Here is a 120,827-nt window from a genome sequence, read left to right as displayed (position 1 = left end):
GGAATACAGCCTAAATATCTATTTCCTCAGTTAGAAATGTAGACCTGGAAAAATAAGAATAATAAATTGTACTGCTAAATCTAAATGATGACAGCCCATAGTGGTGTTTAAGTATAATCTTTATTGTCATTGTACTTAAATACAACGAAATTGGTTAGGGCTAGTTGTTGGTGGTTAATGAGTTTCTTTGGAAGGTAGTATGTACACACACGGTAAGGACAGTCAAATGGGACCAGTAAGATGAGTATAATCTTCTGTAAAAGATTATAAGATTTCCAAAGATTTATAAAAGACTTATTTTGGGTACCAAAACAACTTTAAAGGAAAAAAAGCAAGTGGTGTTTACAGCATGCAGCAAGGTCATCTTTTCTCATGTGTCATCCATCTTTTCCAAGTACCACACTAAAGTAGTATGTGAAAAATAATTTTGTTATGTAAAATTGAAGCCTTGCCTTTTCTGCTTGTATGTTTTTTTTTCTGTTGAACTAATCTGTTCTTTAAAATAATTTGAAGCAAGTTGTGCATTCTCCCTCCACGTTCCAGACACTACTGAACTATTAAGGCCAGTTGCTCCCTTTGGTAACCATTGTTTCTAATGGTAGCTAAGCTTTTTTCTAGCTTTTTCATGCTACGATGTTTCCGATTATCTCAAGTTTAAGTACTATTCCCCTCAGAAGTCTTGAGCTGCCTCCTTGGAGAGGACCCGCTAGGCATAATTTAGTGTGGAGAGAACAAGCTAGTCATGTTGATCTTCCATAACATTGCCTTTTTTTTCACAGGAAAAGTGCTGAGGGCCAAAATATAAAAACCCAAGAAAAAGCAAAATACAGTACAGAACTTAGACAGGATAAAACTAGATGTTTTAAAAGTGAGATGGATGGCATATCAAGTTAATAATAAATATATTTCTTAACGAGTTTGTTGAAAACAGTACCATGTGTCCAGCTCTTAAGGTCAGCTACTCCTCGCACAAGAATTTCCTACAAATTCTTTGCTCAACTCTCTTTTTAAGTGATCTTGGAATTGATACTCTAAGGTGACTTAGAAGGCTTAGAAGACAGATGATAATTTTGACAGTTGAAGTTGCTTAACCACACAACAATGTAGTGTAATGGCCCTAGCACTTTCACAACTTCAGGTAGGTGGAGATTTGATCCTCGTGATACAACAGCCAATTGGAGGCTCAAACACTGTACGGGATCGCCTTAAGACAGGATAGTTCGCACCACAAACACAGGGAGGCTAAATATTCTCTTAGAATCTGCAAGGAGCAGAATTGTGTCCACTGATAAAGAGGTAACCAAGGAAATATACCTGGAGTAGGAGGTGTCCTCATGGTTAATATCCTGATTAATCTTTGGGCATAATTTTGTTTCCTTCCATAGAGGTATCACTCGTGCGAGAAATAAAAGTGGGATCAAAAATAAGATTCGTATAAAGGATCTGGGTCAGCAGTTAAGATGACAGCAAGCTGGTTTGCTTTTGCCCAAAGTCCATTTATAGACTTCCTCTACCAGGAAAGCCATTATATCTGCCTTAAAACTACATAATAACCTCCCCACCCCAGTCACTATAACAGCGAGATGGGTGGCATATAAAAATGAATAAATAATCTACAGGGAACAAACAGGTAGCTACTTCCAAGCATAAAGCATGCTATTATTACCTGTCGCTCAATTATCTTCCCCCTGCAGTAAACATACTGTTTCCTTACTACAGGTAGGATTGCTTATAATAGGGATTCTACACATATTTACTCATGGTTTGCTACAAAAGCTATACCATGAAAACAAGCTTGCTAAAACCACAGTGATTAGGCCACCTAACAGATTTAAGCCCAAACTGAACATCATAACCATGTCATGTGAGGTAGGCTAGTATCATAAAACCCATCTTGTATGCAGGATGGATTTGAGGTTGATGTACTGTGTGGTAGGGTAGTATCTTAGCATGCTGTGGGAATTCTCAAGCATCCTTGGGATTTGATCTAGAGATGACCGTCTGCAGCATTATTGAAACCTTTATGGAACTAAAATAATACTTAGGTGAAGCTCATCTGTATGTCTGCAAGAAAATTAACCCAGGGTTGATACGTTTTTCTCTGGTATGTTTTGATACAAATGGTCAAAAGTTAGAATTTCATCACAGAATTAGGTAAACAGGAAATAAAGGGCCACATTTTACTTTCAGTCAAGGAGGAAGGAAATGTAAGATCTCGATTCTCTAGAAAGTCAGTTTCAATAACAAATCACCTGACTGCAAAGGCTAAAATGTAAATAACAAGACTGAGGTAAAAACATGGTGTATGCTTACTCCTTTTTGCACTACGTGTTCTGGGTAATGGTGTGGATTTTTTTAGAAAACTATTGATTTTTTTAAAGTACAGCAATAGAGGGGAGTTCACCTTGATACAATGGCCTCCAATCAAATCTGTTGTGTATGTAGGCACATGTTGAAGGAACATCCTTAGTACATACTGGTATTGATCAAAATCCTGTTGCTCCAGGGGTGAGCAAGCCAATGAATTACTATGTAATATCAGAAGGCTAAATCCATCCAATTTGCTAATTACTATGTATTAATTTGTCAACAAAGAAGTCAATCTTTATCCTGCAGCAAAGGAGATTTTAAATAACCTGGGAAAATGTTGATGATACAAAAACCTGGATATCTGTTTAATTTTTCTTTGTGTTATGTATTATATATTGCTTACTTGTAATTCAAATGGTAACAATGTTAGTATCTGTATAACATTGGAGGATGAATTCAGTATGTACAATAAAGAGAAAATGGAGGAAAAGGGCTTGGACCTTGACATTTCAAAGACCTTGCTGTAAATATTTTTCTCTCCTAGAACTACCTAAAAACATCCATTCTCTTGATCCACATACATTTCATCTATGTTGTTAGTTGAGATGTCATGTCCAACCCATCGCGACCCCATGGACAATGTTCCTCCAGGCCTTCCTTTTCTCTACCATCCTCTGGAGTCCATTTAAGCTCACGCCTAGTGCTTCAGCGACTCCATCCAGCCACCTCATTCTCTGTTGTCCCCTTCTTTTGCTCCCAGTCTTTCCCAGCATGAGGCTCTTCTCCAGTGAGTCCTTCGTTCTCATTAGGTGGCCAAAGTATTTGAGGTTCATTTTCAAGATCTGGCCTTCTAAAGAGAGTCAGGGTTGATCTCCTCTAGGACTGACCAGTTTGATTGTTTTGCAGTCCAAGAGACTCGCAGGAGTCTTCTCCAGCACCATAGTTCAAAGGCCTCAATTCTTTGGCGCTCTGTCTTTCTTATATCACAATATCACAACCATACATTGCAACTGGGAAAGCCATAGTCTTGACTATACACACTTTTGTTGGCAGGGTGATGTCTCTGCTTTTTAGTATACTGTCTAGTTTTGCCTTAGCTTTCCTCCCCAGGAGCAAGCATCTTTTAATTTCTTGGCTGTAGTCCCCATCTGCGGTGATCTTATTTGCCAGGAATTGAGAGGGCCGGATATCTTCTCAATTCTATGAATAGAATGAATATCTATGAATAGAGTGCAAATACAGCCATGTATTTCCTTCACATCATTGGGGTTGGCAGGTCATCGCAATAGATTTTTATGTCATCAAAAACATCATTTTTGAAACCTATTTTCTTTGCGGAAAATACATTTGATACAAGCTCACTGCTATGTGAATCACAATAGGTGCTTTGTACACGAGACTACTTAAGAAATGCTTTGAATTTCCCTGGGATTTCTAACTCCTGTTTTTAAGATCAAACCAAATTGCAACTGAAAAAGACTTTAAGAAACATTTCTGCCATATGTAAAAAAATAAAAAAAAAATAAACCAGGTTATTTCCTATTGCTATCTGGGAAGCATCTTGAGGGTGACTGTGGGGAAACTACTGTAGGTAGTGTGGCCCTAATGGAGTATGACAAAATAAAAACCCTGGGAACTGCCTTGGGCTGAACCCTATTGGACCTAGGATAAAACTAAAACTCCTACAGGACTCTAGAATCAAAGGAGGGTTTGGCCTTCCAGATTGGGAGGGTTTGGCATCCTACTATCAGGCAGCAGCTATAACATGGCTTAAAGAGTGGATAGTTCACAAAAATAAAAGAATATTGACAATAGAAGGACATGATTTACAGCTGGTCTGGCACACGTTTATCTGGGAGGGAAAGAACAAAGCCCATAAATACTTTCAGAGACACCAAGTGAGAGACGCCTTATTAAAGATTTGGATGAAAATTAAAAGAAAATTCTATACTAAAATTCCTAGGTGGATATCAACCATGGAAGCAATGATTTACCCCAACGTAATAAATTTGCACAGGATACTGACTTACAAAGAATTATTGGATGGGCAAAGAAAACTAAAATCAAATCATGAGTTAAAATTGCAGGGAATTGAAATAGACTGGTGGCTGTACATACAGATTCAAATAAGATACAAAAAGGATTTAGAACAGTACGGATTTCAAAATGAACAACAAGAATTGGACAAAATAGTAACAGGGACAGAAGAAAAAATGATCACAAAAATGTATAATTGTCTTTTAAAATTCAAAATGGAGGAGGAAACTGAAGGAAACAATGGTAATTTGGGCTAAAAATTTGGGGTATAACATAGAATTGAAGCTTTGGGAAAAATTGTGGGGGAGAAATTATAAATTGATGTTGTTGGCCGTATATAAGGGAAATATCTACAAAATGTTTTATAGGTGGCATTTAGCCTCAGCGAGATTGGCCAAAATGTTCCCCAACAGACCTCCAAATTGTTGGAAATGTAACCATGAACAAGGGACCTTCTACCACATGTGGTGGACTTGTCCCAAAGCTAAGGAATTATGGACAAAAATTCAAAATGGCTGGAGGAAGAAACGGAACAAAAAATTGACATGAAGCCTGAGCTGTTTCTTCTGGGAATAATAAAAGGAAATATAAGCAAAGAAATTCAATATATTACGCTTCATATAATTAACACAGTCAGAATCTCATTCCAAAACTGGAAACAAAAAACCATCCCCTCGAACGCAGGGATCATAAAAAAGGTGCTAGAATGCACGGAAATGAATAAATTAATGATGAAACTAAGGGATAGAGAGGAAACAGAATATTATAAGGTATGGAATATGTGGTATAATTGGCTCAAAAAGAGATGTAAAATTAATGCATAATGATTATATAGAAAATATAACAAAAGCAAATGGTATATATTTACAAAAGTAAATTTATATATGTATATATTATTAAAATAATCATGAAACAAGGAGGTATATGTATGAAACAATAGGCTTTAGAATGAAAAATTAGAAATTATAAAGTTGTAAAAATATAATTGTGGTTTTAATGTTTAAAAATGCTGAATAAAAATGAATTTAAAAAAAACCATCATTTTTGAAACCTATTTTCTTTGTGGAAGATACATTTGATACAAGTTCACTGCTATGTGAATCACAGTAGGTGTTTTGTACAGGAGACTACTTAAGAAATGCTTTGAATTTCCCTGGGATTTCTAACTCCTGTTTTTAAGATCAAACCAAATTACAATTGAAAAAGAGTTTAAGAAGCATTTCTGCCATGTGTAAAAACCTTGGGGTCGAAGTAGCTTCCTACTTCGATTATGGCTATAGCAGCCCATTACATTTTCCATTCTTCACTGAGATTCCCTTCAGATGTTTGAATACTACCGTGTTTCCCTGAAAATAAGACAGGGTCTTATTTTCTTTTTATCCCCGAAATAAGCGCTTGGCCTTATTTTTGGGGAGGTCGTATTGTTTTTGAGGTACAGGAGGCGGCGAGTGTGGTCACCTCATGGCTGCTGCTGCATTGCAATATTTTCAGGGAGAGCTTATTTTAGCGCATGCGCTCAAAAGGGCAATTGGGCTTATTATCTGGGGAGGTCTTATTTTCAGGGTGTGAGGGGAAACTTATAGGGGTTTGATTTACCCACGTTTAGTATAAGATTTTAAGATAATAATAGGCCTCTAATACAATGCTATATTAAAAGAGTCAGCTAAAATGACCTTCTAATGGTAATCAGACATTTGTAATCTGCTGCGCTAGCACAACTTCTAATATGCATTTGCTAAGCAATGAATTTCAGAAGCTATTTCTAAGAAAGAAGGTGTACCATTTGCTACTTTCAGTTCCTTAATGGTAGGAGACTTACGTGTACACACCAGTACATAATGTCTGGTATTCTGACCCCCCTCGTCCCACACCAACACACTCCGAGCCAAAGATACTTTACGGAATTTATTAACAGACAGACAGGTCCTTGGCAGCAAACCGGCACAGATAAGCCTTGGCAGCAATCCAGCCTGCCAAGCTCACAATACTGTTCTCCCACATTAGTTCATGCGTTGACTTCTGCAAAAGGGGCGTGTGCATAAGCATTCCTTTTATAGTCTGGAGAGGAGCCTAATTACCAGCAGCTGAGTGCAATTACCTCCTGTAACTGCGCAACTGTTCCTTACGCCTATCAGCTCTTTGGTGCTGGGCATTCAGGAACAACTCACTGCTGACGTCCGGATCACACTCCCTTGTCTCCTCCCCACTGGTCCAAGGCTCAGGTGCCTCCTGGTGGCCAACCAGCCTCTCTGCGCCCTGCTCAGAGTCAGAACCCTGTCCAGGGTCCTCCACATCCTCCAGAGCCGAATCATAGGGCCCCTCACTGTCGGAGTCTGGTGGCAGCTCCAATGGCTCCTGCTGGGCCACAACAGTCTGGCATTCAGTATGAGGGTATAAGGAAGTAAATTGTAAAATGCAGACAAAAGTATAAAATATGCATGTTTGGAAGAAATCATGGCCACTGATCATAGCTATTCCTCGCTGGATTGAGCTACTGTCTCTGGGCGTTATTGCAGTAAGTTGTTGATGTAAGTAAAGACGGCAATCATGTTCTGCATTTTAAAGAAAAAATGTTATATTGTGTTACTGTTTCCATTTTAATTGGAATTTACTTTATGACAAGATTCGTTTTATGACAGGGGAAATAGGGTAATACTTATTTAACCCAAGGCAACTTAGTCAATAAGGAGGATGTCTATGGAGATTCTCAAGTCATCCAGGTCATGGTTGCCCCAAAGATGCTTTTTCAAGAGGCAACTAGAGTTTCTGGTTTTTCTTTGAAGACGTTTTGCTTCTCATCCAAGGAGCTTCTTCATCTCTGATTGTATGGTGGGGAACGGAAGGATTCTGCCTCTTGAAAAAGCACGTTTGGGACCAATGGGAATTGCAAAGCAGACCCAGAAGGGTGGCTCTGCCTATCCGTTGGAACTTAAGACTACTGTCAAGTTAGGAGTCTCTCATGATAAGGGGACAATTGAAAGGATTGCTGGGATCTCCCCCCCCCACCCCCACATTGGACTAGCTTCCATATAGTGGACTCCTATAACCAAAAATCATGGAGTTGGAAAGCAAGGATCATTTAATCCAACCTTCTGCAATTCACAAGAAAGTGTATTAGATTCTTGAGAGGGGACTGTCCTATTTTCTTCAAAAGCTGCAGACATGGGCAATCCACAATCTCTATAGGCAAATACATTTTCCCTGTCAGTTTCTCCCAATTGAAGGGAGGGGGAAAAGCATCCCTTGAGGTGGAATGCTGAATATTGAGAGCTTCGTTTGCTTTCTCCATAAATTCATTGTGGGGAACTAAAAACAATACCGCACCAAAAAGTGCAGCTTGAAGATAGTCCTCCACTTACATCAGTTCGCTTAGGGACCGTTCCAAGTTACAACAGCACTCAAGAAGCGAATTATCTGAGCTTGTAGGCTGGTTTCTAAACGTTTTGTTACCAGGCTAGGTAACATCTTCAGTGGAGTTTGCCAACCACAGACAGCATTGACCTTTAATCAACTCATGCAAATTCCCCTCTCCACTCACACACACACCAGTTCACCTCCCAACGACCCTGACCTGAGGTAATCTCTTTATCACAAGGCCCATCACAAGACCCACAGATGACTCAAAGCTGACTCATCACAAGACCTTGTTGTGGCCTGCCAGTGGCAGAGCTGGCAGCAGATTCGAACAGTGAGGAGGTTGGGGAGGAACATGGGTCAGTCCTGGAGTCTGGGGAAGGCTCTGATGAGGGCTCTGCGTCGGGGCCAGAGCGATAAGCCAGTTATCAGCTGCCTCCAGAGTCGGACATCAGTGAGGCCGAAGAACAGCTGGAGCCTGTTTCCAGTATGCGCATGCGCAGAGTTGCCAGACGAAGGGAACAGCTAAAGAACAGGGGTCAACTTGATAGTAAGGCCACAGGTGGACGATGAATGGCCCCTCCCAGAGGAAATAAAAGAGGAGCGAAAAGGGAGTGGAGTTTGCAGGAGACAATTAGTTTGCTTAATTGGATCGTAACTCTTCGAGACTCCTTGCCAACTTTTGCAGATATTGACCTGGCAGCTCTCCAAGCCAGATAAGGTCTGTGACTGTAAATCCTCCCTTGAAAGACCTTACTGGATGTGAGTGAGCAGAATTCACAGTAAATTGATAAAAGGGGTTTTTGTTGGGACAAGGAGTTTGCTGCATGCTCTTGGGCAGCCTAGGTCAGAACAATACACATGACACCAATTCTGGGAGTGTTAGGGTTACAGATATTCGCCACTATAGCAAAAGTGACTTATGACCATTTTTCACACTTATGACCGTTCGAGCATTCTCATGGTCAAAATTCAGACGCTTGGCAATTGATTCATATTTATGATGGTCGCTGTGTCCCGGGGTTATGTGATCACCTTGTGCAACCTTCTGACAAGCAAAGTCAATGGGGAAGCCAGATTCAATACAGCAACAACCGTGTTACTAACCTAACAATGGCAGTGATTCACTTAACAACTGTGGCAAGAAAGGCCATAAAATGGGAGCCAAACTCAATTAACTGTCTTGCTTAGCAACAAAAATGTTGGGCTCCATGGTGGTTGTAAGTCGAGGACCACCTGAATTGACCAAACTATTAAAAAAAAAACCAGGGAACTCCATGCAGAAAAGTGACGGCCACATTTTAATTTATTAAGTGTACATGTTGTATTCCTAAAAATAGTGGAAGGAAAGGAGAGAGATTTGTTAAGTGAGAGTAGTCTTCCAAGATGTCTGCTCGGGATGGGGTGGGGGAGGCATGATGGGACACCCACCCAACTCATCACCTTCTGAGATGTTCACTTCCATACGGGTGGGAGAGAAAGGGAAGAAGAGTTTAAAATATCATCAGTTTTTAATTCCTTGCGTACGTTCAGATCTGTCCCTCCGTGTCACATAAATAATAACGCCCTGCTTTTTGAGAAGGCGGAGCTTCCACTGGAAAAATGGAAACCAGGCTGTGCATGTTCTGGTGACTCCCGCTTCTCACGGCCTCATTCTTTTGGTCGGTTGACCAGGACTTCACCCAAGGCTTCCAGCACTTCACGCTTGTAATCTTCAAAGTCACCATCGATCTGATTGACCGTCTGGTCCTCCACCACCCACATATGGCAGTTGGTCTCTGTGATAAGCCGAGCATCATGACTGACAATGATCACCGCTGGAAAAGACAGATGGGTTAAATAAGATCTCCAAACCCCATTAAAAAAAGTTTCTTCTTTGCACTCAAGAGCTGTCCAGAGATTGCCATTTGGGATTCAACATGAGCCAACCATCTGCAAAGGGTTTACTAAAGCAGAGACATGCAAACTGCTGATTTTTCTCCCAAATTAGCTCCCCCAAGCTTATTTAACTGTTTATAAAAAGCAATTATTTCTTAAGACATCAAATATCCTAGGTTGAGGGTGCAAAAAAAAAAAAAATGCAGCCCATCAACATTTCTTCAGTGGCCACCAGAAAGAGCAAGTCTAAATTTCTGCTTGTTTACTTTTATTTCCCTTGGGGGAATGAATGGTTAACATAAGTACTTGAGGAATCACCAAGAATCCTCAGAACCCCTCAAAATGTGAAGTCTTCACCATGCTTATTTTGGGGGTGCTGCCTTCCTGATCTACAGCAAAGCCCCATGTGGCTGGGCATTGCTGCTTCAATTGTGTTCATGTACAAATTATTCAACACTGTATTAGTTCTGGCATTCATAGGGATGTGACCATTACAATACAATACAATAGCAGAGTTGGAAGGGACCTTAGAGGTCTTCTAGTCCAGCCCCCTGCCTAGGCAGGAAACCCTATACCATTTCAGACAAATGGATATCCAACATCTTCTTAAAGACTTCCAGTGTTGGAGCATTCACAACTTCTGGAGGCAAGTTGTTCCACTGATTAATTGTTCTAACTGTCAGGAAATTTCTCCTCAGTTCTAAGTTGCTTCTCTCTTTGATTAGCTTCCACCCATTGCTTCTTGTTATACACTCAGGTGCCTTGGAGAATAGTTTGCCTCCCTCTTCTTTGTGGCAACCCCTGATATATTGGAACATTGCTATCATGTCTTCCTTAGTCCTTCTTTTCATTAAACTAGACATACACAGTTCCTGCAACCGTTCTTCATGTTTTAGTCTCCAGTCCCCTAATCATCTTTGTTGTTCTTCTCTGCACTCTTTCTAGAGTCTCCACATCTTTTCTACATCGTGGTGACGAAAACTGAATGCAGTATTCCAAGTGTGGCCTTACCAAGGTATTATAAAGTGGTATTAACACTTCACGTTATCTTGATTCTATTCCCCTGTTTATGCAGCCTAGAACTGTGTTGGCTTTTTTAGCAGCTGCTGTACAATGAAACCAGAAACTTATCATTCTTAGGTACTAAGATGGTGGCCTTCATTTTCAGTCTTTCCCATCCTGCCAAGTGATAGGGCAAAGCAAAGTTGATTTACAATAACAAAGGCAAGATATGCGACAGGATAGAACCGTGATGGAGAACCTATGGCACACATGCCACAGGTGGCATACGGAGCCCTCTCAGCGGACACACAAGCCATCAACCTAGCTCAGCTCCACTGCACATGTGTGCGTGCCTCCTGCCGGCCAGCTGATTTTTGGATCTCTGCCAATCATACGTGGGGGGGTGGACGGATGTGGGAGATGTGTGCACATGTGAGACAGGTTGCATGCATATGTACAGGATCTCGTGCAAATGCGGGAGACACGTGTGCGTGTGGTCGTGGAAGCATGCTCAAGGGTGAGCGCGGGAGTGTGTGGCGCGCTTCCCCCGCAGCTCATTTTTCCCAGGAGTCTGCAGGGAGGTCTGCTAGACCCAAAACGGGGTGATGTGTGTGTGTGTCGCACAAGCATGTGGAGGGAGCAGGGCATGCAGTGGGGAACACGTGCATGCGCAGGGGGCAAGGCATGCAGAGGGTGTCACACGTGCATTGCATTATGGGTGAGGGCCTTGCGCTTTCGTCACACGACGATAACAAGGTTAGCAATCATTGGGATAGGAGAAACCCAATGTCACTGTAGGAACGCCTGGTCCCTACTTTCCGGTACCACCTTTCAAATTTGTAAGGACAGCATAGCGGTAAGAAGAGCAAGCAGAGGGGTATTTATCATGTATTATTACCCCTAGAATTAAGAGCCAACAAGCTTTCGCTCACCTCCTTTATATTCATTGATAGCATCTCCCAAGGCATCGATTGATTCAATATCCAAGTTATTCGTAGGTTCATCCTAGGGGAAAGGGAATGGAGAGACATTTAAGGACTCTTGGCTTCTCTTCAGCTTCCACAATGGGATAATGGTGTTGATATCCTATGAAACATGCTGGTGCAGAAGGAGACAAGGCAACAATTTGGGTTTGTGGGGGGAAAATACCACAGACTTCAATATAGTTAGGTAAGCTCCCTGTTGGGAGAGCGAGTACGTTCAGAGAAGCGTTGTGAGAGTGTTGTTGGAGAACACACAAACCAGCATACAGAGACCCTGCAGTTTAAGTAGGCTTTTACTTTTGTGGAAATAGAGGTATCAGAGTCCATCAAACTCTCCAAGTTCTCCAACACAATTCTTATAACGCTTCGCTGAACGTACTCGCTCTCCCAACGGGGAGCTTATTTAACACTGGTTATGGACCCAGAGTATACCAGATGTAGCTAAAGGAGGGTTGGTGTTGATACGCAATACCGTATACAGACAGCTGTTTATTGTAGTGATTGTTACTATCCTGGAGAAAATGGCAAGTGACCATCAACAAGCCTATCGATGATAACCCAGTTGGATGGAACAAACTATGTTTCCTGGTGTATGAAATGCAGTCTACTCCTGCATAGGGAAGGTTTATGGGATGCTGTACAGAATGCACTGGATGTAACTGCTTGGAATCCAGATAACAATGATGATGCCAAGAAGATAGATTTTCAGCGATGCAACGAACGGGTGTTGTGTATTATTGGTCTAACACTGAATGTAATTTCTAATGTTAGATTTTCCACCTTACCAGAGGGAGCCCCCTTGTGGAGTACTGTGGAGCTGTTACCATGGCCACTCCACTGCGCTGTACATTTTACGGCAGTACAGTAGAAGCCATTTTAAGGCACAACAGGCTGCATCTTAACAGAACACCCCTCCCCCGAGGGGTGTTAGGGGTGTCTTACCCCCACAATATTTTTCTCCAACTGTGTACCAAATTTGGTTGAAATTGCTCAAGACATTCCAGAGTTATGCTGGAACACACACACACACACACACACACACACACACACACAGACAGACAGACAGACACACACATTTTAATATATATAGATTGTAGATAAACTCACCAGAATAAGGACATCAGGCTCTCTGCAAGCCAATTCAGCAAATACTACGCGAGCTTTTTGTCCCCCTGGTAATGGGAAAAAAAACCAAAGGAGAGAAAGGAGGAATTAGAATTAGAAAAACATGCTTGCTTCCCCAAAACTGATGCAGACAGCATTAAGAACCCACCAAGTCCCCTTTGAAGGCTATCAGGCCTGCAGCCATCTTTTCTTTTGGATCTTTGGCCTGCCACATTTTCTATTCTTCTACTATGCATTTTCTATTGTGGGAAAACGGAAGCGGGGGGGATGATAGGGAGTCACATACTATGTAGCCATAACAAAATTCTTTCTAGGAAGCCAAGGTCATCCTTTGTCTTTACACGTCTGCGCCTGACCAGAATTGGATGGGTGGAACTGCCAGCATGATAGTAGACGATTGGACCTTGTGATGGACTTGTGGGTGTGGGGGGAAGATCTTGAACTTTCAACTAGGTGGGGAAAACAGGGAATCTTTCAGATTCAGGTTTTCCCAGTTGTGCCAACATGGCTCTCTTCATCAATTGGAACGTTGAGCAATACTTTGCCTTTGATTCTGATTTCCTTTTGGATGCTATTTGGAACCCTGACATCAGCATTGGCCTATCTTTCTACAGCTATACAGTCTTATGTCTTGCTCAAGACACAGATGGACTGTTAAATCACTAAAACTCCAGCACTTAGTGCACCTCCCGGTGTGATTAGCTACAACTTTAATTATCCAACACATTTGAAACATGCCAAGGTGGAGAAAGCTATGCTAGCAGCCCCCGTCCTTCCTTGTGACGCCCTCGGCCCACCATCGCCCTTCCCTTCTCCCAAGAAATGTGTCCCATACCAGACAGCTTGCAAATCTGGATGGTGTGGGCATGACTCTCGAGACCAAACCGCCCTAAACATTTACGGGCATCTTGATAAGGCAGGTTGAAATTGCGCTGAAGATATTCAGTGGCTGTTTCCTGCATGTTCAACTGATCGGCATATTGCTGGTTGAAGAAGCCAACTTTCTACCAGGAGAGAGAGAGAGAGAGAGAGAAAAGAAAAGAGAAAACTTGAGTGAAACTTCTCTCAAACGTCCACCGAAGCTTAACTGACACCATCCACACCTGCCACAGCTGGCACTGCAGGGGTGCCTTCTGTGATTCTGCTTCTGAAACCTACTCCATCTCTCTTTCAACCAATTCATTTTGGCCAAGGTTACAGCTGGCGGAAGCCTTCCTAATTTCCTGGACTAAAACTTCCATCAGCCCTTGTCGCTGGCTCATGTTGGCTGGGATGATATGAAATGGAATCTAAACCATCAGGCAGGAAATAACCAGGTTGCCTAGTTCTAGTTGGTTCCACCACAAAACCGCGGTAGACAAAAGCGCGCTCGACGAAAGCGCGTGACGTCATCACAGCGCGACGAAAACATCGCGCTGTGAGCGATAAATGTAAAATTAAAGCGAAAACCTTACCCTAACCCCCCCAAACCTAACCCTAAACCTAACCCTAACCCTTAACCTAACCCTAAACCTAACCCTTAACCTAACCCTAAACCTAACGCTAACCCTTAACCTAACGCTAAACGTAACCCTAACCCTTAACCTAACGCTAAACCTAACCCTAACCCTTAACCTAACCCTAACCTTAACCCTTACCTTTATGTGAATCGGCTTGCTTTAATTTTATTTTTATTTCAATTTTTAATTTTTTTCGTCGCGCTGTGATGACGTCACGTACGCGCTTTTGTCGACCGCGCTTTTGTCGACCGCGGTTTTAACGGGTCACGGTTCTAGTTTAGCGCATGATGCTGTCCTGAAATCAGTCTCCAAATTGTGTGATGATATTTTACTCTAAGTCTCAACTGCCATGTTGAGCAAATGAAGAAGCAGGTGCATGCAGCCATACCAGCACGTTTTCCCCAAAATAAGACCCTGTCTTATCTTTTTTTGCCACCAAAAACGGCAACAAGTCTTATTTTTGGGAGAAGGGGAAGCATGTCGTCCACTGACTCACCACACCTGCGCACTTCGACCCTGGCCTCTTTTTCGCTATCAGAGGCCTTCAAGAATTTCTTCGTCTGGCAAGGTCAGCAAGGCTTTCCTAAAGGCCTCCGTAGCTGACAACAGAGCTCCGGATCGATCCAGAGCTCTGTTATCGGCTACAGAGGCCCCCAGGAAAGCCTTTCCAGCTGCAGAAGAAGAATTGGGCCGAGGTGTGAGAGGCCTGTCTGCAACTGCCCGTAGTAGGGCAGCTCCCCCACCAGCTTAATTTTTACCTGTGCACCCTGGAGTGGGTGAGGTCTTAATTAGGGCTTATTTTGGGGGTAGAGCTTATATTGGGTGCACGTGTAAAAATCAAGCTAGGTGTCAGGCCTGCAGTCAGATTGGACCATGTGATGGACTTGTGGGTGTGGGGGCAAGATCATGAACTTTCAACTGGGTGGAAAACCCAGGAAGCTTTCAGATTCGGGTTTTCCACAGATTGTACCAACATGTCTCTCTTTATTAAATTGGAACTTCGATGAAAGCAATGCCTTGAACTCTGATTTAATTCTGGATTTGGAACGCTGACACTAGGACTTACTTTCTGAGTCGATCGTATTTTTGGGGAAATATGGTAATACAACGAAAGACCAAAAGGTGTACTGGATATCCTGCAAGCAAACTATCCCCTCTCCAAGCAGAGTACACCAACACAAAGCTACAACTGCCATGTGTGCACCGCTTCCTATGACCAAAGACTTCCTACCCTGACTGCAAGCTCTGCTTTCCACTCCAATACAACCCCTATCCCCTCATTGTACACTGCCTTCCCACCACATTCCAATTGAGATTTCAGCCATACTTACTAGCCTGTGGTTTTTCCTCATTTCTCCTCTGGTCTGAAAAGATGATAAGGAAAAGAAAACAGGAGGTTAGCATTGCATTGGTTCTCTTCCCTTGCAGTCCCATCAGATTAAAAGAGAAGTCATTTTTCTTCCTAAAATCATCCCCCAATAGTCACTTTCACTCATCTAGGACTCGGTCAAAAGGGGCCCCAAACAGAGAAAAGGAAATTCAGGAGGACAATCCACACCAAGAGAAGCCAAAGTTTGAACAGATGGTACTTACCGCTGTAAGCTTCCCGGTTAACAGCAATAGGAGTGTACTTTTCCCCACCCCATTGGGGCCCACGATACAGACTGAGAGGCAGGAAAAAGGGGAAGAGAAGGGATTGTCATTAGTAACAAGATGGTGCCAGGCAGGCAAAGTTTTTAAGAATCTGACTCCCCCCTCCCCGCCATCTTTCAATACAGGTAGTCCTCGAATGATGATCATTCGTTTAGAGGTTTAGAGGTTTATTAACATTTATAGGCCGCCCTTTTCCCTGAGGGGACTCAGGGCGGCTTACATAAAATCAAGGGAAGGATATACAAACAGTAACGCAGACAAACATAGAATAAAATAATGAGCAACATTCATTCATCATTCGGGAGGGGCAATTATCTTTGTCCCCAGGCCTGATGGGCTAGCCAGTTCTTAAGGGCTATGCGGAAGGCCTGGACGGTGGTGAGAGTACGAATCTCCACGGGGAGATCGTTCCAAAGGGTCGGAGCTACTACTGAGAAGGCTCTCCTCCTTGTAATTGCCAGCCGGCACTGGCTGGCAGATGGAACTCGGAGGAGGCCCAATCTATGAGATCTAATTGGTCGCAGGGAGGTAATTGGCAGAAGGCGGTCTCTCAAGTACGCAGACCCACTACCATGGAGGGCTTTATGGGTGACTAATAGCACCTTGAAGCGCACCCGGAGATCAACAGGTAGCCATCGCAGCTCGCGGAGGATAGGTGTTATGTGGGTGAACCGAGGTGCACCCACGATCACTCGCGCGGCCGCGTTCTGGACTAGCTGAAGTCGCCGGATGCTCTTCAAGGGCAGCCCCATGTAGAGCACATTGCAGTATTCCAGCCTAGAGGTCACAAGGGCCCGAGTGACTGTTGTGAGAGCCTCCCGATTCAGGTAGGGTCGCAACTGGCGCACCAGGCGAACCTGGGCAAATGCCTCCCTGGGCAAATTCGAAGTTACAGCTGCGCTGAAAAAAGTAACTTATGGCCATTTTTCACACTTACGACTGTTGATGCACCCCCGTGGTCACGTGATCAAATTTCAGATGCTTGACCACTGTCTGATATTTAGAACAGAATAGAATAGAATAACAGAATTGGAAGGGACCTTGGAGGTCTTCTAGTCCAACCCCCTGCTTAGGCAGGAAACCCTACACCACTTCAGACAAATGGTTGTCCAGCCTCTTCTTAAAAACTTCCAGTGTTGGAGCATTCACAACTTCTGGAGGCAAGCTGTTCCACTGATTCATTGTTCTAACTGTCAGGAAATTTCTCCTTAGTTCTAAATTGCTTCTCTTGATTAGTTTCCACCCACTGCTTCTTGTCCTACCCTCAGGTGCTTTGGAGAATAGCTTGATTCCCTCTTCTCTGTGGCAACCCCTGAGATATTGGAACACTGCTATCATGTCTCCTCTAGGCCTTCTTTTCATCAAACTAGATATACCCAGTTCCTGCAACTATTCTTCATATGTTTTAGCCTCCAGTCCCCTAATCATCATGGCATTTACATCGTTGCATATTTATGATGGTTGAAGTGTCCCCAGGTCATCTGATCTCCCTTTGTGACCTTTTGACAAGCAAATTCAAAGGGGAAGCCAGATTCACTTAACAACTGGGTTACTAACTAAACAACTGCACTGATTCACTGTACAATTGTGGGAGGAAAGGTCATAAAATGGGACAAACTTGCTTAGCAACTATCTTGTTCAGCAATGGAAATTTTGGGCTCCCTTGTGGTGGCTAAGTTGAGGACTAAATCAAAAGCAGGAGCTAAAAGTGACTTTTCCCAGCTGCAGCACTTTAAAAAATTTTTAAAAGGAGAAACTCCTGGTGAGGAATTTCCCCTCAGAAACCAAGAAACACAAATGATAACCGTGTGCAGAAGTCTGTCAGCACCAAAACTTTACCGTCTCTCCTTCCCCGTCACTTACTTCGCGATTCCATGTCAATTCCAAAGTCCAAATTTTTGAAAAGGGGCTTCTGTCCTTCGTAACTGAAGTCCACGGCTAAAAGAGAAGCAAAGAGATAAGGATCAAAAGGGGGAAAAAATGTTTTTTCCCGACAACACAAAAGTAAAGTTTAGATAGAACAACAACCAGGAACAGCCAGTCTGGAAAAAAAACCAGTTCTTAGCCCAGCTGGTTAAAATAGCAGAGCTTCGATTGAACAATTTGAATTTGAAATGAGGTTGTTGGAGGTTTTTTTAGCTCACCCTTCCTCGTCCCACTTTTGATCCTGAGTTTTGGACTGAGAGTCTCAAGGCAAAGGATTACGATTTGCTTTGAACCAACCCACAGATTGTATACAAGCTGCCTTGGGAGCCCTATTCTTAGCACAGGGGTCAGCAACCTTAAAACGCTCAAAGAGCCACAAAGGTCCTAAGTGAAAGCCCACCTTTCAATTCTGGAGCCAACCGGAAGTCCGGTTCCCCCCACCATAGTCTCCTCCTAGCAACTGTCATTACTTGCGACAATAATAAGCAGGCTCCATTATGATCGTAAGTTGGGGACTAACTATATGCTCATCTTAATGACAGAATCCTTGGTACATGCAGACACTCTCGTTATCGCTCCAGTTTTCTAGCACTGGGGAAGCTAAGAGACAGCGTAAATTTCCCCAATTATTTCTCCACCCGTTAGCCATCCATGGGCAAAATCCTATCCTGGCCATCTGGGATCAGCAAAAACTAAGGCAGGAACTTAAATCACATGGCTGCTGGGTATAAGGGCTCAACTTTCTCTCCTGAAGATGCCTCAGTCAGAGCAAAGGACACTGGGAATTGTAGTTTAACAACAGCCAGAAATTAAACTTCCGTCTCTCTCTCCTCAAATGCTTGAAGGAGGAGGAAACAGAGTTCAGAACAACTGATAAGAGATCCCCCCCCCCCCAAGAAAACCACTCACTCTTCTTCAGGCTCCTAATCTTTCCCCTGCACCCTTCCTTTATAATTTGCCCTGCAAAAGGAGAAGCCCTACCGTGAAGGCCCAGAATGGGTGGGGCAAGAGGCGGTGGGTTAGGAAAGGTGAATTTCACGGTGTATTCCTTGGGCCGTTTCAGGAGCTCGGGGGCCTCGTTGGATTCCTCATCCGGGTTCTTCTTGCGACATTTCTGCTGCTTCCGCGTCAGGGCCTCCTTGGTCTGCTTTTCCTGGAACAAGCAAGACAGGTTACAAGGGGAACAGGCTGTCCTTTTCTTTTGGGGCACGGAGGGGAGACGGATGGGCAACAGGAACATGTTTTTCAAAAATTTGAATTTTTTTTTAAGTGCTGGAAACCGTGGCAGGGATTGACGGCACCAAACGGGCAAGACTCAGACAGATTTCTGACAGTGGGAATTAGCTCTTCTCATGGATGATCTCAGATCACTATCCAACAGGCAAAAACCTGGATGGCCTACAGCAGGGGTGTCAAACTCGATTTTATTGAGGGCCGCATCAGGGTTGTGTTTGATCTCAGGTGGCCGGGGTAGAAGTGGGCATGGCTAGCTTGATGTCACTTGTTTTGGGGGTGCCTGTGATGGCCTCCTGCAACCCTCTGCCAGCAAAAACGGAGCTTGGGGAGGGGGGGGGGGGTTCTGTTTTTATATGTATGTTATGTTTATTATACTTGTATGCCGCCCTATTCCCGAGGGACTCAGGGCGGCTAACAAACGAGTGGGGAAGGGGGAGATACAAAAAACAAACAAGACAAAAAACAAGATACAAAAAAACAGATTAAAAGCTACACAACAATCACAGCAATTCAAGTGGGGCTGGGAACTCATCAGCCCCAGGCCTGCTGGAACAGCCAGGTCTTAATGGCTTTACAGAAAGCCTGAAGGGTGGTGAGGGTCCGAATCTCCACGGGGAGATCGTTCCAGAGGGCCGGAGCAGCCACAGAGAAGGCCCTCCCCCGAGGGGTCGACAGTCGCTAGCAGATGGTATTCGGAGGAGGCCTAATCTGTGGGATCTAATTGGTCGTAGGGAGGTAATTGGCAGGAGGCGGTTTTTGCTGTCCGAAGCACCGTGGGCTTGTTCTTCACTGTTTCTAGAGCGGCCACATGGGCCAGATATAAGCATCCTGTGGGCCGGATCAAAAGCATAGTCATGGTTTCAGCTAATGACAGTCCCCCCTCATTTAATGACAGGGTTGCCAGTCCGAATTGTTGTCACTGAAAAAGGAACAACCTTTGTTATGGTTTTGATGCGGGATGGTATTCACTTACTTTCCCTACTGGTTCGCAAAAGTGAGTGCACACGGACGCACGCTTCGCTCGCATGTGCCCTATCCACCCATGTGTTCGGGCTTCCGGGCATGCGCTTTGGCTTGAAAACGTGTCTAAATAGGACAGCATAGAACCAGGGCAGGACCCGTGATTTCCATTACCAGTTCGAGTGAACCGGTCCGAATCGGCTGAATACCACCTCTGGTTTTGATATTTAGGGAGGAAGCAAAATTCTGCCGTGTTTAGGACTACAGATTTAATTCAGCATAACTGTCCTGCTTCCTCAAAAAAGTCACTTCAGCTAAGAGGAATCCCAGAGAAAACAGTAATTGCACAACATTTCTCAGCCAGCAATCCCTCTACCTTGGCACAGCTAGATACTTACTGCCTGCTTTGTCGATTTCCCCCCGGCCTTCAGGTCTTTAAGCTTCTTCTCTTGCTTCTCGTACTGTTTGAGCAGCTCTTTCTGTTTCTGTTGATACATCTTCTTGAAAGTCACTGCCAGGGAACGTGACAAAATAACAATCCTGAGGTAAGCCAATTTCTCAATCCCCATCCTGATGCACAGCTTGGTATCACCGAACAAGGGAAGAGGCAGATGTCTCACAAATGAAGGTGAATATACGTGTCCAAGGTCATTGTTACAGGATCCAATCTGCGTCAGTCACTGGGACCAGAGGTTTCGTCTTCTAAGCTTTTGGTCTCATGCTGGAGCCCATCTTCAGGGTACTTCTCTCTAGCAGAGTGTTTGCTTTGGGGTATTCTGTGTGTGACATTTATATGGTGCCTGTTGTCCCAAAGGTTTTTTTTTCAGGAGGCAACTGGACTTTGTTTTTTCTTTTGAAGATGTTTCGCTTTTCATCCAAGAAGCTTCTTCAGTTCTGACAGGATAGTGGAGAATAATTCCTTGCAGAGAGCTGGTAATTTGCTGGACACAGATAAACCTTCAAGTGCTTCAGCAACCCTCTAAAAGAATGCAACTTACCAGCTGTCTGCAAGGAATATAACTCCTTCTATACCCCACTATCCTGTCAGAGCTGAAGAAGCTTCTTGGATGAGAAGCAAAACGTCTTCAAAAGAAAAAAACAAGTCCAGTTGCCTCCTGAAAAAAAAGAACGCCTTTGGTATAACCATGACCTGGATGACTGAGAATCTCTACAGACTATGGTGCCTGTTGTATGTGGCTTTATAGATGTTGATTGAGGTGTTGATGGCTGGCTAATAAGTTGTTGGCTGTTGTTTCCTTGTTCTGCCAAGCCCTCACCGCCTAAGCACTTGACAAGTTGGTGGTAAATCAGCACTCCCGTTGACACTCTGCTATAAAGAAATTCCGAGGATGAGCTCCCCGTACAAGTCTGAAAGCTTGGAAGACTAAATCTCTGACCCCGGTGAGATCGGATTCTCCAGGCAGATTTCTACTTGTTAATTGACAATGGCCCCGATTCTGCAGTAACACAAGTAAAGCTGCCATTAAAGAATAAAAAAAAACACAGAGCCATCCACCAGAATCAAGGAGAAAAGACAAATGCTTAAAATAAAAGAACAGGATGACGACGAACCTATTCAGTGAGCTCCTGGCTACTTCAGATCTCCTTCTGTGTAAGATTCAGGCATTTAAAGGTCTGAGGGGCCCTTGGTTCTCTCTGAGCTTGCTTGTTTTCTTGCAGACATTTCATTACTAGCACGGATGGTGAAGAGCCAAGGTGGCGCAGTGGTTAAATGCAGCACTGCAGGCTACTGCTAGATCAGCAGTTCAGCGGTTCAAATCTCACCGGCTCAGGGTTGACTCAGCCTTCCATCCTTCCGAGGTGGGTAAAATGAGGACCCAGATTGTTGGGGGCAATATGCTGACTCTCTGTAAACCGCTTAGAGAGGCCTGAAAGCCCTATGAAGCGGTATATAAGTCTACTGCTATTGCTATTGCTATTGTTAGCTAGTCTGGGTAATGAAACATCTGCAAGAAAACAAGCCAGCCCAGGGAGCACCACGGATCCCTCACTTCAACCCTGAGCTCCAAATATTCGCCTTCATTTAAAGATCTGAAGATTCCAATGGTTATGTCGGATTATGTCAGATATCTTTAAAGCAGCCTCTCCCTCCAAAGGTGAGTAAAACACCCAGCAATTCAGCAGGTTTGGCATTTAATTAAAAGGGGATGGGCCGTTTTAAAATAAATAATTCTTTGGGTTCAAATTCTAGAAATCTTTATTTGAAATCACAAAGTCTGAATGTTGGGATTTTAAAATCATTTCTTTAAAACTGATTTTAAAAACAGACATTCCAACTCTGTGGCTTGGAATACAGATTTTTCACATTACGAATCCAGGAATTATATATTTTACATGTTTTGCCAGCTGGGCTCCCTTGTTCTTGTATCTGTCACTTTATTTATCTACCATACTTTTCAGAGTATAAGACGCACCTCCCCCCACAAAAGAGCATGGAAATGTTGGTGCGTCTTATGCACTGAACAGAGCCATTTTTGGCTTCCCGAAGCCCTGCCCCCTGTATCGCATTTTTGCAAAAAATGGAGGTGTTTTTGCTTTCCCCCAGCCCCCAGAAGCACTATATAGGCTTTAGCAGGGCTGGGGGAAGGCAAAAACGCCTCCGTTTTTGCCTTCCCCCAGCCCTGTTGAAGCCTGCAGAATGCTCCTGGGCGGTGGGGAGGACAGAAACTTTTTTTTCTTATTTACCACATTGAAATCTTGGTGCGTTTTATACACCGGTGTGTCTTATAGTCCAAAAAATATTGTATTTGATTTTATTTAGATTTATATGGATATCCATCTCACGAAGCTCCTACTACCCTTAGCACCACTCACTGTAGTTTCCCCGGTAGTAGAAAAGTTTCTGCATGTCCAAGTGGATGATATCTGTACACACATCATCCAAGAATCCCTGGTCATGGGAAACGATGAGCAGGGTTTTCTTCCACGTCTGGAGATAGCTATAAGAAGAACAGAAGGGAATTAAAATAACAATAGTCACAACAACTGATTCAGCCTCTCCTTTTTCAGCAACCACACTGATTGTTAAGTGGAATGGTCACTAAGTGAACACTTGCCTAAGAGATGTAAAGATCACCGATTGCTGGCATCTCATTTAGACAAAAGTTCTCTTACAATGTCTTGTGCCTAGCCATTTTTGATACCTTGTAGGGTGGAGAGATTGCATATTCAAGCCACATCTCTTCATGAGCTGCTTTTTTTCCATGGTGCAGTGTGGCCGTAAAAAAGGCTAAGAGTAAATTAAATTAAATTACCTCAGCTCTGTGAGCTTAATGCATTAGAATTACCTCAGTTACTGTCTGAAATTGGCTGGACTTTAATCAGTTTCACACTGAAGGCTTTTGTTGTCAGGCACATTGGTTGAAGAATGATTTTTTAAAATTATGATTTATTACTGTTGCATTTGTGAATGTCACTGAGATAGTCGCTAAACAAAGAGTGGGCTGCACTACATTAGGATTAACTTCAGTAACTCTTCACTCCTCTCAGCCCAAGTTATGTTTATGTGACTGAGAATGTAAATATGAGAACGATGCAGCTAGTGTGAAAGAAAAGAGCCCTGAATAATTAAAGGATACATTTCATTATTTCTGTTTCATTCAGCTAAAGTATTAGCATCTGTATATATGGCACAAATTTCAAATATATACGTTTGTTTTTAAATACTACTAACATATTGCACTGATAGCTTCCCTGACTCTGTTGACGGGTGGAAATGCAGGTTAGAAAATGCTAATAAAATTGACATACCCCCCCACTCCATTTTGGGCCTAGTAGGCCTCCCTGCAGCCTTCTGGGAGCAAAAATGGGCAGTGTGTGCACTGTGCATGCACACACACGCACGCAGACATGCACACGCACACACAGAGTTTTGGGCCTAGTAGGCCTCCTTGCAGCCTCCTGGGACCAAAAACAGGCCACAGGAGAGGGGGCACACACCCTGCCCCAAATATGCGTGGACATTTCCCACATGCGCCCCACCCCCCATGCATGTGCAGCAGAGATCCAAAAATCAGCTGCTCGGTGGGAGGCATGCGCGCACACAGGCAATGAATCTGAGCTGGGGCGAGGGCTCTGCGTGCCACCTGTGTGCCATAGGTTTGCCATCACAGTTAGAGACAATACATTTTGTAATTGTCTATACAATCTCTTTACATGCTGCTCGAACCACTGCCAGTGTCATTAAGATAAAGAAAATGTAAGAATAAAAGATTCTTCTGGGATTTTGCCAAGATATTTATCTGCTCCATAAAAATGGCCCATTGCTTGAAGGAGACTTTAAAGCCAAAGCAACTGACTTTCCCTTCCCTAGTATGCTTAGCTGGTGACTTACTTGTTAAGCCAGATGACTGCATTGAGATCCAAGTGATTGGTAGGTTCATCAAGCATCAGCAATGTGGGCTCCATGAACAGGGCTCTGAAAAAAAAATGATCAGGTCAGAAGTCCCATTTTACGAGTCTGTCATAACTTTGAATGGTCAGTAAGTGATCTGTTGTAATTTGAGGACTACTTGTAACTGAGATTCGAGGAAGGAGACAGAAGAAGCAGTGAAGAAACAGAGCACAAAGGGTGTTGATGCCTTACTGATCAGAAGCAACATAGAAGAAATGCTACAGAATCGTAAGGCCAGCAACCAGCAAAAAAGAAATCCATTTAGGGAGAAGCAGGGATGGGGGAGAACAAAAAATATAAATTTGGAAGCTATGGATTGTATACGGAAGCCATAAAATGGCGTCTTGTTTTGTTTTGGATTTGGTTGCCATGTGTAAACCACGACAATATCTCTCCCATTAGTTTCAAAAAGACCAATAGTGGGTTGGAAGATGCTTTTTTATCAAGCCCCTTCTTATAGAGTGGCAGTGGCGCAGTGGTTAGAGTGCAGTCATGCAGTGGTTAGAGTGCAGTCATTCAGGCTGATCACTGGCTGCCTGCAGCTTGGCAGATCGAATCTCACCAGGCTCAAGGTTGACTCAGCCTTCCATCCTTCCCAGGTGGGTGAAATGAGGACCTAGATTGTTGGGGGAAATAGGCTGACTCTGTAAACCGCTTAGAGCGGTCTCTAAAGCACTGTGAAGTGGTATATAAGTCTTAAGTGCTAAGTCCAAACATTGGTCTATCTAGCAGAAGGCTTCCCAAACTGGTCTTCCCCAGATGTGTTAAAATGCAGTGTTCATCACCTCCAGCCAGCCTGACCACCTGGAGGAAACCAGATTAGGATGGATAGACTAATATAAGGAAAGTGGTGAACCAAGTGGTGGTCGGATTTCGAAAGATCTCCTGTATAGAGAATTAGTGCAGGGAAAGTGCCCCAGAGGGAGAGCACAGCTGCGATATAAGGCCATCTGCAAGAGGGATCTAAAGGCCTTGGGAAAGGACATTAACAGCTGGGAAATCTTGACCTCTTATCATTCAGCTTGGAGGCTAAAGACGCAGCATGGCCTTCTCCAATTCGAAGAGACAATTGTTCAGCAGGCGGCCTGGAACCAGCAAAATCTGGGGACTGGGCAGGGGACAGAATGTATCTGCCCTCAGTGTAGAAGGGATTGCCACTCCTGAATTGGACTTTTTAGCCACACCAGATGCTGCGTTAGGACCTGTTTCCAGAGCATGATACCATAGTCTTTTGCGACTGAAGGATGCCAATGCCAATGGTGAACCAAGTAGATTGCTTTGGAGTAGTTGGTTGCCACGTTTTTCCCATCCCTCTGGCTGATATTCGTCTTTCAACAATTACCTGGCCAAGGAGACCCTCATGCGCCAACCTCCTGAGAATTTCTTGGTTTGCCTATTCTGCATCTCAGGATTGAAGCCCAACCCAGCCAGGATTCTCCGAGCTTTGGCTTCTGCTGCTGCTGCTCCTGTAGCCCGTATTTCCTCATAGACCTGGCAGTGAAGAATAGGAAGGGCATATCAGAACATCTGTCAACCCTGAAGCGAACCTGTCTGAGGTCATCTTAGCAGCTTCATGGTTACCACAAGGGAAAGGGAGGGGAAAAATAGATAGCTCGGCTCTGCGGTCAAAACAAAAAGATTTCCTGTGGGAACCAAGGTCATTCCAACAAGTGGCTGACAAGAGGAGTGGAGTAACCAAGCAATCTGCCAGCAGCTCTATTGGACAATGTAACCTGGGGGAGAAGGGCAATTTTCACTTTTAATTAGGTGAAAACCGTGGGAACTTTCAGAGTCGGTTTTCACCGGTTGTGCCAATATGATGTATCCAATAACCTTGTTCCTTGAGGAATCTACCTGCCTTGGAGTTCTACTTTCAATGGATGTATTATGTGGAATGCTGACAACATCAGGCCACTCCAGATGCTAGAGATCAGGGTGAAGATAGGGTGGAGACAGGTTCTTCAATTCTATTAGCATTTTCTATCCAATTCCTTAAAAACCATAGAAGATTCTGAGAGCTGTAGTCCCAAGACATCTGAGGCCACCTGGTTGGGAAAAGACTGGATTACTTAGTCCAGCATTCTTTTCCCTAGAGGACTTCAACTGATGCCCAGTATTATGAAAAAATAAACACCTAAAGGTGGCGAACATATCCAATACATCTTTCTCCTCCAATTTTTCCCACAATTGCAGTCGTCTGAGGTAAGTTTGGCTGAGAGAGATGGAGTGGCCCAAAGTCGCCACGGTTGCTATGGGAATCTATTATCCACAGTGGGTGTTTTTTTGCTGGAAACCAGAAGTGAATGGTGGTTTCCAGCAATAAATAAATAAATTATAAATTGTGGCCATGTGACCACAGGGTGCTGCAAATGGTCAAACATGTGGTCCGGTTGCTGAGCTGGGTACGGGAGCTGCTAGAACGGGGGTATCAAACTGGTGACCTGCGGGCCAGATGCGTCACACACAGGCCACGCCCACCCCAGCTCTGTGAATGTGGAAAACATTGTGAAACGTCAGGCAACGGCAACGTGATGCTGCGGGTTTGACACCCGTGTGCTAGAACTTCAAATCTGGGTCATAAGCAGACCTGGGAGGCCCATCACTTCAAACAATTGCGAAGTGAATTAGTCGTAAGACGATGACTACCTGTCAATGAATCATGGGCAACCCGTTCCCACACCAAGTGTAGAAAGCCCATCATGGCTCCTGAATACCTTTTCCAGGCGCTCTGCTGCTGCATCGTCCCCTTTCTCCAGCTGTGCCTGCAGACGTTTCTCTTCCTCCAACAGCTTCAGTCGCTTGGTGTCAGCCTTGAGCACTGCTTGGACTGCCGGAGTCTCATCCGCAATAACCTCTGTGAGGTACAAGCAGAGGAGGAGAAAATGGAAAGAAGATAAGCTGGATATCATTAAGTCTGATAGCATGATTTTTATGGAATGCTAAAAACTTTTCAAACAAAGGGGAAAATATCTTTGAATCCTTCCATACCAAATCCTGGTAATAAAGACAAATAATATGCTTCCATATAGCAATAGCAATAGCAGTTAGACTTATATACCGCTTCATAGGGCTTTCAGCCCTCTCTAAGCGGTTTACAGAGTCAGCATATCGCCCCCACAGTCTGGGTCCTCATTTCACCCACCTCGGAAGGATGGAAGGCTGAGTCAACCTTGAGCCGGTGAGATTTGAACCGCTGAACTGCAGATAGCAGTCAGCTGAAGTGGCCTGCAGTACTGCACCCTAACCACGCAGTGGGTTATTTGTTTATGGGCTTTAATGTCATCAAATGATGGGAAACTGGGCAGCCAAGAGATCAGACAAACAATCAGAAAATCTGAGCTTCCTGTCAGATTCAAACAAGGATTACGGTGCTGTTTCACAAGTTCCAGAAAGTCACTGGTTTCCTGAATCACAAAGGTCTGAAGCAGGGGTCTCCAAACATTAAGACTTATGCACTTAGGCTCCCAAAATTCCTTAGCCAGCCATGCTGGGAATTCTGGGAGTTGAAGTCCACAAGTGTTGCCAGGTTTGGAGACCCCTGGTCTAAAATGAGAAACAGAAAGTCTCTCTCCCTAACATAAACAGACTGCAGCATGATATAACCAGGAATACTCCAACTGTACTAGATTTCAAACCCCATCAGCCCAGCAACTTAGTTTTAACCCCCGCCCCTCCTTAAAGAAAGGGACCAATGAGCCCAAGAGTTGCCGGGCTGTCCTCCCCCCCTTCCCCAACTGTTGTTCCTTTACCTTGTTCACAGAGCAGCACATCAATGTTGGGAGGGATGCTCAAGGCCCGGTTCGCAATATGTTTCAGCAAAGTGGTTTTGCCCTTCCTGAAAAGAACAACAGAAATCAGATGAAAGAGAGTCACTGGAGTTAATCATCAAAGCCTCTCCCAAGTATTTTGGATTATGGAAGGTGCATGAGGAGAAACACAATCTACCCCCTTCCCCTTTCAGAGTGGTTTTTCTAGCAAGGTATTAATTAGTATCGGACAAATTACAGTCAGAAGACTCCCCCCCCCCAATGTTGGAATAATCAAATAAAACAGCAATGATTCCAGAAGTAACACATCCTCATATATAATTTCTGAGGTATTTATTAAATGTTTTAGATGCCTGTTGAAGACCTTTCTCTTCTTGCACACCTTATCGGTGAGATCATTCGTCAGCACGGGATCAAATATCATCAATATGCGGACGATACCCAGTTGTATCTGTTCACCCCGTGCCAACTCAGCGAAGCAGTAGAAGTGATGTGCCAGTGCCTGGAGGCTGTTAGGGTCTGGATGGGAGTAAACAAGCTGGCACTCAATCCCGACAAGACCGAGTGGCTGCTGATGTTGCCCCCCAAGAACGGACCAGATATTCCATCTATTAGCCTGGGGGGCGAAACCCTTCGTCCCTCAGAGAGGGTCCGCAACTTGGGTGTCCTCCTGGATCCTCAGCTGACATTAGAATACCATCTGTCGGCTGTGACCAGGGGGGCTTTTGCCCAGGTTCGCCTGGTGCACCAGTTGCGGCCCTACCTGGACCGGCACTTCAAATGGTCACTCATGCTCTCTTCACCTCTAGGCTTCATTACTGTAATGCGCTTTACTTGGGGCTGCCCCTGAAGAGTGTTCGGAGACTACAATTGGTCCAGAATGCAGCTGCGCGGGCGATATCGGGTGTACCTAGGTAGACTCATGTTACATCTATCCTCCGCGAGCTGCACTGGCTTCACATCAGTCTCCGAATGCGCTTCAAGGTGCTGGTCGTTACCTTTAAAGCCCTACATGGCTTAGACCTGGATACCTACGGGACCGCCTCCTGCCACATACCTCCCAACGACCTATAAGATCCCACAGATTTATTGATTTATTTGTATTGTGAGCCTCCCAGAGTCCTACGGGATTGGGCGGCATACAAGTGTTATTAAACTTTGAAACTATCTGCAAAAAAAATAATAATTGGGAGGAATAGTTTAAAATTCTGCTTGTCAAATGTGTTATCTGAGGGATCGTCTCTTACCGGCCACATCCACCCAACAAACTAGACCGGGGAAGTAAGGAACGTTGTGAGTCCTGTTTCCTAAGGAGGAACATCTGGTGGGACCCCATGCCTTCTCCATGGTAGCTTCCTCCCTCTGGAACATCATCCCTCCTTAAATTAGACTGGCCCTCACTCTAACATTCTTTCAAAATGCCCCAGAGATGTGGTTTTGCTAGCAGGCTCAAGAAACCCAGAATGGGATGGAGCACATCAAGTGGCTGGTTTGATTGTGTGTTGTTCCCAAGGAGGATGGGGGGTTATTTGTTTTTTTAAAATACACACACACACAGTGTATTGTTGCTGCAAGCAAATAGGCAGCTATATAAATTTTATAAAGAAACAAACAAACAAATAGAAAGAAATATTATATAAATGATGAAAACCACAGTGGGCTCTGCAACCTGACAGCAATATATTGTTGGATACCTACTGTGTTTCCCAGAAAATAAGACAGGGTCTTATTTTCTTTTGACTCCCAAAATAAGCACTTGGCCTTTTTTCAGGGAGGTCTTATTATTTTTGAGGTGCAGGAGGCGGCAAGCGTGATCCCCTCATGGCTGCTGCTGTGTTGCAATATTTTCAGGGAGGGCTTATTTTTGGGGAAGCAGGGGAGACCTCACAATTAGTCCACTAAAACATGGTCTTACTATATTATTAGGTCATACTTTTTTTTAAAAAAAAAATCTGTTTCACAATACTTTTGTTCAGGAGGCATTATAACATTTGTATAATAATTGTAATAAAATACACCTACCCGTTCGGGCCCACCAAGCCATATCGACGCCCAGCTACAATATATAAATCTGCATTGACAAACAATTCTTTTCCGTGAGCTGAGATGCTAAACTTCTCCAACTATAACAGAAAATGAAGAATATTAGAGGGGTTTTCAGAATTTTAAAACCTATTTCACCTACTGGATCTGTGTGTGGGGGGGGGGGGGGGGGGGGGATTTTTTTGTTTTTTGTTTGTTTTACTCTGACGATTCCAAGCTTGCATTTTATTGTTTTCACCATCTTAGGGATCAGCCTGAAAAATATTTGTGACAAAGTGCAGAACGCCACCATTCTAAGCAAAGATGTCACAATTTACTTGCACCTACAGATAATCCTTGAGTTTACGACCACAATTGAGCCCCAAATTTTATGTACCTAAGTGGAAACATCCCATTTTATGACTTTTCTTGCTACATTTGTTAAGTGAATCATTGCTTTTGTTAAGTTAGTAACACGGGTTGTTAATTGAATCTGGATTCCCCACTGACTTTGCTTGTCCGAAGGTTGCAAAAGCTGATCACAAAACATTGCAACCATCATAAATGTGAACTAATTGCCAAGCATCTGAATTATGATCATATGACCACGGGGATGCTGCAGTGGTCGTAAGTCTGAAAAACAACCATAAGTCACTGTTTCCAGTGCCATTGTAACTTTGACCAGTCACTAAATGGACTGTTGTTAAGTCGAGGACTACCTGTACTCTTACGGAAGCAGACTGAGAAAAATTGAGAAATTATTACTGTTGTCACTTTTAAGTTTTTTAAATGCATTTTTTAAAAAAGAAAGACCCTTTTTAAAAAGGCAGAGCTCATTTATTTACAATCCTGAACATGCAGAATTCTACAATTCTCAAAAATATTAATGATCGCTTTCCTCTTGAGTCACGATGCCAACGAAGAGAAAGGAATAAACGTGCAGCTGATATACAAAACGAAGGAGACCAGCAAAATGGAGAAGACCGATGAGCCAGAGAAGCAAAGCAGAGGGGCGTGTGGGAATATAACTGGAGTACCTTGATATCTGAGGCATTTTCCAACATGGCTTGTCTCGAGGTCATTTCCGCCTGGGACACCGAGAAATCGTTCTCAGCCGCGTTGGCTGCTTTCAAGGTTGCTATCTGCCGCTCAAAGTCCAGCTGGTGAAGCAAAGAAAGGCTCAAATCAGGTCACTTGACAGTTTCGTGGGATATGCTGCTTTCCAAAACATCTTCTCTTGAAGACCAGATGTTAAAACTGCAAAACGTGCCACGTTTTTACTCCTGTGAACTGTTTCACAATAACTTTTTGTTCAGGAGGCATTCTAGCATTTGTAAAATAATTGTAGTATAAAAGACACCTCCCCGTTTGCATTCACCAAGCCACATTGGCGCCTAGCTGCAATATATGTCTATTTATGTAACTGCCCAATTCATATAATTGGACACCTAATTTTTCGGGCAATGTGCATCCAGTATAAACCAAACAGGGAACAATAATTATAAGTAAAACACCAGATAAATTATAAAAACATGAAGCCTATAACCAGTGTATCAGACAGTGAACAGTTTGACACATTCCATCTTCCAAAAGACAGGCTCATCTATTGTCCTGACCCAACATCTGGCCAAAAAACTCACTTTTAAAACTTTCCTGAAGGCTAAGAGGAGCATCCGTGTGTGTGTGTTTGTGTATGTGTGTGAATTCAAAAAAAGGAGGAATCACAACAGAAGACACACACCTCCTAAGGCTCCATCTGATGAGGAGGAGAAGTTACAGAGATCTATTTTTTTCATTTCCTCGTCAGATGGGATCTAGGAATTCATGTTTCTACTACAATTTCAAATGTCCCGCAATCTACTTTGGATCGATTTCACCACAGTGTTTATTCCCGATCTCAACTGCAGTGAGATTTATTTCTACCTTCCCTTGTAAAAAAGGGGAGAAGAGAATAAGAGCGTACAAAAAGAATGTGTGTTATGACTGCAGTCAAGCAAAGTCAGAAAAAGTAGGAAGTAACAGATGGCCTCCTTTGGAGGACCACATCTAACCTGTTTCTTGAGTTTCTTCTTCTCCTTCTTGCTGAGGTTTGCATAGGGATCATCTTCCTTCTTCTCCTCTTCCCCCTCTGATGGCTACAGAGTTTAAAGAAATCCAGTTCATGATAGCCAAACATGATGATGTGGGGACCAAAAGAGTTTTACTGTGAAATCTTTGTGGCGCTTGGATGAGGAATTAAGCCCCATCATGTCATCTCCGTCTCAATCTTACTTCAGTAGGCTGTTTCGACTACTTGGCTGTTTCAACTTCTATTAGGACCACAAGCGACATGTCTTAGGTGAAGGTGGAGACATTTCCATGCAATCTTTCTAATCTTACTAGAAAGTGCAGTGATTGCTAGGATTCCTGTTTAAATCCCAGGTTCACAGAGCAACTCACTTGTATACGTAATAGCAATAGTACTTAGACTTATATACCACTTCACAGTGCTTTTACAGGCCTCTCTAACCGGTTTACAGAGTCAGCCTATTGCCCCCAACAATCTGGGCCTTCCTTTTACCCATCTCGGAAGGATGGAAGGCTGAGTCAACCTTGAGTCGGTGAGACTCAAACTGCCAAACAGCTGAAGTAGCCTGCAGTACTGCACTCTAACCACTGTGCCAGTCATATAATCCTCTCTTCAGCAGAGAGGAATAACCCCTGGCAAATGGGGTGGGGGGCTCTTCAGGAATCTAGTGGAGGTCTAGTGCCTTCCTGAGATGCAGCAAACCATTTGCCACTGGTATTTTATTATGGCCCAACTTAGTTAAGGCAAGTTCTGGCACACCCAAGTAGAGTCCTTCTCCAGATGAAAACTCTACTGTGCAGAGAGCAAGAACCAGGGGGGAAAACTGAGAGTTTTATGGAGCAGTGATTAAACAGGCTGCATCTCTAGCATATCTGGGTGTCCCAGAAACTATTTTTCTGTAACACGTTCTGAGTCCCTGTAATGGAAAGGACTAAAATAGCCCTCTTTTATTAAAAAATTATATTTTGGAGAAATTATAGGAGCAGACGCTTAAGATAATACCTTTTTCATTTCTCAATAACTCTCCCCCACCCCTCACGTGATCATGTACAAATATAAGACATTTCCCCCAGTTCATGATTGACGTGGGTGGAGAATGAAGGCAACAGTGTCGGCTCTAGAGCATTCAGACAACTGAAATCCCTTGCAGGTCAGGTTCCTGAGGGCTGCTCTTCTTCACAAGTATCCCACACTATCCCAGCATATGTTAGAAGGGGTGGCACAGAGGTAGCCAATGGGTTCATACTTCACCATACAGCAGAGTTCCCCAAACTTTCTGGGTTGGTGTCCCGGGGGGGGGGGGGGAAGGGAAGGAAAGAGGGGATGGTTCTGTGGGAGGGGCAGGCACATGTGCATGCACCCATTGCTCGTGCGAGTGGGGCTGAGAGCGCTTGCGGTGCTCACACAAGTGGGATAATGTACATATGCACACACCAGCCAGCCAGTCAGCCATTCACATGGACTGGTTACGAATAGTCCGCAGACCGGAAGTGGGCTATGGCCCACAGGGTGGGGACCCCTGCCATAGAGAACTGGATCCTTACCGGCTGGCTGTCCTGTTTGGATTTCTCATTCTCCTCAGTGAAGTCCTCCTCTCCATCATCTTCTTCCTCATCTGTATCCTCTGCCTCTAGAGCAGCAAACATATTCTGCAATGATGAAGAAGAAAGAAAAGAATACGTTATACATTACACTGGAAAGAATTTCTCATCTGCTCATTTCCAGCAACTCCACAGGTTACGTCATAAAGACCAGCACAGATTGCATACAGGTGGCCCCCCATTTACGACCACAATTGAGCCCAAACTGTCTGTTTTTATGACCTTCCTTGTCACAGTTGTCAAATCAATTGCTGCAGTTGTTAAGTTAGTAACACAGTTGTTAATAGTGAATAAGGCTTCCCCCCACTGACTTTGATTATCAGAAGCCAACAGGAACGGTCACAAAAGGTGATCATATCATATCACCCTGGGACAATGCAACTGTCATAAATACATGCCAGTTGCCAAGCACTCACAACTTAATTACCGTATTTATCGGCGTATAACACGCAGTTTTAAAACTAAAATTGTAAGCTGAAACCCTGCCTGCGTGTTATACGCCGATACTGCGCGTTATACGCCGGGTCCACTGTTCCCTCTAAGGTGCGCGGCCGCAAGAAACCCCCGCGCAGAGGTTTCTAACTCCCGCGCAGAGGTTTCTTTCAAAGCAAACGTGGGGAAGTCCTTTGCAGGCAGCTAGAACTGGCTGCCTGCAAAGGACCTTCCCAAACTTGTTTCAGCGGCAGCTCTCAGCCTGGCGGCAGCGTCACACAGACTGTGGAAGGAGGGGGAGGAGGAGGGAACTAAAGAGAGCTTTTACCGAGTCTGCGCCCCACAGCCAGGACTGTCCTTGCGCCCCTCAAGCCGCGTTTCTTCCCCGCAAAGCCCTTCGGGCAACCCGAGAGTTCCGCTTGACGCCAGAAGGGCTTTGCAGGAAGAAACGCCGCGTTTCTTCCTGCAAAGCCCTTCTGGCGCCAAAAGGAACTCTCGGGTTGCCCGAAGGGCTTTGCGGGGAAGAAACGCGGCTTGAGGGGCGCCAGGACAGTCCTGGCTGTGGGGCGCAGACTCGGTAAAAGCTCTCTTTAGTTCCCTCCTCCTCCTCCTCCTCCTCCTCCTTCTTTCTGGAGCCCCTTCCTCAAAGATTTGGTACCAAAGCAATGACGGTGAGGAAGTTGTGTCTTTTGGATTTTGCACTGTTGTCTTTTCAATGGTTCTCAGACTGGTTGAACCTTTAGCAGCTGGGGTGATATTCTTTACTGTTAAGGTTACAATTGGATGTGTTGGACAAATCTTAAAAGATGAAACTTTTATTAAAACGTTTGACTTAACTAAAAACGTCTTCCTTTTTCTTCTTCTTCTTAAATATGATTTATTTATTTATTTTTACTTCAGAAGTTTGATGACCATTGTACAAACTAATCCAACCTAAATGTAGAGGAGGAGAAGAAGGGGGGGGGATTTAAAAAGAGCAGAGGAAAAAGAAAAGAAAGCATGAAGAAAACATAAAGAAAGGGGAGGGAGGGAGGGAAGGAAGGAAGGCACTTTATGTTGAAACAGAAAATATTATATAAGGAAGAAAATGGAAATAACTTAGGAAGGAAGGAAGGAAGGAAGGAATTGCACTTAATATTGAAGGAAAAGAGAATGAAGGAAAAAGTATTGGAAGGATTGAAAGAAGGAAGGAGGAACAAAGAATTACACTTAATATTGAAATGGAAAAGAAAATATAATGAATGAAAGAAGAAGTATAGGAAGGGAAGGAAGGAAGAAAGAAAGAAACAAAGACTGTTGAAACAGAAAAGATAATATAAGGAAGAAAATGGAAAGACGTATAGGAAGGAAGGAAGGAAGGAAAAAAGGAAGACAATGTTGAAATGGAAAAGAATATAAGGAAGAAAATGGAAAAAAGTATAGGAAGAAAGGAAGAAATGTACTTAATATTGAAACAGACAAGGGAATGAAGGAAAAAATATTGGAAGGATTGAAAGAAGGAAGAAAGAATGGAAGGAACAAAGACAATGTTGAAATGGAAAAGAATATAAGGGAAAAAATGGAAAAATGTTAGGAAGGAAGAATTACACTTAATATTGAAACAATTGAATATAATGAAGGAAAAGGAAACAGGAATAAGGGAGAGACGGAGGACTTCAGCTCCCAGAATTTCCCTGGCTGAAGAATTCTGGGAACTGAAGTCCACCCCTTGTAAAGTGACCAAGGCTGGGAAAAGAATCCACACTAGTAGGGACAATGCAAGCTATGCTTCACCCTGTCAGTCCATCTTAGCGTGCAAGAAAGACATCAGACAACGCCATAGTTGCTATGGTAGCATTTGGCTATGCGCAGCGATGCTCTCCTGGTCTTTATGGGTGGGAGGGGGGCAGTTGAGCTATGATGCTAATCCCCTCGTGGGAACACAGAGGGTGGGAGAAGAGAACCAAAGAACTTCAAACTCCAAGGTTCTGGAGTGGAGAATAAGGGGATCAACTTTGTCTAAATGATATTGACATATAAAGAACGGTTGTAGGAACTGGGTATGTCCAGTTTGATGAAAAGAAGGACTAGGGGAGACATGATAGCAGTCTTCCAATATCTCAGGGCCCAGGGTTGCTCCAAAGAAGAGGGAGTCAAACTATTCTCCAAGGCACCTGAAGGCTGGACAAGAAGCAATGGATGGAAACTAATCAAGGAGAGAAGCAACCTAGAACTAAGGATAAATTTCCTGACAGTGAGAACAATTAACCAATGGACCAACTTGCCTCCAGAAGTTGGGAATGCTCCAACACTGGAAGTTTTAAAGAAGATTTTGGATAACCGTTTGTCTTAAGTAGTGTAGGGTTTCCTGCCTAGGCAGGGGGTTGGACTAGAAGACCTCCAAGGTCCCTTCCAATTCTATTTCTATTGTATTCTCTATATTCTATTCTTTCTCTGTTCTATTCTAATCTCTTCTGAACTAAATGTTTATCTAGAACTCAAATAAATAGCTGCTTTTTGGTTTTATTTTTTTTAATATTTATCAGTCTCTCTTTTATTCCATACTTCTGGTTGAAAGACTATTCTATGTCATGCTAAACAAATGCATATTCTAGTGGCGGCGGGAGCTCGTTGGCATCTTCAGCAGCAGCCCTGCCTCCTGTGAAAAAACCGAAGATGGAGCAGATCCACGCAGATGACGTTGCTGCAACATGACTGGAGGAGGAATTCTGGGAGTTGAAGTCCACAAGGCTTAAAGCTGTCAGGTTTGAAGACCCCTGGGGTTTTTTTCCTAAAGGGTTAGGGGTGCGAGGGTCTTGTAACTTGACAGCTTTAAGACTTGCACGCTTCAATGCCAGAGTTTCTGAGCCAACATTTTGGTTGCTAAGCAGGACCGTTGTTAAGTGATACTGATATTATATAACACTTTTAATTAAGCGGGTACCTTGAATAAACATAACTTTGAGTTTCAAATAATACTGATTTCGTTGTTGTCTTAGGTGACATCTGTGAAAAAAATTCAGGTGCTCAGGCATGAAAATGTGCCGCTCAAACACTATACTTTTCCGCTCACACTGAAAAAAAATTAGAGGGAACATTGGTGGGGAAGTGAAGTGGCAGAGGGGGAAATGAACCGCATGTCTGACGGTAACTTTTATTGTTTAAACAGCCATAGGTAAAATACTGTATATCCCTGATGGAATCAAGACAGAAGCGTTCAGCATATACAGCTGCTTTCAAGTTAAAAGTTGTAGAATATGCCAAGCAACATGGGAATAGGGCTGCAGCAAGGCATTTTGGAGAGCCACCAACAGAATGCACAATACGAGAGTGGCGAAAAAATGTCGAAAAAATCAAGATGTTACCAAAATCAAAATGTGCTTTGCGCAGTGGCATAACGAAATGGCCACAACTAGAAAGTAAAGTGAAGGAATTCGTCCTGAACCAAAGAAAAGCAGGCATTGCTTTATCAACAAAAATGCTGACTTTTGAAGCTGTGAAAATCAGCAAAGAGCTGCAAATCCAGGATTTTAAAGGGACAACGTCATGGTGCCAAAGATTTATGAAGAGGCATGACCTTCGGATGCGAACAAGAACAAGGATTGCCCAGCGTATGCCAGATGATTATGAGGAAAAGATAATACATTTTCATAGATTTATTATCAATGCAAGAAAAAGACAAAATTTTGAAATGGGTCAAATCGGCAACATGGACGAAGTTCCCCTCACTTTCGATGTTCCTTCAAATAAAACTGTGGATTCAAAAGGTACTAAAACAGTAACAATTAAAACTTCAGGGAATGAAAAAAATCGTTACACTCTTGTTCTTGCCTGCACTGCAGATGGAAATAAGCTGCCTCCATTGGTAATTTTTAAAAGAAAAACGTTACCAAAGGAGAGAATTCCTAGTGGCGTACAAGTGCATGTTCATCCAAACGGATGGATAGATGAAGAAGGCATGAAGCTTTGGATTAAAAATGTGTGGGGGAAGCGCCCAGGTGCTTTGTTAAAGAAGCCATGCTTATTGGTATTGGACGCATTTAGATCTCATCTTACAGAAAGAACAAAGGCGGAGTTTCAAAAGTTCAAAACTCATATAGCAGTTATTCCAGGCGGACTGACCTCACAATTACAGCCATTAGATGTTTGCATTAACAAGCCCTTCAAAGCTTTTATGCGTGAAGAGTGGAATAAATACATGTGTGATGAAACTCAACATGAATTTACAAATTCTGGGCGAATGAAAAGACCTAGCATTTCAAAAGTGTGTCAGTGGGTGAAAACATCATGGGACGCAGTCAAAGAAGATATTGTTATCAACTCTTTTAAGAAATGTGGCATAAGCAATGCTTTGGATGGGGAAGAAGACGAACTGATCTATGAAGACAGTGAAAGCAGTGAAAGCAGTGCTCAGTTTGATTTTGAGGATACAAGTGAAGATGAGGAAGAGTTTTTTGGTTTTCCAAAAAGCAGTGATTCTGATTAAGTTTTTTTGCTCAAAGAGGTGTTTTTTCATTTCATATTTGCCTTTTAAGAGGAGTTAATGTTATAATTCATGTTCTAATGTTATAAATTTTAATCCAACATTAAGTTCCGAGCTTCCAAGTCATTTATTTTTAATGAAAAAAATTTTTACTCAAATTTTTGTGTTAAAATGGGGGATGCGTGTTATACGCCGGTGCGTGTTATACGCCGATAAATACGGTATGTGACCATGGGGATGCTGCAATGGTGATGGGTGTGAAAACTGGTCATATCACTTTTTACAGTGCTGTCGTAACTTGGAATGAATGGTTGTAATTCAAAGACTACCTGTAGAACAGGGGCCTCCAACCATGGCAAATTGAAGACTTGTGGACTTCAACTCCCAGAGTTCCTCAGCCAGCTTTGCTGGTTAAGTTAGTAACAGGGTTGCTAAGTGAATCTGGCTTCCCCATTGACTTTGTTTGTCAGAAAGTCACAAAAAGAGGATCAAATGAGTGACACTACAACCATTGTAAATGCCAAGCGTTTGAGCCATGGTGGCGCAGTGGTTAAGAGTGCAGTACTGCAGGCTACTTCTGCTGACTGCCTGCAACTTGGCAGATCGAATCTCACCAGGCTCAAGGTTGACTCAGCCTTCCATCCTTCCGAGGTCAGTAAAATGAGGGCCCGTATTGTTGGGGACAATAGGCTGACTCTGTAAACCGCTTAGAGAAGACTGTAAAGCAGCATATAAGTCTAAGTGCTATTGCTATTTGAATTTTGATCACATGACCATGGGATGCTTCAATGGTTGTGTGACAAATGGTCATGAGTCACTTTTTTCAGTGTCATTCTAACTTTGAACGGTCACTAAATGAATTGCTGTAAGTTGAGGACTACCTGTAACTCAGCAGAAGATAAATCTCTTGCATTCTCCACACAACTCTCAAAATTGGGCGTTCTGGCTTCTTCGTTAGATTGTGAACACTTACCTTGGCTGGCTGGTTCTTCTTCCCTTTGGTTTTCTTGGTATTTTCTTCAGATTGAGCAGCTGGTTTGGCTCCAACCTAAGATGAAAAATCAAGGAAATGGGCATAAACATTGTTAAGCAAGAGAAAGGAAACAAAAATGCAACAGTAATTCCAACTCTCTCCCAGCTTTGCAAATAATCTATCTGTTGGAATAAACCCGTTAAATCCATCAGTCTATTCAGAAACTAGGAAGCATCCCTCCTTAAGGGGGGAAACTATTTTTTTAAATTCAAAATAGTCTACTTTCTGCTCATCATGGATGAAAGCCCCCTATCATCTGTCCCACTAGATCAGGGATGGGAACGATGGCTCTTTTATGGCCCTTTCATTCAGTGCCTTCACAATTCGAACAGTCATTGAATGAGAGCTATTTTCCAAGGCACCCGAAGGCCAGACAAGGAATAATGGATGGAAACTGAACAAGGAGAGATTCAACCTAGAAATAAGGAGGAACTTTCTGACAGTGAGGACAATCAACCAATGGAGCAGCTTTGCCTTCAGCAATTGTGGGAGCTTCATCACTGGAGGCTTTCAAGGAGAGACTCGACTGCCATTTTTCAGAAATGGTGTAGGGTCTCTTGCTTGGGTGGGGGTGGGGTGGGGGTTGGACTAGATGACCTACAAGGTCCCTTCCAATCTGTTAATCTAATCTATAGAAATTGGTAATCAAGGACTATCTGTATTCTGGTTACCGGGATAAGAGAGAATAATGTCACAGAAATGAAGCCTTCATAGTTGTTACTCTTGGAGAGTGAACTGGGGAAGACGTAAGAGAGCACTTCCTGTTTAGATCAGTGTTTCAATATTTAGGCTCCTGTTCTGGCATCACCTGGAAAAGATGGGGCCCAAATCCTGAATTCTACGCAACTGAGCTACTTTGACCATCCAACAGGCAATCCCAATCAGAACTTAGTTAGTGATCTGTCCATCGGCTGCTCTCTGCGGACTTCAACTCTCATTTTCCACATTCCTCTTCTCCTATACCTTAGGTTTTTCCTTGGGCTTGGTTTCTTCAGCTTCCTCCTCGTCACTCTGAGCCAGGGTTGCAAATGCTGAGCCTCCTTTCTGAAGGGAGGGATAAATACATATAGAATAACACCAATTCCATACAATAAGGGGGTAAAAAAAATCTATTTTTATATATAACATTTCTTTCTGTGCTCTTCTGGAGGCAAAAGTGATGTATGCAGGGCAGCAACAGGCTCGCTGCCCCATTGCAGGGTGGGCGTGGGCCCATGCTGTGAGTGGCCTAGTTGGCCTCCTACACCACGGGGTGGGGAAGGGGGCATTTTTTGCCCTCCCCAGGCTCCCGAGGCTTTCCTCTAGCCTCTGGGAGGGCGAAAACTGCTTCCCCCAGGCTCTGGAGGCCCTCCAGAGACCTGAAACAGGCCTGTTTCTAGACTTCGGAACCTCGGGTAAGCCCGTTGCCCCTCTCCCCAAGCCTCTGCATGGGCCCTGCATTTATCTAGCATGATGAATGGGCATGATGATTCCTGGGAGGGGTGGAGTGGGATGGGCATGGCCAGCCAGGGTTGGCATTTGGGGGTTCGCCGAACTGGGCAGAATCCTAGTTAGCGGATCGCCCAATAGCAATAGCAGTTAGACTTATATACCGCTTCATAGGGCTTTCAGCCCTCTCTAAGCGGTTTACAGAGAGTCAGCATATCGCCCCCACAGTCTGGGTCCTCATTTCACCCACCTCGGAAGGATGGAAGGCTGAGTCAACCTTGAGCCGGTGAGATTAGAACCGCTGAACTGCAGATAGCAGTCAGCTGAAGTGGCCTGCAGTACTGCAACCTAACCACTGCGCCACCTCGGCCCAAACCCGCGCAAACCCCCAGCAGCCCACCCTTGGATGTATGTATGTCAGAATCTGCCCCTGTGTTTTTGTTTCTCCTTCCTGATAGGTACTGAGTCTCCCTGGTGATTGTTCACTCTTCCTGGGCCCTTGGCACAGAAACTGTCTACCATCCAGCCTGTATAATGGCTAAGGTCCTCGTTTTCTCACATCTTTTTTTTGCAATAGTATGCATATGTGTGTTTGTATTCTCATCTGGACTGTTTAAGAGCCAGTGATTAAGGCACCAGGCTAGAAACTGAGCGACCATAAGTTGTAGTCCCATTGCCAAGCTGGGGAACTTTGGGCTAGTCACTCTCTTTCAGCCAAAAAAGGAGACAAGGAAAAGGCTTCCCAAAATTTGTCAAGAGGTCTGCAGTCACCTGGAGTCAAAACTGACTCAAAAGAAATTGGGGGGGAAGGGGGGAGATTTACAGTGTGATAAAAAAAAATGATACTCAATTCCAAGGGTATTATTTCAGCTGGATGTTCTTCTATGTTTAAACTAGCAAATTTGATCAGCCTCCTTGACAATATGGTGGTGGTTGAAAATTAATTAGAAAAGCCTTATCAAGGTAATGTGCTCCAGCTTATACAAACTAAGACTCATTGAAAGGGCTCTATGACAACTCACCATGGGACAAGAGTTACACCAATATCAAAGAAATGGTGAAATAGAATCATTGAAGAAAGGATGAAAAAAGGAGGGACAAAATGATGAAAAAATAAAATTTTAATTATATTAAATAATTAAATTGGATTGTTGAATTGTCCTGCTAAGAGTTGTCCCATTCCGCATGGAAAGGGAATACTAATAGCAATAAGACTTATATAGCGCTTCACAGTGCTTTTACAGCCCTCTCTAAGCAGTTTACAGAGTCAGCATTTTGCTCCCAACAATCTGGGTCCTCATTTTACTGACTTTGGAAGGATGGAAGGCTGAGTCAACCTTGAGCTGGTGAGATTCGAACTGCCAAATTGCAGACAGCCGGCAGTCAGCAGAAGTAGCCTTCTAACTGCATTCTAACCACCACGTAGCAATGCTAAGCTACAAAACTGACCAGTAACATTGCATATCAAGTATGAAGGATACAAGTGAAGCAACAAACCTGTTGTTTTCCTTTGTTCTTCTCGTTCTTTTTGCTTTTCCACTTTGTGTCTTCCTTATCCTCCTCCTCCTCTTCCTGAGTTAAGAGAGACAGACATTCAATTTCTGTTCATTTTTTCCAATGAGAAGAGGAATATAACAGCTGACAAGGTTGTAAGTTGAAACTACCTGCATTTCAGACAATCCAGACTGACCTTTTGTTTGGTTTTAGAGCCTTTTTTTCCTGGTTTCTTTGTTTCTTCATCACCAGGGGCTGCCTAGAGAAATAAATTGGATTTTGATTTTGATTATTTCTGTACTGATTTTACTTAGAAAAGTGCCAGAAAGTCATCCCTGACACTCATGCTACAAAAATGTCTGCAAGGTAAAACTTTCCAAGAGTGGGGAAAAAAGAAAAAAAAAACTGACCACCGGAACACCCACACATCTGCAATTTCTTCTATTAGAAAAAAAGAATTTATTTGACTGTTGGGAAAGAGCCGGGGCTTCATTATCACTGCCTAGGAATTTGGAAAAACAAATCTCAGCTCCACTGACAACCCTTTTGCCCTTTCCATAAAACGAGACTTTAAAGTAAATGCTTTCAAGAAACGATAAAGACCAAAGAAAACCAGATAGGCGACAAAATTAAACAGAGTCCTCGACTTACAACCACAATGGAGTCCCAAATTTCTGCTGTTAAATGAGCTTTGTACCGTTTTATGACTTTTTTTGCCACAGTTGTTCAGTGAATCATTACAGCTGTTAAGTTACTAATCCTGTTGCTTGTCAGAAGGTGGCCAAAGGTGATCACATGACCCTGGGACACTGCAACCGTCATAAGTATGACCCAGTTGCAAAGTGATCGTGTAAGCAAGGGTATGCTGCAATGGTCATTTCACAAACAGTCATAAGTCACTTGCCCTACTTCCAATCTAGCGTGGGATCCATTATATCAGGGGTCCCCAAACTTGGCAACTTTAAGACTTGTCGACTTCAACTCCCAGAATTCTCCAGCCAGGAGGAGAATTCTGGGAGTTGAAGTCCACAAGTCTTAAAGTTGCCACGTTTGAAGACCTCTGCATTATATCAAATGGCTTCTTTGCTATTTGGCCAGGTAAAAAGCAGTGGTGGGGACAATCAATGCTGCATCTTCTGCATTGGTGGCAGGAATAGAACAACATGCTAGTCTACATCTCCACTTCATTGCTACATTTGATGAGGGATTTGGGGTTTTAACGACGACGGTTAACCAGGGAGGGTAGCCTGATTTATAACTGCTCTGGCAGAATTCTGAGTTAAAATGATCCCTTCCTTCCATTCTTATAGACTAGAGTCATAAAACATGGAGAACTCTTAGTGAACCTTTAAAGCTTTGTGAACTCAATTGCTATGTGCCTTCGAATGGAGTCCAGGGTACATGCAGAACTCTTAAAAAGATCAGCAAGCATACAGATATTTTTTCTGCGGCCATGTGGCATGGCCCAATCCACCCATTACACCTTGTGTACCAGAGGTGGTATTCAGCCGGTTCTGATAAACCAGTAGTGGAAAATTTGAGTAGTTCAGAGAACAGGCAAATACCACCTCTGACTGGTCCTGTCCCCGCCCCAGTTCTATTTGCTGGATTGGCCTGGATCTTCTTTTGTTGCCCTGCACAGGAGAATGGAGCTGGAAAGCAGGTTAGTGTGGTGGAGAGGGAATGGGGATTTTGCAGTAACCTTCCCCCAGGAGTGGGGAGGAAATGTGGAATTTGGCAGTATCCTTCCCTCAGGAATGGGGAATTTTTGCAGTAACCTTCCCCCAGGAGTGGGGAGGGAATGGGAAATTTGGCAGTATCCTGCCAAAGAGCCAAGGTGGCGCAGTGGTTAAAAGCAGCACTGCAGGCTACTGCTAGATCAGCAGGTCAGCGGTTCAAATCTCACCGGCTCAGGGTTGACTCAGCCTTCCATCCTTCCGAGGTGGGTAAAATGAGGACCCAGATTGTTGGGGGCAATATGCTGACTCTCTGTAAACCGCATAGAGAGGCCTGAAAGGCCTATGAAGCGGTATATAAGTCTACTGCTATTGCTATTGCTATTGCTTCCCCCAGGAATGAGGAGGGAATGGAGAATTTGGCAGCATCCTTCCCCCAGGAGTGGGGAGGAAATGGGGAATTCGTAGTATCCTTCCCTTGCCACGCCCACCAAACCACGCCCTCCAAGCCACACCCACAGAACCGGTAGTAAAAAAAATTTTGAATCCCACCATTGAAGTGTACCCGTTACAAGGGTGGGCAACATGTACTACTGAAGCCTGCATCACCTTAAAAGTGACGCCTAGAAGAACCATATATAACACAGAAGGAGCTGCCTGTCTTCTCCAAGGCATTTTACCTCAGATAATTGTTGGTTTTTTTGACACAAAAACCATGTTCTTTTTCTGACCCTTTCTCCACATAGCAGGGCGAGACAGACAGGACTGCTTGCAATATTTTCAAAATGCAGCTAAAGGCCACACGAAATAAGGCTGCTCACCCTGAATCAGGAAAATTAACCATCAAATCACTCCTGTTAGATTACTCCCAAACGCAGCTCACCTTGTTGCTCTTATCCCTATCAAGTTTGATGGGCTTTGATATTTTTTCTTCTTCTTCTTCCTCCTCCTCCTCTTCACTTTGCTCCTGGTTCAGGGCAGCGAACACATTTCCTCCCTGAAGGTGACAAGTATAAAAAAACCTAGTGTGAAGAATATCAAGAACCAAGTAACGGAACCTCCTCATCAAGACCACCAGAGTAAAGTAACGCCATTTTTTTTTCAGGCCACAGAATCGGTTAGTCTTTTAAAAAAACAAAAAACAAAAAAGAGAAAATTAGTTGAATTCCCACCCACCCCTTTTTCCCCCTTAGTTACTCATGAAACACCATCAAAGAAACATAGTCTGGACTCCGTTAGTAGCTGCCTAGGCATTGGGTTAGAAATATGATCTGAAGCCCTTTTCTTTGCCTAAAGACGTAACGAAACCCTGATCATTAAATGGCTCACAACGTCCAATCAGATCATTATCTTAATGAATTACATGACTTAATAATTTTCAAATGATTCATTTCTGGCCAAATTATTCAGAAACCTACTAATTTAAATGAGGGGTTGAGCCAGCTGGGGTCCATCAATATCTAAAAGTCATGTTCAATTGTTTAAATTAAATTAATACCCATCTCCTTAAATTAATTATACCCATCCCAGTTTAAGTTAATTATGTTTATTCTGATTATGTATCCATAATTCCTTCTAACCCTCTCCCCAGTTTTTTTAAACAGCTTCAAGGGCCATATAAACTGAAGTGTATCTTAGCAGTAAAATATCTGCTGCTGACGGAGCTCACACGAGCACCACCGTGTTCACTGGAGGGCATAAGCTTCGAAGAACACCATATTGTATTTTGCATTACTCGATCAATATATACAGAGAGCTAAAGCTTGCAAGGGTTGATTTACTGCATCCGAATTCTGTTCTCATTCCATTTTCACCTCATTCTTGTTAAAATATTCATGATTGGGAGAGACATGGGAACAAGGTTAGACAATGAATAGGCATAGCAACTAAGTCAGCCAATGGGAGCTTAAACAGATCTGAGTTTCTGCAAAGAATTGGAAACAGAAACTTAAGTAAGAAGTCTGGGCGTGGCTTAGTTTTATAAAGCAGTCTGCTGCTCTGAGAAGTAAACTAGCAGTCTCTCTGGGCTTGTCTGCTGAAATGAAGCTAACTGCTTGGGTTTGCCTGTAACTCTCCTGCCTTGTGTTTACTTGGAAGAACCACGTGTTGGTATTGTACATTGATTCATCTATTCTTATGTATATAAAGAAGTTAATGAATGCAGCTGAATCAATTATGTGTGTGCTTTCTGGATGCGACTTTATGCAACAAACTCTGACAATTCTTGTCCAGCAAAGAAGTACTTTGAAAGTATCTAGGAACTTACTTTATTTTTCTTGCCTGCTTTGCCGACAGGAATGGGCACTGGAAGAGAAGCAAAAGAAGAAGTCATACTGATTGTGATCTAAACATCGTAAGCAGGATCAAGCTCACAAACTGAAAGACCTACTCTAGCCCAGTTCCCCAACCTTTCTGGGTTAGTGGCTGGAGTGGGAGGGGGAAAGAAGGGATGGTTTTGTGGGATGGGTAAGCGCATGCGTGAGTGCGCACACAAAAGCACCTGTTGCTTGCGCGAGTGGGGCTGAAGGCGCCCGTGATGCTTGCGCAAATGAGGATCCGAGCACCCATGACACTCATGTGACTAAAGCCTTGAGCGCCCGCAACAATCATGTGAGTGGGGCTGCGAGCCTATGACACACACGAGTGGGGCGATGACCACTTGCGTAAGTGGGGCCATAAGCCCCCATGACGCTTACGCAAGTGGGGCCGTAAGCCTCCACGATGCTTGCGTGAGTGGGGCTGTGTGCATGCGCATGCCAGCCAGTCCTTCAAATTGCCCACTTGTGAATATGCCGCGGCCTGGTAGTGGGCCGCAGCCCACAGGTTAGGGACCCCTGCTCTAGCCTTCCCCAATCAAAGTGCTTTGGACTACAATTCCAGTCATACCCCAACTGGCAGAGGATGGTGATCTTGAGGAACACATCTGCTTCTGGGAAATCATGCAGGAAAGTGTCCCTCATCCATGAAAGCTTTTGAGATCTTAGGCAGGAGCCTTGAAGTCTCTCCCAAGGCCTCAGCCATTTGTAAACTTAAATAGTAGGAGGTCAACACCAGGTCAATGAGTGTTGTAAGCGCTTAGGGCTGACCCCGATTAACAGGCGTCTGAAAAGCAGAATGAAAACTTGAAAACTGCAGCCTCCCACCTTCTTCATCTTCATCACTAGCTTGGGCAGACAGCTTCTTCAACCTCTCGATCAGCTGGTTCTCTTCCTCATCCTCCTCTTCTGCAGCCACTTTTTTCTTCTGCTCTTTTTTCTTATCTCGCCTCTTCTTTTGCTGTTGCAGCTGCTTCAGGCAGAAGACAACACACACACACACACCACAGAAAAAGAGAAAGTCAAGGGATGGGCAACCTGCTATCCTCAACGGAGTAACGTCTTGACTACAGGGTCCAAAGGACCTACCCCACAAGACAATTTGGAAATGACTTGCCTGTTGCTGTTCCTTCTTTTCTTTCTCTGCCGCTTGATTCTCACTGGAGTGTTTCTCCTCCACAGCCAGTTCCTCGAAGAACTTGGGGCACAGGAAAGAAATTTGGGAGAATCAGTGACAGAAAGATTGACCATAGAGCAGTAAGATATTTCGACTCCTGCCACTCCTACTGCAAAGGTGTGTAACTTCCTGGCAGTTGGGAGCTGTAAGGAGATGGACCCCAGAACTTTCAGGAATTACGGGAGGATGGTATTTGATGATAACATGTTAGGGTGGATGGAACAATATTTAGATCAGTGGTTCCCAACGTGGGGCCCATGCCCCACAGGGGGATAATTTGATTTTTAATGGGGGCAATTTGAACCTTGTTTAAACTAAGTTAATGGCCTTTTAGGCTTCCACCGCGTGAGTAGAGTTCACTTTTTCAGTAAAGAATTATATGTCATGGGGGGGGGGGGGGATCAGGATTTTAGAGATGCTTAGGTGGGGCATGGCCAAAAAAAGGTTAGGAACCCCTGATCTAGATGCAAGGGGGGAGGGTGTAAGTTAAAGTACAGAAATGGGAACATTATGTTCCTTTAAAAATCTCCATATAGAAAACATAGAATTTGGGAAGGAATGGAATTAGGCTTTTAAGTAATGAAAGGGAGCATATTAAATTTCTGAGAGATTTAAGGCACTGTTTTTGTTTTTTTTTCTCTATCGCCTACAAAAAAACCCTGTCATGTACAAGTAGTCCTCGACTTATGACCACAATTGAACCCCAAAATTTCTATACTGTGAGACCGTTGTTAAATTGAGTGCTGCCCCATTTTATGACCTTTCTTGCCACAGCTGTTAAGGGAATAACTGCTGTTGTTAAAATTAGTCACACCGTTGTTGAGTGAATCAGGTGTCCCCACTGACTTTGCTTGTCAGAAGGTCTCAAAAGGTTATCATGTGACTGACCCCCGGGATGCTGCAACCGTCATAAACACGAGTCAGTTGCCAAGCATCTGAATTTTGATCATGTGACCCACAGGAAATGCTGCAATTATCATTAAGTGTGGAAAATGGTCATAAGTCACTTTTTTTCAGTGCGGTTGTAACTTTGAACAGTCACTAAATGAACTGTTGTAAGTTGAGGACTACTTGTATTTTGACCACGCTCATTCTGGGCTTAGAAAAGGAACTTAAAAGGAACTCCACAGGGAGTAATGTGGGCCATGTTCCTTAACCTACCAAAAGGATGATGGCATTTATTTATTTAAAGTATGTAGATGGGCCTCCTGTCTCACATATTGATGTCTAGCTGATCCTAGGCAACTCTTAACAAACAATTGCAAAGCAATTTGTTTCAGGGCACTTCCCTGTGTCTTTTCTGTATATTACTGAAATTACAAGAATCAGAGTTCAAGGTTTAATCTGGATAAAACCATGCAAAAATAGCTTTTACCCCCAGTTCATACCAAACCACTCAGACCCATATTTAAAGAACTGTGCTAATGGTACTGTTCTTAAGGGATACAGAGAAGCATTTTAAGACAGGGGGTTGATTTCTGCTCCACAAATTTTACTTCCAGGAACCCCTAAAGACTACCAAACACTCTTCCATCCTTCTAAGATTGGTAAAACAAGGACCCAGATTGGGGGCAATATGCTAATTCGGTAAACCACTAAGAGAAGGCTGTAAAGCACTATTTATTTTATTTAGAAATTTTATATTGCCGCCTACTCGCAAGCAGCAACTCACAGGGACATTAAAAAATCTATGAAGCCATATATATAAGTCGAAGTGCTACTGCTATTGAGAAACACTAGTTTCTCTTGACTAAAAATAGCTATGGTAAAACCTTTATGCAATAAGAGTAAAACTTACTGATTTTTTTGTCTTTTTATCCTTCTTTCCCTTCTTTACTAGTTTGTCTGAAAGAAACAAAAATAATTAAACCAAGAATGGACAAAAGTACCATTGTTCTGAAGAAGCTCTGAGACTTTCACCAAGTGGTTCTGGGTCCAACCAAAAATAGACTTGTCTGCCTTATAAAGAGTGAGAACAGGAAGATGGGAGTACTGGCAAACTGGAAGCCACTTCTCATGCTCGGCAACGTATAAGCCAGCGTGATATAAAGATTAAACTATTGGATGGGATCTGCAGGCTGAAGTCTTCATTTGAATCAGAGTTGAAAGGAGCCACAGAACCTCAGAGATCAATCAGAATTACTGTGCCTCCCAGAATTGGTGTCATGTGTATTGTTCTGACTGAGGCTTCCCAAGTGCATGAAGCAAACTCCCGACAAAAATCCCTTTTATTAATTTACTGTGAATTCTGCTCACTCACATCCAGCAGTCTTTTAAGGGAGGATTTACAGTCACAGATCTTATCTGGCTTGGAGAGCTGCCAGGTCAATATCTGCAAAAGTTGGCAAGGAGTCTCGGAGAGTCACGAACCAATTAAGCAAACTAATTTTCTCCTGCAAACTCCACTCCCCTTTCGCTCCTCTTTTATTTCCTCTGGGAGGGGCCATTCATCATCCACCTGTGGCCTTACTCCCAAGTCGACCCCTGTTCTTTAGCTGTTCCCTTTGTCTGGCAACTCTGACTCCGAAGGCAGCTGATAACTGGCATGCGGCCCGCACTCTCTGCCTCTGACCAGAGCCCTCATCAGAGCCTTCCCCAGACTCCAGGACTGGCCCATGGTCCTTCCCAACCTCCTCACTGTCCGAATCTGCTGGCAGCCCTGCTGACCGTCCACAACATGTATAAAATTAGTGGGGACTTTCACAAACACGGCTCTAACCATCCAAACCAAATATAGTACTTAAAAAAAACAGCCAAATCATCACATAGGTAGCCTTTGATTTAGAAATAAAATTGAATCCAACATCTCGGTGGCTAAGCAAGCCAGTTAAGTGAATTTGGCTCCATTTTACAATCTCTCTTGCCACAGTTGTTAAGCGAATCACTGCAGTTTTTAAGTTAGTGACATGGTTGTTAAGTGAATCTGGCTTCCCCTTTGACTTTGCTTATCAGGTTACAAAATGTGATAACACTGTCCCAGGACATTGCACCTGTCATAAATACATGCCGATTGACAAGCACCTGAATTTTGGACACATGACTATGGAGATGCTCCAATGGTTATAAGTGATAACCAGTCACAAGTCACTTTTTTCAATGATGTTGGAACTTCAAATGGTCACTCAATGAATGGTTGCAAGTTGAGGACTATCTGTTGTTCATCATTTCAAAGTCATCTAAGTGCCTAAATTATTATTATGGTATTAAATTCTTAACCCATCTTTTTATATATAACTCAAGGTGACCAACATATCTAATATTCTTGTCTACTATTTCCTCCCACAACAAGAATATTGTGAGAGGAGTTCAATTTCCAGAAAGTGACTGTCCAAAGTCACCCAGCTGGCTTTCAAGCCTAAGGGAGGCCTAGTGTTCTAGTTTCTAGGCTGGCACATTCACCACCATCACTAGTACTGCAACAAAATGGCTCTCCAAGTCTTTGCGATGCCCTCATTCTTTGGTGCCCTAAGCCCATGCTTATTCTGTTTGATGATTTACTCTAGAGCAGGATTCTCAATCTACATAATTGTAGTGTGTGTCAGAATAGCTGAGGGTGATGGCTTAGACCAGTGATGGTGAACCTATGGCATACGTGCCACAGATGGCATGCGGAGGCCTCTCTGTGGGCACATGAGCCATTGCCCAGCTCAGCTCCACTGTGCATGTGTGCATGCCTCCCGCTGGCCAGCTGATTTTTGGGTCTCTGCCATGCATGTGGGAGAACATGCATGCATGCGTGGGAGAGTATGGGGGGGGGGGGTACAGCTCCCTCCCACCCGGCCCATTTTTGCTCCCAGGAGTCTTCAGAGAGGCCTGCTAGGCCCAAAACGGTGTGCCTTGGGTGCAGCACCGCCCCCTCCCCTCCCCCATTTTTGGTCCCAGGAGGCTACAGGGAAGCCTGCTAGGCCCAAAACAGGGCAAGGGGGGGGGGATGTTGCACACACATATTTAGGGCGCACAGGGGTGGTGGTGTTGCGCGTGCATTGCATTGTGGATGTGGGCACACGTGTGTGCTATTCGACCCGCGAGGACAAAAATGTTAGCCATCACTGGCTTAGGCTCATCCTCTGGAATTGATAATGATGTGTTTCTCCATCTTTGTTTCCATCGTGATGGATTGATGCCTCTTAGTACTACCCCCTCCCCATTATCATTCTTACATTTTATTCTAGGCATATTGTACAAATAGTCCTTGACTTACAACCACGATTCAGCCCAAAATTTATGTCGTTAAGTGAGACATTTGTTAAATCAGTTTTGCTCCATTTTACGACCTTTATTGCCACAGTTGCTAAGTGAACGCTGCAGTTGATAGTTAGTAACCCAGTTGTTGGGTGAATCTGGCTTCCTCGTTGACTTTGCTTGTCAGAAGGTCACAAAAGGGGAATCACATGATTTTGGAGCACAGCAACCCAACATAAATATGAACCGCTTGCCAAGCATCTGAAGTTTGATCACATGATCATGGGGATGCTGCAGAAGTCAAAACTGTGAAAAAATGGTCATGTCACTTTTTCCAGTACCTTTGCAACTTTGAATATTAAGTAAATCATTGTAAGTCAAGGGCTACCTGTAAATCACAGTCACCAAAGGAAGAGCAATCCAAATTGAACACAGAAAACTAAACACAAGATCGGCAGAGAGGAAATAGTGTCCAAAATGTCATATGCTCAGCCTCCCAGAGTGCAATGGTGCTGCCAGGAGTAGGTATGAGGTGCACAATAAACTATTTCCCATCTTCCAGGACTTTTTACAGACAGGTTTTGTTTGTATCAGCAAAAGTTTGTAACTCGAAAGTTTGCATATAGAAGACGATCTGTACATATTTGCTTCCAGGATCTTTTAATAGCTGCATGCAGATGGGTTGAAATTTTTTTTTCCATCCCAAATTTAGGAAAAGATTAGGGTATTGACAGCTGTTAAATCTCCAGGAGCCCAGCTGGAAAATAAATATAATTGCCAGCTCTGTTCCTAGTCAAGTGCCTGGGTATTTGTAATTTGGAGCTGAGGATTTGTGAATGTTCTGACAAATTTCCAGGGCAATATTAGGCCATTACAATAGGAGCTCAAGATGAAATTAACAAAGGAGATTTCATTGGATCACACAAAACTGGCACGGCTCTCCAGGGAATCTGCTGAATCTCCATAAGTTGCTCACAGTCCAATGACAGCTATAATGGCCAGCAGTAAGGAATGTTGGAAGTTGTTCAGTAAACAGGTTTCTGGTTTGTATTAAAAATGCTAAACCAATGGAGTTGATACTTCAGATCTCACCTATGACTCTGTTGCTTTCTTCACAACAGGAAACAATCATAGCTGCCTCCTCCCTCATTTAGCACCTCCCAAATGCAGTGCACTACACCTCCTATCAGCCATGCTAAGGATGATGAAACTTGGTGTATATTGTGCTAAGGATGAGGGAATAATTTTGTATACTCTGCTAGAAAAAGGAGCTCCAGGATTAAAGATAAGTAAATGAAGGAAGGCCTGCACAGGAAGGCTTGGAGGAACCTTTTCCACGGGGTTGTGATGGGTCGGACACGACTTTGCAACTAACAACAACAACAACAAATGAAGGAAAGACAGAGAAAGGTAATAACAGAGATTCTAGGGCAATTGTGGGTACATATGGAAGAAATTCAACAGCAACACAGCATGGGAGGCAACACAGCAAACAGAGCAGAAAGAAGATTGAGAAAGATACCTTACACAAGAATTAGGATTAGGGGGAACTATGGGCTTTGGCAAGAAGAGAATAGGAGAGGAAAGAGGGAAATTTAAGCTCTGTGGAACCAAACTCAAGGAGATTTAAGGGACTCTAGGATGGCCATATCCTGAATTTCAACTATGAGCCGCGGTGGTGCAGGGGTTAGAGTGCAATACTGCAGACTACTTCTGCTAATCATCGGCTGCCAGCAGTTTGGCAGATCGAATCTCACCAGGCTCAAGGTTGACTCAGCCTTCCATCCTTCTGAGATCGGTAAAAATGAGGACCCAGATTGTTGTGGGCAATAGGTTGATGCTGTAAAACCGCTTAAAGATGGCTGTAAAGCACTATGAAGCAGTATATAAGTCTAAGTGCTATTGCGATTGCTATTTGGGGATTCAGCAGAAAACCTGCTATTCTTTAGTAGGAAGTAAGAAGTTTGGTGTACTAATTCTGCCCTCTGGAAGTTCTCATCCTCTCATTATAAATACCATTTGGGATGGACATGTGCAGCACTCCCAAACGGGAATGAGAACGACAGAAGTTAAAAACAACGTATGCAAGATCTTAGCATAAATTGATGAAAAATTCGGCTAAAAATCAGCAAATGTCTCTCCAACTTGTATGAACAAAGGTGCTACAAGCTGCTCTCTCAATCCATCCAACTGGGATTAATTCCAAATGGAATTAATTGTACCAACAAAAAATGGGCATGTGGAGCATTCTGATTGTCTACAGCGTAACACAAAATCTCAAAAATGTTACTATACAGCCACATTTATGAACAAATATCTATATTTTTAGTTAGGTGGACTGCAATGTTTATCCAATTCCAGTGCTATGGATATTTATCAGCCTCGCCAAAATAATATTTGTTTCCTTACTCTTTTTCCTTAGGAAAGAACGTTTAATTAAATATCAATTAAGTAACCTACATTAATTAAGCTCCACTGGTTAAAGATCATGCAATGTGTACTGGCCTTTTCTGCGAAGCAGTTATCCCAGTTTGTTATCTAGGCCAGTGTTTTTCAACCACTGTGCCGCGGCACACTAGTGTGCCGTGACATAGTGTAAGGTGTGCCGTGGGAAAAACACCTTATATATAGTCAGTATAGGCACAGAGTTAAAAATTTTTAACATTTTCTAATGGTGGTGTGCCTCGTGATTTTTTTCATGAAAAAAGTGTGCCTTTGCACAAAAAAGGTTGAAAAACACTGATCTAGGCTACTGTCATTGAAGGTGCATTTCCAATATAACAATACATACCATTCACTTTTAGCCCCTTCGGTGTCTTTTTTTGGAAACAATGTAAATGTGTGATGTCAAAAAACATACTATCATCTCACTTATCAGGAGCACTCTTAAAATAGTCATATGCCTTGTCTAAGAGTACCTACATTCAAATCACCCCTTCCCATCCTTGACTAAAACTCATCACATCAGTGAATATAGTTGGGCAATTGGCATTTACATGCCAAGACATATGCTAGAGAAAAATGATCGGTAAGTGAAAAGAGGTAAGTGAAAAGGAGGATTAAATCAGAGAGGTAGAAAAGGTTGCTTTAGACATATGGAGAGAAATGTCATGAAGCTAAAGTCAAGCTATTGTTCAAAACACCTGAAGGAAGGACAAGAAACAATGGGTGGAAACTAATCAAGGAGAGAAGCCACTTAGAAGTAAACAGAAATTTCCTGACAGTTAGAACATTTAATCAGTGGAACAACTTGCCTCCAGAGGTTGTGAGTGCTCCGACACTGTAAGTTTTTAAGATGTTGAATAACCATTTGTCTGAAGTGGTGTAGGGTTTCCTGCCTAAGCAGGGGGTGGGACTAGAAGACCTCAAAGGTCCCTTCCAACTCTGTTATTCTATTCTAAACTCAATCAAATACATTCATACTTAGGTTTACTTAAGTTTCTCCTTAGGCATTCACCCTCTGTCTATATTAGAAATGCTACTGACATTTCTACATTTCCAGTCCCTAGAAAGGACTACGGAGGAACTTACTTCTAAATAAATGTACAATTATTCGAAAGAAGGCTACTTATTTCGGATGATGATGATTTGGTATTATGCCTGTAAACTTATATATAAAGGAGAGATGGGGAGAAAGAGAGGATTGCAGAGCAATTATTCTCCCCACTTTTTATTTCCCCATATTTTCAAACCCTTTCTCTCCAAATTCCGAGAGGCTTTTGAGCTCTCCTTCCCAAGCACTGAGCTCTTCTTCCAGGTTATCCTTGTTGAATCCCCCCACTCAGCCAGCCCCCCAAAATCGCACCTCCAGCTCCTTGCGCGGGGCATGTCTTCTCCTCCCCGTCCCCGATCCATTCCTCCTGGGCGTGATGTTGCTTCCCTCCTTTAGGCATGGCTCAGCCCTCCGGTTTTCTCCCACCGCCACCGCTTAGCTCCTGCTCCTCCGACGCCCGGAAAAAGAGGCTTCCCACATGCACGCCTCCTTTCTATTGCGCCTGCGCAAGAGCGACCACTCTGAGGAGGAGCGAATAGTATTCGCCCTATAGAAGTGCCGAGCGGGTTGTACGATAGAGATCGGGTCACTTCCTAGAAAGGCCCGCTATCATAGAGAGCGAACAAGTCGTTTTAGAGACAGTCGAATGGCAGTAAATAAAGTCTTCTGTTAAACCAACGTAGGTTGTCTTTGGACTTCAGGATGGGAGACTTCTTACACGCCAATAAATTAACGCCATTTCTTCAACGGTGTACTGTAGTCTCTTACTGAGCACTTAATTATAGTTCTTGTCTTTTTATTGCATATAAAGGCAAGAACTATATTACATGTAGTATAGTCTTCATGACTACGTCGGAGTGACTTTGGACCAATCACCATGCAGTTTTTGTTGTTGTTATAGCAGTAGCATTTAGACTTATATACCACTTCATAGTGCTTTTACAGCCCTCTCTAAGCGGTTTACAGAGTCAGCCTATGGCCCCCAACAATCTGGGTCCTCATTTTACCGATCTTGGAAGGATGGAAGGCTGAGTGAGTCAACCTTGAGCCTGGTGAGATTTGAACTGCTGAATTGCAGCTAGCAGTCAGATGAATTAGTCTACAGTATTGCACTCTAACCACTGCGCTATCTTGGCTCTTTATACCAATTATATACGGCTCTATATACAGATAATCCATGTCTTATCCTATCTGAACCACAATTTCCATTTGCTAAGCAAGGCAATGATTTGTGTTTGACTTTAGGAAACTTTTTGCCACAGTTAAGTGAATCACTGTTGTTAAGTGAATCACGTGGTTGTTAAGTAAATCCAACTTCTCGCATTAATTTTGTTGTTTGAAGCTGGCAGGAAAGGTGGTCATATGACCATAGGATGCTGCAACTATCATAGAGGCAGTTTGTCAAGTGCCCATGGCAAACATGATCATGTGACCATGGGATGCTGGACAGTCATAAAAGTGAAGACTGTAAGTTACTTTTTTTCACTGCTATTAACTTTAAAGATCACTAAACAAATAGTTGTAATTGAGGATTATCAGAACAGTTTTTGTTGATTTCTTATTTTAGATGTATAATGTACTTGTTTCTAGGAATTGTTTGTACATTAAAAGATGATAAAAATATTAAGCAAATAAACTGTACTCTAGCAACCGTTTGTACTAAAGAAAATTGCAAATGTTTATTTTTCTTTGAAGACCAAAATATAGTTAATATGGCTTTGGATGAACTACTGTGTCTTAAAAAATGTAGATAATGTTCTTGGCTGGCATTTGGAATCAATCGATCAAGACATTTATAAACTTTTCTGATCCTGACTTAAAAATTACTATTTAATACAGCAAAGAAAAATGTGTATATGAATTACAGTAGTTGTAGGCCAGTAGTGGATTATTCATATGGGTTGTGGGTCATTATTGATTTCTCCATTTTAAAGGAGCATGGAGATTTTTTAAGCAGTATGTTAAAATCTTTTAGAGTTCTCTTTATAATTTTATGATAATCTGATATACTGTATGTACAGTGTTGAATGCAGGTATAATTTTCATATCATATTTTTAAAATATATGCTTTTAAAATTATTAATAATTAAGTTCCATCAAACAATTAAAGGCCTTTGATCTTTGGCATCAGGATGAATTAATCCTGAATCCATTTCTATATTGTAGTAACATCATTTGGAGGTTCTCAGCCAGTTAGAAAAAGCAAATGAGATTCAGAATTGTTTTTAGGAGTAGGTCAACAATTTTCGATTTTTCAATCTAATTTGGGAAATTCTGGGGGTTGAAGTCCAAACTTCTTTAATTTTTCATAACCACCAGCCGGTAAAAATGTAGGTATTCCCAAGGAAAAGTGAGCTTTTTTCCTTTTATAGCTTGGCTTGTAGAAATGGATATATCAAAGCTAGATGAATGTGCAATAAAGATGGAGAGTTTATTCTTTTATTTCCTATTGATAAAAGGGGACACTATTCTGCCTGATAAGCATTTCTGAAAAAGCCAGAATTTTGCATACTTTTTCCAAATTTTCTTCAACCTTATTAAAAAAAAGGGGGGGGGGAGTATTGTCAGCTAGATCTCCCCCTCCTGCCCTTTTCAGGCATTAACGTGTCTGTAATAACATTTTATGCCTTTCTACGTCATGACAGAAGGTACTCCCAGCCCTCCAACAACCCACGAAACTGAACGGTTCAATTTGGTTTAGCCCTTCCCCCCAGTGGGATGGTACATTCCGCGGGGGGGGTACGAGGAATGATGAACTCCAGGCTTTTCTGCCTTCGATGGTACAATCCATAATCGTTGCTGTAATTTCTTTTCAAGCACGTCACATTCCAATCTCTTCCCCCCCCTACTCGCCTGCCCTTAATGGTTCGCCCCAATCACCCCCTGTCCTCCAGCTAGCTGTTTTCCTCCTTTCGCGTCACGATCTCTCATTCTTTAGTTCGAGCAGGATCCGCCCCCTTCCACTGTGCTTCCACTCCCTTCCTCCGAGCTTATTGGTTCCTTTTCTCCCCGCCGAAGGAGTAATTTTCTTGTAGCTCCTCCCCTCTCCCCCCACTCCGGGACTGCGAGTTCGGTGCTGTTGGAGGAGCGGAAAGAGGAGGGGACGGCAGCCGGGACAGGACATGCCCCGCAAGAGGCCGTTCAGCGCTAAGCAGAAGAAGAAGCAGCTGCAGGATAAACGCGAGCGAAAGCGGCAGGGTGAGAGAGGAGTGGGGAGGGGGGGGAGAATCGGGGCGGGGGGGCGGGGCGCCTTCCAAGAAACATCTGGATCATCTTCCTATCTCCCCTTCCTCCTTAAGGTAATATGTAGGAGCAGGACTGTCCTTAGCACCTGGATTATCCCCATCCCTTCCTCTCCCTCGGATATCCCATAGCGTTTTGGAGGGGAAGGGAGTTGCCCCTTATCTCATGATCACCCATAGGCGCCCATGGGCAGCTCTTCTTCTTAAAGCAGCGTTGGTTCATTTGGGGCGGGGGGGGGCGGGGAGAGAAGTGTGACCTTTCCATTCCCTCCTTTTTGGGGTTATATGGAGAGAAATGAATTGGAGACAACAAAAGCCTTCCGCAAAAAAATATTTAGAAAGCACTTGACATCTTCGTTTTGTCTACTGGAAAAACTGAAGCACATTTCCCCCCCCCCCAAAAAAAAAGAATGCTGGCCCAAATTTAACTAAGACAACTGCTAGGGAAGTGGCAGTGTGTCCACAGTGCAATTGCACATAAATGTCAACTTTTTCTTGAAGCTTAATGACAGAATGAAGAGCATCTACCTCTTGGGCACATGAGAAAAAGCAGCAGTCTCCCACTTCTACTTTCCTCGCTTTAATCTCGGTCAAAATAAATCCAGGCCATCTTCCTAAATCTTTGCAGAATGACTTTTCCTTTGGCCTCTAAGCTATACTTGGGAGATAACCGTTTCTTTGTAAAGCTGGATTTCTTTGCCCTAATATCTGCAATGCAGTGGGTATTATATCACTCTCTCTTTTTCCCACTTAGTTAGAACTACTACTTATCCCATTCATAGGTACAACCTCTTCCCTGAAACTGAGGGGAAGAAATATACTTCAGACATGGGAAAGAGCACTTACCTCTAGAAATATATATGAGAGACTATAGGCATTCATTATATTCTACTTTTTTCCTGTTTCATTTAATTTTATTCCTAGTTTATATATATATATATATATATATATATATATATATATATATATATATATATATATATATATATATATATATATATGTATATATATATATATATATATATATATGTATATATATATATATATGTATGTATATATATATATATATATATATATATATATATATATATATATATATATATATATATATATATATATATATATATATATATAAATATCTCCCAACCTCCTTGTAAAAGGCTTTAGTTTTGAAGACAGGAGAATTAATATTAGAGAAAATGGATATGGTGCAATAATTAAAATGTACTACATTGTGTTCAAATGTAAGTAACCTTGGGCCAAAGATTTGAAGTAGACCTACTTCATAGAGTTTTTGTGTGTCTGACAGGATAGGAGATGAGGGAAACTATTCAAAGTACCTTGAAAATGGGGTGGGACAGAAATGTAACGAACAACATAGCAATGCTAAGAATGTCATGTGTACTGGATGGGTTGTCACAAATCCAAGATTTTTATGGGGGCAGCAATCCTGTGTCCTCCTGCACAATGTGTCTGTTGCATGGAATTTTGTTTAGGATTGCAGTTTTTAGATTTCATGTGATGCCTGTGTATGTTGCAACTCCCTGCCAAGCTAAGTGGGATCTATCTCTTAAGGGGCTGGAAGGAAAGCAGATGGGGTTGCAGAACCAAGAGGTGTGTTGAGCCGTTCATGGCCTGTCGTGCATGACGAATGTTCAGTGTTTAGGGTGGTGGGTTGCCAATTGCACAGACGTGTTCCATATTCTTCCTCATAATGATTGACGGTGATGCATATGTCAGCCCAAGCTTTCATTCCAGAGTCAGGTCTTGCAGTAATATTTCTCTACAGAAATGTGGCGCTTTCTGCTAACAGACAGACATGTGTGGGCATCACTAAAAAAAGTCACTTAAGAATGAATTTGCATGAGCGACTTTGTCACTAGGTAGTATAACTGAGTAATCGTCAGCCATTCAAAACCAAATAATGCAATAATTTCTGGTGTGGGTATATTTAAAAATAGGAGTGGTCCAGGCTGCTCGAGAGATTTTGTTGACTTTAAGCATCTTCGGAAGAAGGAGCAAAAGGGAAGCATTGGAGCCTCTTGATGTAGTCGGGTAAAGTAACCAAGGACATTTTGCGAAGGAGAGCAATGCTTTTATAATTAGGAGAGAGAGAAGTGGGGGAATGTAAATGGTTACTGTGCACAACACTTTGGAAAAAGCTAAGCCTTCACCACCGGGGAGTAGGATGACAAAAGCTTTTGGAGGGTTATGAATTGTGTGGTAATAGTACTGAAATAACACTGCAGGGAATTAAATGGGCAGCTGGCTGGGAGCAAAACTTTTGTCTGGCAGCATTCAAACACATAACAGAAAGAGGGAAAGTAGGCGTGTGTCCTTTAACTGATGATCATAATAATCTCTTTTCTGTAGTACACTAGAGTCTAGCAACTGCATCACATTCAATTCAAACAGTGCCAAGAACATATTTTTGGGCAGCTTTTCACAGCAGTGTCCTTCCAGGGCAATTCAAAATAGATAAAATGGTAAGGTGTCAGTTCTGGTAATATAAAACCACAAACAACATTTTTCAAAAGAAAAACAGTCTAAGCAATATTTGCTTAGTTTCCAGCAAGGTTCAAGTTAAGGCTAGACAGTAATTGCCAAAATAACAGAGTATCTTGGCAAAAAGGCATTTGAATACACATAGATCTTCAGCCCTTTGAGAGAACTGGAAGTGTAGGTTGCTTGCAATTCATCCTAGTTTGAGAACCACCCAGCAAAGGCAACATCTCCATTGCCTAACTTTTTAAAAAGTTTAAGCTTTTTAGGTCTGAGTAGCTAGCAACCCGCATTGCTGCCAATGTGAGGAATTTGGAAAGGGTGTAAAGATGCAGAGATATTTCCACAATTCAGAGCCACAACTGGTTAATAGACATATTTAGAAGGATTCAGAAGGACACATTGCTCAGTGTGGCTTTATATAATGTCATCATGATTAGGAGCTTTGATAGCTCCTGTATTACAGGGAATAGAGCCAGACTAGCTTTAGCCAAGCCCACAAAGTTAAGCAAGGTCAGACGCAGTTTGTATGAGGAGGGGAGGCCACTGGGAAATCTCATAACTGAAAACTAGATTGGGAAGTCACAAAAAAGATGACAATTTCTGTATTATTTACCCCTCCCCACAAAAATGATGGGTTAGTCCATGAAATGTCTAAGATGAGCATTTTCAAAAATGTTCAGGGTGCAGAACCCGTTAGTTTACAAAAAAAGAAAAAAAGGAGGCAAAAACTCTAATGATGGACTTTTTTTAAGTCTCTCATGGCAACCATCAACCTTTGGCAGATACGGGTTTAAAACACCCTGTTCTAGGAGTTGAGCGGAACTTGTAGGAGGCTTTATTATCACATCTTCGTCATATGAAATATCCCTGTCATACACTTGAATTTATTTTTTTTACATGTCTTAGCTGAAAAAGAGTTTACATTTCTTTGATGAGTCGGTCTGCATAACTCAAGATTGTCAAGAGTTTGCTTGATTTCTCAAAATGGGCATTCTGATTAAAGGAAAAAGGAATAACATGGCAGTGTTTGAATTAAAAAGAAAACGGTGATCTGAAGGAGCTGTTCTTGAGAAGCAATCTTGGCTGTCTACTTTCTCTATAATTGTAGTTCCTGCAGCCAAGTTTTGCATTTGCAATCTAGATGTTGAGAGTATTTCCATTCTCTTTTAGTTTACTTCATTTTCATGGTATCATAACTTACTTGCTCATCTGTACAAAAATTTATTACCGTAAAAGACATATGCTTTCACCAACTGCAACTTATCATCAGATGCATCTGTCCATGTAATAAAGAGAGTTCCATCTCATAAAAGCTTATGGCTTTTAATAAAAAGTATGTTGGTTGGAAAAGGTGCTACTAGCTCCTGCTGATCCCCCCCTCCTCAAAAACAGGGTTCCCCTCCTATTTTGCCCATTTAATATACAGAAATTATCAGGTCAGTGCTGTACTATTCCGGAAGATCCCTAGATGGCAGCAAAGAGGCAGAAAAATGTCAGCTCTTTGTTACCATGCATGGTTATATGAATTTTTTGCAAGCCAGATACTGTTATCCTGATCCACATGGAGTCTCTTGCCATCTATAGCTAACCAATTAATGCTTGAAGGCTCCTTTAATTAAACTGCTACTATCCTTTCGTTGTTATTGTTGGTGCCTTCAAATTAAATGAGGCAACAGCCTGGTCTAGTCCCTGTAATTTTCTTGGTGAGATTTTGGAAGTCATTTGCCCTTGTATCCTTTCTAGGTCTAAGACAGAGTGACCAGCCTAAGATCACCCACCTGGTTTCGTGCCTAGGGTGGGACTAGAACTCACAATCTCCCAGTTGAAGCCTACACAACTGAAAGCTGCCAAAGTTGAGAAACACTGGTCTAGATATATGGAGGGGTGGGAGTAGCTGAGAGCAAGAATGCTCACCCCTCCTTCTTTGCTGTGCCCCATCTCTCTGTCTACTGAGTGGAAAAATCATAATATCTAGGAAACCTGTTACGCAATCTTTCTGACAATGATTCTTTGTGCTTCTCCCGTCAAGGTCGAAGTATTGAGCTCATCCAGAATCTTACAATGCAAATCCAAACAATCTGCCAATGATTGTCTCATCCCTCTCCCTTCTTCCCTAGCTTTCCTTGTATTTGTTGGAAGTAGATTTTTCTCTCTCTCTCTCTAATAGTCTCCTTTCCCCGACCACAAATAGCTTCTTTTATTCTAGTTATGTTTCCTTGCTTTCAATATCACCTTGCAATCCCAGAAAATATGGGTAGAATCTCCGGCAGTCTGGATTCCATTTTTTTTATTGTCTGTATCTAGGTTCCCATTTCCCTTCTCCTGCTTCAAATCCCTGATTCTTCAGGTTTGAACTAGAATCTAGACGTCCTGAATGTTAAGGCTGTTCCCCCCGGCAATGCAGGGGTGGGGGGCTGCTATGGGTTTGCCCGGGATCAGGAGAACCCGTAGCTAACGTTATGGCCGGTTTGGAGAACCTTCAAATCCCACCGCTGGCTGGCCCCACCCACATGCTCCCCAGCATGCATGTGACCCCACACCATGTTTTGGGCCTAGCAGGCCTCCCTGAACCCTCCTGCGACCAAAACCAGGCTGTGGGGGCAGCACACACACACACCCCGCGCTACCTCCTGCACATGTGCACATGTCTCCTATTCAGCTGGCTGGCAGGAGGCACATGCACATGCATGGTGGAGCTGAGCTGGGCGACAGCTTGCATGCCCGCAGAGAGGGCTCCGTATGCCACCTGTAGCATGCATGCCCTAGATTTGCCGTCATGGGACTAGGCTGTGCAGCTTGCACACAAAGCCAAAGCTGGCTAAGACTGATTGGGGTCTGACTTTGAAAATCTGAAGAGAACTAAATAGCCTGCATCTGTCCTGTAATTTACCATAATGTCGAATGCAATCGTTCTTGAACAAAACTACTGTGACCGCCATGTAAGATGGGCTAACTTTCTTTCTTGGGTTTTCCCTCTGTTGTCTTTCCAGGCTTTCAAGATGGCGTGAGGTCAAGTTCAAACAGCCGGAGCGGCAGTCATGATCGACACGAGGAGCACACGGACACGTCGGATAGCGAGTCTTTCTCTCTGCAGGTTCGCAAGCTCAACCAGCAGCCTCAGATCCGCAAGCCGGGTGAACGAGGCTATGATCCCAACAGGTAATAATCCAGGATTTCTGAGTGAACAAGCATTTAAGGTCACCTTCCCCCAAGGCTGCCATTCTCCATTATGAGGGTTAGTTGTAAGGCAGGGGTGTCAAACTGATGGCCCACGGGCCGGATGCGTCACACACACAGGGCCATGCCCACCCCAGCTCTGCAGAGGGTGGGGGAAACATCGCGATATGTCACGTGATGGCAACCTGACACCGCGAGTTTGACACCCATACTATAAGGCAATTGGAGAGGAGCAGAACATGCCCATGTCATCTGAAGTTCTCTGTTGAGGACTACCTCACTTGTGCTTGTAGATCTTCGCAGGCTTCATTCTGCTGGTTGGAATTCCTGGAGTCATCATCACAACATATACAGGGGACACCTAGTTACGGAAAGATGAAACTCTTGGGGCTTGTTTGCTTGATTTCTGGTCTGGCATCCATTGTTCAGTGTTAGAAAAGATCAGTTTGATCTCTTCTAAATATTGGTTGAGATTTATCTCTGAAGTGACTATCAGACTTCATGACGTTGTTAGATTTTTATTAAATGCTGATATCCTGGCATTGCCCGGGTATTTATTTATAGGGGGAAAATGTCTGGACCAAATGTAATTTTCTAATGTTGGATTTTCCCCCTTACTAGAGGGAGCCCCCTTGTGAAGTACTGTGAAGCTGTTACCATGGCAACTCCACTGCGCTGTACAGTAGAGGCCATTTTACGGCAGTAGAGTAGAAGCCATTTTAAGGCACAACAGGCTGTATCTTAACAGTACACACACCCCGAGGGGTGTTAGGGGTGTCTTACCCCCACAGTATTTTTCTCCATCAAGTAAGTCATCAAGTTTGGTTGAAATTGCTTGAGGCATTCCAGAGTTATGCTAGAATACATACTCACACACAGACACACAACACCATTATATATTTTCTCTACTGATTAAAGATACCGGCTGCACTTTGAGCGGGAAAGCAGAGAGGAAGTGGAGCGGAGGAAAAAAATTGCCCGGGAGAAAATCTTGGAACCGGTGCCAGAAATTGAGACAGAGGTGGACATAGAAGATGTTTACAAGACTGGCTCAGGTAGGGTGAAGATGATCAAGGAAAAGCTTCTTGGTGGGTGGGTGAATCTGAAGGGCTTCCCTCTCTTGGGCCATTTCTTGTTCTTAACAAACTACTTTTCCTCGTCTCTGGAGGTCTTGCTTCAGGCAGGAGAACCATTTACGACGAGGAGCTTTTAATTACCTGAAACGCATGAAGGGGTCTGAAGGTTCAGCACAAACATTCTGCTCCTCCGTCTGTTTCTAAACGCAGCATAAATCTCTTAACTGGGCTTTTTTCCCCAACAAATGGCCTGCTGGCTGAAGAAAATTGGGAGTTCCAATCCCAAGAATATCTGGAGGCCATGAATTTGGGAAAGGGCTGGTTTCGGATTCCAGATCCTGGTTTTGCCCAATTGCGCTGATGCTAAATTAAGAGCCTTTTACCATTTTCCCATTCTTAATACAGATAGTCCTTGACCACAACAGAGCCCCAAATTTCTGTGGCTAAGCGAGACAGTGGTTAAGTGAGTTTTGCTCCATTTTACGACCTTTCTTGCCACGGCTGTTTAAGTGAATCGCTGCAATAGCCAAGTTAGCAACAGGGCTGTAAAGTGAATCTGGCTTCCCTGTTGACTTTGCTTGGGGCACTGCAGCCGTCTTAAATACCAGCCAGTTGCCGAGTGTCTGAATTTTGATCAAGTGGTCATGAGGATGCTGCAACCGTCGTAAGTGTGAAAAATAGTCATAAATAACCTTTTTTTTTTAGTGCCATTGTGTAACTTCAAACAGTCACTAAATGACTAGTTGCAAGTCGAGGACCACTTGTGATGAGGTCTCTTCTTCCTTCTCAATCAAAATTAATTTAATGTCATTACAGTAGCAACCACAGAACTGCTTATCAAGGCATTTCTCTCCCTTCTCTAACTTGACTTGCATTGCCTGATTTTTCAGATGCAGTCTTAGCGAAGGAAGAGCATAAGACGTTGTGTACATTTCTTGATTCAGAATATTTGTGACCTCTCAGAACTTTATTCTCACTTCCTTCGTCATGGCGGCAAGTTTTCCTGACTCTTCTTGTGTTTTTCTTTTTTCAATAGTACTAGATTTTCCTAAACGGCCCCCTTGGAATTACCAAATGAGCAAGGATCAGTTGTTGGCCCGAGAGGAGAAGTGTTTCCGGGAATATCTTGAGAATATCTATAGTACATTCCAGCCCAACCAGTTGAGTTACTTTGAGCACAATCTGGAGGTAAGCCCTTGGAAGTTCGAAGCTGCATCATCACCCCCATTTGAAGCCCATTTGAAGCCCCCAGAATGCATTTGGGACCTGCTTTCTCTTTTGGGGAAGAAAATGAATGCCTTAAACCTCTAAAAGAATTGGTGGTTCGAATCCCTAGTACCGTGTAACAGAGTGAGCTCCCGTTTCTTATCCCACTTTCTGCCAACCCAGCAGTTCGAAAGCATGTAAAAATGCAAGTAGAAAAACGGGGACGGTAACAGCGTTCCCTGTGCCTTTGGCGTTTAGTCATGCTGGCCACATGACCACGGAGACATTTTTGGACAGCGCTGGCTCTTCTGCTTTGAAACGAAGATGAGCATCACCCCCTAGAGTAGGGAACGACTAGCACATATGTGCAGAATGCAAGGCAAGACTGAGTACAGGTACTCCTCGACCAAGTAACGGATAACGGATCCTGGAATTTCTGTGGCACATTATAACAGTCATAAGTAAGACACTTGGCCTGCGCACCGCTGAGGTCGGCGGCTCGATCCCCATGAGTGAATAAACCACGTAGGGGCAAGAAAGGAGCCTCCCCTGAATGCCTACCAACATTCAGGTGTCCCATGGGTAAAGATAAAACTGCCCGAAAAAATTCCTTTCAGAGGAAGCCAGCCACCTCGGTGATCCATGGCTAACACGTGCCATAAGTTAAAAAAAAAAACCCAAACCCAGTCATAAGCTGAGGCATCCACATGATCAACTAAATTTGTTACAGTTGTTAGGTGAATGCTGCAGTTAAGTGAATGGCGCAATCATTAATAACAATAGCACTTAGACACTACTTCATAGTGCTTTTGTAGCCCTCTCTAAGCAGTTTACAGAATCAGCATGCTGCCTCCAACAATCTGGGTCCTCATTTTACCCACCTCAGAAGGATGGACGGCTGAGTCAACCTTGAGCCAGTCGGGAACAGCAATGGGAAGAGTTAACCCACAATACTGCATTCTAACCCCTCCGCGCCCATGGCTCCTTAAGTGAACCCATTGGCCACAATGGGCGCTTTTTGCTGGAAACTGGAAATATTTGCCGGGTTCTGGTAAAAATCCCTGTAAAATCATAATTACATGACGGTGGGATGCTACAAACACCCTAAATGCAGGCCAGTGCCTAAAATGCCATCTTCTAATTGGTTTGGCGGGGACACGGGGCAGCCAACAGGATTTCGAATCTGAGTTGTAAATATCTTTTCGGTTTGTGTGTCTCGGCGGTCTGTTGTAATTTTGAATGGTTGCTAAGTGACCAGTCTTAAGTCAAGGACTACCTGTATTTAAGCTGTCCACTTGTCAGTGATGGTATCATTGCAAAGCCCAAGGGGCTACTTAGGTATCTGTGTCCTTTGGCAGGACACAGAATACTGCCAGGGTTGAAAAATGCTGTTCTCTTTTCTCTTTTGGGCAAGCTTTGAATCTGGTCTGTGTGAAAGTTTCTTCTTATGTATAGGATACATAATTACATTTAGAAAGAGCTGGCATGGTCATACTCCACTCAAGGATGCAGCCATAGAGGTGGTCAAAAGTATTAAGTATCTGGGGGTGCAGATCACTAACAATCTGAATTGGCTTCTCCATATGTCATCCTTAGTGAAACGTGCAAACCAGTGTCTGCATTTCCTGTGTCGGATGAGGAGAGTACATCTTTCTCCTTCTGTCCTGACCACTTTTTACAGAGGCACGAGTGAGAGCGTTTTAGCAAACCGCATCACTTTTTGGTTTGGTGGCGACAGTGCCTCAGATAGAAAGTCCATACAGAGAGTGGTTAGGACAGCCGAGATTATAGGAAGCTCCCTGCCTGTTATTCAGGATCCTGCTTGTAGTCGCTATGTGCTTAGAGCTCAAAGCGTTGTTAGAGACCCCCATACACCCACTTCACGGTCTGTTTCTGTTGCTCCCCTCTGGGAGGAGGTTTGGAAGTATTTCTAGCAGGACTAGCAGATTCTGTAATAGCTGTGATCCCTATGCCATCCATCTGGTAAACTCGTAAGATTCGTTTTTCTCACCATGTTCATGTATCCATCCGGACTAGACTGTGTTGTGTATATTGGAGTGGTGGCCCTTTGAGAGCTGTATGCAACGAAATCTCATTTTAATGTATGCCGATTAGTGTACGTTTAAAGTGACTATAAAGTTATTCTAAGTCTAACTGCTTTAGTTAGCTAACTGCATGCATGTTCTTGGGAAAACAGTGCCACCCAAAGCACAGAAACAGAAAGAAGAGATAACTGGGAATTAAAGACAGAACATAATAGACCGGGGGGGGGGGGGGAGATGTAACTACATTTAGTTTATACCAATACTGTTTGCTGCATCTCTCACTTTTTGGGGAGTGGGGGGAGGGAGAATACTGGAGTGATGATTTTGAAACAAATACATAACTATTTGATCCTGTTAGTGAAATCCATCGCTTTGTCTTCTTTATCCAGGATATATTCCTCAATTTCTGTACAAGAAGCTACAATATAGCAGAATGGAAAAATCTCATGGCCTTTGCATGTTTATTACGCTTGGATGTAGGCTTTTTTCCATAGATAAATGAAACTGTTACGGCACATTAACAAAAAGCTAGTAAAATGCATACGTTACATGTCATAGATGCCAAATGATTCGGTGTGCCTGTGCTGATTCTTCCTCTTCACGAACCTGGGACACTGGATTCAGTTCCTTTAATTTGCAGTGGTCACAGGCTGTCCATCAGTCTTGATGGTCCATGCAATTGGAGAAGAGGCATCGGTTTGGGGATGTCTGTTCTTGTATTTGTAGATTCTTTGAAGAAACCCTGTACCGAGGAGTAGGATTGATTGGATAATACTAATTATAAAAGTTGAAAGGGACACAAAATCTGTAGGGTCCTCTGCACTTAGTTGCTTTCTTGCAGTTGTTTCAATACACGACTAGGTAACATCATCAATGTTAGAATGGGGGTAGGGTTTGTTCACTGTTTACATACATGTTGACAGGATTGGTAGGAGTGTCCTTAGTGGTTCCTTGATTAGGCTGTTATTTACCACTGTATTGATTGTCTGAGTTGGTAGTTTTTTGATTAGGGAATTTCTAACACTGTTATGTAGTTTGAGTAATGAAACTTCTTCAAGAAAACAACCAAGCTCAGAGAGCAGTTTGTTCTGACCGAGGCTGCCCAAAAGCATGAAGCAAACTCCTTGTCCCAGCTAAAAACCCTTTTATTAATTTACTGTGAATTCTGCTCATTCACACCCAGCAAAGTCTTTCAAGGGAGGATTTACAGTCACAGACCTTATCTGGCTTGGAGAGCTGACAGGCCCTTATCTGCAAAACTTGGCAAGGAGTCTTGGAGAGTCACGAACCAATTAAGCAAACTAATTTTCTCCTGCAAACTCCACTCCCCTTTCGTTCCTCTTTTATTTCCTCTGGGAGGGGCCATTCATTGTCCATCTGTGGCCTTACTCCCAAGTCGACCCCTGTTCTTTAGCTGTTCCCTTCGTCTGGCAACTCTGTGCATGCGCATACTGGAAACAGGCTCCAGCTGTTCTTCGGCCTCACTGATGTCTGACTCTGGAGGCAGCTGATAACTGGCTTATCGCTCTGGCCCCCTCTCTGCCTCCGACGCAGAGCCCTCATCAGAGCCTTCCCCAGACTCCAGGACTGGCCCATGTTCCTCCCCAACCTCCTCACTGCCCGAATCTGCTGCCAGCTCTGCTAGCGGGGTATAACACAGTTCAATCCTGAGCTACAAATGTTCTTTTCTATTAGTAACCAAAGTCTGGTCAGGGGTGTTGTGTCTGGCTCATTGGGGGAAGATAAATTCTTCAGAAGACTTTTTAAAAAAATGTTTTAATTTATTTTCTAGACGTGGAAGCAGCTATGGCGTGTCCTGGAGATGTCAGACATTGTGTTGCTTATTACAGACATTCGACACCCGGTGAGACTCCTATTGACGACTGTTGCGGTTTTCCGTGGATTTAGATTCACCCAAAATTGCTCAGCAGGTGTTATAGAGTGGCATGGAAGAATCAGATGTTGGCATTCTATTTGCATTTTTTAAAATTTTCTTGTGTAGTTGTGAACTCACATGCTGTTTATTCATCCAGGCTTTAAAGATCTGGAGATGTTTGATCCTTCACTCTGCCCTAATGGACAGAGTTCTTTCCCTTTCAAATGATGGAATGAAGAAGTTTTTATTCACCAAGAGACAATAGACAGTAATAGGGGCACCAGATAGAAGAGCCCATCCCTGTGGTATAACCTCTATCTATATACTACTAAAACTCTTGTATCTCTAACCGTTTAACTGGATGGAATAGTGCAGCATAGAGTAAACCTTTCCAACCAAGATATCTAAAATGGGCTGATTTACAGAATTCATCCAAAATCTAAAATTTACTACATGATTTGAAATGTAGCAAATTTTATAAAACATAGCTGATAACCCGGCGTTGTTTGGGTATTTATTTATAGGGGGGAAATGTCCAGACTAAACGTAATTTCTAATGTTGGATTTTCCCCCTTACCAGAGGGAGCCCCCTTGTGGAGTACTGTGAAGCCGTTACCATGGCAACTCCACTGCGCTGTACAGTAGAAGCCATTTGAAGGCACAACAGGCTGTATCATAACAGAACACACACCCCGAGGGGTGTTGGGGGTGTCTTACCCCCCCACAGTATTTGTTTCCAGAGAGTAAGTCATCTGTGTACCAACTTTGGTTGAAATTGCTCGAGGTGTTCCAGAGTTGTGCTAGAACACACACACCGGGGGGGGGGGGGGCGGGGCGGAGAGAGAGCGAGAGAGAGATTTAAACATATAGATTTTGTGACATAAAAATTATCGTAAAGCATTTTATGACATCATACAAAATGTCATAAAATATTATTTCCTGCAGTCCCCTCCTGACGTTTGGCTGTGCTATGCAGTTCAACGCATGAGTGCTTTCAAGGCAGATGCATCTTTTCAAGCCCATTAGGAAGCTCTGCCACTGTTGAAGGCATTGACGCATCTGGAAAGGAAATATCTAAAAAAGGATGATCTGATGACCCAATGAGTCACTGTTTGTCTAGTGGAAATTAAAGCCGGAGAGGTTGACCTTTGTCCTTAGAAATGTCGCTGGATGGCAGAATCAATCAGCCTCAGCTAAGAAGGCAAATGGTTACAAATGGGAGACAGTCTGGTTTCATGGCTCAAGCTTGAAGGTGGGAGACCCTCGATTTAAGCCCCATCTTTGCCATGAAAGCCAGCTGGTGAGCTTAGGCCAGTCACTCTCTTTCAGCCCAACCCACCTTATAAGGCAAATTGTTGTTGTGGGGAAAATAGGAGGAGGAAGGTATGTTGGATATGTTTACTACCTTGAGTTATTTGTAAAAATAATAAAGGCTACTTGTTTGAGGCCAAAAGGAAATCACTGTTTCCAGGCACTGTTTTTAGAGAAGCCTAGATTTAAATTACTAACTGCATCTAAAAAGCCACATTTGTGTTCATGTTAACATATGGGATTCTAATTTTGCATAAGTCCAGACTGTGCAGAGAACGGAATGCAGAGGCATGCACATCCCGGGGCATTGTCCCTTCACACCTTTAGAAAGGGGAAAAGGCATACAGCAACAACTAGTTTAGCTGTCCTGTACAGGTAATCCTCGACTTACGACCACAACTGAGTGTCACCCTAACATTGAGCCCCAAATTTACATGGCAAAGTGAGACAGCTGTTAAGTGGATTTTGCCCCATTGTACGACCTTTCTTGTCACTGTTGTTAAGTGAACCACTGTAGCTGTTAAGCTAGCAGCATGGTTGCTAAGTGAATCTGGCTTCCCTCATTGCCTTTCAGAAAGTCGCAAAAGGGGGGAGGGGTCATATGATCCTAGGTCACTGCAGCCGTCACAAATATGAGTCACTTGCCAGGCATCCAGATTTTGATCACACGGCTGGGGGGGGGAATGCTGCAATGGTTGTAAGTGTGAAAAACAGCCGTAAGTGGCTTTTCCCAGTGATGTTGTAACTTCGAACGGTCATGAAATGAACTGTTGTAAGTCGAGGACTGCCTGTATTCATTAATGTTTGGAAAGAAATAAAAGGCCAACAGATATGAGGCTATATTGCTGTAAATCCACCTTCAGTTTCCTGTCATCGCAAATTAAGCAAACCATCCTTTCTGTAAAATTGAGTGGTGCCGTGGCCTAGAGGTGGAGCTCTCGCCTCGCAGTCAGAGGGCTGTGAGTTCGATCCTAGGCAGCGGCAGATATTTCTCTCTCTGAACACAAATGAGAAAATATCTGCTGTGAACTCTGCATTGGCGACAGGAAGGGCATCCGGCCAGTAAACACTCAGCTCCATTCAATTGCCCTGACTCCAACCCGATATAAGGGATTACGAAAAGGCAAATAAATATATATATATATATATATATACACACACACGCACACACACACACACACCACATATAATCATTTCTAGAAAACTGAAATCGGAATGATGCCTTATTTTTCTAAATCTCCCCATTCTATCTTTTCCCTTTCTCAAACCTTTCTTGTTCAGGTCATCAACTTCTCCCCGGCCCTCTATGAGTTTGTCACCAAGCAGATGAAGAGAAACCTCATCTTGGTACTGAATAAGATTGATCTGGCCCCACCAGCCTTGGTGGTGGCCTGGAAGTATTATTTCAAGAGTCGGTTCCCTGAGATCCACGTGATCTGTTTCACTTCTTACCCACAGCAAGACCAAGATCCCAGTGCAGGTATTTTCCCACATATATTCATAATATTTTCATGGCTACTAGTGGATGTTACAGTTCAGTGTAATTCTGTATTGGCTGAGCTGTCAACAGGCTTAGCATAGCCCTGTATCCTATGAGAGAAATAGCAGAATTATATAGGTAGTCCTCGACCTACAACGGTTCATTTAGTGACCGTTCGAAGTTACAGTGGCACTGAAAAAAGTGAATTATGACCACTTTCCACACTTACAACCTTTGTAGCATCCCCGTGATCGATGCTTGGTAACTACTTCATACTAACGGCCTTTGCCATTTCCCTGAGGTCTTAACAACCTCTTGCAACTTTTTGACAAGCAAAATCGATGGGGAAGCCAGATTCAGATTAACAGCCAGTTTACCAATTTATCAACTGCAGCGATTTGCTTAACAACTGTGGCGAGAAATTTCGTAAAATGGGGCAAAATTCACTTACCGACAGAAATTAGGGGCTCAGTTGTGGTCATAAATTGAGGGCTAGTTATAATGGCTTGTTTTTTCTTTTCTTTTTTTGTTATAAGAGGCAAATTGTAGGTCAAAGGGTATAGAAAAGGTCTTTGGTTCATTGGCCAAATCTTGTCAGTTTGGTCGTTAAAGACAATGAATTCCCTCCAGTCGAAGTGGCTCCTGGTACCCACATGAAATGTTCAGGATGCCTTCTTTGCAATCATTCAGATAGTCCTCAACTTATGACCAATTGCTTAGCAATTGCTGTATGTTACAACAGACCTCCCCAGACCTACTTATGACTCAATTTCAAAGTTCGGATAGCCACTCCCCCACCTCCCCTGCAATCACATGATCACATTTGGGACACTTGGCAGTTGGTTCACATTTATGGCTGTTTGCATTCCACAGTCATGTTACCATGATTTGCAACAGTTTTTTTTTTCCATCAGAAATTGGCGTTTACTTCCTATCTTTGGCAAAAGTGCCCATTAAGTTCCGCAGGTTTGCTTATTGACTACCATGTTTGCTTAATTGCAAAAGAAGAAGAAGAAGAAGAAGAGGAGGAGGAGGAGGAGGAGGAGGAGGAGGAGGAGGAGGAGGAGGAGGAGGAGGAGGAGGAGGAGGAGGAGGAAAAGAATAAGAAGAGGAAGAGGAAGAAGAAAAGAAGAGGAAGAGGAACAACAAGAAGAAGAGTGCTAAAATTGGGCCCAGTGACATGGTGACTCTCCTTACAATTGGCACGACTTATGACCATAATTCTGGCCTCAATTATGCTTATAAGTCAAGGATTCCCTGTATGGAAGTGATTTGCCTTCAACTTCTGGAATATTTCTTTAACCGCATCCTGAGATTTCTTAGTAGTTTCTCTTTTTGACCTGCCAGGGTCAGGGAAATGTTACGTCCTGACAATGTCAACGAGTTTAAATATTGATGTGGAGACAAGCAACTGGGTTTGTTGGAATAATTTGGACCTCTGTATGTTCTGACCAGTATTCAAAATAACCGAGCAGCCAACAGTGTACCTAAACAAAATCAGAATCACTTTAATAGATTAAGAGTTGGAAGGGACCTTGTAGGTCATCTAGGCCAACCGCCTTCCCAAGCAGGAGATCCTACACTATTTCCGACAGACGGCAGTTAATAGTTTGTTACATTTATATATTCTACCCTACCCCCCCTCCCAAACTCCCAGGAACCCTCGGTGGTTTGTGGCCTTGATTCCTCCCCTATCCACTTCTTCACATGTCACAGATATAATCTAAAGTGTTGGCTTCGAATCTCAACCTGGAACTTTCTGTCTTTCTTTTTCCTTGCAGTATTCAAAAAACGCCGGAAGCGTCGAAAGGGCTGGAGCACAGCTATGGGGCCCAATCAGCTCCTGAGCTCCTGCGAGACTATCACAGCGGGCAAAGGTGCGACTGCTCTCATGTTGGGGGCTGGGCCATTTTTAACCTGGGATAAAATTTTCTCCTAAAAGTCAGCGCCAGGATGGTTCATTTTCAGGCTAGCAAGAAAAAGTGACAAAAGTTGAGGGTGCAAATCAGCAATTTTCTTTTCCTTGAGGCCCTTTAGCTCAGTTGTCTAAAGAATAAGCTCTGGCTTAGCTCATCTACTCAGAAGCATCCCCCAGTCTCACTAAATTTGAAGTAAAATGGTTTTAACAAGATCACAGATGTACATTCCGATTTCCTCCATTTAATTTGACATATATTAAGCAGCAAATCGCCTATTTTAATTTTAATGTTTATAATTTTTATAAGCTGAAGGTGAGGAAGATACTCCTTCCTCCTCCTATTTTCTTTGTAACAACAGCCCTTTGAGGTAAGTTGGGGGCTGAGAGGGAGTGACTGGCCCAAGCCAGCTTTCCATGCCGGCAGGTAGGACTAGAACTTACAGTCTCCTGGTTTCTAGGCCAGCACCTTAAACACTAGAACAAACTGGCTCTTATTTATTTATTTATTTATTTATTTATTTATTTATTTATTTATTTATTTATTTATTTATTTATTTATTTATTTATTTATTTATTTATAGATTTCTATTTCCCCTTCTCTCAGTATTTGCACAATTCAAGGCACCCACCTAGCAGGTCCCTTACAAAGTGGGTTGGTGCAAGGGTCGGCTGCTATGGGTTAGCCCGGGTTCGGGAGAATCCGTAGCTAATGTTATGGCCGGTTCAGAGAACCTCCAAATCCCACACTACCCCCTCTCCACCCAGGAGTCTCCACCGGGCCTGTTTTGGATATGACGTAAGTGCAGGGCCTGCATGGAGGCTCCGGGAGGGGGGGGGAGGAGAACAGGCCTCTCGGATGTTCCAGAAGGCTGGAAATGGCTCCGTTTCTGAGCCTGGGGTAAGCAGTTTTCGCCCTCCCAGAGGCTAGAGGAAAGCCTCCGGAGCCTGGGGAAGGCGAAAACACCCCTCCGCCCCCAATGAGGTGCAGGAGGCTGACTAGGCCATGGCCACCATGGCCATGGCCACCCAGCAACCGGGCCGAGAACCCATTACTGAAATTTTTGAAGCCCACCCCTGGGTTGGTGTGATAGACAAGGACAATGGCCAACCAGTTGGCTTCAGGCCCAAGGCAGAACTGTCTCCTGGTTTTTAATCTAGCACTTTCACCTCCACTACACTTAAGTAGCTGGCCATTTCTGCTACTATCGTAATTTCACCTTTCTTTTTGACAGTGGACTTGAGTAGCTGGAAAGAGAAGATTGAGCGGGATGCTGCCGGTGCTGGCCTGTTGCTGGATGACTCTGAGGAAGATGAGGAGGATGACCGAAGTATGACCGTGCTGGTGGAGCATCAGACAGATGTAGCTATGGAGGGCGGTGGAATTTCCCAGGAACTCTACAAAGACGGAATCTTGACAGTCGGCTGCGTAGGTGAGTCTGCCCTTAAAGTCACTCAACAGGACGGAGTATTTCCGGGACTATTTTTGAGGAGGAGTCTTAGCAGAATTGCTTTCCAGGTGCTGAAGAAGGACATAGACTACAACAGGTCCAGATTTGCATACAAAACCAAAGTTACCGGTGTGTTACTGATAGGTGGTAGATACATAATTTTTGGAAGGATAGGTAGTCCCACTGCTTATCACTACAATGAAGCCTGAAATTTTGGTTGTATGTTGTTGTGGTTGTAAGTTGAAGCACCATCTGACCTGGCTTGAAGCTTTGACTGTGGTCAATACAATGGTCATAAAGCAACTCACCACGGTTGCTAATTGAATCACATGATGTTGTTAAGTCAACCATATGGTCATTAAACAAATCCAGCATATCCAATTGTGTTTATGCATTTTCTGGCCAGGAAATAGCCAAAAAAATAAAATAAAATAAACCCCATTGCACATCATGTTCACATCAGTGCAGAACACTTTATAACCAATCCCAAAGGTGCTTTTTCAAGAGGCAACTGGATTTTAACAATTGTCTTTGAAGATGTTTCGCTTCTCATCCAAGAAGCTTCTTCAGCTCTGACTGAAGAATGGAATGGAAGGATTCAGAATCCAGTTAGAGCTGAAGAAGCTTCTTGGATGAGAAGCGAAACGTCTACAAAGAAAAATGAAGAAAGTCCAGTTGCCTCTTGAAAAAGCACCTTTGGGACAACCATGACTGTAAGATAAGCTCCCCGTTGGGAGAGCGAGTACATTCAGCGAAGCGTTGTGAGAGTTGGGTTGGAGAACACACAAACCAGCATACAGAGACACTGCAGTTTAAATAGGCTTTTACTTTCGTGGAAATAGAGGTATCAGAGTCCATCAAACAGTCCAAGTCATACACGGATAAGACAGTCAGTCATCAGTGTCTTTCAGTTAAGGGATAATCCAAATAACATAGTCCAGTATCATATAATCAGTTCAGAACTCAAAGTTTGCTAGCAGTTGCAAAACTTACAATAGCTCACGGCACTCAGATCAGATCAGCCCAGCATCTAACAAACAGAGAGCTAACAATCATTCTGGCTCCCTCTTATGGCCGATTGGGGAAACAGCAACCAATCACATTTTACAGTATGATTTAAAGAAACAGGTATAGCATTATTACATGATTTATATATTGCCAACCCAACTGTTAGATTATATTCCTAACAATGACCTGGATGACTAAGATCCTGTAACCAGTCATAAGTGCAAGTTGGTTGTCGAATACCCGGATTGTGGTCACGTGATGCAGGAATGGTGGTGACAATTATGTTAAGAAAGGGTTGTAGGTAGCTTTTTAAAAGAGTGTAACTTCGAATGGCAATTGAATGATCTGTTGTAAGTTGAGAATTGCCTCCAATGCCTACTGAATTCACAGGGCTTATTTCAAAGTAAACAAATTTTGAATGGCAGCCTAAGTAACTGGCTAAAGTGATGGGTTCCTCTTGGTGGGATTTTGAGTTCAAGTTCTCTCTTGTTCATGGATCTCTTGACTGAAAGTTGCAGCCAACTTTCTCTCTTGACCTAATTAATTTCATAGAATTGTGATGAGGATAACCACCCTGAGCCCCTCACAAGGGAAGGGGAGATCAGACAGTAGTGTAGCAAAACCTCAATTTAGTGGACTGCTATTTAGAACATTTAAGTGATGGTGGACAGAATTTCTGTCTAGACATTTCCCCACCTCTGAAATACTATAATAGCCAAGTTCATGGCACTTAAAGTAGTCCAGACAAGACGCTCAGCAAATATATAAAAGAAAAAAGCTACGGTACATTTCTTATTTGCCCCATTTTGCATAATTTGTAACATTGCATCATGATGCAAATGACATTGATTTACGTCATGGCTTCCAGATGCAAATCAAGCAGGCTGACCTACATTACTAGTTTGCATAATTTGTGTCATGACACCGTTATGTGGATTGATTTGAATTTCACAGTCTTATATTTAATAGACATTTGGGATGAATAGGCACTTCCCCCCGGGAACAGTCCATTAAATCCAAGTTTTCTTTAATAATTGCTAAAAATCTGAAATGCAGTACTGCATGATAAATTGCAGATTACAGATGTTAAATATAGCCACTGTAGTTTCTCCTCTGTTCTTGGCTAAGGTTTTGAATGGATGAAAAGATAACTTGGCAGTGGTTTAGTTCAGGGGTCTCCAAACTTGGAAACTTTAAGGTATGGCTGGCTGAGGAATTCAAGTGTTAAAGTTTGGAGACCCTTGGGTTAGTTGGGATAGATGGAAGTTGCACCATGCAGGCTGAGAAAAAGAGAGAAGCTGATTTCTGCTATATCAATTTGTATCTATCTATCTATCTATCTATCTATCTATCTATCTATCTATCTATCTATCTATCTATCTATCTATCTATCTATCTATCTATCTATCATCTATCTTGTCTGTCTGTCTGTCTGTCTGTCTGTCTGTCTGTCTGTCTATCTATCTATCTATCTATCTATCTATCTATCTATCTATCTATCTATCTATCTATCTATCTATCTATCTATCTATCTATCTATCTATCTATCTATCTATCTAACGTGTGTATGTTCCAGCATAACTCTGGAACGCCTCAAGCAATTTCAACCAGACTTGGTACACAGATTACTTACTCTCTGGAAACAAATACGGTGGGGGTAAGGTACCAGTAACACCCTTCAGGGTGTGTATTCTGCTAAGATACAGCCTGTTGTGCCTTAAAATGGCTTCTACCATACTGCCGTAAAATGATTTCTGTGCAGCGCAGTGGAGTCACCATGGTAACAGCTTCACAGTACTCCACAAAGGAGCTCCCTCTGGTAAGGAGGAAAATCCAACATTAGAAATTAAGGTAGTATCGCTTTTCTTGACGCTTCTTGTCGCCAAAATCAGGGCTTTTCCTGTCTAATACAGGATTAGGAGAAATAAATACCCGGGCAGCGCTGGGTTATCAGCTAGTAATAAATAAGCAAGAAAGTTGAGACAGACTTTCTGGCCCAAGGTTTTGTTTTGTGGAAGAACTGGAGGGTCCCCCAAGCAAACCTTTTATGGTAACAGTTCTGATTAAGGTGGAGATGATGATGATGATGATGAGAGTCATTTTGATTTGTCCTTCCCTTTCCACCTCCCTACAGGCTTTCCCAATGTCGGCAAGTCCTCCCTTATTAATGGGCTGGTAGGCCGCAAAGTGGTGAGCGTCTCCCGCACTCCCGGTCATACTAAGTACTTCCAGACCTACTTCCTTACACCCACGGTCAAGTTGTGCGATTGTCCAGGGCTCATCTTCCCGTCTCTTGTTGACAGGAAACAGCAGGTAAGAGTTGGAAAAGGGAAAAAGTCAGTAAAGTTTTCCTGCCCAGCAGGAATAGCGCTTGGGTTATAGGTGAATATAAATGTGAATTGTGTTTCTGTCGAACTCCCGATGGTGTGGGAGCACATGCTGAAAAGTTTATGAGTAGGCACATAAAGGATTGAACATAGGAAGTTTCCTTATACCCGTGATGGCGAACCTATGGCACGCATGCCACAGGTGGCACGTGGAGCCATTCGTTAGGGCACGCAGAGTGTTGTCCTGTCAGCTCCAGTGCACATGCATGCGCTGGAAAGCTGACTTTGGCTTTCTTTTAAGGCCATTTTTCGCCCTCCGGAAGGACGAAAAACAACTCAACGTGCAAACTGGAAGTTTGGAAACGGAGTTCTGGTTTGTGTGTTGGGCCGTTTTTCGTGCTCCAGAGGCTTCAGGAAAGGCAGAGGGCGAAAAACGGCCCTAGGGGGGAACCGGATGTCACTTCATTAGATGAGGATGTAATTAGAAAAATATTAGATTGTGCAGAGATGGATACATTGACTTTAAAAATAAAAGACAAAGTAGACACTGAATATTACTTGACATGAAATAAATTTAATGGTTAGAGGTAAGAGATAGAAATTAGATGAAGAGAGGTTATTGCTATGTATCAATTAAATATAAAGATGGCTTATAATTATAAATATGCTAATATAAATTAACATATTTATGAATAAGCTATAATAAATATAATATAAGCTAATATAAAGAAAAACTGAGCCAAAAGTATTCTGTTATATTATTACTAGAGTTACTAGTATATGTGTTAACATTTTGTTTGGTTCTCTCTTTGTTTTTCTTTTGTAAATGACAATACACTGTATTCAAAATGTTTATGGATTAAAAAAAGAAAATTTGTGATGGAAAAACATCATACTCTGTTCTATGATGATTAGAGAATAAAGTCCTTTCCCTTCTTAAAAATCAGTATGCTGCCCACCAGGCTGCACTGCTGGGGCAGGGGAATGTTCCATGGCTGCAGAAGATGAGACACCCAGATGCTCTTTGGTGAGAGTACCCCAAACCAGGATCTCCTGTATTGGAGCATCTTCTAAGAAAATGAAAAGATTTGATTTCAGTCTGAGCAGAGTACTGATTTTTTTGTTATGGCCTGCCAATAGCCAGTGGAACTGGTGGCAGACTCGGACAGTGAGGAGATTGGGGAGAAACATGGGCCAGTCTGGGGAAGGCTCTGATGAGTGCTTGGCATCGGAGGCAGAGAGGGGGCCAGGGCTGACAGTTATCAGCTGCCTTCGGAGTTGGAGATCAGTGGGGCAGAAGAACAGCTGGAGCCTGTTCCCGATGTGCGCATGCACAAAGCTGCCAGGAGAAGGGAACAGCTAAGGAACAAGGGCTAATTTGGGATTAAAGGCACAGGTGGATGGTGAATGGCCTCTCCCATAGGGAATAAAAGAGGAGCGGAAGGGGAGGGGAGTTTGCAGGAGACAATTAGTTCAGTTCATGTGGGTGAAGATCTGTTCCTGACTTCTTGCCAAGTATTGTCTGCTACAGCGTGGCATTTGAAAAATATTGGCCTTGCAGCTCTCCAAGCCTGATAAAGGTCTGTAGTTGTGAAATCTCATGAAAGACTATTTGCCAGGATTTTGCTGGAGAGGAATTTCCTTTAACCTAAATAAAAGAGGTTTTATCGGGACAAGGAGTCGGCTTCGTGTTTTTGTGATGCCTAGGTCAGAGCATTTTTAACAAGGCAACAACCTTCTACTCTAATCATCATAGAACAGAGCATGACGTTTTCAGTGGTGGGATTCAGCCAGTTCGCACCACTTCGGGAGAACCGGTTGTTAACTTTCTGAGCACTTTGGTGAACTGGTTGTTGGAAGAAATCATTAGGGCAGAGAACCGGTTGTTAAATTATTTGAATCCCACCACTGGATGTTTTCCCATCACAATTTCCCTGCATGCTTCCTAATCAGACTGAAGGAGAGATTTTTTAAAAACGAAACTTTAATTTTGGGTTTTACTGAATAGATTTATTTGTCGTTCTAGAAATGGATAATTTATTTTGGAAAAGCAAAAAAGTTTGAGGTTTGATATTAATGGTTTATTCTACTGCAACAGAAGGGGAGTCGGAAGTCAACACTTTTTTTCTTTTCCTTTCTCCCTCCCCTACAAAGCGTCTTACGATTTGCTTTTGTATTTTTGTATGTTGTTGTCTAATCTAACAAAACGTTATAAAGAGGAGAAGAAGGAAAAAAAGTCAGAAGGAGAGTTTTTTGTTTCTGAGCGTCTATTATGCAATTCAAGGGTGTTAGTTGGAAGAGACACGGGATGACTCAATGTTGCTGTTAGCTGGGAGATGAGTCTTCTGCTGCAGGAGATGATGTTTTGAGCTGATGTTTTGTTTAAAAAAAACCAAAAAACCCTCCCTCCTTTTCTCCATTGTTTATTTTTTAGTCTGTCAACATTTGCAGAGTAAATCCAATAGCAACCTCTGGCAAGCAATAAATCCTTCTTATTTTTGTTTAATTTTCAGATATTGGCTGGTATCTACCCTATTTCCCAGATCCAGGAACCCTATACTTCTGTGGGGTTCTTGGCTAGCCGGATTCCGGTGCAGGCCTTGCTCAAGCTGCGGCATCCTGACGCCGAACACGGCAAGCCTGAACCCCCTTGGTGTGCCTGGGATGTATGTGAAGGTAACAGTGCTGAAGCAACAACTTGTCCAGCTGAGTTGGATGTCCAGTGTGGTTCTAACCAGCACATTGTCAGGCCTGCCAGCCGTCTTTTCTTTTGGACTTGGGGCCTGCCACACTTTCTACTATTCATTTTCTATTGTGGGAAAATAGGAAGGGGGGTTATATGGAGTTAGGTGATATGTAGCCATAATAACATTCTTCTTAGAAACTCAAGGCCATCCTTTGTCTCTGCACCTGGCCGGAATTGGATGGGTGGAAGCTGCCAGTGTGGCAGTGAAAGATTGGACCATGTAATGGAATCGTGGGTGTAGGGGCAGGATCTTGAACTTTCAGCTGGGTGGGATTCAGGTTCAGGTTTTCCCAGATGTGCCAACATGGCTCCCTTAATAAATTGGGACTTTGAGGAAGCTTTTGCCTGGGACTCTGATGTACATTTGGATGCTATTTGGAACCCTGACACACACCCTCCTTTCTGTGTTTTCAGCCTGGGCTGAGAAACGAGGTTACAAGACAGCCAAAGGAGCCCGGAATGATGTTTACCGAGCAGCCAACAGTCTTCTACGCCTCGCAGTCGACGGGCGGCTCTGTGTCTGTATGCGATCTCCAGGCTACACGTCACAGAAAGGTCTCCGACAAGAAAGTCCTTTAGCAATTTTTCCATCACTTCTAAAGAGATGTGGGGTGCTCTCTAGCCCGGTGCTCTTCAGATAAATGGGACTTCTATAATTCTCAATGAATCCAGCATCTTTGGCAGGTTTCCAGGCTGGAGAAAACTGGTCCAGGGAAATAGGCCGGCATTATGAAGTACTCACATCTAGCTGGCCTGGAATCATGCATAATTGACAGAAAGGGTTGTCCTATCCCTATAAATTCCCACTTGCTTTTCTCAATACCGGTAGTCCTCGACTTATGTCCACAATCCATCCCAAAATATATGTTGCTAAGTAAGGTAGTTGTCGAGTGAGTTTTGCCCCATTTTATGACCTTTCTTGCCACAGTTGTTAAGTGAATCACGTGATTGTTAAAACAAATCTGACTTCTTGCATTGACTTTGCTTGTCGAAAGCTGACTGGGAAGGTTGCAAAAGGGGACAATGTGGCAATGTAACCATCATAAACACCTGAATTTTGATCACGTGACTATGAGGATGCTGCAACAGCCATAAGCGTGAAAACTGATTGTAAGTCGCATTTTTTTCCAGTGGCGTGGTCACAGTTGAATAGTCACGAAAGGAATGGTTGTAAGTCAAGACTACCTGTACTGGTATTGACATGAACAAGATCCATGCAAGCAGTGGGAATACCGTCCATGGAATTCCTTCATATATATTTTTTGGATGTTGACCCCTGTGTAGGGGTGGTCATGATTTGAGCCATGCTAGAAAAATCTCAGAAATAAATATTGAGAGTGAGAATTTGTATTCAGAGACACCATCATCCTGTCCGGTTTTATTTATAACTAGCTGATAACCCAGCATTGCCCGGGTATTTATTTATAGGAGGGAAATGTCCAGACCAAACATAATTTCCAATGTTGGATTTCCCCCCTTACCAGAGGGAGCCACCTTGTGGAGTACTGTGAAGCCATTACCATGGCAACTCCACTGCGATGTACAGTAGAAGCCATTTCACAGCAGTACAGTAGAAGCCATTTTAAGGCACAACAGGCTATATCTTAACAGAACACCCCTCCCCCAAGGGTGTTAGTGGTGTCTCTCCCCCCCCCCCCCCCCCCGTATTTTTTTCCAGAGAGTAAGTCATCTGTGTACCAGGTTTGGTTGAAATTGCTCGAGGCATTCCAGAGTTATAGGTTATAGGTTTAGGTTTATTTCATTTATATGCCGCCCTATTCCCGGATTTATGCTGGAACACACACACACACACACACACACACACACACACTATATATATATATATATATATATATGTGTGTGTGTGTGTGTGTGTTTGTGTGTGTGTGTGTGTGTGTGTGTTTGTGTGTGTGTGTGTGCGCGCGCGTGTGCTGATAAATAAATAAAGGGAGACTAATATAGATCTATTTCAAGCTATTCAGCTCTCATCAGCTAGCCATACCCTTACTGGGATTCGAACCTGGGCTATATTACATATTAGGCAGACGTCTTAGCCATTAAGCCACAGGCTCTGATCCGTTATCAGCTGAGCCAGGGAGAAAGGTATATATTTAAAGTCACAACCTCTTGTATGCCCCAATTATGGGAGGAAGCTAACTGCTTCCATTCTCTGTCAATCGGCTCGTCACAAGAGCCCATCACGACAGAAACCCAATATTTTTACTGTTGCCTTTGTTATATTTGTGTTTTATTTGTGCTGATAAATAAATAAAGGGAGACTAGTATAGATCTATTTCAAGCTATTTAGCTCTCATTAGCTAGCCATACCGTTACTAGGATTCGAACCTGGGCTATATTACATATTAGGCAGACGTCTTAGCCATTAAGCCACAGGCTCTGATCCGTTATCAGCTGAGCCAGGGAGAAAGGTATATATTTAAAGTCACAACCCCTGGTATGCCCCAATTATGGGAGGAAGCTAACTGCTTCCATTCTCTGTCAATATACACATACATACATACATACATACATACATACATACATACACTATCATATTTGCCTTTATTATTCAGTGTGTACCCCAACTTCTGGACTATGTTTAAGGTGGCACGCAATTAAAATTTAACGAGTATCACTAGTGCAAAGAAAACCCAAATTAGAATCAGCTTTCAAAATAATGAACCATTAAATGCTTGGCAAAAGAGAGGTCATTTTGACATGTCTTCCTACCTGCTGGGAATATCAGAAGCATATGATGTGGAATGATTTATGCACAGTATTAGCATAAACATTGTACCTAGGCTCAGCCTTTTTCTGCAGCAGAAAGAGTCTCTCTTACAGGCTCTCTACTCCGTAAAGAGTCCAGAAGACTGCTTTATAGAAGTGATCAGGGCTTGCTAGGAATAGTGGCATAGGCTAGATAGAAGTTGGCCTAAGACTGTCCCTCGCGATGGATGCCTTGTTTTCTCACCGCTCTGTTTTTGTTCCCTCTGCAGCCATGTGGGAGCATCACCCCGAGACGGCTGAGATTGCAGCTTTGCAGGAAGCTCATCGCCGAGAAGACAAGCAGGGCTCTGCGGAGGAAAATGAGTGGGAGGAAGAAGAGGAGGACGAAATCTCCAGCTCGGGAGAGGAGGAGGATGAAGAGAAAGACCGGGATGCTGATGAAGAAGGCGAAGAGGAGGAGGAGCCCCTCTCGGCCCCCAAGAGTGGGCCCAGCCAGTCCGCCCCTCCCAGAAAGGGAAAAGTACCCACTCAGAACTTGTTTGCTTTGCTTGGGGAAGATGAATGTTAGTAGCTTCCCCTCTTGGACTAAGGGACGGGCGATAGATTTGCCCAGCCCAACCCAGCCACCCTCCCCGCTGTGCATTCCCCAGCTCTGGAGCTGTCGCTGTATATCAATAAAGGTGATGTTTATTTCCTGGCCCACCTTTGCGGCTGTGGAGAGATGAATTAGGAACACAGGAGGATTCGTAGCCTGTTTGTTCTGAACTCTTGTAACAGCTGCTGGCTGGGAGATGCTGGGATGTCTGTAATACCAATAGCATACTTAGACTTATATACTGCTTCTCAGTGCTTTACAGCCCTCTCTAAGCGGTTTACAAAGTAAGCTTGTTTCCCCCCAACCATCTGGGTCCTCATTTTACCGACTTCGGAAGGGTGGAAGGCTGAGTCAACCTTGAGCCAGTCAGGATCGAACTTCTGGCGGTCGGCAGATTTAGCCTGCAATACTGCATTCTACCCACCACCCCACCATGTCTACAAACAGCTGTTGCCCATCACTTGGACAGGTTGATCACTATTGGAGATTGCAGAGTCATTTTCAGAAATGTACAGGTAGTCCTCGGTTTATATCAGTTCATTTAGTGACCGTTCAAAGTTGCAACGGCATTGAAAAAAGTGACCTATGACTGTTTTTCACACATATGACCATGGCAGCATGGTCAAACGAACAAAATTCAGATGCTTGGCAGCTACGACAGTTGCAGTGTCCCGGGGTCATATGATTACTTTCTGTGACCTTTTGACAGGCAAAGTCAAAAGGTTTCACTTAACCAGATTCACTTAACAAGTGAATTTAACAATTGCAGTGATTCACTTAACAGCTGTGGCAAGAAAGGTCGTAAAACGAAGCAGAACTCAACAAGTCTCACTTAACAACAGAAATTTTGGGTTCAATTGTGGTCATGTCAAGGACTCCCTGTGCATCCAAGTAGGATCAACTGCACATTAAGCAAAAATAGACCCGAGCTAGAAGAAACAGCAAGCTAAAGAATCATGTCTTTAGGTTAAAAAAGTGTATTGAAGCGAAGGAATTTTTTTTATAATTCATACCACCCAAAATACTCTGGTGAAAATGGAGCCTGCTCTGGATAGCGAATGCAAGTAGTCCTTGATTTACAACCATAACTGAGCCCAAAGTTTCTGTTGTAAAGTGAGTTACTGTGTTTGGTCCCATTTTACGACCTTTCTTGCCACAGTTATTAAGTGGTTGTTAAGTGACTCTGGCTTTCCCATTGACTTTGCCTGTCAGAAGGTCGCAAAAAGGGATCACTTGATCCTGGGACACAGCAACCGTCATAAATATGATCCAGGTGTCATATGACCCACGCAAATTTTGATCACGTGATCATGCTGTTAAGTGTGAAAAACTCTTGTAAGAACTACCTGTACTAGCTTCACCAAGTGGGGCAGGAAAGAGAAGTGGGGTGGGATAGGATAGAATGGAGCATGGCATGATTGGTTGGCATTCAGACTGAAATGTTCACCCCACCGACGAGTGTCTGCTTCAGATATAACAAAATAACAAGAGTTGAACGGGACTTTGGAGGTCTTCTAGTCCAACCCCCTGCTCAAGCAAGACACTCTATACCATTCTGGACAAGTGGCTATCCAATCTCTTTTAAAAAACCTTCAGTGATGGAGTGCCCAGAACTTCTGGTGGCAAGATGTTCCACTGGTTAATTGTTCTCACTGTCAGGAAATTTCTCCTTAGTTTTAAGCTGGTTCTCTCCTTCATTAGTTTCCATCCACTGCTTCTTGTCTGGCTTTCAGATGCTTTGGAGAATAGGTTGACCTCTTCTTTGTGGCGCCCCCTCAGATATTGGAACACTGCTATCATGTCATCCCTAGTCCTTTTCAATAGACTAGGCACACCGATTCCTTCCCAATTGATATAAATTTGGAATTCCAAATTCCAAATCTAGTGAGAATACCCAATTTCACTTGCATTGTTTTCCATGGCAGTTACTGTATTTAATATAGTACATTTGTGGTTCAGTTTATGGAAAAGAAATTTGGTGGTTACTGCCATATAATCTGACTTTATCTCTCAAATTTAGTGCAAGCTATGCGCATAAAAGCTTCCATCCCAAATGATGATATCCCATTTGGTTGCCAAATGAGGCTAAATGAATGAAGGCATTACTTAGTGTGATCTTGGACCAGAAGACTAAAACTAAAAACCAAGATAAAACCAGATTAATGGGTCAAATGACAATACATTAATTCTGTGTCCTTAGATTATTATTATTTTTTTAAATCCATTTGTGAGAATCAGTGTTCAGCAGCCTTGACTTCTGAGGAAGTTACAGAAATGTGAAATGGAGTTAAGTCCCCCATCACCCCAAGTTAAAACAAATGTGACAACAGATCATTATCTTTCTTATACCTGTTGCTAACCATTCTCAGGTGCAATGCTGTAACCAAGTGAATTTTCCAAGGGTTGCATTTTCTCATTTGAACTGTCTTGACAACAATTGCCAGGTAAATAACGCATTAGTCATTATCTTTTCTCTTCTGGCTTGCCTGGATGTTGGACAAAATTCTTCTAAAGACAGCGCTAACCTAATTTATGCCAAAACTTCAGGTTATCCCTTTTCAAAATCAACACATTGTTATCTCTAATCTGCACCAATTGTTAGGTACAGTGATGGTGGACCTCTGGCACCTCTGACACACGTGCCAAAGATGACATGCCATGACATTTTGGGTGACACGACTGTTCAATAATATCCAACATCTATTCTGAAAAGCATGCTCTATTCTCACATGGTTTTTGGAGGCTGCGGAGGCCCTGTGATAATGGGGTGTCCTCTTCTGTTGCCATTGGACACTGTGGAATTTATTCAGGATTAGTTATGCTCTCATCCATCCTCTTGGGCCTCAAAAAAAAATAAATCACATGAGAACATGGTGGGGTATTTTTTGCAGTTTTCAGAGGCTGCAAAAGAGCATTCTCCAAAACTGCTTCAAGAACAAAGGTCTTGGGCAACTGAGAGTAGCCTCAGGTAGGTTGTAGGGGCTTGGCAACAGAAAGAGAACAGTTCCTGGAGGTAAGGCAGGTGGCAGATCCTGGGGAATGCTAGGCCATGTGCCATTCCCCCAAACCTGGCCTGTTTGAGTAGTAGCAATGATGCTAGAGCTAAAGTGGATGCCCAAGTGTTTACTTCCGGCCCAACTTCAATACAGCCATTGATTGTCTCTCTTCAAAGAGGCCTAAATGAGGGTGCGGGGAGAGAGAGAATAGGTTTTTCTATGTCTCTGTGTGGTGACATGGCAGCAGAGTCCGAATTTTGGGCAAAAGGAACCCAAAGGTTTTGCCATTACTGTTCTAATATAGAACAGAATCTTGCTCTGTTCATATTTGAGCCCTTTTCCCTCAAGGGTTTTCCAATGCATTGTCTCCACAGGCAATATCGGTGTTGTAGTCCAACTCACCTGGAGGGCCACAGATTAAGGAAGGCTCCCTTGGTGGCTGTGAGAGTTGGCACTTGCTGATCGGCAACACAAGTGAGCCAATTCCGATCTATCTAAAGCAGGGGTTTCCAAGCAGGGCAACCTTAAGCCTGGTGGACTTCAACTCCCAGAATTCCCCAGCCAGGGGAATTCGACTGTCATAAATAGGAGTCAGTGGCTGAATATCTGAATTTTGATTGCATGACCATGGGGTTTTGCAATGGTCGTAAGTGCCAAAAATGGGCATAAGTCACTTTTTCCAATGCCAATGGAACTTCAAATGGTCACTAAATGAACTGGGGTAAGTCAAGGACTATCTGTACAAGGGAAACGTTTAATGATTAAAAAAATGAGCCTCACAGTATTTCTGTGGTATTACAGGAATGAAGAAAAGCTGTTTGTTTGGGTAATAAAGAGAATAGGGCCTAAATTGAATGCCTCCAGGGCCACTAGTCCTGTCTCTCCATTGACAGGGTGCGTCCTGACCCAGGCTTCCCAAGATCATGAAGCCTACTCCTCGTCCTGATAAAACCTCTTTTATTTAGCTTAAAGTCAATTCCGCTCCAGCAAAGTCCCGGCCAACAGTCTTTCAAGAGATTTCACAACTACAGAGAACTGCCAGGCCGATATCTTCCAAATGCCACTCTGTAGCAGACAATATTTGGCAAGAAGTCAGGAACAGATTTTCACCCTAAGGAATTGAATAAAAGAGGAGCAAAGGGGGAGGGGAGTTTGCAGGAGACAATTTTGCTCCTTTTGTATTCCCTATGGGAGGGGCCATTCACCTTCCACCTTTATTCCCGAGTCAACCCTTGTTCCTTAGCTTTTCCCTTCTCCTGGCAGCTCTGCACATGCGCACACTGGGAACAGGCTCCAGCTGTTCTTCTACCCCACTGATGTTTGACTCTGAAGGCAATTGATAACTGTCAGACGGCCCTGGCCCCATCTCTGCCTCCAAAGCATACCCCTCGTCAGAGCCTTCCCCAGACCCTAGGACTGGCCCATGTTCCTCCCCAACCTCCTCACTGTCTGAATCCGCTGGCCACTGGCGGGCCACAACATGATGCATTGTGCAAGAAACCCAATGAGATTTTTCTTGTCCTCCAAATAGGAACCTTGTTGTGGACTCATCTTTTACAAAGGGTCCTGACTTCCAAAGGGTTTACAAGCTGGAAGGGCTTTTATGCAGGTGGAAGCTTGTGCATATTATTGAAAGTTCTGCTGAGCATCCAACCCGTAGAGCACCATTGAGGTTGGAGACGAAAAAAAAGAAAGGATTTTTAACCAAACATTTTAACACACAGTAGAACACAAGCAAACAAGCAAGTTTTATCTTAAAAAAAAAAAGATTGTTTATTTTGCACTGAAATCCAAGATTTGTTTTTTTTTAAAGCTTCATTAGTATTAAGGTACAGAATTACAATATACATTTACAAGGCCAGAACAAAGTTTTGAAATATTGGTGGTGTTCTAGGCCACTATAAAATAAGGCAGTAGGAACAGATCTTAAGTAGCGGCAGCCTAGAAATTTTAACTTTGCTGTTCCAGTATATGTAGAAGGTTCCTGTACCTTTAACAAAAGTAAGAAATTATAACCAAATAGCCGGGAGGAATCAGACATTTACTCCTAGAATGGTGGACTGTGTTCATTTTATTTATTCATCACATCTGTGCTGTTTATAATTAAAAATATGTTCCATTGTAATGTTCCATACAGGAAGTTGAAAGGTTTTTCTAAGCACTTAAAGTGCAGGACTTCCATTGCCCACAACTTCCCTAAACTGGTGCCCACAGTGGCCTCCTATGGGGTGGAGTTCAAGATTTCCAGAGGGGCATCATGATAAAAGTCCTGTCCCTTTATAGATCTTTATACAAAAGAGCTTAGCTTTTTTCACCCTCTCTATTGATGCTACTGGATGGCCCCCAGATGTAACTCTATGACATGATGATGAGGGAGGAGGGGAACCATAATCCAATGGTCTACAAAAGTATTTCTCAACCATGGCAACTTGATGTCTAGACTTCAATTCCCAGAATTCCCCAGCCAGCATGCTGGGGAATAACAAGTATAGCTGTATCTGAGAATTCTAGCATGGACAATGTTTCTATTAATTAAGATAATCTTTTAAAAGGACAACCCGAGTGAAAATCCCTTAGGAAAATCTAATACTAAGATATTAGTACTAGCATTTGGACTGAAAGCTTTTTTATTTCTGTTTTTTCTTCTATAATTCAAGGAGTTTTCACTTCAAAAACAAGGCACCTTTGCAATAGTAATTAAGCAGCTTAATTAAACCATCACAAATACTGTATACTCACAAATCATATTGAAGAAATGCATCTATAATCCCCTCTAAATAAGTGCACTTGGCTGCTAATATATTTTTTTAAAAAAAATTAAGTATTTGCACGTTGAGGTTAAAACGCTATGATTAAAAATTTGTGGCAAGAGTTCGGTAAAAAGCTCATTTGAAATAAATAAAAACATGCTATTAATTTTAAAAGGACCCTTTTAAACATTCTCTTAGTCAAAGCAGGCCATTGAAGAGCCAAAGAGCAGTCACTTCCCCCATTTTTTTAGAAATGCTCTTGAAAACATATTCTAGAGATGCCTCTTTTCCAGAGTTGGACACTTTTGTTTAACCAACTGCTTTGCTCTCCACACAACCATCCAACCTAGAGGCTGCCATGAAATATAGCTGCGTTTTAACCATTATTAAGGATTCTCAGAGTAAGAGAAAAAATCATGATCAAAAAGGATCTCCTTAATGTTCTAAAGTGGGATCAAACCCAGGCATCGGTTATTCCAACCTTCTCCAATAAGATCCTAAACAGCACCTCCGTCACATGATCTACGAGTAGAACGTAGTGTGTTTCAGTCCAGACTATCCCAATTTGACATTCTCCAAATGTGTCGAGGCTAAAATCCCCAACCTCTTCATCTAATACTGCTGTTGAGGAGAATGAAGTTCTAGTTCATGACGATGGAGAACTTTAGCTTCGGAAAGAGTCTTGAGTTACAAGAGACTGAGCCAGTAGCTAACAAATTCTTGGGAGGCAGCCCTTCAAGTCCTTTTTACGTAAAAGCACAATCAAGACAAGATAGGGCGTATTATTCAGTGCTTCGCAAGCAGGGACCTGGCAGTCAGACCCCCGGAAAAGTCAGACCCCACCCCTGCAACCAAAACCGGTACCTATCCCACCCTTACTCAGTTGTCCTTGTAGTCTGAAGGGCCGTTTTGAGCCAATAAGCCCCCATAAGCAGCCTCTTCCCGGGAGAAGATTTGGAACTTCTTGTCCAGCTGGGCCCGGAGGTAGAGGTAGTCCTGTTCATCCAGGCTGTGAGCACAGGTAAGATAGACCGTGAAGAGAGAGGCCAGAAGCAGGCGGTCAAGGGAGAGGCAGGGGACAGCCCAGAGGATAAGCAGAAACTCCACGTACAATGGATGGCGAAGGTGCGAGTAGAGGCGGAGGGCCCGTGAAGACTTCACAGCCAAAGGGTCTCCCATGCCCAAGCAGTAGTAATAAACCTGGGGGGTGAAACGAAAGCAACACCTGTTTACTGTTAGAGGCACTCCCAGATTTTAATCTACGTCCAAGGCAGCCTTGGGCTCTCTGCAGATGCTACAGAGGAACAAAAGGCTTCCCATCTATACTACAGATAGTCCTCGGCTTACGACCACAAATGAGCGCAAAGTTTCTGTTGCTAAGTGAGTTTGGCCCCATTTGGCAGCCTTTCTTGCCGCCGTTAAGCGAATCACTGCAGTTAAGTTAATAAAATGGATGTTATGTGACTCCTGGCTTCCCCATTGACTTTGCTTGTTGGGAGGTCGTAAAAATGAAGTCACGTGTCCCCCTAGGATGCTGCAACCATCATAAATATGAATCAGTTACCCAGCGTCTGAATTTTGATCGCATTACCATGGTCATAAGTGTGACCTGCAATGGTCATAAGTGTGAAAAATTGTCCTAACTCGCTTTTTCAGTGTTGTTGTAACTTTGAACAGTCACTAAATGAATTATTATATGTTGAGGACTATCTATATTTCCCCCCACCCCCCCAGGCCTTAGGGCAAGTTCATAGTTGAGCCCCTTTCCTTCCCTTCAAAATGTATTGTTTGCGCGGTCCTTGGTACTCTCTGAGTTGCAGATGTTTTATTACCTACCGTATTTTTCGGAGTATAAGACTCACCTTTTTCCTCAAAAAAGAGGGTGAAAATCTGGGTGTGTCTTATACACTGAATACAGCATTTTTGGCCTACCGAAACCCCGTCCCCTTTGTAAAAATGGACGTGCAGAGGGTTTGGGAGGCTTGCAAAGTGCTCCTGGAGGTTGGGGAGGGCAAAAACGAGCGAAAAATGGGTCATTTTTGCTATTTTTGTCACTCCCCAGTCCCCAGGAGCACTCTGCAGGCCTCCCAAAGCTCTGCATGCCCCCACATGAGGTGTGCAGAGGGTTTGGGAGGCCTGCAGAGTGCAAAAACTTTTTAAAAAAATTTACATCTTCAAAATCATGGTGTGTCTTATACTTAGGTGCGTCTTATAGTCCGAAAAATACAGTAGTTCAGTAAGATCTTTAGTGTAGGAGAGGAAGTGGGGTTTACTCTGTTTACATATAGTGGCTTGCCCTCATGGTTGGTGGGAGTACTTTCTTCTTGGTACTTCCTTGCTTAGCTGTTGTGTCAGTGGTGGGTTGCAGGCGGTACGCCCTGGTACGGGCATACCGGATCCTGCCCGGAGCACCGGGTACTCTTCCGGTATGGTGCTCCAGAGGGCCCACCCGCCCGCCCAAGCTCCTTACCGCCTTTTGAAGCTGTCGGCGCTTCCACGCATGGTGCGTACAGCACCTGTGCGATGCTCCGCTGAGCAGTTGGAGCGTCACGGAGACTTGCGGAAGCGTCATTTCCAGCTACAACACATGAGCGCACCACGTGCATGTGCATTTGGGTGACGCCAGGGGCATTCCAACCGTACCGGTTGGAACAGAATCCGGAACCCACCATTATGTTGTGTATACTGTTTGACTGTCAATAGTAATAGCACTTAGACTTATATACCGCTTCACAGTGCTTTACAGCCCTCTCTAAGTAGTTTACAGAGTCAACCTATTGCCCCCCTCCAACAATCTGGGTCCTCATTTTACCCACCTTGAAAGGATGGAAGGCTGAGTCAACCTTGAGCCTGGTGACATTCGAACTGCCAAATTGCAGGCAGTCGGCAGCCAGCAGAAGTAGCCTGCAGTACTACACTCTAACCACTGCGCCACCACAGCAAGAAAACAACCAAGGTCAGAGAGCACCAAGGACCCCCCAGTTCAACCTTGAGTTACAAATATTCTCTTCTATTGGGATGTACTGTCTATTACAGAGAACTTGTCTTCTGGATTAGCACAATCTATTTATTCATTTATTCATTCTCACTTTTTAAGTGCAAGCCGCTCAGAGGCATCTGGAATAGAGTGGCTTCTAAATTTCATTAAAGCGATGCTTGGGGAGGGGGGAAGTCAGTGTCCCCCCAATGAAGATAAACGGAGCTACATCAGATGCTGGGCTCACAATGTTTTTATTTCTCAAACCACACTATACTGTATACTACAGTATACAGCCTTGCTCACCAAATGGAGAAACATGAAGGGGAAAACCAAATACAACACAATACCTGCTTGACTCCCATCAGTTCTGCATAATCAAAGATGAGAACGATGCTAAAGATGATTAGCCAAGAGACGAAATGGAGGATAAAGCAGATGAGTGGAACCCAAGTGATCCATGGCTCAATGTTTGTGTTCCAAAGCATAGGACCATCCTGTACTGGCTGCCAATACCTCATCAGCAACTATGTTAAAAGGAAAAAAAAATGACAATACTAGCAGACACTGTAAAGATATTTAACATGACTGAATGTGAGAAACTCCAGGTCTTGCAGGGTATGAATCAAAATAATGGAATTGGAAGAGACCTTGGAGGTCTTCAAGTCCAACCCCCTGCTCAGGCAGGAAACCCTCTACCATCTCAGACAAACGGCTGTACAATTTGTTCTTAAAAGCCTTCAACACAAGTTCTGGAGGCTTATCAAAACAAGGCAAGTTTAAATGCAAGTTAAAATTATAGTCTTCATTATTATCTATTTTTTGGGGGGGAAAAACCTACCCATTTCTCTGAGTTGAGAAAGAAACTCAATTTGTAGTTTACAACACAATGAAGAATTCTACGTCTAAACCTTGACTTACAGCCACAATTGACACTGGAATTTTGATGATAAGTCATTGTGGTCGTAAGTCGAGTCACCATGGGACTGCACTCAATTTTTACTACTGTGGTCAAGTGAGTCACTGTGGCTGTTAAGCAAATCACATGGTCCTGAGTCTGAATCCAGCTTTTCCAATGGGTGTTTTTGCCGGAAAATGACCCCAACCCCCCAAAAAAATTTACAAAAAGCAATAAAGTGACCATGGGATGCTGCAACCAATTATAAAGATGCCAAGCAGCTAAAATGTGATCACCTGTCTGTGAGGATGGGGCAGAAATTGTAACTTCAGGGAAAGTTGGTAACTTTCCTTGAAGTTACAATTAAAGTTGGAGTCCAGGGGTGGGCTTCAAATTTTTTTCAGCAAGGGATTCTCTGCCGGGCTGCTGGGTGGGCATGGCCTAGTCAGCCTCCTGCACCATGGCGGAGGGAGCCGTTTTTGCCCACCCTGGGCTCCAGAGGCTTTCCTCCAGCCTTCCCAGGCTCTGGAGGATGGAAACGGGCCTGTTTCCAGCTTTCCAAAAGGCCCCTTTTTCGCCCTCCCCAAGCCTCTGTTCGTGTCCTGAACTTACCTGCATTCAAAACGGGCTGCATGGGGACTCCTGGGAGGGGCGGGCGAGGCCATCCAGGAGTGGGATTTGGGGGATTGTCCGAACTACACAGAATCTTAGCTAGAGGTTCTCTTGAACCCCTGCGAACCCCCAGCAGCCCACCCCTGTGACATCGTAACTTCAACTGGTGCACCGTCCGTAAGTTGAGCTGTACCTGTACAGCTTCCCACTTCAATACCCTAAATCAGTCTGCCTACCTGAAGGGATACATCTGTGCAAAAAACATAGACCGTTCTCTGCAAGACCCCAAAACAGTTGCAGGTCCAGTTTTTGACCCGATCGGAAGCCATCAGGCTGTGCTGAAGGATAAAAAGGATGATCAGGCCCACGTCCACTGTGAGCGAGTGCAGAATCTTGGGATCACTTAGGGCAGTTTTCCACCGAGGATTCGAGATGTCATCTGCAAGAGAACAAGGGAGGAATCTTACACCCTGTATACAGCAGGACATAAAAGAAGACTTGCCAAAGAGGTTTAGAAATGTCTACATCACCTTTTTTAGCTGAGAGTAGAGTTTTGTCAAATGCAACTTTAAGGTGGGTGGGTGGACTTCAACTCCCAGGATTCCCCAGCCAGCTGGGAGATTGAAGTTCACCCAACTTAAAATGGCTGAGATTGATGAACAATGCCCTAGAACAGGGGTCCCCAAGACCCAATCCATGGCCCAGTGCCGGGCCACAGCCAGTTCAAAACTGGGCTGCGGAAGTGGTGGGTGAGTGCATGGGCGTGCACGTACGAAACTGCATTTGTAAGAACAGCACACCTGCAAAACCACCCCCTCTCCTCCTCCACTGCCATTTCCCCCACTGGTTAACTGAGCCAGAAAGGCTGGAGACTGTTGCTCTAAGAGCAGTGATGGCGACCTTTTAAGAACAGAGTGTCCAAACCCAGAGCATTGGAAACCCAAAGAACAGCTGGCTGGCACGCAGGCGTGCCTCAGAAGCCTGATTAGCAGCTGGACACATGCATGTGCACCTCAGAAACCTGACAAGCAGCTGGCTGGCATGCATGTGCACCTCAGAAACCTGACGAGCAGCTGGCTGGCATGCATGTGCACCCCAGAAACCTGACGAGCAGCTGGCTGGCATGCATGTGCGCCTCAGAAACCTGACAAGCAGCTGGCTGGCATGCATGTGCACCCCAGAAACCTGACGAGCAGCTGGCTGGCATACATGTGCACCTCAGAAACCTGACGAGCAGCTGGCTGGCATGCATGTGCACCTCAGATACCTAACGAGCAGCTGGCTGGCATGCATGTGTGCCACAGAAACCTGACGAGCAGCTGGCTGGCATGCATGTTTGCCTCAGAAACCCGATGAGCAGCTGGCCGGCATGCATGCACGCCTCGGAAACCCGATGAGCAGCTGGCTGGCATGCATGTGCACCTCAGAAACCTGACAAGCAGCTGGCTGGCATGCATGCGCGCCTCGGAAACCTGATGACCAGCTGACCGGCACAGATCCATGCCTCGGAAACCTGACAACCAGCTGGCCGTCCCGCATGCATGCCTTGGAAACCCAACGACCAGCTGGTTGAGCTGGGGCAATGGCGCGCATGTCCAGAGAAGGCTCTGCATGCCACTTCCAGCATGCGTGCCATAGGTTCACCATCACGGCTCTAGCGGAATTCTTGAAATAATTGTGAGGTCTCAGCTAACTCCTGCATAGAAAAAATATTACATCTACAGTTAGCAAACAGGAGTGCTTTGGGGCTACCAAATGAAATCCTGAAGTCTCAGGCAGTCCATAGACTGTCCAACCCAGTCTGGAGAACTGGGAATGCAGTGAAAGGTCACAGGCCTTTAGACATCTGATTTTTTCCCCCTTATATTTTCCAAGTTGCACTTCAAAACCTGGTGGCCACAGCTCACTCAGCATACCGAATATTCACTCCCACAGCAGAAAGCATAAAAGGACTGTAATGTTTGCAATCCGAAGACAGTAAAACAAGGGAAAAATTCATTTTGAGGAGTACGAAAATTTTGTGCAAGCCGTAGGGATAGGAAGAGTTTTCTGGGACTGAGTATCGCCTGAAAACCAGCCTTAATCCTTGATCAAATGCCCATATCTTTCAGTGACAGAAGCAGAATCCTGCCAAAGATGACTTCTAAATATTACTGCAAAGTTTTTGACCTAGCAGCTTATTCAGGAGGGCAGCAAGAACCAAACATTCCTAGCAGAGGACAGCTAGGTGACAGTTCGAGTGCTTTCAACATCTTATATATGGCTACGATTTGGCAATGATTTGTTCAATACACTCTCACTGGTGGTTGGATTCACAGGATAGTCTAAGCCACGAATGTGGATGTTCTGTTCGGGTTTATTATACTGTCAGAACGCAGCCACTGATAATAGTTCGCTCGTGCCATCCACTACTGTAAATAAAAGCCCAAATCCGTGCAGCCTGCGTGCCCAGCCATAAATGTTTGGCAGCACGGAGGAGCATTCACTCATTTCTATTTCCAGTCTTGCCATGTTTTTCAAAGGGGCCTCCGGGCAGAAGCAAGCTGTGGCTCGAAACGTTGCCACACGGACCACGCGAGGCGAGTTGCAGCATGGAAATCTTCCCTGGCGCTGCAGCCGAGGCGCCTTAAGTTTTAATTCGCTATTTTAAACCCATCAGAGGAATCGGTTACTGGTCGTTCTCCCACGGAGATCGATTTAGATCGGAGAGGATCAAACTCATCCAAAAAAAAACCTCAAAACAAACAAAAAAACAACCACCCACCTCTCCAAATGTCTGGGAAAGCAGCCCACGCCGCACACAGCCAAATCGCAGGTCCTGCTTCGGGATCTCCCCGTTCTTACCTGGATTCACGCCGGTCCCGTGGGGGGCAGGAGGAGACGCAGCCCCCGCGGGCAGCTGCAAAAAGACGGCACGGAAGGAAATAAAACGGATCAGCTCCACGCCGGTCCCGAAGGTGAAAAGGAAATTGCCCAAGGCCGGGATCATCAGCAGGAACTGCAAAGCAGCCATGGCGGGGATTAAAAAAGAAAAAAGAAAAAGAAAAAAAGAGCTTCTCCCGCCGCTTGGAAGGAACGCCCAGCTGCGGGTGGGGCTTTCCCCGGAATCCGCACACCCTCCCGTGACGTCACAATCGTGGCGTTCCTTCTTTCCCTCCTCCTCCTTCTCTGCCCCTCCCCGGAGCGAGAGGGCTTCCCTAGAATCCCCAGGTCCGCCTTTGTTCTAATGACGTCACATACTTCGGGCGTTTGGTCGCGGGGAAGAGCCCTTCTTGGAGGATCCCGTGACGTCGAAGCCTACATGTAACGCTGCTAAACTCTGGATCCCTGACGGCACGCCCATCCTGGGATCACGCCAAAATAAAAGCTGCGTAAATCCTACTTCGCTTTTTTCCTTGCGTTAGGAAAAAGAAGTCAGTCAGTCAGTCAAGTCAGTCAGTCAGTCAGTCAGTCAGTCAGTCTGTCTGTCTGTCTGTCTGTCTCCATCCATCCATCCATCCATCCATCCATCCATCCATCCATCCATCCATCCATCCATCCATCGAGACAGACAGACAGACATTTTGTGTTCCCAGACATATTTCTGCACAATAGGATAAAACCAGAGGAACTCACACATCTGTTTCCAGGGCATTAAATGTCAAATATATGTTTATATACAGGTCCGACAAAACCAGGGAAGGTCTTGAGATCCTCAGCAGGGGGCAGTAGCGTCTAGCGGGACTTATCCCAGATGTTAAACAGCTGGTCCTTGGGTGGGGAAGCCTGGGGTTTCTTGGGGGAGGTTGGGAAGGAAGTGGGAAGAGGGGGGAACATCTGGGCAAGCCGTGCCTTTTTGTGGCAGGAAAACTGGATGGGTGCAGTGCCAGGTATTGTGACTATCGTGGTTCAAGGGATCTTTTAGTATTAATGCATTTAATTCGGTTTCCAAGCCATCAGTTTTAAAATTTGATTGATCATGTCATCTTTGATTCCTAGCAACCACATAACCAGATGTTCTCCAAGATAACCTGTCCCCCCACCGATTATTTCAGGCATTCCAATGATGACCTCATGGGAGGGGTGAAACCCAGCAGGTTCTGGAGAACTGGTAGTGGAAATTTTGAGTAGTTCAGAGAACTGGCAAATGCCACCTCTGGCTAGCCCCAGATTGGGGTGGGAATGGAAATTTGCAGTATCCTTCCCCTGCCATGCCCACCAAGCTACACCACGTCCACCAAGCCAAGGCCACAGAACTGGTAGTAAAAAAAATTGAAATTCATCACTGCCTCATGGCCTCTGTAACTGAGTCTATCCCCCTTGCTGCTAGTCATCCTTTCTTTTCTAGGTTTTATTGTTTTTGTTTTCATAGCTGTGAGCGGCAGAGTCATTGGCAATCAGGCAATCTACAGTTAATACATTATTATTAATATTATTAAAATCAACAAAGAAGGAGGATCTAATCTACGAAAGAGATGCCAGCTCACACACCTGCACTTTTCCTGGTTTCTGAGGGACTGGCACAGTCCTTCAAAAGCAGATACTATTATGAAAAAAAGAGAGAGACTATTGCTAATAATTAAATCACCTATCATTGCATCTGGTTATATAAAATATATCTGTTGTAATTTATATTATAAACCAGAGATTAGTGATCAAATAAACAGTCTCTCTCTATGATATGCATTAAGACAGTGGTTTTCAACCTGTGGGTCGGGACCCCTTTGGGGGTCGAACAACCCTTTCACAGGGGTCGCCTAAGACCATCGGAAAACACATATTTTCAATGGTCTTAGGAACCGAGACACCAATTTTAGGGTTGGGGGGGGGTCACCCAACATGAGGAACTGTATTAAAGGGTCACAGCATTGGGAAGGGTGAGAACCACTGCATTAAGACATATTTACCTTTGAATGCAAGATACCAGATCCTGATTATCTAGGTGTAATGCATAGCTTCACTTTGAATTGTTACATAATGGGTTCATGCTCCAAATATTTAAATATTTCAGACCTGAACACACATTAGCAAAGGGATGTGACTCATCTCTTTAAGATAACAGTGAGTTATTTTGGCGGTGTAAGAGCTCCAGTTCTTTAAACAAGTTAATGTATACAACGTGAATAGCATTTTTTGCTTCCAACTAGGGATGAGCTCTTTAAAGGTAAAGGTAAAGGCTCCCGTGGCACATATGTGCTAGTCATTCCCGACTCTAGTGGGTGATGCTCATTTCTGTTTCAAAGCCGAAGAGTCAGAGCTGTCCGAAGACGTCTTCCTGGTCAAATGGCTGCCATGACTAAACGCCAAAAGGATACAAAGCTTTGTTACCTTCCCATCAAAGTGATCTCTATTTTTCTATTTGCATTTTTACATACTTTCCAACTGCTAGGTTGGCAGAAGCTGGGACAAGTAACCGGAGCTCATTCTGTTATGCGACACTAGAGATTCAAACGGTTCCACCACAAAACCGCGTTCGACTAAACCGCGCTCGACGAAACCGCGTAGCTGATGTCATCAACAGGGTGACAACAGCACGGAGACAGAAGCACGCTGTAAACGCTAAACCTAAAATTAACTCCTAACCCTAAAGCCAACCCCCCTAAAACTAATCCTAAACCTAACCCTTAACCTAACCCTAAACCTAACCCTAAACCTAACCCTTAACGTAACCCTAAACCTAATCCTAACCCTTAACCTAACCCTAAAGCTAACCCTAAAGCTAACCCTAAAGCTAACCCTAACCCTTACCTTAAGTTGAATCGGCTTGCTTTCAAAGCACTATTTAAAACACCCTTCTTTCTCCGCGCTGGCTGTTGTCGCTCTGTTGATGACGTCAGCGACACGGTTTAATCGGGCGCGGCTTAGTCGAGCGCGGTTTTGAGTCACGGATTCAAACCACCAAACTGGTGACATTTCTGATCGACAAGCTCAGCGTCTTAGCAACTGAGCCACTGAGTTCTTTAGTCCTGCATAAAATTTTGATCCCACATCCCCTTTCCTCAACTCTTTTCAGATTCATCACACATGATGTTTTATGTTTTTAGAATGTTAATGCTTGTAATCCTGATTTTTTCCCCCCAGATCACATTAGCAAGAATATTTTTCAGTTTGTATCTTCAGTACCTGCAGTATAGCTACTTCTCAACTTATGATCAATTGTTTACCAACTGTTTGAAGTTACAATGGACCACCATCCAAGAGAGTTAGAACCGACTTTGGAAGTTGTGATGTTGTGCCCCCTCCTTCATGGCCATTGACTGCATTTTAGATACTTGGCAATCGGCCTAGAATAGAATAACAGAGTTGGAAGGGACTTGGAGGTCTTCTAGTCTAACCCTCTGCTCAAGCAGGAAACCCTATACCATTTCAGACAAATTGTTGTCCAGTCTCTTCTTTAAAATTTCCAGTGTTGGAGCAACCACAACTTCTGGATGCAAATTGTTCCACTGATTAATTGTTCTAACTGTCAGGAAATTTCTCCTTAGTTCTAGGTTGCTCCTCTCCTTGATTAGTTTCCACCCATTGCTTCTTATCCTGCCCTCAGGTGCTTTGGAGAATAGCTTGACTCCCTCTTCTTTGTGGCAGCCCCTGAGATATTGGAAGACTGCTATCATGTCTCCCCTAGTCCTTCTTTCTATTAAACTAGACATACCCAGTTCCTGCAACTGTTCTTCATATGTTTTAGCCTCCAGTCCCCTAATCATCTTCTTTGCTCTTCTCAAACATTTACAATTGTTTGCTATGCCCTGTGGTCATGTGAGTGTGATTTACAATGTTTTTGTTGAAACCAGCATTTAACTTCCAGTTTCCAGTGAAAACCAGACCATATTAAACAATGGGTTCGCTTAATGACCGCCCCATTTACTTAACCACTGCAAAAAGATTGTAAAATGGGTCCAGTCTTGTGGTCACCCATCTTATGATGGTCATGACTTATAACCATTATTGCCAGGCTAAATTATGATTGTAAGTCAAGGATTATCTGTCTATTTGGTGCCACATTTTTAGGGTGGGTGGGTGAGTGGATGCAACACCAATTCTCTGTTATCAGCTTGGAAACATTTTGGAATCAAGAAGGATGACCACAGCCTGTGCGAACAAAAGTAGTCAGCACAACCGTTCGCCTTTAGATACTGACCATGCTGGCTGTGGAGGATGAGATTGTAGTCCAGTACCATGTATCCATTGAAACCCCAAGTGGTTTTGAAGATTCTTTCCAATCTGGCAGGAGAAGATTAGAAATTGCTTTATTCCTACAAAACCTGACACCAATATGAAAATAGAAAAGTTCAAAGAAATAGTGCAAGATTGGGAAATGAGGACAGACTGGCCCATTGAATCACCAAGGGCTGGACTTGATTGAATGGATAACATCATCATCATCATCCTTACAACTCTTGGCAAAGGTAGTACCAAATTAAAAGAAGGGTAGAAAAATGGCTTTGAACTCAGTGGGACTTTTCCAAGCAGACACAGGAAGGGCAGAATACATTTTTCAAAGTCCAATACAGTGCTTAACTCTTTTCCACTGAAGTCCATTGGAAAATGACAGTTCTACAAACCATAAATCAATGAATGAATGATTGAATCAGTGAGTGAATTAATTAATTAATTAATTAATTATTAATTAATTAATCCAATAAGGACAAGAAATGCAGATTAGGAACAATTTTCTTGGATTATTGTCTGGAAGGCAAAGTTGTATGCCAGAGCCAATCACAATAGGCCTACTGCAGATCCCATCAGCCAAAGAAGCTTGACTGACAGAGACTAGAAGACAGTTCTTCTCAACCCCTGTAGCCCCTGCTGTGTGAAATATTCTCCCCACAGGGATTAAAATCGACCCAACCTTGCAGGCCTTTTGTTAGGCTTTAAAAAATTGGCCTGAATCTGGAACTCAGAATGTGCCAAGGGCCTAGTTTCTTGACTTTACTGTTAATGGGTTAACTATCCTGGCAGCTGTATGTATTTATTTTGGATGTCTTTATTGTTTTAAATGCTTCTTAAATTGTTTTTAATAGTTTAGGAACAGTAAGCCACCCAGAGTCACTGGTTGAGATGGGCGGCTATAGAAATTGAATACATACAGTACATAAATAAATGCAAATATCCTGTAAACAGAGGGATAAATACCTGCATATATTAGGCACAGAGCATCTCTGTTCCTCCACTGCAACGTCCATCATCCCTGAGGCCATGCCAGATCTCAAGCTGATGGAGTTGGCATCTAATGACAATGGGAAGGGCGGATTCTCTTCTCTGAAATGTGCCTCCTGCACTTTGAGTGTGGCATTAGTTGTGACTCCAGAGCAGGGGTGGAAGTAGGGTTGTTGCCCAGGGGTGGGTTCTACTGGTTCGGTAGTTAAAAAAAAAAAAGTGCTTCCACGTGCATGCACATTTTCATTTAAAACGATCTGCACACGCGCACATTAAAAAAAGATTTAAAAAATCATTTTTAAATGAAGATTGTTCTGCGCATGTGCAGAACAGAAAATCAAGATGGCGCTGCCGATCATAGAACTGGTACAGTCACGGGTCCGCTGGAGTTATTACCTATTTGGCCAAACCGGACCGAATAGGTGGGAACCCACCTCTGTTGTCTCTATTGGCCTCCTACCTCAGACCTCACCAGATGTGAGATCCTCTTTGTGAAGCTTCACCATAGGGATCAGGGTGCACCAATTGCGGCCCTATTTGGATCGGGAGGCACTTCAAATGGTTACTCACGCCCTTGTCACCTCAAGGCTGGATTATTGCAACGCGTTCTACAAGGGGCTACCCTTGAAAAGCATTCGGAGACTGCAGTTAGTCCAGAATGTGGCCGCGCGAGCAATATTGGGTACACCGAGGTATACCCACATTACACCTGTCCTCCGCGAGCTGCACTGGCTACCAATTGGTCTCCGGATGCAATTCAAGGTGTTGGTTATCACCTTTAAAGTCCTACATGACTTAGGGCCAGAGTACCTTCGAGACCGCCTACTGCCACATACCTCCCAGCGGCCAGTAAGATCCCACAGATTGGGCCTCCTTCAGATGCCGTCAGCCAGACAGTGTTGGCTGGCGGGCCCCCAAAGGAGAGCCTTCTCTGTGGCTGCTCCGACCCTTTGGAATCAGCTACCCCCAGAGATCCGGACCATACCCACTCTCATGGCCTTCAGGAAAGCTGTAAAAGCTTGGCTGTTCCGGCAGGCCTGGGGCTGTTGACCTCACTGCTGAGGTCCAGCCCCGATTAGAATGAATGTATGAAGTGTTGCTATTTTAAACCGTTTTCTTTCGTTATGTGTTTGTCATGTGTCTTTTCCCCCCCCTCTTTTTTGTAAGCCGCCCGGAGTCCTTCGGGATTGGGCGGCATATACATTTTATAAATAAATAAAATAAATAAATAAAATCAGTGGGGATTGCTGCTTACTTCCTTTGCTCCCTGCAGTGTAGCTACATTGCTGCCTGTGTTCCTGGTCTTACCATTTGGTATTTATTTTTTAAGCTATTGATTTATTAAGAAAATGTAGGTAGCCACCAAACTCACCTGCACTTACAGAAAAGTAAGAGTCCAAATACAAAACCAAATAAACTGTTACCCTTCCTGGTGACAACTAGGAAGTAATCATTGATTTATGACTGTACAGCACCCCGTGGGTTGCGTTTGACCCATGCTCTACAGTTGTATCTCCAAATTGGGGCAAAGAAACATTCCAGAGTCATGCAAACACAGTTCTCACAAACAGATAAAATATTGCTAGGGCTCCAGAACATGTGTTTGGGGTTCAAGCTTCCTGCTCTATCAACTCAAGCTATTTCCTCTTAGCTAATGAGCCCTAATTAAAGTACATTTTTAATTGGCTGAGCAATGTGTTTCGTGTTCCTCGGACAAAAAGAGTTACTGAATGGGTGGCACAGTTGTTAAGAACAATGAAGCCATTATATTTTGCTATGCTTCTATTATTCTGATCCTCAGTTTTAATTTTTTGGGGCAGAAATCACCATTAATCCCTGACATGAAGCTGGGAACTTCCTTCCAGATAAACAATGCAGCTTGGCAGCACACTGCCCATAAGAACTGAGGCAACGAGGAAGAAAATATGTTGAGGCTATAATTCAGAAGATTTATCCCTAAATTGTTGCCTCAGAAAGCCAAACCAAAGTGCCTTACAGTAGAGTTTCACAGACCTGATAACTTTTTAAAATATTGCTTTAGAGTAGGGGTGTCAAACTCGATTTTATTGAGGGCTGCATCAGGGTTGTGTTTGTCCCTTGGGGGTGGGGTGGGGGGCAGGGGGCATGGCCATCTTGATGCCTCCCGTGTGGGGGCACATGTAGTAGCCCAGGCAGATCTGGGGGGGATCCTCCTGCAGCTCTCTGCCAGTGAAAATGTAGGTGGGAGGGCTTCATGTGGCCCTGCCATGCTCCGTTTTTACTGGCAGAGGCAACCCGGTCCGATCCTTTACTATTTCCAGGGCAGCCCCCTGGGCCAGATCTAAGCACCCCGTGGGCCGCATTTGACCCATGATTTGGTGAGGAATTTTGGGGCCACCAACATGACACTTCTAGAGACATCAGGTTAAGAAGCAGCAGCAGTAAAGGAGTTCCCAAAGCAACCTTAGTGAGCCCAATAGAGGAGACTATTTGTAGCTAAGGATTGAAATGGTTGTTTTTTTGTAGACGTTTTATTACCCAAATTAGGTAACATCATCAGTGCTAGTCTGGAATTGGGTATGCCTAGTTTAATGAAAAGAAGGACATGAGGTGACATGATAGCAGTGTTGCAATACCTCAGGGGCTGCCACAAAGAAGAGGGAGTCAAACTATTCTCCAAAGCACCTGAGGGCAGGACAAGAAGCAATGGGTGGAAACTAATCCAGGAGAGAACCTAGAACTAAACAGAAATTTCCTGACAGAACAATTAATCAGTGGAACAACTTGCCTCCAAAAGTTGTGAATGCTCTGAACTGGAAGTTTTAAAGAAGAGATTGGACAACTGTTTGTCTGGAATAATCTTTTGCTTGAGCAGAGGGTTGGACTAGAAGACCTCCAAGGTCCCTTCCAACTCTGTCATTCTGCTAACATCCTATGGCAGCGATGGCAATCCTTTTTTGGCTCGTGTACCATAAATGGGGGGAACGCAGGGGGGATGTGTGCGGGCATGCTGCACTCATAATGCAATGCGTGACCCCCCCAGCATGCATGCACGCATGACAGGTGCTCCCCCCATTTTTTGCATGCTTTTTCCGCCCTCCCCAGGATCCAGAGGTTTTATAGGAGCTTGGGGAAGACGAAAACAGCTTCCCCTGTCCCCCCGAGGCTCTCAGGAGGCATCAGGAGCTTCCCTGAAGCCTCCAGAGCAGGGGTGGGTTTCTCGCCCCGTTCCAACCGGATCGGTTGGAACGAGGCCGGCGGCGTCCTCGTGCACGCAGCGGCGCGCACGTGCACGCACGCGGCGTCCTCACGCACGCACGCGGCGCGCGTGTGCACGCACGCGGCACGCGCATGCTTATTAGCGTCTGCGCGATGCTCCAGCTGCTCCTGGAGGATCGTGCAGGCGTTCTGCGCATGCGTGGAAAGCGCGAAATTCAAAAAAACCGGGTAAGGAGCGGGCGCGGGTGTGCGGGCGCGCGCGGGCGCGGGGGGGGGGGGCTTCGCCATTCCCGGAAGTTACTTACTTCCGGGTTCGGCGACCAACCGGATCGCAGGGACCGGTGCGAACCGGTTGAAACCCAGCCCTGCTCCAGAGGGCAAAAAACGACCCTACAAGCAAACCGGAAGTCAGTTCCAGTTTGCTCATAGGGCTGTTTTTAGTCCTCAGAGCCTTCAGGGACCTTCAGGAGGCTTCCCTGAAGGCTCCGGAGGACTAAAAATGGCCATACAAGCAAACCGGATGTCCGCTCCTGAACTTTCGGTTTGCCCGTAGGGGCAGTTTTTTGCGCTCCAGAGGCTTCAGGGAAGCTCCTAAAGCCTCTGGAGAGCCTCCAGGGTCCCCAGGGAAGGCTGTTAGGCTGTTTTCACCCTCCCCAGGCTCCTATAAAGCCTCTGGAGCTGGGGAGGGCGAAAAATGGCTTTAAAAAAGGCTGAAGTCAGTTTGCCAATGCGCGCATGCGTACAGGCAGGCCAACTGACAGGACAATGCCTCGCGTACCCTGACAAATGGCTACGCATGCCACCTGTGGCACGGGTGCCATAGGTTCGCCATCCAGGTCCTATGGAGTCTACCCAGATAATCTTCTCATATAAGGTTTTTCATTGGAAAAGGCGTGGTATAGATTAACTGGGGAAGTGGGTGGAAATATAAAACAGCAAAGATATTTCTGAAAACCAGCTCAAGAAATGTTGGACTGTGCTTTTATTGCTGAATGCTCTGGAACAATGGTGGAATTCAATTTTTTTTTACTACCGATTCTGTGGGCATGGCGTGGCTTGGTGGGCGTGGCAGGGGAACGATACTGTAAAATCCCCGTTCCCTCCCCACCCCAGTAAGCTGGTTTCCAGGCAACAGAAGAAGATCCGATCAGCTGGAACTCGGGAGGATGAGAATAGATGGGGGTGGAGCCAGTCAGAGGTGGTATTTGCTGGTTCTCTGAACTACTCAAACTTTCCACTATTGGTTCGCCAGAACCAGTCAGAACTGGCTGAATACCACTCTGCTCTGGAGGTATAGTCACTATGGAAGAGAAAGCAATATTACAACTTGATTGTTGAGGACAAGTCAAAACGTCTTGCCTTTTGTGTTTGTGATAAACCTCTCCAACAATCTATTGTTTAGATTACCTGTCCAGTGCTCAGGCGCCATTTCACCTTGATTTTTACACTTCAATATTTCCACATCAATATCTATGGACGTTTATTTAAACATTCTTTTTTGACTCATAATTTTCCTTCAGGCACATACCTAAGGATGAATACGCTGCCGAGGTAAATCATATTCCTTCTTCTGTTTTGATCCAGTGTTTATCTGGAATGATTTGTGTGGGTGTGACAAACAAGTTGTTTGGGCCACCTGTGTTGGGGTAGAAGCTACACAGTGTTTAACAACTGAACAGCCTTAAAAAGCGATCCTCTGTATGAAGCCATCGTCTTTTTTTTTTCCAGTTGAGAATTTGTGTCTCACACAAATTGTGAACATTCACCAGTCCTCCTTCTAGCACTGATCATTATTATTATTATTATAGCTTCTAGCACTAATATATTGTTACCTATTTGGGGCAATGAAACATCTGTAAGAAAATAACCAAGCTCAGGGAGCACCAATGACCCTTCCTCCTTCTCTTTTGGAAAAGGGATGGGACCCCGAAGTCCAATGCACAGCTCTCTTCACAAATTTGTTCAAATGGAAATATGGAACAGGACAGGGGTGGGCTTCAAAAATTGCAGCAATGGGTTTGCTTTCTGTTGCTGGGTGGGCATGGCCAAGTCGTCCTCCTGCACCATGTGGTGGGAGGGGGCATTTTTCACCCTTCTTAGGCTCCGGAGGCTTTCCTTGAGCCTCCATGATGTCAAAAACTGCTTCCCCTGGGCTCTGGAGGCCCTCCGGAGGCAGGAAACTGGCCCGTTTCCAGACTTCTGGAACCGTTTTCCACCCTCCCCGAGCCCCCTCATGGGGCCAGCACTTACCTGGCATGATGAATAGGCTGTGTTGAGACTTCTGGGATGGGCAGGGCGGGGCGGGGTGAGAGGGGCAGGGCCAGCCAGGGGTGGCATTTAAGGGTTCGCAGAACTGGGCAGAATCCTAGTTAGAGGATCGCTCCAACTTGTGCGAACTCCCAGCAGCCCAACACTGGAACAGGACAAAGCAAGGAAACAAAACTGATGGGTTATTTTGCTTTTTCCTTTTCCATTATTTTCACATTCTACTTAAATACTTTCACATTAGATGGGTGAAATAGATATCAAGCCCTGGACATCTCCAAGAGATTCCTACTGTTTGCGACTTCTTGCTTAACTAGGGAAAAGGTAGCAATGGAAAATTCTATATTTCTATAGTGCAACCTATTGTGCTTCAGTCTTTCATTAGTATTCAGTGATGAAGTCACTACAGTATTTAGATCATAGCGCAGTTGGGCGAGATCAATGGCATAATTAATTAGGAGCCGAGGAAGGTATGAAAGTAGTGATTATCACATCCATTATTGTCCATCATAAATGCGTAACTTCCTTTGGCTTGGAAGTCTTATTAGATTTTGTGCAGCATGCCAGGGACTGAATTCCAGAAGTAGGGCAGGTTGAGCTTTTGATTATTAGTACCCTCATTCCTCAAAATGAAAAAAAAAAAAGCTTACGATTTGGTTCCTATCCTCTCTGAGCAAACTTTGGGGACTAAAAAAGGATGCTGGCAAGTGACCTCGGGCCGCGAGATACACTTTTTGCAGTCTGGTGTACATGCCGAGTTGTAATAAAATAGTATTTATTCTGGTTTGAAGGCTTACAATCCAAATTACTACCGTGGATGAGAAAACATAGTCCTTGACCAAAACTGAGCCCAAGAATTCTGTTGCCAAGTTAAATGGGTTTAGCCCCATTTTAGGACTTCCCTTGCTACACATGTTAAGTGAGTCACTGCAGGTGTTCAGTTAGTAACACGGTTGCTAACTGAATTTGGCTTCTCCATTGACTTTGCTCGTCAGACGTTTGCAGAAGATGATCACATAATCCCGAGACACTGCAACCATCCTTCAGACATATATGCTAGGTGCAAAGTGTCTGAATTTTGATTTCATAACCATGGTCATAAGTGGGAAAAACAGCAATGTTCCTACCGGTTTGCACCGGTTCAGTGGAACCGGTAGTGGAAATGGCAACTGGGTCTCTGGACTGGTAGGGATGGCATCAATGGTGGGTTGCAAATCCCGTTCCAACAGGTACGGTTGGAACGGGGCCAGTGGCGTCCTCATCTTAGCGCCTCCATGATGCTGCTCCGCGGAGCGTTGCACAGGTGCTATATGCGCTATGCGCCTGTGCAGAAGCGCAGAAGCCTTTAAATACCATACCAGAACAGTATCCGGTGCTCCGGGCTGGCTCCAGGACATACCGCCTGCAACCCATCACTGGATGGCATGCTCGCCATGCCCCTGAACTGGTTCCCTGGTTGCCATGACATTTTATTTTGACCTTTTTAAATGTTCTGTGCATGTGCGGACCTATTTATAGGCAACTGCGCCCGTGTGTAGAGCGTGTGTCAGGCGCACATGCAAGCAAGGCAAAACCCACCCCCGAAAAACAGTCGTAGGTCACCTTGTTCAACCCCGTTTTAATTTCAAACGATCACTACACAAATGGTTGTCAGTCGAGAACTTACCTGTACTGCAATGGTGAAATTCATTTTTTTTTACTACTGGTTCTGTGAGCGTGGCAGGGGAAGGATACTGCAAAATCCCCATTCCCTCCCCATTCCTGGGGCCAAGCCAGAGGTGGTATTTGCCGATTCTCCAAACTACTCAAAATTTCCGCTACCGGTTCTCCGGAACCTGCCAGAACCTGCTGAATTTCACCCCTGCTGTACTGTGTTTTCCCTTTTAAGCAAGGAACAAACCAAAGCAATTTTACTCTGGGCACCATCGGGCCTACTTTATCAGGCCTACTTCATCAGTCAATGTCAAGTCAGATGACCTCAAAGGGTGACACCTATCAATCCCTTGGGCTGGGGTAACTGTGTCCCATGTCTTGGGATTCTTGGACACTGTCTTCCAGAGCCATTCCGCTTTGGGAAGTGGGGGATTCCGATTCTTCCTGATCTTTTCCCATAACCCTTTAGAACTCTGTTCTGATGTCTTGCTCTGAAACCTAGATAATCTGATTTGATTAACAAATAAGTTTCAACTTGCAGGTAGAACTGGGGCTGGAAATCAAATTAAAGGTGGTTGTTGTTGTAAGCAAACGAGGGAACCTTTTTTGGACTTTTTCTTTTGCAGAAACCAGCAAAAGACATGGCAAATTGCAGTCATGTGACTGCACAATGTTGCAACTGGTCCCAAAGTCAAGCTGGCTGCAGACTCAACACCTGGATGCTATAAAGCACCCATTCCAAGGCCATTTGTAACTCTGAAGGATTAATGATCATAAAACAATTGGGACTTAAGACAAAAACTATTTGTAATGGATTTTGATGCCACCTGATTCCACCTGATGGGCAACTCACGTTGTGGTGATCTCCCCAGGGGAAGATCAGCCTGCATCTTTGCTGTTTCATGGAGTAACTCTCCCTGGATCTCTCAATTTTAGTTCAATTTTTTTTAAATTCTACTTTTAGTATTTTTCAATAACTCAAGGCAGTGAATATACATACTACTTCTCCTCCTCCTCTTGTTTTCCCCACAACAACAGCCCTGTGAAGTGGGATGGGCGGAGAGGATGGGCCCAAGGTCACCCAGACAACTTTTCATGTCTAAAGCGGTACTAGAACTCACAGTCTCCTAGATTCTAGGCCAGCACCTTAACCACTACATCAAAGTAACTGTCTCTCAAGTTGCACATGAACATAAATTTCGGGCTCTTTGAGGTATCAGTTTATGAATGGTCCCATTTTGTTTTATTTCAGGAATGTGCCATTCAAGAATCAGCTGATATTTTGCAAACATAAATGTGAAAACCTTCTGGTCAATCCATATATCAAAAAGTCACCTCCTCTACATTGAAAGCCAACATTTTTTTATTTTATTTAGTTTGACAAACATGTACAAGATGGAAACCAATCAAGGAGGGAACCAACCTAGAACTAAGGAGAAAGTTCCTGACAGTGAGAACAATTAATTATCGCTTGCCTCTGGAAGGTGTAGGTGCTCCATCACTGGAGGTTTTTAAAAGGAGTTTAGGCAACCATTTGTCTGAAATGGTATATGGCTTCCTGCTTGAGCAGGTTGGACTAGACCTCCAAGGTCCCTTCCAAGTCTGTTATTCTGCTGTTCAGCATTGATGACTATTTCCGTTCCACATAATATACTTTGGTTGCCTGGCCCCATTTCAGTTGTTTGAATACACTGCTTCCTCTTGTTCTGCTCTTCATCTCACGCTGGCTGGACCACACGTGGCTTTCCCCATTTCTTTGTCCAAACACCAAGTCCACCCAGTTTGCAGTGGTGTATTGATGGCTGGGCTGTTATCTGAGGTCCAAGCAGCTGGGACACAGTATGTGGAAAGCAGACAACCAATCCAGCTGCAATTTGGGCTGTTCCCGCCTTATCCTTGGGGCAGGGCAAAATTCCAGAGAGATATATATATCCTCAAGTGCAGAGGAGGTGACACTGTCTTCTATTATCCTAAAGTAGGGAGCGGCACTGGATGCAGATGTGTTGATCTTTGGGATCCTTCAGGATGAACTGCAAGTCCCATCCTAGCACGATGCCGCTGCTCTTTGCTTTAATCCTGAGTTTCTATTTGCAAGGTATGTCGGGGATGATGGGACAGAGGGATTCCCTCTTCAGGAATGGATATTTATCATTGTTAAATCAGCACCAGCCATGTTACTGTTAATGACTACTTTGCCCCGACCCCATCCCTTTTATTTAGGCCTTGGCCAAATGATGAAATGGGCTGCCAACATTTAAGTGAGTTGTTTGTCCTTAAGGTGCCAAGAATTTTTTTGCCATTTCTGTCAGCGTAATAATATCAGATCTAGGAAACATTTAGATTATCACTAGTGAACATCTAGATATTTACCTCTCAAATGTGGGAACACTTTGTAAAAGCTGTGTGGTATCCCCATAATTCTGAAAGTGCTCTTTAGGACTGAAAGTGTAAACGATGTCTAAGCTATACTTTACAACTTTTTGTAAATAGTGCATAAACTCTGCTCTGTGTATCCTTTCTGGCCTAAGAGAGGAGGCAGGATGTAGTAAGTTCTGAGATGTTCAGCTGCTTCCATCAACTTCAGACAAAGGCTGCCAAGACCAAAATGGATTCATAACTTAAATCTGCATTGTGTCAATAGTGCTCTTTTTCAAGTTGTACTTTTCCCATTTGTAAAATAAAATTAACAGAAACTGAAAGTATGTTATGTTACATTCAACAAGGGTCAAGTGATTAGATAGTATAGGTGTATGAAAAATATAGAGAATTGGATATAATTGAATTTTTTTTTTTGCTTCCTGATCATTTTTAGTCAGAAGATAGTACTGCATTATTAAGTCAGTTAAAGGTCATTGTATCAATGTTGTGACTTTAGAAGATAGTAGTCTAAAATTCCAGTAGGACCAGGTACTACCAACCAGTTGGAAAAAATCTGGCTGAAATTCTAGAGAGTTGCATGAAAATATTGGGCAAGATGGAGAAATGGGCGAATTTTGTACATAGCAACTTCCAAAGTTCTAACGCGAATAACTTATATGGCATATTGCACTAAACCATGGCTTACTTAATCATGGTTTATTGTCCAGAGAATAATTGTAGAAAAGTGATTAAAGATTTAGGATGACGATGATGATAGAGTAGTAGGAGGAAGAAGATTGACTAGGTTCACAAGTGAATGATTTCTAAAGATTTCTCATTCCAAAAAGAAGGATGTGATATATGAATGGTGACTAATTCAATAGAGGACAATTGAATAAATACAGGAAAGATATATTCAAAACATTTGGATGGGCTACATTTATTAGAAAAGTTACCATTATCAATCTTACTGCATGTACCAGAAAGAGGGCTGAGAAAATATCTACAGATTCCTCACATCCTGGACATAATCTAGTTTAATTTTCCCCCTCAGGACATCTCTATAGAGCATTTCATTCCAAAACAACTGAACACAAAGATAGTTTTTCCCCTCGGGGTCATCACTCTGCTGAACACTTAATTCCCACAGCACTGTCTCATTTCTCACCTTTTCTTATCTTCTCATCTTTCCTACTATCTTCTATTGACTTCTTGTAATTTATCAATTGTTGTTTGTAACTTATGGTTAATGATTGTATATGATTTATGATCTATGAGCTATGAGCTATCACTTGCTGTTTATATGTATGTACGCTGACAGCGTACATACATATTGGAGGAATACATACAGATTGGAGAAAAATTCCTTGTGTGTCTAATCACACTTGACCAAGTATTCTATTCTATTCTATTCTATTCTATTCTATTCTATTCATTATTTCTATTTTTATTCAGAATAGCTGTCAGGTTTGCCTCTGTTCAAATCTTAAGAAAGAAAACACCAAACTCCATAGATTTAGAGAAAAGATACAGTACTTCTCCTAAGAAAGAAGTGATAGCAGCAGAAGCAAGGCAAGATCTGAGTAAAATCCACGCAAAAGTTACAAATTGAAAGTCATCCCAAAGTCCTCCCCACCAGGGTCCAGTCCATAAAGACCAATCAGCATCCAATATGATGTTATGGGAAATCTCTTCAGTAGACGTTAGATGCTTCCGTAGAACCAGGACAGTTGGCTTTGGAAAAGTCCAAACAATTCCACCCCATTGATGGGTAACAAACCTCCCTTTGAATTCACACGGGAAGACTTCACATCAGCTCACTTCCCTCCCCCACAAATGTCAAAAAACCCCTCCCTGTTCCCATGGCACCCAAGGGCTAGCAAACTACAAACTGCATTCTGGAGATCCAGCTGACAATAGCCTTTAAGAAGGAAATAAGTTGCCTGAGAAATAAACTGTGAAATAGCACGTGGATTGGCCTAGGAGGCAGAGGAGAAAACCAAAGGATCAAAACTCAGATCGTATGATATATACCCATTATTCATAACAAGGTTCATAGTATTTTACCAGCTGCTTACTGATTAGTTTTGAATATGTCATAGCATCACACAACAAAATGATAATTAGTTTATGCCCCAGAACGGAGAATCGGAATGGGTGGAGAGACCTAGAAACTTGAGAGCTGGTAAATTTCCAGAAAAGCCGTCTGTTGTCAGGCCCAACCCAAGAACAATCCAGAACAATCCAGCTGAAGTTCATTATTGTTCACACCATATAGTTAAGGCACCAGGCTAGAAAGCAGGGGACCGTGAGTTTGAGTCCTGTCTTAGCCATGGAAGCCAGCTGGGTGACCTTGGACCAGTCTCTTTCATTTCAACTTACCTCACAGGGTTGTTGTTATGAGGAAAACAGGAGGAAAAAGGGGTGTTGGATCTGTTGATCGCCGTGAGTTATTTGTAAAAACAATGAAGGCGGGATATGAATGAATGAATGAATAAAGACAGAATTATTATAGCTCTACTACTGTATACTAAAAGCTATACTACTCTAAGCCTAAGGATATATCTTGCAAATTTCTAGAGAGTGACTATCCTAAATTTCTTCATCTGTATCTGATCTAGCTGTGCACTGTCTGCCTCTTGTTTACCCCCCCCCCTTTGGAATATGCTCCCCCACTTCCTGGGAAACTGCTGCTTCATTTTAGTCCCTCATATCACCTGTCAGAATTCCAAGTAAACCCCCCCCCCCCAACGAAAGAAGACTCTGAGGCTTGAGTTTCCTCAAAGTTCCATTTTATTGAGATGTCATATTGTCACGTCTGGGAAAACCTGAATCTGAAAGTTTCCAGGTTTTCCTCACCCAAATGAAAGTTCCAAGCCCAGCACCCACATGTCCATCACATGGTCCAATCAGGAACCATCCCAACTGGAGATGCCTCCTAGTCACACCCCTCCAGGTGTCCTTGACTCTCTGAGAAAGGAATGTTATTATGGGTTCCACCACAAAACCGCGGTCGACTAAAGTGCGCTCGACGAAACCGCGTACCTGACATCATCACAGCGTGACGAAAAAAGCACGCTGTGAGCGGTAAAGCTAAAATTAACGCGTAAACCTAAACCTAATCCCCCTAAACCTAACCCTAAACCTAACCCTTAACCTAACCCTAAACCTAACCCTAAACCTAACCCTTAACCTAACGCTAAACCTAACGCTAACCCTTAACCTAACCCTAACCCTAACCCTAACCCTAACGCTTAACCTAACCCTAACCCTAACCCTAACCCTTAACCTAACCCTAACCCTAACCCTAACCCTTACCTTAACGTGAATCGGCTTGCTTTAAAAGTGCTTTTTAAAGCGCCCTTTTTTCTCCGCGGTCGTATTTGTCGCGCTGCTGCTGACGTCAGGTACGCGCTTTCATCGGGCGCGCTTTAGTGGACCGCGGTTTTGTCGTGCCATGGTTATTATGACTATATATCTCCCATACTCCATATAACCCCCCTCCCATTTTCCCACTGCATTAAATGTGGCAGGCCTGAAGGCCCAATGGAAAAGATGGCTTCCAAGCATGACATCACTTTTCTCTTCCTAGACACAATCCACATCTGCCTCTTGTTTGCCCTGTTCCTTCAGGTTGCAGATTCCAGGGGGAATCCTACTTTTGCTTCGACTTTTGCAGACTGTTGTAGGGAGTTGATATTCCTGGGTCCTGTTTCAAATGTTTTCTGGAGCTTGACAAGGAGAAATGTAATCAATGAAACTTTGGGGGCGTGATGCCTGAGGCAGAAGGGCAGGATTGAGCTCATTAGGAGTTGCGACACTGGCACAACTCTTGGTTGTAGCATTCCACACCTTTCTTTTGGCAAAAGGACTGGTGGACTTTTGCCAATCTCTAGGTTTCAGTCAGCCGCAAACAAAAATATGGGAGTGTCTTGATGGCACTGTTTATGAGGGATGCATTATATTTGGGGCAATGAGAGTCCATAGGGTGGTGTGGTGGAAGGATTGGATTAGGACTCCAAACTACAGCTTCGGTCACATGCCTGACACACGCTCCACACACATGCATCTTTAGGTCTGCGCATACGCAAAACATTAAAAAAGGGGAAAAATTAAATCTGTGCAATTACAATTGTTCTCTGTATGTGCAGAACCCAATATCAAGATGGTCGCCCTGTAGGAGAACTGGTTTGGGGGTGTGGCAGGCCTGGGTCACTGCCGGTTCCAGCCAAATGATTACCGGTTTGGCCAAACCGGTCCAAAACAGTAGGGACCCACCTCTGCTGTGCTCCCTTGGAGCCTTCCCCCCCCCCCCCACCCGTCCTCTCTCCATGAAGAAAGCCCCATCTGAACTGACTCAGGACAAGGAAGAGAAAACTGACTGGTGGGTTACTTTGTGGCCTGCGAGGGGGCTGGGGGTGCTCATTTATAAAATTAATCCCCCCCCCGGCCCTCAAATATTTGCAAAATGTTCAATGTGACTCTCAGAAGTTTGGACACCCCTGGATAGGAGAAGGAGATCCAGGTTATAGACCTCCCCTTCGGAGAAACACCCTGAGGGGGCTTGGACCAGTCATGTACTCTCAGCCCATCCTGCCTCCCAATGGTTGTTGGTAAACATGGAGGAGATGTAGGGACTAAAGAAGATGACCTTGGCAGAGATAGGCCAGATCCAAAGCAACAAGGGGAAAATCATGGTTGAAGTCCAAAACAAGAAAAAAGTATTGTAGGCAGAAGCAACTCAGGGAAACACCTCCCTAATTCAGATTCAGATTCAGAAGTTTATTTGTATGCCGCCCTTTTCCCTGGGGGGACTCAGGGCGGCTCACATCCGAAAGGGAAAGGGGAAACAGACTTTTACATATACGACAACACATAATTAAAAGAAAACACAACATTCATACCATTCGGAAGGGTACAATCTTAGCCCCATGCCTGGCGGGATAGCCAGGTTCTAATGGCTGTGCGGAAGGTCTGGAGAGTGGTGAGGGTACGAATCTCCATGGGGAGATTGTTCCATAGGGTCGGAGCTGCCACCGAGAAGGCCCTCCTCCGCGTGGTCGCCAGTCGGCATTGACCCGCAGATGGAATCCGGAGGAGGCCCAATCGGTGAGATCTAATAGGTCATGTGGAGGTAATTGGCAGTAGGCGGTCTCTCAAGTTCATATAATAAGGTTGAGTAGGTGGGGGTGGGAGGGAGATAGCACAGGATTGAAAGATTCTTTCTGTAGCCAATATTAATATTAATTAAAAAAAGGTCTCCTGAGAATTCTTGTGGCACCTGCTGGAATTGGGGGTACCATGGTGAACCTCAGCCAAGGACTCAGTGGCAACTTTGTCTTTTTTGTGTCCCTTTCTAGGCATAGCTTCCAGATGTGTTGACACGGTCTTTGGAGAAGACCTTCAGCCGCTGCCCCCAGGGGTGGAGAGGTGCTCTTTCCCAAATGGAATTCTCAGGCCAGACGTCTCACCACCTGGAATGGGAGGCAACAGCATTGAAGGGGGAGACTCTCGGATAGTGGGTGGCAGGCCTTCTGCACCCCATTCCCAAGAAGACAACCCCTTCCAGTTTGGCAGGCCAAGTAGACCTTGGCAGCCTGGCAACCCAATGGGGCCTACCTTTGGAAATCCTGGTCAGGAGGGCGGACCAAGACCATATGAACCTTGGGGTGCGGCACAACATGTAGGCGGCACTCCTGAAAGGTCACCTTCTGGCTTTACCATCAAAGAATACACTCCTAATGGCCATCCAAGGCCAGTGTGGAAGGAACCTGGCATCCCTTACATCCCAACTGCTAAGGAATGGGGAGGAGGCTATATCCCAGCTTCAAAGGCACCCCCTAAGGCTAGACCCTATGTACCATATGGCGTTCCCTATAGTGGTGGTGCCAGTTCCCATGCTTCGGGACAACTCTATGATGGGGAATCCATTGCGTCTGGCCCAAGAGGGAGAAATGATGGAAGTTATGGCCCCATACCTGAGGCTTTGCAGCCATGGGAAGAGCAGGGGAGGGACAATCAGTCTCCTACAAACCCTTGTAGTCCAAAGTGTTAAGGAAGGGAGGTTAGACTTGACTCTATGTCCTGGAGACGGGTCGAGTTGGCCTTGGTTTCCTTTCCATGTTTCGGCAAGAACTTTATGGCAGGGAGATAAATATGTGACACAATTGAATGCGAGCAGAGCCAGTCTTAAAAACTGGGGGCCTGGATCTACAAATTAAAGGCATTTCCAAGTTGATTATTATGGTTGATGGACTATTATAAACTAGAAAGTTTTCTTTGGCACTAAGAGTGCCAATTAAAATGTGTAGGAATGTTACAACATAAGAACTCTCGAGAAGACAGTCATGGCAATTCAATGTTAGCTGTGTGGAGTAACTTTCCTAAGCAGCATACTTTTTTCCAGAGGTCTATACTGGTTCTACAATTAAGAGGATGCAGATTTCTCAACCTTCTTTGAGAAAGCCTCAGCTATCTTTGCTGGTGATGATCAAGTGGCAATGCCAACATTTTGCACAGTTGTCCCATCGTGTTGCTCAAATGAGATCATGGCACATCCTTCACTTCATAAACATGATCTACAGCAGGACTTTCCCTCCGAATGTATTAGCCTACGGCTCCCATCGCTTCCATCCTGGATGCCCCATAGCTGACCCGCCTAAGGATTGATGGGAATCACAGTCCAACAGACACAATTAGCAAAAACTCCTAAGCAAGAGTGTGTGGGTGGCTGAGAGTCAAATTTCAGAAATATGAGATCCCTCTGAGGA

The 120,827-nt window shown here is 43.8% G+C and overlaps 4 protein-coding genes across 5 annotated transcripts; 2 read left to right on the top strand and 2 right to left on the bottom strand.

Moving 5' to 3' along the window:
- Positions 1-8,989: 8,989 nt before the first annotated feature.
- ABCF1 (ATP binding cassette subfamily F member 1) lies at positions 8,990-56,014 on the bottom strand. 2 transcript variants are annotated; one of them, XM_087708563.1, is made up of 28 exons: positions 55,840-56,014; positions 49,651-49,697; positions 47,793-47,873; positions 47,504-47,648; positions 46,627-46,664; positions 45,244-45,357; positions 42,881-42,943; positions 42,688-42,762; positions 40,726-40,806; positions 39,703-39,777; positions 33,779-33,883; positions 32,218-32,301; positions 31,204-31,326; positions 30,167-30,267; positions 28,127-28,212; positions 27,092-27,231; positions 25,720-25,868; positions 24,318-24,401; positions 22,799-22,923; positions 20,362-20,474; positions 18,749-18,920; positions 17,705-17,779; positions 15,782-15,852; positions 15,520-15,552; positions 13,525-13,693; positions 12,672-12,736; positions 11,514-11,586; positions 8,990-9,518 (listed from the first exon to the last, which is right to left on the bottom strand). In XM_087708563.1, the coding sequence occupies exons 1-28, from the start codon at positions 55,925-55,927 to the stop codon at positions 9,352-9,354; spliced, it is 2,742 nt and encodes a 913-aa protein (XP_087564689.1). In that variant the 5' UTR covers positions 55,928-56,014; the 3' UTR covers positions 8,990-9,351. The 2 variants fall into 2 exon arrangements, with proteins under 2 accessions (XP_087564689.1, XP_087564690.1); XM_087708564.1 differs by having other exon boundaries at positions 47,504-47,645.
- A 2,507-nt stretch (positions 56,015-58,521) lies between these two features.
- On the top strand, positions 58,522-86,357 carry GNL1 (G protein nucleolar 1). The gene is made up of 12 exons (XM_087708562.1): positions 58,522-58,725; positions 64,265-64,433; positions 65,370-65,506; positions 66,564-66,715; positions 70,571-70,642; positions 73,247-73,445; positions 75,227-75,322; positions 76,596-76,793; positions 79,954-80,132; positions 82,660-82,822; positions 83,307-83,447; positions 85,889-86,357. Exons 1-12 carry the CDS (start codon positions 58,650-58,652, stop codon positions 86,185-86,187), a joined length of 1,881 nt encoding a protein of 626 aa, XP_087564688.1. The 5' UTR covers positions 58,522-58,649; the 3' UTR covers positions 86,188-86,357.
- A 4,609-nt stretch (positions 86,358-90,966) lies between these two features.
- NRM (nurim) lies at positions 90,967-99,503 on the bottom strand. The gene is made up of 4 exons (XM_014075332.2): positions 99,292-99,503; positions 96,684-96,886; positions 95,288-95,464; positions 90,967-93,160 (listed from the first exon to the last, which is right to left on the bottom strand). The coding sequence occupies exons 1-4, from the start codon at positions 99,458-99,460 to the stop codon at positions 92,840-92,842; spliced, it is 870 nt and encodes a 289-aa protein (XP_013930807.2). The 5' UTR covers positions 99,461-99,503; the 3' UTR covers positions 90,967-92,839.
- A 14,221-nt stretch (positions 99,504-113,724) lies between these two features.
- On the top strand, positions 113,725-120,118 carry LOC148047871 (uncharacterized). The gene is made up of 2 exons (XM_087707796.1): positions 113,725-113,794; positions 119,418-120,118. The coding sequence occupies exons 1-2, from the start codon at positions 113,725-113,727 to the stop codon at positions 120,110-120,112; spliced, it is 765 nt and encodes a 254-aa protein (XP_087563922.1). The 3' UTR covers positions 120,113-120,118.
- The last annotated feature ends 709 nt before the right edge of the window (positions 120,119-120,827 follow it).

The sequence above is a fragment of the Thamnophis sirtalis genome, unplaced genomic scaffold, assembly GCF_051295495.1.
Source record: "Thamnophis sirtalis isolate CommonGarterSnake01/CBP01778 unplaced genomic scaffold, rThaSir2_p1.2 scaffold_3, whole genome shotgun sequence".
In the NCBI taxonomy this organism is placed as follows: domain Eukaryota; kingdom Metazoa; phylum Chordata; class Lepidosauria; order Squamata; family Natricidae; genus Thamnophis; species Thamnophis sirtalis.
Note: the sequence above shows the minus strand (reverse complement) of the source record. Positions and strands in the feature narration are given on the sequence as shown.

What these genes read in the sequence shown, in the direction of transcription:
- ABCF1 (XM_087708563.1), bottom strand. Translation starts at nt 55,927, where the DNA reads ATGCCTAAAGGAGGGAAGCAACATCACGCCCAGGAGGAATGGATCGGG. An exon ending in AGAAGAACCAGCCAGCCAAG is followed by an intron (nt 33,884 to 39,702) that starts GTAAGTGTTCAC and finishes TCATCATTGCAG; the next exon opens with AATATGTTTGCTGCTCTAGA. An exon ending in ATGAGGGTCTCCTTGGCCAG is followed by an intron (nt 24,402 to 25,719) that starts GTAATTGTTGAA and finishes TTTTTTTTTCAG; the next exon opens with AGCCCTGTTCATGGAGCCCA.
- GNL1 (XM_087708562.1), top strand. Translation starts at nt 58,650, where the DNA reads ATGCCCCGCAAGAGGCCGTTCAGCGCTAAGCAGAAGAAGAAGCAGCTG. An exon ending in TTACAGACATTCGACACCCG is followed by an intron (nt 70,643 to 73,246) that starts GTGAGACTCCTA and finishes TTTCTTGTTCAG; the next exon opens with GTCATCAACTTCTCCCCGGC. An exon ending in TGCCTGGGATGTATGTGAAG is followed by an intron (nt 82,823 to 83,306) that starts GTAACAGTGCTG and finishes CTGTGTTTTCAG; the next exon opens with CCTGGGCTGAGAAACGAGGT.
- NRM (XM_014075332.2), bottom strand. Translation starts at nt 99,460, where the DNA reads ATGGCTGCTTTGCAGTTCCTGCTGATGATCCCGGCCTTGGGCAATTTC. An exon ending in CGGGACCGGCGTGAATCCAG is followed by an intron (nt 96,887 to 99,291) that starts GTAAGAACGGGG and finishes GTTCTCTTGCAG; the next exon opens with ATGACATCTCGAATCCTCGG. An exon ending in GCACAGATGTATCCCTTCAG is followed by an intron (nt 95,465 to 96,683) that starts GTAGGCAGACTG and finishes CTTTTAACATAG; the next exon opens with TTGCTGATGAGGTATTGGCA.
- LOC148047871 (XM_087707796.1), top strand. Translation starts at nt 113,725, where the DNA reads ATGAACTGCAAGTCCCATCCTAGCACGATGCCGCTGCTCTTTGCTTTA. An exon ending in CCTGAGTTTCTATTTGCAAG is followed by an intron (nt 113,795 to 119,417) that starts GTATGTCGGGGA and finishes GTCCCTTTCTAG; the next exon opens with GCATAGCTTCCAGATGTGTT.